The sequence below is a fragment of the Pithys albifrons genome, chromosome 2 (genome assembly GCF_047495875.1).
Source record: "Pithys albifrons albifrons isolate INPA30051 chromosome 2, PitAlb_v1, whole genome shotgun sequence".
Classification (NCBI taxonomy): domain Eukaryota; kingdom Metazoa; phylum Chordata; class Aves; order Passeriformes; family Thamnophilidae; genus Pithys; species Pithys albifrons.
In genome coordinates this window covers 13812265-13956443 of record NC_092459.1, presented here as the reverse complement: position 1 = coordinate 13956443, position 144179 = coordinate 13812265, and the positions used below count along the sequence as shown (strand labels likewise).

The 144179-nt window shown below is 39.8% G+C and overlaps 2 protein-coding genes across 6 annotated transcripts; one reads left to right on the top strand and one right to left on the bottom strand.

Annotated features, from left to right (window-relative positions):
• Positions 1-39491: 39491 nt before the first annotated feature.
• ID2 (inhibitor of DNA binding 2) lies at positions 39492-41695 on the top strand. Its single transcript, XM_071547806.1, has 3 exons — positions 39492-39948; positions 40159-40223; positions 40897-41695. The coding sequence occupies exons 1-2, from the start codon at positions 39601-39603 to the stop codon at positions 40213-40215; spliced, it is 405 nt and encodes a 134-aa protein (XP_071403907.1). The 5' UTR covers positions 39492-39600; the 3' UTR covers positions 40216-40223; positions 40897-41695.
• A 22488-nt stretch (positions 41696-64183) lies between these two features.
• On the bottom strand, positions 64184-141798 carry KIDINS220 (kinase D interacting substrate 220). Of its 5 annotated transcripts, none has more exons than XM_071548377.1 (29): positions 141781-141798; positions 133749-133898; positions 127985-128083; positions 126683-126781; positions 125156-125254; positions 124166-124267; positions 123640-123738; positions 122501-122698; positions 120514-120612; positions 117769-117867; positions 117003-117101; positions 115920-116097; positions 115271-115435; positions 113724-113903; positions 113182-113347; positions 112122-112273; positions 109520-109809; positions 105558-105698; positions 104717-104960; positions 104460-104548; positions 103455-103599; positions 101762-101924; positions 84072-84250; positions 83156-83382; positions 79011-79121; positions 71493-71633; positions 69613-69711; positions 68305-68553; positions 64184-66594 (listed from the first exon to the last, which is right to left on the bottom strand). In XM_071548377.1, exons 2-29 carry the CDS (start codon positions 133854-133856, stop codon positions 65323-65325), a joined length of 5292 nt encoding a protein of 1763 aa, XP_071404478.1. In that variant the 5' UTR covers positions 133857-133898; positions 141781-141798; the 3' UTR covers positions 64184-65322. The 5 variants fall into 5 exon arrangements, with proteins under 5 accessions (XP_071404478.1, XP_071404476.1, XP_071404477.1 ...); XM_071548375.1 differs by lacking the exon at positions 141781-141798 and adding an exon at positions 141341-141474; XM_071548376.1 differs by lacking the exon at positions 141781-141798 and adding an exon at positions 140919-141198.
• Positions 141799-144179: the final 2381 nt, after the last annotated feature.

Below are 144179 nucleotides of genomic sequence, written 5' to 3'. Positions count from 1 at the left end.
TACTGTGCTGACTGGCTAATCAAAGCCTACTCAGTAAGGACATTCAGATCACACAGCTGCATTTCATATCATCACTGTTGATCTGCTTGTGCTGATACACTTCTACAAGGCCAGAGAGGTAGAAAACTTTGATCGATGCTCTCAGGAACCACACACCTGCACTGACCCTTCCTGAACAGGTTAGTGATGGCACAAGAATTAAATACAAAGTCTTGAGAAAGGCCAATTAAGATTTAAAAGCAGTCCCTTAAAGAGAGCCATGAATCAGCCTATGTGGGTGCGTCTGTATTACTGCTTTAGCTGGGATCACAGGGACCCTTCTGAGTCAAACCTCCCAATCGTACCCGTTTACTGCACTTGGGCTCCTGTTGCAGGATGGTCTCAGAGCTAAACCAGAATGATGTGTTCCTGAGTGCCCCTGTTGATACACTGAGTTTACTGACACTCAGTCCATGGGACTAGACCAGCATCAACCCCAACTGCGCTCCTGAAATGTGCTCAGCCTGGATACCAGGCCCAGAGCATGCAGTTCCTTTCTGTCATGCGTTGCTATCTGTCTGCACCACTTTCTAACATGGGCCACAATCTGTATTGTCTTGGATGGAAGGCATGTTACTGTTAGGACCGTAATTTCCAGATTTTACATCAGGTGCAAACACCCATGCTTGTAAAATGGAAATAATACCTTACATGCACCTTACACGGTTTAAGTCAGACCTCACAAGCTTCAGGAAAGTACAGAATTATGGCCAGTATCTCAAACCTTAATAATAATTGATCAAATCAATTGACTATAACTGTATGATCTATTAAATACATATGTGATTTTGGCATACAGAAATAAATTTCAAAATAGGGCCTTAAAATATAATGACCTCCTCAGCCAATTATTTCTCAGAAAACACAGACTCAAATTTACTAACACTGCTATTGTGAATTTGTTCACACTTAAAGCCCCAAATCTACGAATACTTACACACAAACAAAATCTCTGCGTGTATTTTATGTAACACTGGTGTTGCCTATGCATAGTAAAACTTCACACATACATTATTGTTTCAAGACCAAGGCACATCATTGAGGCCAAGAATTGCACAGAGAAATGTTCGATCATCCTCTTACCCTGTTACCAAGATTCACCATATAAAATAGTGATAGATGAGCACAGGCCAAAATATTCAGCATAAGGCAGTTCATGTGGCCCAGATTCATCCACCTTCCCATATCAGGGCAGCTTGTTCAAGGCACAATGAAGATCTTCACTCCCTGCCTTTGAACTTCAAGGGCACCACTAGAGATAATGGCAAGGTACTTTAACTTGGGCTCTTTTTTCCCCTTTATTTGTAGCTGTTTTGGAGATAATCACCAACAATTACTGTTGATGGAAATAAACAGGACCCTTCAGAGTATCACCTTTATGTGATCTGAACCCCATTCTTAGAGAAGGTCAGTTGACTATTAAAATAACTAGGTGCAATAGTGGAAAATTCCTGCCATCATTATGTCATTAGGAATTTTAGTATCTATTTCAACTAAAGAAGTGAAGTTCCAAGGCAATAGTGGATATCCCTTAGTTATTTAGCACTGTTTATAGCAGCAGTTTGTCTACTCTCTTTTCTCTATCAGGAATTAAAAGCAAAAAGTTTAAAAAAGGATGCTCATGTTTTGAGTGCAAAAACAGAAAACTATTATTGTGTTAACCTCCATGAAAAGCAAGATGGCACACAGTGAAGAGTGTATTAGGTCAAATCCAATCATTTAGTAACTCCAAAGAAGTCAATGGAATCACAACACAGATGAATTTGGTCTAGCACTGCAAATTAAGAAAATTGAGCTAAATTCTGCCCAAGGTATGTGCACTGAAGTAAGAAAAATAAACTTACAGCGCACACAGGATCAAGTCATTCTTGCTTTAGCAGTGTAAATCACTTACCAAATGCAGTGGACTTACTTCTCTAATTTGAAGAAGCAAAAATTGGTTTTTTCTTTTTACAGTTAGATATAAGAATGTGATCACATTAGGAAGATTTTCTGTCATCACTTTTCCTTCAATTACAAAACAGAATACAGAGGGTAGGGGATGTTATGAAATCATAGCATTGGACTGTATCCCAAAACAAGGATTATATTAAATAAAAAGGGAAATTCAAACTTGTTTCATGACTGTGATACTTCAGTTTTACTTAGATAATTCTAACAAAAGTAATCACTCATGACTGATTTACAGATGTGAACATAAAACACAGGATGGAAGATGTTAGAAGCTTTCCTGAAAAAAATGTGGGAAATGCATGCTCCCTAGTAAAAGCAAACCCTGTTTTTATTATTACATGATAAATCTTACCACCTAATATCGATATAATAACAGACTGAGATAATCTGTATCTCCAAACACACAAATAGCCCCTTTTTCACATATTTCTGTGAGTTAGAATTTCCCCTCTACAAAACCAGCTAGAAAGCAAAGTTTCATCTAATATTATCTTGCACTAGTTACAGCTAATGCTCTATGCTTAGAAATTGCAAAACTACATCTTTTATCATGATATGTAACAGAGCTGATGAACTTGCAGAATCCTGCAGGTATTCTTAGGACTTTGCAGAATTGGAAATGCAAACTGGGATCCTCATTATTCAGCTGCCCAGTTCTTCTTGAATTCCATTGAACGAGGTACTTACCTACTTTTGAGGATATGGACCCAAGTCTATCACAAAAATAATCTATCAACACATCACAGAAAGAGGGTACTAATGTGTGTTTTTCAGGCTGAGCCCTGAATGAAAAATGTGAGAAAATCTTAAGGAAAAAACTTCCTGTATAATGATAGCAATTTAGCTTTAAGTATCATCTGCTTTTTAAATTTTCAGACACTAGAAGGACTAAAATAACACATAAATGTTACATTTTAAAAAAGGAAAGTCCTGGAAGTAACAGAAATAAATGGAGTTCTCAGTGGCAAATTCTGCACCCTTTCTGGGGGAGTCAGCCTGAGGAAGTGGGAGTGAAGTCACACTAACTGGTAACAAAGTCATTTGGTTCACTCCTAGACTCATACTAATTTCATTATTACACTATATAGAAAAGTGTAATTATTTACAAATAATTTCACAAATAAACTGCGTGAATTTACACATAAATAATTCAGGCCAAAGTTAGGGTTTGCACTGGAAAAAAGCATTTTTCAGTAGCATATAAAGGCCCAGACTTTAAAAGAGGGACCGATGCAAACACTGCCTCTCTATGTTCTGTTGATCTTCTGTGAGAATTGGTTTAACATTAACGATATAGCCTGCACAAAAACTCATACGGGCTGAACATTGCAAGGCTGCCAATTTAATTTGAAATGACTTGACAGAAAATCTCTAGGCCACCAAATGCTATTATAAAGCACTGTATTCTCATTAAAGGTCTGAGCCCTTTTTTTTCTCCCTGAGGGCAAACTCCTCGTGAGGCTGTCCCTCTGGCATAACATGTGATAGAGCTAATCTGTCTTCACTTGGACAGCATTGCGGATATGCAAACCCAGGTGGCACTAATAGGTTTACAGTAATAACTATGGAATTGGATACAGTATGTTACACTGTGAGGAATTCCCACAGATCAGTTTTTGTGGTGAAGGTTAACCAACAGACATAGAGCCATAATATTCTTTTTTCATGGGTCTGTTAAAAATTTTATGGTTTTAAAAATAAAAGAAAAAAAAGAATCTCCCATATTTGAACAGAATATAAATATTTAACTTTTCAAACATATCTACAATATATGTGCATAAAATATACTCTCTTGGAAAGACAAATTCTGTTGTCAGTTATTCCAGCACAAATCTGGAGGAATTCCATTGGCTTCAAAGATACCAACTATAAACAAGAGCAGAATATGCCCCCTAAATGTATGTAACATGAAATTGTGTCATATCATTTTGTTCGTACATTTGAGCGGCACCGTTTTATTATTGGAAATTACAATGAGAATAAAATTAGATGCACAATCACAATGAATTCACTATACAGTTGAAAATACCCTTGTTGTAGTAAAGCATTATAGCCAGAGACATAAAAATTGTGATCTGACCATTTGTATTCATTAGAGATCCCATGGTACTCTTTGCAAGATTAGGGGTTTTAATCTCAGGGTACTGGCCACATTCCAGCATGGGTAACTATATTCTCTACCTAAATTCCCTGCATTTCGCCCAAGGTGGCTGCATTTCCATGGTGCACAAAGTGCTCCTTGCACATGGATTTTAAAATTCTGTAATACCTGTTAGCATAAAAGGTGTCACACAAGATGTTATATCCTTGTTACAATTAAGTTAGAGTACAATCATTCCAGAAAACAGAAAGAGCCGTCTGTCAATCAACTGCAACATTTAATGTACTGATTAAAAACATCATTTCAGCTCAAGAGGCACTTCTGTATTGTGGTATGTTATAGTCTTTGCAGTCATAAATTCCATACCCATGTTAGCTACCACAGATGGAACATATTGAGAAGTTAAACACACAGCACTGGTGACTGAAGAGGATGTATACAACCACACTGCAAATTCACCCAGCTTGTCAGCCCCCAAACAGCACTATTACCAGCTCAAGCCAAAGCATCTGTCTCGCTTGAGACTAACAGAGAGATCTCCTCAAAGGAGTATAATCATCTAGGAGAGAGAGTTCAGAAATTGAAAACAAAGACAGACAAAAGAAATACATTTCTCAACATACAGCCTGAGAACTTCCAAAGCAGGATACCTGTCTACCTCAGATAGGATGATGGGTGATTACCTCCCCAGGCAACTTATTACTCCCTCAGATGATTCAGGTAGTGCCTCCTACTTCAACACCTACTCATCCTCACTAGTAAGCAAAGACATATGGAAAGAAGGATGATGTACTTTGCAGCACTGTGAGATGGTTTTCCAGCCCAGAATGCCATCTCATGTGTGCCTTGTGCCTATGATTTTGTCAGCCATTTTGGTTCATCTTTCACAAAAAGAAATGGGCTGGAAGCAAAATAGTAAAGTATCATACAAAGAAGTAGTCATGAAAAACATTTGCAAGCCTTCCTTTCACCAGCATCTCTTTGCCACATTTTTCAGTCACCTTTTCAGTAAGAGTCTTGATATTTCTCACGCACAGAATGAAATCATTAAAGTAGATTTGAGTTTCATACACTTAATTCATCTACTGAGGATTAAAAAAACCTTTTAGGATTGTTCTAATTGTTGATCCAATAAGTCATGGGCCAGGTCTGGAGATGTCTAGCAGAATGGCATCTTCATTTGGACTGAGACTGCTGCACTGAAGCAAGTCATGTACAATTCAATATGAGTAACTACTAAAGAGTCCAGCCTGGTGAAACCAGACTTAAATATATATATATCTATATATATATGTATGCATGCTAAGTGGTTAACAAACAAATCACTTGTGTTGAGCGGCGCCATGTGCAATGATTGACACTAAGTGCAGTTGGAAGCAGGAAATCACTGATTTTCAATAGATATTTAAGCAGGAAATCATTTACTATTGATTGTTATTAGGTAGACACTGTGGTACTGAATTAGCACAAAATGATCTGATACAAGAAAAATCTACCATTAATCAAGGTAATAGTAAGTGAACTTAACCACAAACTTTAAACAGTTTTTCTCATTTGTTTGAGCCTTCAACATAAATCTATACAGCCTACTTACACAAGATACAGTTTACTGCTAAGATGAATGTTTTCTTCTGTATTTACAAAAGAGTCTCACATGTGAGCCCTCACATCAGAAAAAGACTTTATACAGCAGTTTCTGCTAAAAGGTTGTTTGACAACTGATACTATGCAACTGCACTGCCAACCCTTTTTCCCTCCAGAGAAAAGTGGAGGTATTTCAGACACAACATCTGATAACGATTTCAATAACCTGTCTTTTTAATTTTGAATCTTCAGATTACCATACTATATCAGCATCATTTTTGTTTTGATGTGTGATCATATTCAACCTGTATATGGCTAAATTAGGGATCACAACCAGACGTCTCAAAGTTCAAGAGAATATCATTCCCTTGGGATCATCCGTAATCCAGAGCTTTCAGAACTGTCTCTGTGTGCAGGCAATGAAGAGAAGTTAATTTAGAGTTGTAGCATTTAAACACTCCAAGACTGTATTCCTGTTCATGCTTTGCATTGCACAGACATATTAAAATATGAACTAACCCCATACAACATAGGCATCTCTGTGAGGTATCCAGTTGGAATACAGTCTCTCTTTGATCCATGTCTTGCCAGTAAGGACAGAAAGACACCTCAAGTGCATCACTCCAATAGATGCAGGTCTAAATCAAGTCTGGATCTGATAATCTCTTGATGAGGTAAGCTAAAGCCATGACAAAAATCTTCCAGGGCTCATATCCTGAACACAATAAACAGGTGAATGAACAGAATGACAAACGGAAATAAACTGTTTAGTCCATTAAGTACAAAACATTGACATACAGAAGTGGTGATTTGTCCAAAACTCCAGTAGGAATTCTATCAAGGTTTGGTGTGGTATCTTACTTTTAAAATGTCTTCTTATCACATGTGCTTCCAAAGACACAGACTCTTCAATGTCTGACTGATCAGGGCCTTCAATTATAGCAACATCTTTGAGCAAAAGAGGAAAATAAAATTATTTTCCGTTAAAATATTTAAATAAAATATTTTCAGTCAACTTTTCCTACTTCACTTCTAAAGAAAAAGCCTGGCTGAATCTTCCAGCTTTAGAGAAAGGTCTGAGTGAGTTTAAAGCCAACTAATACATTAGTTAATTAATTAATTTGCAGCTTCTGAAATTATTACCACATTTTCAGTTACCCACATCCATGCCCAGCCTTTTATCTCAATTGTTTCTCTTTTGGTGAAATTTCACATCACCTGTTCCTACAATATCTCATCATCAACCTCTGAATTTTCTTTATCTCAAATACATCCCTTTCCTCAAAAAAGTTATCCAGTCTCCTTTAATACACAGGCTCTCAAAACTACACCTTACTCAATTTTACCCTTCACCAGCTCATCTTCACCTCTCCTTTTCTCCATCCCCAGACATCAGTAGTCATCATTTTCCCATTATGCAACCCACATTTCCCAATACAAATCACAGTGCTAAAATCACTGCTCTGCTTTGTTCAGTACCAGCTTATCTTCCTTTACTACTCCCTTCCCTCCCTCTGTCATATCTGTCCAACAACACAAGTTTCCCAACCTCTCTTCCCTCCTTCCAAGATATCTCTAAAATGCCCCACGTGAATCCTCCTCACATTCTCATCTTTCTGCCCCTCTCTTTTAGGCTTTGCTCTCTTTTTTGTTATTCACCAAGTTACTTTTCTGCTCTTTGTCATTCAGTTGCAGTGCATTTCTCCCACAAAGTATCTTTATCATAATGCTACAGAGAGGTTTTAAATCTCCATTAATAAGAAATGTGAATATTGAACCCATGTATTTCACAGTGCTCAGTGCCTGTTGTCTCATTCAGACAAATCTATGGCAGGCTCCATGGGGCAGTAGCATTTTCTCCTTGTATATCTGTACAGTACCAAGTACTCTCCTGGAGCTCAGCAAATAATAAAGCAGTTGTGTATCTTAAAGGAACAAGATAACACAGTAATAATGATCAAAAGCATATGCAGTAACTTTTCTCCAGATGGATCCCAAAGCACTCTATACCATTTGCCAATTAACGGTACAAAATGAAGTATTTACATAGGAATAATTTCACCCACGAACAATGGCATAATGCCAGCCATGCCTTAATTGCATGAAGTTACACAATACAAATTTCATACAAATTTAAGACAGGAAGTGAAGACTCACATCATATTTCCAGTGAGAATTAAGGCTGGAGTATTATAATTACCAAAACTAGTTGTAAAATGCAAATAAATTTGCAATTTAAAAAAATTGCACTTATTTCCAGAATTGTGGAAACATCCTAACAATTTTTATCTGGTTAATGATGAGAATAGTTAAACACACCCAAAATTCTGAAGACTTTCAAAGATTGCTGCAATTTAAAAAAGAAAAAAGTACAAAAACAGGTGTACTGCTGAATAACTTTAATAATACTTAAAACTGGATACTAGCCAGGACCTGAGTCCTCTTCAACAATTGTCATAGGATTTCACTAATCATAAACGGGGGCTTCAGATGACAGGAAATACCATGTTTTGGGATTCTAAAAAAAAGCAATTTAGCTGTGTTTTTACATATCCAGATTCAAATTATAACTTAAATGAATTAGATTAATAAAAGCTGAAGTAATTCCTGCTCAGCTTCTTTCTACACATTGAAAAAGTCACAAGCAAGTTTATCACTAATATTTAAACCAAAGTTCCATAAGTAATTACAACACTTAGTTCTCAAAAGACTTAGAATTGGGTGAAGTCCTGGCATTGGTCAAATCACTCAGAATATTTTCACTAACTTTAACACAGAGTTTCACTCACAGTCCATGGGATGGAGGAGTGTATAATGCAAAAAAAATTTTGACTAAATTATTCAATGATTGCTCAAAATTTATGAATAATTTATTTGGAAAAGGGTATTCAACCATACATAAAGCTTGTCAAAGAGGGGCAAATGTGTTTCTGAGTTATTTATTCAACAATTAATGGAAAAAAACTACTCACAAATGTCATTCAAATAAGCTTCAGACTATAGTAACTTGGTTTTCAGTTGACTCAATATGTCTTTTTGAAAAGTTCCAAGTTTTCCTGCACACTAAGTTTGCTTTCAGGATCCTCTTATTTCTACTTTTCCCTTTACCCCAGAAAAATAACATCTTTTTCCAGTACCACCACCTCTGTTGCAGGCCTGACTTGCTTTGACTGCAAGCCCAGTCCCTTCACCAAGAAGCCTGAAAAAAAGAAAAAATGAGCATATATATACACATGTATTTGTCTTTCAATTTATGAATAGATTTTAGAGGTGGGGAGCAGCGAGGAAATCCACTTCAAAACAACAGTGTGAGTCAGAGGAAACACAGAGCAGGTGAGAGGAGTAGGTAGCCACATTCTTTCAAAGAGCCTCTTCCAACCACATCTGCACCTGGAGGGACCAGGGAGCACCAGAACATAGCAAGGAAAAAATTCCCTTCTCAAGCCACAGTATGGTTTCACTGGAACCACTGGTGACTAGCTTGCTGTTGAAAAGAAATCTTGGCATTTTATGTAATGATGCTTTCTTAACTATAGAAATCTTATATGCAGGAAATTAATTTTGTTATCATTGTTTTTCCAATATGCATTCAAAACGCAGCATTATAAACACCGACTGGTGTTCCTGCCTCAGTGGGATTTTCCCAGTAGCCTGAGCACAGTATAATGGAGCTCACTCATCTTTCAACAATTTGACACTTCTTTTTTCAAATGCAACTTAAACAATAAAGGTCAGATTCAAAGACATAGCAAGAAAAACAGCTCTGCTTTACTTTTTTTTCCATGTTATTCACTATAAACTTAATGAGAATTTCCAGGCTACTGCAAACCATCAAGGTTAAACAGAAATGAACTGCTAAGTAGAATTTACCTGAAAGGAAGGGAGAGGTGGAAGAAGGACTGTATACTGCCCTGATAAATATGAATCATTCTTTGTATGCAAGGTGTGCAGAAAATAGTGACTTATTTCTTGTACTCTAAGAACAAAGGCGAAGTGAAGTGAAAGAAGCAGAAAAGATCAGAGCGCAAGGCTGTACAATAGCTATTCTAAAGCAAAACCCACTATGTTCCAACCAGATCTGCTTTAAAATAAGGGCTCATAAAACCAGACACAATATTTTCTTAATTTAGAATTTATAATACAATTTGATTTGGCATCTTGAATACATAATGATCACCAGAATATAAATGCTATAATTCTCCTGACATCTACTCTACCTATTCTTTTGTTGCTACTTTGGCTTTATTCTAAGAATTGTACCATACCACTTTTATTAATAAAGGTTAAGCATAGCTGAGTTCTGCTCAGCAAAATCTTACTTACCTGAATAAATAACTCCCCAGAAATGATGAATACACACAGCAATGTGCATGCTTTCATTTCCACATAATATGCATCTATTAACTCTCACTGTGCAGTGGAAGTTATCAAAGAGCGGTACGCACAGTATCAATTCAAAGAGGTGTATTAGGCAGAGCATGATTTTACAGGTAAGCTTTGAATCCTTGGGCTGTTTGTTGGCTTGTATCAGAGAAGCCAGGCCTGGAGCTGGAGAGAAGATGAAAAGTAAGTGGTGTGGTTTCTGGTGCAATTCACTCCATGTATCCAAGTCACACCTGAAGCCCCAGTGGGCCAAGGACAAGATACTGCTGAAGCTGATGCACAGCCTGGTGTAAACTACATGCAGCCAGCGAGGGATGAGGTCATGGCTGGGAACAAAAGAAGCAATTTGGGGAACCTGCTGATCACTGACCAGCCCTGGGGCCTAACACAGGGATCTTCAATCCTTTGACCTCGCTGATTAGCAAGATGGGAGAAGGAAGGAGCTTGTAAGAAAGATGAAAGAGCAATTGAACCCTGACAAAAACAACCTTCCTGAGACCCCTGTGCCTAATGTCAGCAGTTAGTTTGCATTTTCACATTTAATTTGGACACTGCTGGACCAAAGCCTCCCAGGCACAACCTGTCACCACGCTGATCTCAATGCTGTTAAAGTGGGATACATTTGTCCTGTAGATGTATTACACTGCCATCATCTCCTCTTTATGCTTGTAGCATTAGACTGAGACTGTTTCTCAGCCTTTATTTCAAGCAGCAGCCTTAGAGCACTCATGCCACTGACCATTTAAACAACAATCCCCTGAAAGAAAAAAAGCCTTTCCTTTTCCCTCCCCTTTCCAGCAGATCAATGTTCAGGCTCCATCCATTCTCTGTGGAAATGACCCCTCTGTAAATATCCTGTTACCTAATATTTACCACTCTGCTGCAGAGTCCAAAAGGTAAATTTGAAAAGAGGTGATTTCAGCCCTCATAAACAGCTAACCAAGACAGGCTTCAGGAACAGCAGGCACGTAGGATTCATTAGCTGTAGCAGGGCTACAAAAGCCACACACAACACCCTTCCTGACACTGCTTTACTTCTCTGGGACTCCACTTGCTAATAAAACTGCAAAAGGATTAACCAAGGAGGTTCACAGAAATCGCCACAAAATGTCTTAGCATTTTTAAGCAGAAAACCCTTGGCATCGATTTTACAGATGACATACTGAAAAGGTTGGGGGTTTTTGTTGCTTTTTATTTTCTTTTAAAGAAAATAGGATTAGAGGTAGAGGCTTTTATATTCCACCACTTCTGAGACATATGTTCTGCTCTCCCACCAGTTATGAAGTGATTACTGGAGTGGCACAAACAGATTTTTTTTAACAAAGTAAAGGTGTGATTTTCTCAGGTTCTGTGAGAACATGCACACTTATTTTTACCAACCCAATCTGTTTTCCAGCAGTTTAATGTCCGCAGGGTTTATAAGGCTATCTTAGGTGTCGGATAAAACGCAGCTTGCAGGGTGCTACCTGACTATGGAAGTTTAAAGAAAAAGACACAGAGAAAGCAGAAACGATACAGGACTCAAAGTAACTTGGAGGCTGATTTAAATATACAAGAAGATTGACCTTTTTTTGCTGTTTGCCCATATACAGTACTCTAAAGCCTGAAGGCCCTCATGGAGTTAAATCCTTGCTTCATTTTAGAAAACTCACTGAAGATCTATCCCTAAATAATTTACATATATAGCCTGACTTTAAAAAGTATTATTTTTACCCCACAAAAAGGAATTTGATCTTATAAACACTGCCAGGAACAGCAATTCCCATGTGGGAAATGGGACTTGATTTCTTGTACTTTGTCTATTTAAGCTGACTGTAAAATGTTACTGAAGAAACAACTGAAGAGATTGATTTTGTATCAGTTCACACTGATTCTTCATGTATATAAATACCAAGACAAGGAGAGTTCACTACAAGGGAAAGGGTTCACTCCTGAATGGGACTGCTCACCTATTCCAGATTCTCAGCCAAAAATTCATAAGCACACCAACAGAAGGCAATGCTCCTCCAAGAGGCTCTTAAAGATAAATTTTGGGCTGTTACACTGGGACAAATTTAGAATAACCACTTCAAATGCAATGAAGTTACTGGACCAGAGGAAGTGAGAACAAAATTTGGTAAGCACTGTACAGGGAAGTAGTCAGTTAACATTTAATTCATGATGAAAATCTTCCAGGTTGAGTGTCCATACAAAGAATTTACACTGGTTTAAAAACTAGCTTATCTGAAAAGGCTTTCATGGATGCAGACTGCCATACAGCATTTTAGCTCATAATTTAGCAACAGAGGCCAGACTATACATTTCCAGCCTGGCTGAAATCTACAGATTTGCACTTCTGCAAAGTTTTGAACCCATTTTGAAGTATAATGCTTCTGGGGAAAAGAACCCCAAACCTTCCCTTTCAAAATCACAGAAACTTTACAGGTAAATAACATTCAGTACTCCTTAAGTATGTTTCTAGCTTTACTTTGTCAGTGCTCGTAAGGAGTTTGTAGGGTATTTTGTTGACACAGGATAGCTCAACCCTCCTAATCAAAATTTTTCCCACAAATAGTCTTCATCCTTACCTCTACGCTGAGGGATTGGACAGTGAGGTCAAATTAGTCCCTGACAAAAGCCTTTGCAGGTCCCACTAAACACACTCAGTGGGATTTTTAGATTTTGTTGTTTGTTATTTTGGATGAACAGTACTCTCTCCTTGAAAACTGCTGTTTTCAGTGCTGTCTCATACAAGTTAATCTGGCCATGCTCACAGGAGTAGTGAGGTCTTGTGTTCAGCAGCAGAGGTGGTGGAGACCCTTTGGCACAGGGCTGCATGCACTTGGGACACCTTTGAAATGCAGCTTTTATGAAATCAGAAGCTTAACTGTGAAGTTGAAAGGAAAATGGAGACATTAAAACTTAGAGAACAAATAATTGTTTTGTAGAAGTACCCAGAAATAGCTCTGGTCATTTCATTTATAGACCTCTTACAATGCCAAAGGCACTTCTGACTTCGAAGGTGTTGCTTTGTTTTTCCCTGCTTGCCCATTACAGTATTTCCTACTGCTGAAACAGCTTCTCAGTGATGTTTCATTTGGGTTTTTTTCATATATGCTCCCCATCCCCTCTTATCTCACTCCCTTATTCCTGTTGGCTTCACCAAATTGGTATCAGACAAAGCTATGAACAAATAAACATTGCCATTTTACTACATACATTGTTTTATCCCTTAACTACACAGTGGTCATCTCAAACATCTTGCACGAATTATAATATGGTATTTTTATTTATTCTTACTATCTGCTTATTGCCATCATTAAAAAAACCCACACAATAGAAATTAAAGTACAATAATCTATGGCAATGCAAAATATTAAGTATATTTAGATACACAGAGGCAAAGAAACTAAAAGACACTTAAAATCTGAGATAATGCTTCATCCTTAATTCATTCTCTTATGCCCATATATTGAAGTCTCAGGACAATGAATCTGTGAATAGACACATTAATGTGTTGTGGAACTGCTGTACAACAAATTGATGGAGAATTTAATGTAACTCTGATCAGAGATAGGGTCAGAGATTTCAGTGATGAGTAATGCCAGGCAAAGAATTTACATTTTAATTCAGGCTTTCCTTAATTTTTTAGTTTTAATTCATATGCCAAATACTTTTGGGGAAGAAGGCTTCTGTTGAGGCATCTTACACAAGGAAATGAATGTCTGACAGCAGTCAGTACTTTGTAATTCAACTACATTGGTATTTCTTATAAGTGAGAGGTCATACGTCACAAAGCAATACCAGGGTCCGAACCTGTTCTCTTAGAGATTACTGAAAATTATTAAGTCCTGTTTGCAATAGGAGGAGCATACTAGTCCTACTGTTGCAGAGTATGTTTGTACTGACAATGGGTTCACAAGATCTCACAATCCTATATTCTAACAAAGTAAAAATATCTTACATGGTACTAACATGGTATTGAACAGAAACTCATGCCCCATAATAGAATTTTTTTCATAAAGAAAAGGTTGATTTTCAAAGTTCTTTCTGCCCCAAGCTTGCTTGTTAGATTTGCTATGAAATGAAACAAGATTTTAAAGAGTGGAGATTTGGAAAAAATACAGAAATGGTGTAATCTTCCCACTGTCAATACCCCTGCTGAAATGACAAAGGAAAGTAGAAGGTGCATGCAAAATCACTGCAAATAAATTGCTACATGTGCTATCTCGTATTGCTGCTGAACAGTTTTTATTACATTTTTGTTCATTGGAGATTACTATAGAGATCTCTGCATTGCAAGCAGCCACACCATTTTAGTGCTTTGCTGTTTCAGAAGAGCAGATTTTCTTGATTAATAACAAAAGGTTTTGTTGGGATCAGAGCTGTTTCCCACCATCTCTATGCAAACCCGGCAACACAAACTGTGTACATTAGCATTTCAAGGAGCCTCCTATTAATGATGGCAAGAAAAGCTCCTCTCGGTGGGTAAAATCCATTTTGTCCTCTCTTGTGACATCTGTTCTAACTTTTAAAGCCAGAAAGGAAACTAGATAATGCCAGAGAGTCTTTTGATTTACTGTATTGGCACTTGTGATGATGCTTCAGACTATAAAAGCATGTAACCCTAGTGGACATACATGACTGTGTAAATGTGAACATCTGCATATTCCCACAACATAGTGTGAATTGAACAAGTAATTCCAAAGTTCTTTGTTAAACTTTTAACTAGCTTTTATTTTTTTGAGATTCTATAATTATGTTTTCAATTACTTCTATACCATACAAAATTCAACATTTTAAATTGTATTTTTATGTAAATGTTTACTGCTACATAGGTTTTTTGAATTAATTTCATTTTCCCAAAAGCTTTTCTTTTTCTTACATTTTTGTGAGTAAAGACATTTAAGCAAATAGAATTGGAGAAACTGAAACATGGTTAAAAAAATAAAACCCCAAACAGCGTAGAATAAGAAAACGTAAACTAAACCCTGCAGATTTCTTACCTCTTTACACCATCTGTGCAGTATTGCTCTTAGGCCTTTTACATTGGTCATCCTGGGAACAAAGCTGAAGGCAGATTCCAGCAGTTTTTCCATTCACTATTCATTCAGAGGTTCATCAGCTCCATATGGATCCAGCCAACTGCTGTGTTAAATCAGAGCCTTTTCCCAGAATTGACATGGTAATGAAGTCATGGTATTGCTCACAGAAAAGGCCTCCATAGGTATTTTCCTCTCTAACAAATCCAGCCTTTTCACCCCATTCACTCCCTAAAATTATCTCATAACATTACAACATCTGTGAACTGGGTTTTTGCCTTTTAATGTCTAGCATGTTTTATTACATGACTATGCATTACATACTGGTTAACAAGACTCCTACACAACCAAGGAAATAAAATAAACTTGCACTTCTCTCTTTCCAACTCAGTTTGTTTTGTCCCCTTTTAATTTATATCTGATATATTTATTTTTCTCCAGATAGAGCTGTCCAAAGTAGTGATGTACAAGATGAACTTCATTTTTTTATTTCTATCAGAAAGTGGTTATAGAAATATTCCAGAATGAAAAATTGCTTAACCACAAAATGGTAAATCTCTCAATACAAAAAATTGTTTAAGACAGTCTGTATTAATGGTAATTATGCTCTAACAGTTTTCTTCACTTCATCATATGTAAGAGCTTTGCTTTAACAGCAATGGTTCAAGATTTGTTAAAGAATAAAAATGAGAGAGTTGATTTCTGCAATATGCCATCTGCAATAAATATGTAGATACTGCCTTGGTATGACAACACAAGGTAGCTTTATTGGAAACCTATGTCTTTCTTGTAATAATAATGTACTTGAACAAATAAGATCTATAAAAACAGGTATCATTACAGATGTGTATGTATGTTCAAGTTTAGCCATATGCTGACTGAAGAGAAGGGGATGGCTTGTTACTTACACTTACTGGAAGTTTTTGAGATGGTCTGTCAGGATATGATCCATTTCTGGTCTACATGTATCCTGACACTTCTTTTTTTATGAGTTAACACTGTGTTCTGGTAGATTCTGGCATTTTGGATTGTAAAGCAGAAAGATGCAGCACACACAATTCCCCTTCTTCACCCCAGCATAACATCCATCCAGTTCCACCATTCAGAGGGAAGCAATATGGCTTACACATGGACAGTGGGGATCAGTTATGCTGGGTTCATGGGGCAAGTACTAAAGGTCTTCTCAGAGAAACCGTCTGTGGTGTCCTTCTCAAATCCTGACTACTCTTCTCAGTGCTGGTCCCAGCACCTTAAGGCAGATGTAGCAGAGTTACTGCATGTACAGACAAGGACAACTAAAACAATCAAAGTTGTTTTGATAGAACAGTTGCTCTAAGAAGGAACAAGTGACCACAAAAGATTAGGTCTTCAATTTGAAGAGAAGGTAGCTGAGAGAGGGAATATAAGTAAGGTTTCTAGAATCATGACGGTGGTAGAAAAGCTGGTAGAACCCTTGTACAGATTTTGCAATTCTAGAACAAGGTGTCACTTGATTAAATCAGTAAAAGATCAATTTAAAAGAGGTAAAAGTACTTCTTTACAAGGCACCTAGTGAACTTCTGAAACATGCCAATGCTGCAGAAGGCTGAGAAGGGAAACTGCAGCTGTAGGATCATAAGAAAATGAGATAACTTGATGGACCAAGAGTCCATAAGCAGATGCTAAAAGGGCTAAGCAAGGCTACATTCTAACACCCCTAAACATAACTACTCCAAGTGTGGGAGGGAAGCCAAGGTGAATGAACTGCAGAAAGTGGCCAGGCTAGCATGGTCTCCCTAAATAACATCTCTTTCTGCTTTTGGAGACAGAGCACCTGGGCTGAGCATTGGTCTGACCCAACTAGTGTCATTATACCAAGTTCTTTTTTACGTCTGTGAATGTCACTCAGTCACCACGCAGATCCTAGAGCTCAGTGTTCATTCTACTTAAACTGCTGGAATCTGCCCAAACTGGCATCAACCACAGATCTGCTATTCAAAGTAAAACTATCTGAAGGCAGATAGAGCATAAGACAAAGTTATAGAGAATCAAGAACTGTTTTGAAGGAGAAACTGAGAGATATATGTGTTCTCATCCAACACATATATTTCATATTGTCTCCAGTATCAGAAGACACACTTTATTAATGAGTGACAATTAATGGTTGTCTTATGATGGAGCTTCAATTGGATATGAGACAATGCCCTGGGACCACATATAGTCACTGACAACATCTGTGCTGGATTAGTTTCTGGTAAAAAGAATTCTCTGTGCTTACTGCAGTAAGGTGTACCATCATGATTCTTGAGATGTATGTTACTCCTTTAGAAAAGGAGTAACAAAAATGCTGGTAGGAAACATATGCTGATCATGGGTGAATTAATTCATTATTAAGTGGGACTAGCCAAGCAAACATATCTTTAATCCTGATATCTCTAAATCTGTCATGTTTAAGGATACAAAAGTCCAGGTCTGAGGATATTTCTTCTACACTTTAATTCCAGATGGATAGACAGCTCTAAGGTACAGTGACAGTTCTACCAGCACAGTTACTCAGAAACATTATCCAGGGTGCATCCAAGCATGCCCTGGGATAAATGACGACAGCCCCATGAAGAGTAAAGAAACACTTGTTTAATATGAACAACATCCCCTTAAAATACTTACAGAAATACAGGGGGGGGAAACTTTCTGCTTCTATAAAAATAGAAAGAAATGCAAGAATAAAATACATCTGCAAAGAAACATTGCAAAGAAAAAACACATGGAACTTCTATAGTATATTATGCAAACGAATACCCTTCACACAATAAATTTGTTTTACCTATCCATGAAAACCAGCTGCCAAGTTAGAGTCAGCCCACTCCATTTGCCCACGCTTCGCCTTTCAAATTAACTAAAGTTTCTACCACCTAACACAATGTTAACTGCTTGAGCAGGACATACAGAGCAAAGACAAATATCATGCTACCTACCTACAGGCCTCTCTGGTCCTTCTAAATTCAGACAGGACCCTATCCTGTGAAGTGATACTGGGCATTGATGCAACAACTGCTGTGGCAAAAATGTGGAACTGAGAGCAAAGCCCAGACTAGTTTCAAGTCCCAGTTAGTAAATCCCACTGCAGCAGCCCTGCACACCAAAAGGATGTTTCTACCAAGAGTTTCTGCTGCCCTTTGGCACTAGGCAGTTATGAAGAGGAAACGTTATCAAGAAATCACACATGCCATCTCCACAGCACAGTACGCCTTTCCAGGCAGCAGAGTTTCCAAGTTGGATAAAGCCAAGCAGTCCTGCATAACAGAAAGCTGAGATGTTGACTGGCCCTTCGGAGAGCAGTGGAGGGCAGGGAGAGGGGACATAAATCCTCAGTGCTCTGTGGAGGATGCACTTTCTCAGAGTTTCTGAGGACAAATGCTACAGAAGTTGGCCATTCTGTGTCTGGGACACCTACTGGCAACGGATCTCATCCTTTCCTGAAAAGTGCTTTTTACTAGACAATGTATTTCAGACGTCTTCATTCTGGAATAGCTGTTTAAATGCAGCCTGGGGCATGGTTGCATGGTATTGTGTTGCAATTGCCTCCTCAATATTTGCAAAGGGATGGCTTATCTATTGTCCAGGTACTATGGCGCTCCCCTCCTTGCGTCTTCCTAGAGGCTACTATGAAGAACAATGTTATCATGCTTGAAAGTCTTTTAACCCAGTATACAAACATTCACCTATCTGAACAGCTCCCATGATGTATTTACAAAATGATTACATCTTATATTCTGAGACAGCAATGTACTATCTCCCTGTCTGCCCTTACCTATAAACTTATGGAGATGTATGCCAAAGGTAACGCTGATGGAGGGAAAAGACTACTGCTTTGAAATGGGACACTGGCACATCTGTCAGAATGGTGTTCATTCCTTGGTCAGAGCTGCTTAGCCCTGCACTCAGTTGCGCTAATCACCAGAAGGAAAGGAGGAACTGAAGAGCTAAATCTGCGTTCTCAGCCAGGGAGACCTACACTTGAAGGTGAAAACCTGTATTCCAGCCCTTTCTTCCATTCCTGTAAGTAATAGTGCTTTTCACTGCAACTTCTGTATAGGTAAGGGCTGTTTGATTTAGTGACAGTACACAAGACAGGAAAAAAATTCCCTTCCTCATCTCCCAGGAGTTAGACACACTTTGCTCCTCAATTACACTTATTAGAGCTGTAACGAATGAACGCAAATGAAAACATGATTTTGGCTGGAATAAAGAACCACAGCAATTTGTAAAGGAAGGCAGAATCCTTTACAGCCTCGCTCAGTGCATCCCATCCTGGGTGAAATGGCATCTATTTCACATCTACTCAGGGATTTGATACAGCAAGTTAATTAGTTAATTCCAGTTTTACTAATAAGCTGAAAAAAATCTCCAACATAAAGGTTTGTTAGCCCCTCAGAAGAGGGGCTGCCTTAACCTAGAGGCTTGCTGCCAACCCAGAGGCCCACGTTTGAGATGTCACAAAGAGGCCACCAAGCCTGGCAAAAGCTGAGGGCTATCATCTGCTCCTACTCTTTCATGTAGAATTGATTGAAGCTCTGACAAACTGATTGCGAAATATCAGAAGGAACTTTGTGACCCTCAGAAAGATGTTCAGGAGATCTGGAGCACAGGTAGTGCTCTCTTTTATCCTCGCAGTAGGAGACTGGGACCCAGGAAGAGCAAAACAAATGACAGAGTGAATGACTGGCTATGAGACTGGTGCCATGCTCAGGGCTTTGGGGTCTATGATTTGGGACATGCCTTCGACAGACTGGGCATGTTGATGGCAGATGGGGTACACATGACCAAACGGTATGAGTGTTTTGAGGAACAAGCTGATGGGACTTATTAGCAGGGCTTTAAACTAGGTTTGGCAGGGGAAGGGGATACTCTGCTGAATGTCAGCAAGGAACTAGGAAACAACAGGACTTTCAGGAACAGCAGGGAAACACCTGTAAATCATCCCAAAGGATGAAGAGGTTGGCACCCCAGCTGAAGTACCTCTACACCAATGCACACAGCCTGGGTAACAATCAGGAGGAGTTGGAAACCATGGTGCAATCAGAAAACTACAACAGAAACATGGTGGAACAAGTTACATGACTGAAGCACTGCAATTGAGAAGTATAAACCTTTCAGAAGAGACTGGCTGGGAAGGAGGGGCAGAAGTGTTGTGGTCTGTGTTAAGGAACGGATAGGCTGTAAAGAGTTATTTCTGAGTAACAGCCATGAACAGGTTGAAAGGAACTGACCGTATGGATGCAGCCAGAGTGTTGTGGTCAATGGCACCATGTCCAGGTAGAGGCCTGTGACACTGTGTTGTCTCTCAGGGCTCCGTCATGGGACCGGTGCTCTTAAATACATTCATCAATGACACAGACAGTGGGATCGAGTGTATCATCAGCAAGTTTGCAGACAACACAAAGCTGAGTGGTGCAGACACTCCTGAAGGATGGAATGCCATCCAGAGGGACATGGATGAACTTGAGAAGTGGGCCCATGAGAATCTCATGAAGTTCAACAAGTCCAAGTGCAAGGTGATGCAGTTGAGGCAGGGCAATCACAGATACAAGTGCAGACTGGAAGAAGCCTCTGAGAAGCAGCCCTGCAGAGAAGGACTTGGGAGTTCTTGTGGATGAAAAGCTGGGCATGAGCCAATAAAGCGTGCTCACAGCTCCAAAGGGCAACTGCATCTTGGGCTGCATCAAAAGCAGCATGGCCAGCCTCTCCTTTGCTTTCCTAAGACCCCACCTGGAATAATGCATCCAGCTCTGGGGTCCTCAACACAGGAAAGACATGGATGGACCTGTCAGAGTGAGTCCAGAGAAGAGTCACAAAGATAATGAGAGGAATGAAGCACCTCTCCTAGGAAGACAGGTTGAGAGCCTGGAGAAGAGAAGGCTCCAAAGAGACCATATTGCAGCCTTTCAGAACCTTAACGGGGCTTATAAAAGGAGGAAGAGGAAATTTTTACATGGGCAGATAGTGACAGGACAAGAGGCAATGATTTTAAACTGAAAGAGGGAAGGTTTAGATTAGATATTAGGAAGAAATTCTTTACTGTGAGGATGGTGAAGCACTGGAAAAGCTTGCCTAGAGAAGCTGTGGATGCCTCATCTCTGGAAGTGTTCAACGCGAGGCAGGACAGAGCTCTGACCAACCTGGTCTAGTGAAAGGTGTCCCTGCCCATGACTTGCAGGGCTGGAACTAGATGATCTCTAAGGTCCCTTCCAATCCATGCCATTCTATGATTCTAAGAGGGCACAAGGCAGCAGACATAGAGGTTAGAAGATTTTCCCAGGCAGAAGTTGCTTAGGGTTGAGGCACAAAACCACAGCATATGCTGCTTTTTCCAGTGAAGGAATGAGGAAAGGCATTGCACGGTTTTCAGTCCTCAAATTTTTCCCAAGTATTGACAGAATCTAAAACATCATATTAATCATATGTGTAAATCTAGAACCACAACATGATAAAACCACTGATTTTTTCCCCATAGCTCACAGAGATCAACTCCATTCTGATGAAACCAGCAGAAACCTTTTGTCATTTCCTTTCAAAGGGCAAACATGTTCTCTCACTCTCCTCTCTCAAAGGGTCCTCCTTTGACTTCTCACCTCCCTTGTTTTTAGTTCAACTTCCAACAGTCACTTAGGGAGTCTTGGAAATTAGCAGTAAGTGAACAGCATTTCTAATTTATATCTCACTTTTTTCAATCCTGCTTACTGCTGGCGGGTTTTGAATTTTTTTTCATTTCTAGGCAAGTGTTTTCAGCTTCCCCTCATCTGTTCCATTCAAGAATTGCTGCTGTCCTTGTCAATTCTTTACAGTCTTGACATTTGTATTAGGTACACTTCATCCACATCATTGTTTCCCATATAACTACTACCTGCCACTTTTGTTTGCATTGACCAACAGCTCCCCAATAATTGCTGCCTCTACATTTAATCCACCACAAGCCACAGAAGCCCTGGAAATGAAGATTGCAGACAATTTGTAGAATTATAATCAACAGATACATAAATCAATAAAGAAATTCAGGTAATGACCACCGATACTTTCCAAACTAAAAAAACCTCACCAAAGTAGTAAAGTATTTCCCTGGTTACTTCAGCATTTATCTTCTAGGTGTCTTTTTTGGCCCTCCATAAGAGCACAAACAGTTCAGATAAACATGAGTACACAGAAAAAGAACACATCCACAAAATAAGGTACTCATTAACAGTAAATTTCAGCATCCAGATTCCTTACCAATATGCCAAGAAAATCAAGATGAAGGACTGGCAGGAATTTCAGGCCTGCTGTATATATCCTTTTGTAATTTCTTTTAAGATGAGGTGGGAGAAAATATGCTTAGTTGTTTGTAAGACTCTTTAGAAAGAAGGAAAGTTTGCTTTGAAGTTCACAAACTTGCAAATATTTTAGCTCATGGCTGTTATACTGAACTGCTTGTTAAGTGCAGCGGGAACAATCTGGTGCACTATTAATTTAAGAGATCTATATACCTGCACTACTAATGATGCTGTCATTAAGAGAAGAGGGAATGCATCTTCCATAAGACCCAATCCTGAAATGAACTTCATGTTGCCATGTTATGCATGTCTGGAACTCCAGATACCAAGTTCCTACTTTCTCACCTTTACCATTTGTTTACAGATTTTGCAACTTGCTTAATTTCACATCAGCTTAGAAACTTTAATTGGTCACCAACTGATCAGTTTGGCCAGAGGTATGTCAACAAGAAGATACTTGAGTTCATTCACATTTAGCTAATGTAGCCATGTTAACTTCAGCCATAGTAGAGCCAAGGTACCTGTGCCAGGGCTGTTTACTAATGGCAGCAACACCAGAAGCAGATAAACAGACAAAAAGTATCAAATAAGCAAAGCATCTGAGAACCAGCAGGGTGCCAAGGGCACTGGAGTGGGTGCACTGTTGGATATGCACTGGCCTGTCTCCCTGTGCTGGGTATGCAGGCCATTCCAGAAAGGTATAGTATAGCAAACAAATCATATATAGGGTGGAAATTAGCTCCTGGGATAAGAGAAACAATTTCAGTGCCTATCTGTAGGTGTCAGCTTGTCAGTAAATGGTCAAAGACTACAAAGCCATGCACCTGACACAAGGACAGACATGTACGTTTGAGCAACTAGTTAGACACTCCCTGGAGACTGAGCATACTGCTGAGATGTTCACTGACTACAGCTGGTGTCATTGGAGGTGCAACTGGATGTCCAAAAATTCATGCAGGCCTGGTAAGGATGGCACATCATGTATGGGACTTGTTTCCAATATGGAGCAGCAGTTGGAGTTCAGATGGCAGACTTGAGCACTTAAAATAGCGCTGGACTTCTACATGTGGGCAACCAAACCAAGATGCAGAGTGTTGGTGTCTTAGTCTGTGAAATTAATCCCACACTTACCACAAAGACATACAAAAGTATTCAAGAAGATTTTAGGGTACATCTCTCTCAAAGTTTCATGGGATGCAGCAGACTTCTGACAGACAGTAAAAGAATGACTATAGGTTTTGAGGGTGTGTGAGGGGTGCATTTCCAATGAACAACTAACCTTTATAATTTTCCTATTTTCAAGGGTTCTTTAGTAGAAATATGGACTAGAAATATGTACTTTAAAGCATGTGGAAAGCCTAAACACTTTTGAGAATCACACAAACACAAGGAGTCATGAAGTTTCAGTCTTGAAAGACAACTGAGAGGGGACCTCATTAATGTGTATAAATATCTAAAGGAGGGATGCCAACAAGATAGAACCAGGCACTTCTTGGTGGTGCCAACAACTATGACAATGTGCAGAAACTGATGAACAGGAAATTCCACCTGAATATGAGGAAGAACTTCCTTGCTGTGTAAGTGACTGTTCACTGGAACAGACTGTCCAGAGAGGCTGTGGAGTCTCCTTCACTGGAGATATTCCAAGAACCATTTGGACTCAATCCTCTGCAATGTGCTTTAGGATGACCCTGCTTAAGCAGGGGGGTTGGACCAGATGACCCACTGTGGTTCCTTCCAAACAGACCAGTTCTCTGATTCTGTGAAGTCTCTCATCTGAACTCCAAAAATATTGCTTCTGAACAAGTAAATCTGGAAGACTCCATTACAGTTATTTGGACTTTGTGAGAGACTGAAATATAAAAACATACTTCCTCTACCACTGGCAAGAGACACCCTATGTGATTGCATTGCAAGGGATGTTGCTACAGGAGGTCTTATGGAGAACAGGAAGGTGCATTACAGAAAAGCAGACAAAACCTGCAAACCAAATTTGCTGGGCTGTAAAGCCAACAACCCTGTCAGAAATATTCAGAAGTCAAGGCAGCCTTTGAACTTCATATTACAGGCAGCAGGTTAGTGCTGAGGAGCCTTGGATGGGAAAGCAGTAACAGATCAGGCAGCTTCTCTTCTAGTTAGAAAGGTACCTCAACTGTTTTCTGGCAAAAGAGTTCCCCAGTTCTGTTTCTCATTGGAACTAATTCCTCACAATTAAAGCTAAGCCTTAATTTGATGTTTACTCAGTTTAGTGCCTTTCTGCATTGTCCACATCTGGCATTACACTTTGTATTTATTCTAGTCAATATACATTTATTCATCAGCTGTGTTTGTTCTAGTTATGGTTGAGATGGCAATTTCATTCTTAGGCTCTGCATACATTGATGGATACATTACCTTTCAGCTGAACTTTCTCATGCTTGTTCTCGGGGCAGAACTTGCTTTTTTTTCTGAAAGAAGTAAATGTGTTCCTTCTCAAACCTCTCATATTTAGATGTGAGAACACAATATTTTAACAAAACCATTTTTGATACAAAGTGCTTTTTATTTCTCTTTTAGAGTCCGTCAATTTTAAAGTAATTCTGAAATTATAGGAATGAGTATTTCTTCAAATGTTATCATAATGTGAGAAAGGCAGACGACTGTTTAGGAAAGGTAAGGTTGGTAAGGAGAAGGAACACCACCACTCCCGTTTGTGCATGAACTCCAATGGGAGGGTGAAGCATGTGACTGTGAGAATGTTTGAGTCACATTTGCATACAAATAGTTACAGAGCACTCAAATGAATCATGAAAATTTACAGTTTCTAAAAATGAGTGGAAATGTTAATGCAATGGTAAGGCTGAGATTTCAATTGAAGATAAGCAAAAATATTTACTGTTCTAATTTCAAGAGACTTTAACTTCTGCCCATTACTCCTACCTACTACAACAGCCTATGCAACATTTGTTAAATTCAGATCTTGCCAGTATTTATCTATACAGATTTTTTTAATTATTTGGGCGTTTTATTAAGGGAGAGTGGATTTTTTTGTGCAATACAAACATTATTTTTCTTACATTAATGGTGAAGTGCATTGTACCACAAGGGGTAATAGTGGTATCTTATCAACAAGTCATAAATAAACTTAAATTCAGTGTCCTGGTAAAAACAGACACTAACAGGGGCACTAGGGCTAGGATGGTCTAAAGTGCTGTTCACGAAAGTAAGGAAGGTGTCAGAGCTGGGCTTTGAGCAGAGAAGGATAGGAAGGGAAAGGAGTCACCATTTTTCAGAAGAAGGATTGGGTGCTTACTTGCAGAGCTGTGTCAGGCAGTAATAGAGGAAGGAAAGTCAGTTAGGATGAGTACAGTCTTCTGTTGCTACAATGACAACAAAACAAAAAACAGTTTAAAAAACTTGAGTGCTGTTCACATCCAGGACCCAGGAGACAAAGCAGGCTTTCCACAGCTTGAAGAGCTCAGTCTCCATTACAAAAGCCAAGGCAATGTAACAAACAGCACAGAGTAGAAAATATTTTTCTTTCTCCAGTACTAAGTACAGCAGCTGAACAACTCAGAAAGATGACTCTCACTGATAACTCTGCTCCCATACCACCTATCATAAGCACCTATCCATGCCAGGGGTAACACTTCTATTGCTCCAGGAGAACAGATCACGTGAGGACTACGAGAACGAAGTTCTGCCTGACTTTTGCATCTGTCATCCTCACAAGCTGCCTGGTTTTAAAACATTAGCAAAAATGGCAAGGTAACAGCTTGTGTTTGTTCTGTCATCCCCCACTTCAAGACCCCTGACGAACTGAGAGACAGACTGTGGGTCAGGTTCTGCTCTGCCCCATTCTTTCTGTCGTTATTTACACCTGAACAAACTGAGTGGAAAACATGCAAAATGGTACCATTTTGTTTTGATAGTGTTTTACCCTCACTTCACAGGGGTGAGAATGAATAGACAGGGTGCAAGGCAGTGGAGAATCAGGGATTCTGTATATTAAAAAACAGTGCAGACAGCCACAGAAAGTGTCAAACACCATACAAAAGGACTGTTCATGCATTCATGCTCAGCATCTGTGATCCGGACAGTACAAACAGAAGTCACTATCTTTGAGCTATGTGGATTTTACAGGGTTTTGTTTATATAATTTAAAAATCAGCAGACCTGCAAGGCTGAATGTTGCAGGATGCTTTGCAAAGAGCAATCTCACCCGTTTCAGAAGCCTCCAGAGCATATGCAGAGGAATTCCCTTATTGTTGATGGATGGTGAAGGCTATTGTCAGATGACTGATACTGGCTCTCTGCCACATGATGCTAGAGCTTACAGTATTAATTAAAAACCCTAAAACAATTTGAAGAATTGCCTGTCTGAAGCTCTGATTAGCCAGGATGCCTGCCCCTTCCATATGGAGTTGGGCAAGCCAAAACAACTGGGAGGGAAACCATTGTGCCATAGTGAAGGGTTAAGATCTGTGGCTCCACATGTAAGAAAGCCACCCCCCAAACAGACACCTTTGATGCTGGATGCCAAGATCTTTTAACATAGCCTGAAAGGGTGGACTCTGTGTCAGTCCCTCAGCCTGGCAGGGGAGCTGAATTTACAGATGTGCAAGAGTCAGGAAGGATGAAAGCAGCATGGTGGGTAAAAGCAAACTGGTACAGCTGTAAGTGAAGGAGAGGGAAGGTAACAACCAGCAGAGCTGAGAGCTACTCCTATGTCAACTTGCAGTGACAGCTGGTGATTACTAAAACAGCATCATGGCCTTGTCCTCACCAGCAGGAAAGGGGTTGACAGCAGATCCGCAGCAGAAATAACGTGAGCATGTTTTCACACAGGCTGCCTAGAAAACAATTTAACTTTCACTCTGCCCAGCTATTATCAGCAATGCCCCACAGGCATCAAGGACGAAGTGCATCTTAAGGAATGATTTGAAGGAGAATGGCTGGAAAGAATTTTCCAGACCTTTGTTCCACACATGGAGGATAGAATGCAGGAAAACATGAAGATATCTGTCTGGTAAAAGGACTGACTCATGGTACAGGCCAGCATCACTAGCAGAGCAAAGGTCATATTCAGATATGCACTAAGTTAATAGAGCTGGAAAGAATGGATAAAGAGTCCAAAAAAAGAGCAAGCATTTTTTTGCCTGGAGCACAGAGGGTGTTATGTGAGGTTAGTGGTGGTAGGTGCAGGTTTTCCTCTTTAACTATCTGGTCTGTGAATTGAAGGCGTTTTTTGTTGTCTGGAAGAAAATCTCATGCTTCCTGGGATTTTGTTTAGGTCTCACTCATACTGTAAGCATACTTCAGAGATATTTAGTTGAACAGCCACTAGTTAAGCAGTTAAAGATGAGCTCTGACAGGTTTCCCAAGCTGCTTTTGAAATGTATTTGGCAAATAAAATCCTCCTCATCTGCTAATTTCAGACTTTTAAAATAATTTAGTTCTCAAGTACATAACATAATGTTATTATCTTGTTCTTTACAGTCTGAGGGCAGGATCTATTTAGAACGTGAGCAGGTTGGCTATATGCAAGTGGAAAGCTTTAGATAAAATTCACTTGTCAACCCAGAGCAGTGAAACTAATTCCGTCTCTGTGTCTCACAGGAACCTGTTACACTAGCCAAAACCCAGCCACATCCCTCATACACGTTCACACACCTGAGGCTGGATCCAAAGCTGAGAACTGACAGGGAGAGTCTTCCTGGGTTTCACTGGATTTGCATCAGACCCCATATATGTAAAGCATCAAGACTACTAAGTCTCCATCAAAGGAGTTTCCACAGCCTATTTCATGTCTTATCCACAGTCACCCCCATAACAGCTGATCCACACAGACAGCCTGCTCATTCAATACAGGAATGTACATTTGCAGCTTATATACATGTGCTTAACTCCACAAAACACTACCAAAATAGCAGAAAAGAAAGAAATTGGCACACTCCAGATTGCTTCTTAAAACAATTCTGCAAGGTGTGTTGCTGGTCTCAGTATAGAGCAGAGAGTCTCGTGGCCCAAAATGGCAATGCCTTGAGCAGGTTTAAAAAAGGAGCACTTGCAGTACAACAAAAAACACTCAGCCAATAAAAAAAATTACTTCAAACTTTCCCATGACATTTTTCATTCTGATAGAATCTATAAAAACACTACTGAAAGCAAAGCAGAAGCTCACATAAAAAAAAAATACAATCCTGCTTCAAAAAACCCCCAAGATTATTCTTCTGAACGTTTTCTCAGGGAATTCTCAAAAAAGTGGTCTGATGCTTATAAGGTCTATCACAAAAACAAGGCTTCTTATCCCATTCTTTCCAGTTCAGACTACCACTTAGAATTTAAGTTGCACAAGGTCAATGTCCCAAATGACCACTTGTGGAGGGTCTCTTATGTGATGTTTTTAAGGACCTCATTGGATCAACTGTGAACCTGTATCTCTCATAAGCTAGGAAATTTATTTAGCTAGGGCTAAAATCACCACAGTTTACCTCACAAGTTGTCCTAACAGGAGACAGAAACACAAACAACTTCTTCAGAAGCATTCACTTTCTGGATAGTGTTGCTTATTTTAGCTTGTCATTTCAAATGAAAGAAACCTTAATCAATGAATAGAGATCTGAAACTTGAATTCTCCCTCTCCCCTGTTCCCCTTTAATCCTTAAACTTTCTTGTTCCTGCTCCAAGTCTTCATCCAGCTGTGACTGGTACTTCCTGAGACTGGTCCCTGGTGGTCACTTTACTGGCACCTGCACCACCTTGCCATCTCCCAGCTGGAGAGCAGGAGCTGGAATCACTCCATGGGCCCTGAAAAGCTTACTGGAAAGAACACCAGAATGCTCCTTGTTATAATTATTACTTCTGCCACCCCAGAGTCTTCTCCCACACTTACTAGAACACACTCTGTCTACCCTCAAAAGTTTCCCTTTTCAAAAAATTTGTTATCTTTAAACCAATGGTCATTTGTGAAGCAGCTGGCCAAAAAATGTACTGGTTTCTAAGTCTAGTTTTGGATGCCAAACTTGTGATTGATGGGCCCTGTCACTTCAAAGTGGCATTTTCATCACATTTTACATATTTAAGAAAAATTCTTATTGACTTCCCATGAGGTAAATAAACAGTCTCCTGAAAAATGTTTGCTTTAAAAGACTTGTCCATCATCTCACAAAAAAAAACTTTGTTGCAGAGGCATGGATTCAGTTAAGCCCTCCACAGCACAATTCAGCTGTTTTCAAGGAGCATCTTGCATATTTCAGAATCCTTCATGTGCCTTCTAAAACAATTGACATGAGACTTCCACAGAAGACAACCTCCATCACTATTTAAGTTGCATCTCTGCCACAAAGGAGCACACAGTCCTGCTAGCGAAGATTACCACAGTTAAGAACAGGCTGAACTATGGTGCAGAAATGCACAACACTTAGAAGTATGAGCATCTAACCCAGAGGTTACACACTGTGGACTGTAAATCCCCAGCACTTCGCAAGACCACAGCCAGAAAAACTTCTTGGTGAAAGTTTATTAGTCACTGCACATTTTTCTCACTACTGTCAAACGTGTCAAGTCACAAACAAAAAAAAAAAGTGTAAAATTGTCAAAAAAGTCTGAGAACCAACCCTGACATGGGCCATCCACATCAAGACCCGGATGTCTTGTTAAACCATATGCTGGTTGTGCTAAGGACAGCTGGACTCAGAAATCCAGAGAGTATCAAGGGTGAACTTTTAGACTTCTGCATTAGGTAGAAATAGGACATCACAGAAACAACGATTTTCTGAATTTTCTGTAAACTGAGTCTCAAAAGACAGGCTTAGATGTAGACATCAATCAGACACATGCTGTAAGTCAGGCTGGGTGAATCCCCTCTCCAGGGCCAAGAGACTTGTAGAGCTGTGAAAGGAAATAAGGAACACAAAACTATTGCTAATGAAGTGAAAACAAGCCGACTGATAAGGCAGGAAATTAAGAAAGTGCTAAAAGTCCAAATTCTGATTGTTCAATGGAGAACAACTGGGATCCTCAGCACGGCATAAACCAGCTGTTTTGTTCTGGCTCAAAATATTCTAGCAAGTTTGTGCATCCTTTTAATGTTTTCAGACTTCTTGGCTGTGCTGTAAACAATAGCTTGAGGCCTGAAGTAATTTGAGTCCATTCCCAATTACTTCCCCAATGTCAAATTTAAACAGATATCCTCAGTATTTTGATAAAAGAGGTAGAAGGGTTTCTCAATCATGAGTTTTGAAATAGTTGAAGGCATTCAGCCGGATGGAGTGATTGACATGAACAATGTGGTAGCACCATCTCCAACTGTATTTGTAGCTAAAAACGCATCAGGAGAACACACTACTGTAATTTTGCTTCTACAATATAGGATTTGCAAAATGACTGTACATAAGCCTTTTGTGACCTTTAACAAATATTAATTATAAAAATACATAGCTTGTCTTTTTCTTAAATCATTCATTTGCAAAGAATATATGTGCACCAAACTTAGAGCAGCACAAAAAACTCTTGCACTCCAGTAATCTGATAAGAAGGCTGGGTGACCTTTTGCTGATATCTGATGAAACAATGAGGTACATAGTTGGGATTTATCCTCAGTACACCACAGCACTACTCCACATTACTAAAAACTAAGAGCTATAGCTTTTCAAAACTGAAAATTACAGGCTCATCTCTTCTGGGTTGGGATTAAAGATGATATTTTTACAAGCATCCAACCTTCAGGTTTAGAAGCTAGAAACAAATTTTTCTGGGTATTAAAATGCAGTATGCCCTTAGTCCATTTTGCACAGTACTTCACTTTCCTTGATTTAAGTAAGGACCCTTTCAGCTTTCTGAAAATCCCAACCGTAGCTTTGTAGTATCTTCAGCTATTTTATGCATATTTCATGCAACTAACTCTTCTCTTAAAAGCAGTATGTAGTGCTCTAGTCACTTAGACCATCCACAGAGTTCACACAATGACATTTAATAGTTCCACACTTAAAACTTCAGACACTCAGCACCAGGATTCACAAGTGCAAACTAGGGGCACACACGGCCTTTAAGATCTACAGGCTTGGCAAAATATATACTTCATCCCAAAATATTTCACCCCAGCCACCCATTTCCAGCCTCTGGAATAGCAGAAATGACCATGGTACAGAGACAGAACTCAAACAACTACTTTCATTACATACCCAAATTTTAAAGGCTAAATTTGGGTATGGTGCATCAGAAAAATTAGTCATCCACAGTGGAATCCACCTCACTTGGCATCTGTAAGTCAGGCTTCAGGTTGAAATTGGTTGTCTGGCTTCTGCAGAGAACTGATGGAGAGCGACGGCCCCCAGCGAGGAGATTTATTCCATCCTGAGAAAGGTGTTGGATGGGCACAGAATGAATCATTCTCTGCAGGTGTCTCTTGTTCTCTCATCCCACTCACTATAGAGAGATTAGACACAAAACCTCTAAATAGCTGAGATAGGTGAGATGAACCTCACCCTCAATCATGGGTGAGTTTGCCAGGTCAGGCCCAGTATTCAGGCGTCTTGCCATCCAGGAGATGCTTTTACCTCTGAGCTACAGTGTCAGGCTCCCTCTTGTTTATAATCCCTCTGGGCCTTTGAAATTTGCATCTGTTTCTTTACTGTGGCAAGCTTAAGCAGGATGGGTGGGTGTCCTCCACCTTAGCCTTATCTCTGGTATTTAGGCTTGCTTTGCAAGCAGGAGGGAGCTTACATCAACTCTGATGAGAAGAACATTGAATCCGAATCTCACTTCCAGGACAAGTGCTCTCATGAAAAAAAATCCTTATGAGAAAGCAGCAGTTATTTTCCTTCCTTGCCCCTGAACTTTCCGGCAGCTCCAGCTGCTCTGCTTTGTGCTAAGCTCCATGCTGTCAATGTGCATTTAACCATGATCCTGAGCACACCTCCCGGACCAGGCCTCTCCAGGGATTGAGACACATACCTGTTTTGTGATTCCCAGGTGAGTTTATGCAGGCGACAGTCCCTGGAGAAAGTCAGCTTAACCTAGATAATGCTCAGCTTGAGCCTATAAAGAAGCAAAGTTTTAACAGCCTGGGAAACTTCACTGGAACTCACATGGTTCAACAGGACTCGTGAGGATGCGCGTGCATTTGGGATGCAGTGCACACATTTTGCCAAGCTTCACTTCCAGTACCCAAACTCTGAGTGGAATTAGGCTTTCCTGACCATAGAAAATTTTGTTCTATACATTACTTAGAAAGGATTGAGAATACTGTGCATTCTGTCTTGACATAACCTATAACAGTAGGTTTGGTAAAGCACTAAATTAGTACTGCCTGCTTAATACTACAAGACTTTCCACCATGGAACTGAGGTTTTCTCCCTGAAGCCAACAGGAGGGCAAGATTATAGACTGACCAACACCAGTCACTAGCCACTACTGCCAGTCCCAGTACAAATTCAGTTTCTCCTCTGTGTTCAAGAAACATTATTACTGAGCAAAAACAAAACACACAGAGCACACTACACAAACACATCTATATTTGAAATTAGCATAATTTTACCTTTTGGAGGGTGGGGGTGTGCTTAAAATTGTACCTGGAACATATTTTCAACATCTTCTTCCACCAATCTAATTCCCAGTCCCTCCTTTTTTTCCAGTGAAATTAAGAAAAGTGTTTTGTGATCTTATTCCCATAGGCCTGTACCTAAAAATCAAAATCAGGCCAAAATGGGAGATTGAGGGAAGGTGGACGAGCCAGCAGGATAATTAACAAAAGAATGAATTAGCCCATTTTTACTCCTTGGTTTATTCCTTATTGTACTGTCAGTAACCTCTTGCCTAGCCCATCTCTCCTTTCTATCCTGAATAGATTTTCCAGAGAATTGGTGAGGAGTGCAAAATCTGCAACATTTTAGACCTCCATTAATTTAAAGGTATCACCAGAAAAGCTATGCTAGATGAAAACCATCTGCTGCATAAGCCATGCACTAGTAAGTGAACTTGCTTGATCCCAGATTTTAGCAAAACTATGTTGTTAGAGACATCTATCTGGTTCCCATAGGCATTTCTAGAGGACAACGTGTAACTTAATTAAAACATAGATCTGGCATAAATAAAATAGTCAAAGAGTTTTAAAATATAAGAAATGTATCTGGCTTTGATTAAAACATGAGTTAATACATGGATCTAATACACCTTATACCACTAACATTTACTATGCTAGAGATGCTGATCTCAGAAAGATTTCATACCAATGTTCTTCAAGTTCGATCAGGTAAGCAACAGCCCTTTGCACGTTACAATTTATGTAGAAATGCCTTCAGGGCACTGATCCTACTTGCAGAAATGACAAATTCTACACAACAGAAGAAAACATTAGAACTGAAGTGTTTGAATTTGGATTTGGTATAAATGTTGCAGCAAAGCCATGCAATTCACATCAAAACACCCCTCTTTGCAGGGTGGTGACAGGACAATTTGAGTTAAAGGCATTTTACTGCGGAACAGTAGTTCAGTAATGTGATCATAAAATGATACCAATGTCAAAACAAAATCTGAACAGAGGCCTGCCCATCCTATAGTCCAACACTTCTAGTGAAAATGGAGATGTTTCAAAAGAATGAAAAAAACATTTATGTTATGCAACAGCATGCCCCAAACCTCCAACAACATGCAGCTTTAGATTAACAGCAGCAGATGAGGGATGCTTAAAAGCTGGGATGAAGGGAATGATACTGTACAAAAGCAACATTACTCAAAAGCATAGTGGGGGGAGAGGAAAAGAGACCTTAAATTTAGTGGAGACGTGGAATTTGCAAATACGGCCCAGAGAAGAATTTTTGGAAATCGGACTCAGAGAAGGTGCATCCATATGTTTCTTGGAAGAAGAACACAGACGGTCCAGAGTGGGGCGGGTAGAAGCAATGGGTATGCTCGTGCGCAGTGAACGTGCGTGGAAGTGAGGGGGAGCAGGAATTCCAGCCCTACTGCCCTGACAGCCTGTGCCGGGAAGCAGGACTCATGCTCCCAAACAGCACGGTTGTTCACCAACAAACAGCCCCGAGAGCCGGGGGGTGTCATCCTGCTGCTGCTGCTCCGGGGATGCCCGCGCAGATGGGGTGCCCCAGGGCCCCGCTTCCCAGACGGTGGAGCACAGCAGCAGCGGTGTCCCGGGGCCGGGGGACACCGGTGGCGGTGGCACAGGGCAGCACAGGCGCGACACGCACGGGCGGAGGGACAGTGGCTGCGGCCGCCCCGCTGCCAGCCCGGGACTGCAGCGCCGGGGATGGGGGCACGGGGAGCGCTACTGCCCGCATGGCCAGGAGCGAGCACTGAAGCACGGGAAAATAGAAATAAAATTTAAAACAAGAAAAAAAAAGGGGGGGGGGGGGGGGGGGGAGAAAGTCCCTTCCCCCAAGGCAGCTGCGGAGTGCCCTGAAACCCCCTTTTAGGCACAATCAGCCCCGAGCATCTGGGCAAGGATGAGGTGGGTGCAAAGTGCACGGGGAGGAAATGTGTCAGCTGCAGCATCCGAGAGCAGCGGAGCAAGCTCAGACGGGAAATGAGCTTGCGAAGTGCACCCGACAAGATGATCGCGGGGATAAGTTGCATCTATGGAAACTGCAGCCCGATGAACCAAAAACAGTTTGATGGCAAAGTTTTAGCAGGAGCCGGCTCATGCCTGGTTTCAGCTACATTCCCCACCCCCTGAAGAAAAAAAGAATAAAAAGCTGCACAATGTGTTTCTTGTTATGGACAAAAAAAAAAAGAAAAGAAAAAAAAAGAAAAGAAATGGGGACACAGGTTTTTTCCTGTATGGGCTACATCATATTAAGCTGTAAGTTTAGTTCTGGACAAACAATCTCTTGTTGCATCTCTGGGATGGAGGTTAATGAATTCCCACAGATGATGTTGGCCAAACAGTGGTCGGCTTGTGACTTGATTTCCAGCATCATGATGTGAGGGGATCAGTATAGAAAAGCACTTTGAAGGGAAGAGGCTGCCTACAGCAGGATTGTTTCTACAAGCTAATTGTACTGAGTGCAGCTGCACAAAGCTGGATCAACAGTAATAGAAGGCGGCGCAGACTTCCTGACGCCAGCCCCGCAGAGCTCCCACCAACAGCCTGGCAATTCCAGATTGTTTTCCAGACCTTATCTCTCCCCCAAGTTTTTTTTTCTTTCGCCTTTTTTTTTAATTTTGTGACCGGAACAAAAGTAACAGGAAAATCCTTTGTGAAAGTAGAAAATGCTGTTACAGATCGGTGCCTTTCGCAGAAGTTGTAACTAAATATTTTGCATGCATTACTCTCCCTCCCTCTCAAAAGAAAGAAGAAAAAAAAGCCAACCCCCAAACTTCTAAAACTTTTCTTTGAATGAACTGGAAACGTGAGGCAAACAAAAGGGAGCGGGTAGTTGAAAGCAGCCAGGTTTAGCGAGATATTTTACCTGGTACATAGAAAACTCCTGTATCAAAACATATTTGGACACCACACTTGGACAGGCTGGATGGTGTCAATGACTTGGAAACGGGCCAATTTTAACAGATTCTTTCTTTTCTTTTAGTCTGCTTTGATGGCTTAAGTAAGCGGCAATTAAGGCCATTTACATTATTACTGGCTGTTTTAGATAGATTTCATTAGAGGCAGGGGACACTGCCGGAGGAACTCGCTGGTCGCGCAGCCCCGCGGGCTCTGCTCGGAGCCCCTTGCCCCGCACACGCCCGGAGGGGAGCCCGGGGCGGGGGTGGGGGGGGAGGCTGTGTGACCCCGAGCTCAGAACACCTTAAAAGGCGAAAAGGACAGGCAGCCTTCATAAAACCCCGTGATTTTTCCTCTCAGCATTTTTTTAGGGGTGGGGGGCTGGAATGGCAGGACCGACCCGTGCCCACTCCCCCCGCACCGCAGCCCGGGGAGCCCGACCCGCTCCTTCCCGCCCGGGTCGCGGCGACCCGACCCGCAGGGCAGCGGGGCGGGGGCCGAGCGGCGCCAGGACCCTTCCCGCGGCCGCGGCCGCCTCGTCCCTCCGCGATTTTGCCCGTTATACTCTTTCCTCTCCCCGGTCTGCGAGCGCACCCCCTCCTTCCCACATTCCCTCGTCCCCCCCGCGGCATGGCGGGGCGTCCGGCAGCGGCCCCCGCTGCAGGTGCGCCCGGGAGGGGGAAGCGGGGCCCGGCCCCGCCGCGGGCGCAGCCCCGGTCGTCATGGCAGCCGCCTGAGCGGCGCCGCCGGGCCCGGGCGGCGCGGGCGGGGGGGGCGGCGGCGAGGGGCTGATGTCACGGGGCTGGCGCCGCGCAGTCCGGGCCGGCCCCGGGCGCGGGGCGGGGCGCGGGGGGCGCGCAGGGGGGACGGCGCCCCCGGGGCGGCCGCGCTGCAGCCGCCACTGCCGCGCACCCCGCGCTGCCCCGGGCCTGGCGCCGGGTGGGGAGCGCGGCCCCGCCGCTGTGGCCCCGGCGGCGCGGAGGGGAAGGCGGCGCGTTGTGCGCGGCTCTGAGCGGTCGCGGGTCCGCTGTTCGCAGCGGCGGCGTCTCGGACTTTGCGAGCCAGCTGTAATAACACTGGTAGAAAACCTGAGGAGGCGGACGCACGGCTCCCGGGGCTGCCTGGGACGGGCCGTGGGGAAAAGTCCCCGAGGAGCAGCCCCGGTGGTTTCGGGGCCCCGCAGGGTTCCCCCGGGGCACGGGCAGCGGCGCAGCCCCGGCTGCCGCCACCGCGAGTGGCACCCGCGTCGGAGCGAGGGAGCCTTCAGGGCTGGCGAGCCGCTGGCAAAGCTGTCAGGGCTAAGAGATCAGAGCTGAGAGAATGGAGTGTTGGGAAACGCCGCTTGAGCCGCTCGCCCTTGGGAAGCTGAGCCTGGCTGCTGGCGGGCTCTACTTTGTGTGCAGAAAGCGCTCATGACAGTCATTTGGTGACAGAGAAAATAGGCAGGGTACCCTCCGCAAAACTTCCCGGTGTTCCAAAAAGCGCGCTAAGCCCTTGGTGTGGAAAACCGAAAGCGTTAGCGCAGGGTCCTGTGCAGCGCCCGGCCTTGCCCGTCCTGCCGCGCTGTCCAAGCGCTGTCCAAGCGCGACAGTGATGGGAGAAGCATGAACATATTTACACTGGCTATTGTTATACCAAAAATACGGTCAAAATTTCTTCCACTGGTGCCTTCATTATACAGAAAGGCAAGCACGTTGCAAGACTAAAATCTGTGCCCGCAGGTCAAATACCACCACCAATTGATATCTTCGCAATGTAAAGGACTGAAGTGATTTTAATCGGGTCGTTAATTGGCAGAGTGTTTATTATTATTATTATTATTATTTACTGTCTGTAACTGCACTTGAACAGTGTACTTGTCTTATCAGATTCAATGTTGAGATTCACTTTCACCCTCCGCGTTTCAAAACGCGTTGAATTGTGTTCCTGTCAGCTTTGGCACCGCCTCCAGTCCACCCCCAGAGAACAGCCCCGGGGCAAACACCCTGGTGTGACAGTCACCAAAGTGTCCTGCTAGAGAATAGCCAGCCACCAGCTCAGGAATGCCACGTTAATTGGAAAAAAACACTGATGCGGCTCTTCGCTGCTTTGTCTCCAAGTGTTCGTAATGTTCCTCCCCCACAGCCCCGGCTCCCTTCGTGTAGCTACGCAACTACAGGGCAGATATATCCAATATTTGTCTCCTTTTAATACTTATGATTGACAGCATAATCCTCACTGATGTTATGGATGTGTGCCGTTACTACGGTTTTGTTTGCAATGAACACTAACGCACTTTAAGCATCCGTGTGGTTATTACAGAATTGCTGCTATTTGTGCAGAATTTAATTTATATTAATTGTATATATGTGGTCACGCTTTCTTAAGTTGAACTTTCCTTTGTTATACAGCCGGTAGTATAAGCAAAATACAGGAAAATACAGTGGAGCTAAAGTCAATAAAAAATCAAAGTCACTTCTCCAGCCGAACAACAACAACAACAAATTAACTTTTTCCTCTGGAATGTTTCTGTAAGATGTTTCATTGGCTGCAGCCAAAAGCTGCTAAAAGTACAGCGTGTAGTAAGTATTTGCATTTGTCACTAGAAACAATCTATGCATAATTAATGGCAGTACTGTGTCACGAGCACTGATAGGGCGCAGATGAGCAGCCTTTCAAGGGTAATACATGTAAATGCACTTTCAATATGCACATTTGCTTAATGATATCCAATTACTAGTGTCATCTGAAGTAGTCCTGTCCTCGGGAAGCAGGGCGGGGGGAGTGACGCCTGCCTGACTCTCGGGGCAGTGTCCCGTTCTCATCAGGGCAGAAAGTTGCAGCGAGGTCTATAGATTTATTTATCTTTAATCTTGATTTGTCTCATTCCTGCGTACACCCGCAGCCTGCCGCGCTGGGCTGCCCGGGCCTTGACTTAAGCTGCCGTGTGTTGGGTACATGGAAACACCGCCGGGATGCTCCGTTCGCCGTGACTTGGGGAAAGCTCAGTCCCCATCTCACCTCACTGCAGCGAGATCTGCGCGTCCCGCACCGCGCTCCTCGCACCGCGCCGACAGCCCGGCACACCGCTGCGTGCCCGTGCGGAGGGAAGGGTGGGATGGGGCAGTGCGGGATGGGGAGACCGTGGGATGCGGGGCAGTGCGGGATGTGGGGCAGGATGTGCCAGGGCAGTGCGGGATCGAGAGACTATAGGATGCAGAGCAGGATGTGCCGGGGCAGTGCGGGATGGGAAGACTGGGGGATGCGGGACAGGATGTGCCGGGGCAGTGCGGGATGGAGAGACTATGGGATGTGTGGGGCAGGATGTGCCAGAGCAGTGCGTGATGGAGAGACAATGGGATGCGGGGCAGGATGTGCCGGGGCAGTAAGGGACGGAGAGACTATGGGATGCAGAGCAGGATGTGCCGGGGCAGGGAGGGATGGAGGCTGCGGTGTGCGGTCAGTGCCGAGCAGGGCAGTGTATCCCGCACCGTACCCCATCCCGCGCGGCGCCATCCCCGCGCCCCCCGCACTATTTACTGCCTCAGCTGTGCCGCACGGCCACGCCCCGCGCCGCGATTCGCTGTCCCGGCGGAAGGCCCCACCAGTGAAGGCGCCGCAGGGTGATGGACGTGCGGGCGTCGGCCAACGGCAGAGAGCGCGGGCCGGGCCCGGCCGCGGCCGCCTATAAAGGTGGGCGCGCAGCGCCGCAGCTCAGAGCGAGGTTCGGCAGCGCCCGAGGGGGACGGCAGTGCCAGAGCTCCGCAGGATCCAGCCCGCCCGCCGGAATCGCGCACTCCGCGCCCGTCTGCCAGCATGAAAGCCTTCAGCCCAGTGCGGTCCGTCAGGAAAACCGGCCTCTCGGAGCACAACCTGGGCATCTCCCGGAGCAAGACCCCCGTGGATGACCCCATGAGCCTGCTGTACAACATGAACGACTGCTACTCTAAGCTGAAGGAGCTGGTGCCCAGCATCCCGCAGAACAAGAAAGTGAGCAAGATGGAAATCTTGCAGCACGTCATCGACTACATCCTGGACCTGCAGATCGCCTTGGACTCGCACCCCAGCATCGTCAGCCTCCACCACCAGAGACCTGGGCAGAATCCTTCCTCCAGAACTCCTCTGACCACCCTCAACACAGACATCAGCATTCTCTCGCTACAGGTACGTGGCTCGTCGCTGACCTGAAACGGGGAGCTCGGGCGGGGTTAGCGATGTCCCCGGCGCGGAGTGCGGGGTGGCAGCGCCCGCGGAGCGCTGCGTGTCCCCCGACGCGCCATGCGGGAAGCGCTGCGGGACCCGCACTGTCCGCTCCGCGCTCCCGGAGTGCTCGGCCACCTCGCCCTTATACTGGTCTTCCTCTTCTTCTCGCAGGCGTCCGAGTTCCCCTCAGAGCTCATGTCAGGCGACAGCAAAGCACTTTGTGGCTGAACAGAACGGTGAGTGCAGTGCGTATTATTCCTAAACTTCGATTCAAAGCTGTCTCCCCGGAGAAGGGGAGGCGTGATGGTTAGTGCCAAGAGTCGGTCCTAAAGTTGATTTGGACGTGCGTTTGTAATCCTTAAGAAATATGACTTAAACTGAGTTTTAAGGTCCTAAGCGTGTGTGTGTGTTGCTAAGGTTCACCCAGCAGCACAGGCTGCTCTGATCCTGTTTGCTGCTTAATGCAAATTCTTAGCTGTTCTTGGAGTCTTAACTTCCTGGGCCAAAGTGACTGATTAAGTTGGGAATCTTGGCACAATTCCTTAAATTCTGTGATGTGGGATTGTGTGCACTATCAGTTAAGTAAGTGACTGCTTTTAATCAAATAATTGCTATAAGAGGCAGACTGGCGCCTCTGAGCATTGCGTTTGCAGAGATCTAAATAAAGATTAGACTGAGAATCCTCTTTCTACCCTTTCCCGGGAGTGTATGTTATTTCAATGTTCAATTTGTGTTCCTGAGAGCGAGTGTGTGTGAATGTGTATGTGTTGCATCTGGACGCCAGGGTTTGCCCAATCTCTGAGTGTTTGGTTAAATGTTCAAACTGTGGCTTCCTCTCTGGCGCCAGTCTGTCCGGATCTCTGCCCTGTTAGCATTCTCCTAAATATGCCTCTTTTCAATCTCTTGCAGGTGTTCCACTGATGAGATTTTTTTTTTTGCACAAGAAAATGTCTACAGGATTCCTTTTTTTTTTTTCCAAGGTGCTGAATTTATTTTTCAGCTGTATCTGGAGGGGAAAATCCATGTTCAATAAAAGGACCTTTTAAAATTAATAAAGAAGAAAAAATCAAGATTGATCTTTATCCCCACCCCACTTTTCAACTTGGACTGAACCTAGTTATTTATGAAGAGACTCTTAAATACCCTTTCCCTAGTTGGAAGGCTTCCTTTATATACTATTCCCAGCGTGGGGAGTGAAGCAAAAATCTCAAAAGGAGTTGCCCATTTTAAAGCAGACTTTGCCTTTTTTTTCAAAGGTGGAGCGTGAGTACCAGAAGGATCCAGTTTTCAGTTTTTTAGGAAAGTCTGTGGTCAGAAATTACCTTTCTGACACAAACCTAGGACTGAATGCTGTGTATATATTTATATATAAATATATATATATGAGTGAAACCTTGTGAACTCTTTAATTAGAGTTTTCTTGTATAGTGGCAGAAATAAACATTTCTGCAAAAAGTGTAATGATGTACTTAATCATGCTAAACTTTTTATAAAAGTTTAGTTGTAATCTTAACCCTTTTTATACAAAATAAATCAAGTGTGTTTATTGAACTGATTGCTCGCTTTATTCTTTGGGGACCAACTGTTTGCTGGCTTTGATTTGTGTTGTGTTTTTGTTGTTTTTTTAATACTTATACCTTCTGTTATGACTTATATCAAGTAAAATTTCAAATATGTAGAGACTATAAAGAATAAAATTACCTGAAGTGAATAATTCTTGTAACTTGGAAAATCTTATTTGAGTGTATATTGCAAACTTCTAAGTGATCTGCCTCTTAAGCGGTATGAAAGGAACTGGATGAGGACTTTATATTACACAGGGAATGCTATTGACAAAAGTGTTTGGAAATGTACAGAAGCAGTTAAGCCTGAGACATTCCCATGGAGTATTGTCTTTTTTCTTCTCTCCCACCCCTATGAATAATGCAGCTCAGGGCAGTAGTGGCCCAGATCTGGTAATTTGTGCTTAGAATAATCACTCAGAATTCAGGGTTGTGGGTGGTTATTAGTCCCCCAACTATTAAATTTCTCTAAAAAGTCTAAATGTAAGAGTTGGTGATGCGTTAACATGGGATCTAGAATGATGAAGTGACTGTTGCCTTTCCACACTGGAATTTTCATGCTTCCATGCAATATTTCAATGAAATAGGGTTTTTAATCAGTTGCAGCAGCTTCTCCATATGACTAAGATACTGGGAATTGAGCTAAATCGCTGTTGTGTTACTGATTAAACTTTGGCTGCTCCTACAGGGACTCTCTCCATAAGAATTAAATTAAGTTTGAAATAGGAGTCTAAATTCCCAAAATCCAGCAACGATACGTTTCTTCTTTTCTCTTTTGCCCTCAGAAACTATGCAGTATCCTTATTTATTCAAGGGTCACTTACTGTGCCCTATGGAAGTACTGTTCTTGGACATGTTGTCATAAGATCGTAGATGTGGGAGCTTCACCTTACCAGATGACATTCTAATTTAATCTCACTCATAAACTTCCCTGAAATGGGAAGTAATTGTGGGTTCTACTTATGAATTGGAGAGTCACATGTAATCTGAACGAAAGAAACTTCACTGCAGGTTTCAAGTAAGTACAGCTCTCTGTCAGCCTTGTGCTTTGGGCCTGAGGGAGCACGTTTAGGGTTTCTGTGCACTGGGGACTCTTAGCGTGAAAGGCAGGAGCCTCACCTGGGGCCAGTAACACTTTCACCAGCGAACAGGTGGCTGGGTGGTGCTTTGGGGCAGCAGCAGCTGCCTTTCCTTGCCCTTGACACCAAATCCATTCACGTAGGCTGGGAGAAAGCCAGCTCTGATCTCTTAATACTGACGCTGCCCTGCCCAAGCAGCAGCGCGCCCTCTCAGAGGATCAATGCAATCAGAAGACAAGAAGGGTTAGCAAAAGCTGGGCCGGGCCCGGGGGGTGGAGAAGGACACGGCCCAGAGCTGATCTGCCTCTCACCGTGCCCAGCCCCGCAGAGCTTGGGGAAATCTCTCCCTGCAGCGCACACCGGCTGTGCCTCCTGTGGCCAACCCTCGCTACTGTGAACGCCCGGAGCGGAGCGCACGCCTCGTTCCAGCTTCGTGCAATCTACATTTAACCCTGACAGCCCACTACTGAAATACTTCACTGCCGCAAGACAGCATGCCTCAGTCCCTAACACACTCCTTTTCCTGCATGTTTTACCGAATCCTGAACAGTAGCACATTCGGAGTTGTAATCACAGTATTGAGATCTTTATCGTTCCAAACTAGTAACAATCTAACGCAATTGCCTCCAACTTCACGGTCAAAACTAATTTTTCACCCCATTGCTCATTTTAGGGGTAAGACCACACTAAGCATCACTGTAATTTTATAAACTGAACTGTGGGTTTAAAGAGCTGCGATGGTCAGATCACTGTAATTATTTTAAGATCAACTCCTTTAGAAACCAAGGCATTTACACTTTGATATTTTTAAACTGCGGGATGATTAACACACTTGTAGAATGAAACCGATTTTCTTATCATGCATAGCCAAAAGAGAAATTCACAATTTACAAGGCGTGGGGAGCTGTGCAAGAAAACAAACAAACATGTAAAAATGTAAATTAAGAAAGGAAAAAAATTTTTCCTCTTTCAGGATTAACTAATTCCTCGACGTGACAGTGAATTCCTGTGAAGAGAACTAGGGGCTTAAGCTAGGTGCTCGCTTGGAAATTCAGTCTTTGGTTTTGTTCTTGAGATTTTATCATTCAAAGATAAACAGCAAGGTCAAAACTGAGTGCTCAAAGCCTTAACATTTATTCTTGAAGTTTCCTTGAAGATGTGGAATTTCTTTATTCTATAGCATTATTGCTGTCCCTCCAGAATACATTAGAAAAACCTTTGACATTTTCACCACTTTCCCTGGCCCATTTACTGTCTCTGGACACAGCTGCTGCCAGCAGCCCTGTTAAGTGAGTTGCCGAACACAATAGATCAAGAGGACCTGCAGTCAATGATGGGATGGCAAAATAGTTTTGGCAACAATCCTGTTTAAACTGGGCAAAATGTTTTTGAGTAGGCCACATATGAAAGTTGCAAATGCACCTAAAGGCACTTCCCCATGGGGGAAAACAAACAGAGATAAAACAAGAGGACTGTCTCATCCAGAAGAGAGGTTTCCAAACGTGGCTTTTCTTGTGTATTGTACTTCCAACACATGGCCCAACTCCCAGTCTCATCCCATCCAGAAATGGGCGGGCTCATACCCACAGGTGTCCCTTCAGTCCATCTGCAGGTAAGGGAACGCAGAGAGCAGGCTGGAGTTTGTTTATTGACTCCTGGGAAAACAGCATGGTGTATCTCGCACCAAAACCATTCAGAAGCCACGTGCAGAACCGGTGCCAGTGTTTTGACAAAAAACACGACCGAGAGCGCTGACTTCCGAGCAAAGGCAGCACCTTGGAGCTGCCTGCGCTCCGCGCCGGGTTCGGTGCCGCCGCGCGGGGCGGGCGGTGCGTGGAGGTCCAGTGCCACCCTCCGGGCCCGGCGCGCACCGCAGCGCCACCGCCACCGCCACCGCCACCGCCCCGCACGGCGGGACCTGCCCCGCACGGCGACACCGCCCCTCCCGCCCTTCGCGGGGTGCCTCGTCATTATTTAAAACCCCGCTTTGTACTTGCTTCTGGGAAACGATGCTTTAGCGAATTTAGCTCTGCTGGCTGGGAAGTTCAGTGCTAAGAAGCGACACGGCTCGTAAAAGCCTGAAGAAAAAGGTGCGTTGAAATAATGAATACTTTGCTTATGGGAGAAATACCATTTGATTAGCACTAATTTGTATTTGATTCTGGAAAGTAAAACACGTTCTCTAAACAATCTCGTATGTGTTAAGAATTCTTCTGTACAACAGTTTGCAGTCTGATCGATTCATGCAATGTTGGAAAGAGATAAAATTATAATTTACTAATAAGAATTATCATATTTGTGAGTAAGCACCTCTTCCTGTTTACCACTGCCCTTGCTTACTTGCAACAAGCAATGATTTACACAGCTCTCACTGGAGCTGTAAGGAAGAGGGAGAGCAGAATGCAACTGTCGCAAGGCAAAAGATTGAGTAAAATACCTTAACACTTGTATCAATTTTGTTCAGAAAAAGATTTTTACAAAGGTACTGTTCAAAACTACTGTTTTGCAAAAGGATCAGTATTTTGCAATTCTACATATAAATGAAAATGTTTGATCTTTGACATCAAATTTGATTTATCCACATTAGCATATTCCTCTCTAAATCAGCCATCTAAGCTATCATATCATATATATCTAAAATGTAGGAGCCAAATATAAACACATCTCAATAAAACAAAACCGATATTGCACAGCAACAGTCACTGATCATGTGAGCCACTTGCTAAAGTAAATTAAAGGATAAAACAAAGCACAAAAACAAATGAAGTTACTTTTAGAGTCATAGTAACTGAAAGGAATTCATATTTCAGTGGGTTGCTTGACTTGAAAAAAAAGTATTAAAAAGGGGGGACACTGAGCAAAGACTATAAATAGGGCCAAACAGAAAAATTAATTGCACAGGAAGTGCTGCAATGGACTCACTGCTGCTAGCTGCCCTAGAAGACAGTGCTTTAGTTGCTATTTCACAAGAACATGATGAATGGATAGATAAAATTTTATTATATGAAGCTACAAGACCTATCCAGATTTGAAACAATTAAACTAACTACATTACTTGCCAAAAAGAATAAGTTTTTATAATTCCCAGTAAATATCACCACAAATTACACCATGTCTGTGGCGAACAGTTTTATGAATATATCAGGTATTTCTACTTAAAACTAACAGCCTGAAACAGCTCTGAAGTTTTACTACTAATGGCAGGACTTCAAAAGCTCATGCAGATTTGGGTTGGGGTTGTTTTTTTTGTCATCGTCGTTTTGGTTTTTTGTTTTTTCTTGGGGTTTTTTTAAGAACTGGTCTGTAAATCTGCTGAATTTCTGTTTCATTTGGAAGAGAACAAATTAGTGGGGTACTTACCATCTTGCATTTGAGCAGTTTGAGCAGACGCAGGACCAGCAGTATTGTCTCACTTGAAGCCCACCTCATGGAATCCTCTTGCTGACAGCTGCAGTAACTGATGCTCAAGGATAAGCACAAAATCAGCTTTGGGTGGTATTTCCTCCATGTATTCTCAGCATCTCATGTTCTCCTAGAACAGATTTCCTCATATTTTTGGCATGTAGATTCACTTGATGTAGTTTGTCAATACAGATCTTGAGTATCCTACTGGATTTATGCCTGTCATTTTTTTCTCATCCTGAGAAGAGGTGTGGTGCTCTGAAGGGGTAGAAAGAGGCAGTAAGAAAAAGGGAGAGGCAGGAAGAAAAAGGCAGGAAGAGACTAAATATCTCTGTCATAATAGACTGGAAAAGATCAAAGCAGCATAACTGGCCCCAAAAAAGTTATAAGGTTGAAGTTTGAGTTGCAAGAGTCTTTCACCTGGAGTAGAGAGCCCAACTTCCAAGCCAGGCAGACCATGGCACTCAAGCACACCACAAAACTGAGCTGGGTGGCTACATCTGATAGCAGCACTCCAGGGAAATGCAGCGTATTCCACAACCTCCAGAAGTGGCGTTCAGCCATACAGCTTGCTCATCCACAAGCTCTGTGTGACCTTTTAAAAATCTGTGCAGTACTTGAAGAGAAGGAATGTGATTATGGTCTACTGTAAACCAATGTAGAGAGCAGAGGATACAGGAGAGCTAGTGGTCACAACTGGTGTTGCTGTTGAGATTTCTCCCGTGCTCAAACCAGTAGCTTTACACCCAGTAGTAACACATAAATGCCCTTTAGAAAAGACATGGTCTCATACAGCATCAGAAAGAGACAGAGACTTACCTTAGAGGAAGTGGGAGAAAGTGTTTCTCATGGATATCACTATGCAGGATGTTAACTACAAGAGGTGTGGCAGGTAGAAGACACTTATCTTCCATCCATTCAAAGTAGGAGAGATTTGCTCCTAGAACAAGCGTATACAAAAAACCAAAACCAAACAAACAAATAAACAAAAATTATGAACATGTAAATATTTTTTAAAGTTCAGATTCAGTGTCAACATGAGTTAATATGTAGGAATAAAATGATGGGAAATGATGCGTATGAGAACACAGTGCCACTGGTGGGGGTTTGCTTTAATTAAAAACTTTGCATAAAATGCATCAAGTAAATCTCCCATTAGTACTTTTCAAAAGATAGAACAGTCAGAAGGTTGAGGAAATCACATGCCAAATCTATAAACTCAGTCTAGCGCTTGTTAAAAAGCTGTTTTACAGCACATAGATATTTCCACCCAACAGATATGAAGGTGTTACACATGTGGACACATGTTGTTTACTAATCCTGACTGATTCCCATTTTGCTGAGATTATCCCATTTTTGCTGTTACCACTCCTGCTGGAAAAGTTGGAAGTGTTGGTTGGACATCATCCTGTAACTATCAAGACATCACAGTACCTATAAAAGGAGACTGTAAATTCCACCATAAATCTGCTTCTTCAGTCACTCAAAAATTTTGGCAGTTCTTTGGAGATTAAATTTTTTGACTGAATTATTTTAATTCATGCACCTACCTAAGTCTAAAAGTCTAATTTAGAAGAAAAAGCTATGCTGAGAGGAAGAAGGGTTTCTTATTTAGAAGTTTGGACTTTTGCAGTAAACATATACATAAAAACCGTATGTTATGTACACACAACATCCAACATGCAATTAGCAGTTTATTGACAGCATGAAAAACATACCTCATAATTTGAAAATCTGAAACAGTGTCACTAATATTGAATGATAATTTTTGGCAGCTTTGAATATTTACTATTCTTTTTATTACTATTTTAGGAGGTTTTGAGGTCAGCAGTATTTTTGAAAAATATAAAAGTGGATGAACAGTACTTGCTAAGGGAAAGGAAGCACTTATGGAGAGCTATCCAAAGGCAGTAACATATACTTGGATTATGGCAGTCCTGGAAGGAAGCAGATTTGTTAGTTATGAGCTTAGAAATAACTGAAATTTTTCAAATGGAAAAAGCAACTCAGAAGCCAGGGATCAAAGTGAGAAAATGAAGCAGATCCTTCCAATAAATACTGCAGGATTTATTGTACTTCCACTGAAAAATGTGAAGTGACAACACCTTGTCACAAAACAATGGAAATGTGACTACAAGTGGAAGGATGAGATAAGAGGGATACACAGGGCAGAGATAATAAGCAGTGTTGTGTACACACACACACACAAACACCCCAACACACACACACACATGCATGCACGCACGCACGCACACACATGTGCACGCACACACACACACACGCACACACACGCGCACACACGCACACACGCGCACATGCACACACACGCGCACACGCGCACACGCGCGCGCACGCGCACACGCGCACACGCACACACGCGCGCACACAGGCACACGCGCACACACGCGCACGCGCTCACACGCGCACACGCGCACACGCGCACACACACGCACACGCGCACACACGCGCACACACGCACACACACGCACACACACGCACACACGCGCACACGCACGCACACGCACGCACACACACGCACACACGCGCACGCGCTCACACGCGCACACGCGCACACGCGCACACACACGCACACGCGCACACACGCGCACACACGCGCACACACGCGCACACACGCGCACACACGCGCGCGCACACACACACGCGCACACACGCACACACACACGCACACAAGAAAAGACTTAAGAAAATCATTCTTCTGGGAACAAAAGCAGGTTTTATGCAGAGAACCACAGATAATGAAAATATGGGAAATACAGTGAATGAGGTAAAGAACTGTCCAGGTAAGAAAGAAGCAGAACACAAGAAAGTATATAGAAAGTGATTGCAGTCACAAATTCCACAAGAAAAAAAAGTAGAGTGATTAGAACAGAAGTATGTAAAACTCATCCCGTGAACTCAGGAAGAGGATGGGCAGATTTATCCTTCACCAAAGAGTTTTAATGGAGTTAAAAAACCTTCTTGTAATTCCACAGTATTTACAAATATTAAATGCTAGCTTCAGCTGGCCTTGGACCTCAAACAGAATATAAATTATTTCTTTCCGTTTTGTGAATTATTCACACTGCATAACCTATGGAAGATAAACTAGGATTTTACCCCTTGCTTCCTATACCTGCCACAATAGATTAAATTGAAGATTTTCTAAGGAAAAAAATAAGATAATTACCTGTAAAAATATTTTGGGAAAACCTCCTTTTGCAGGTTTACTTGCTAGGAAAATTATGAATGAATCATCTTCAGTAACACAATTCCTGCCAAGCATACAGTAACAACAAAATATTATCACAGGAAGCATGTAATTCCCTTAAAGCAGGGAGAGGGAAAAATAGGTCAACTTTGACAATTTTTTTTTTAGAGTCCATACTGAATTTTGTTAGTGTTATTTCTGATTACATATCATGCATTTATAACATCATGACCTCACATACAATTTCAGGAGGTTACCAATAAATGTCAGAAATAGTAGATATGATGAGTAGAGTTCAGTAGATGACAGATCAGATGACTGATGCTAAAACCAAGAGTTCTGTGATCTAAATTTCTCTATCAATCAGATTTGCCAATGAAAGTCATTCACTAAGAAACAATAAAACCAGGTTCTCTTAGTATACAATTTGCAGATTTATAAAGGAAACCCAGCTCTATAAGTACTATTTTTGGAGGGCATTAATAAATTCATGTGGTTACCCAAAGGTTAGAGAGGGAATGGATGTGAAGATCCAGCATTTTTTCAATCCTGAAAAAGGACATCTCTGTAGAACAAGTCCAAGGGAAACATGACTGCAGCATGTGAAGATGAGCCTAAGAAAACTTTCAGGGTTAGGCTGGGTACCAACACCAAGGAAGATAGAATCATAGAATCGATTGGGTTGGAAAAGACCTCCAAGATCATCGAGTCCAACCCTTGGTCCAACTCTAGTCCATTTACTAGATCATGGCACTCAGCGCCACGTCCAATCTGCGTTTAAAAATCTCCAGGGATGGTGAATCCACCACCTCTCTGGGCAGCCCATTCCAATGCCTGATTACTCTCTCTGTAAAGAATTTTTTTCTGATCTCCAACTTAAATTTCCCTGGCAGAGCTTAAGCCCGTGCCCCCTTGTCCTGTTGCTGAGTGCCTGGGAGAAGAGACCAACCCCCACCTGGCTGGAACTTCCCTTCAGGTAGTTATAGACAGTGATGAGGTCACCTCTGAGCCTCCTCTTCTCCAGGCTAAACAACCCCAGCTCCCTCAGCCTCTCCCCACAGCACTTGTGCTCCAGTCCCTTCACCAGCCTTGTTGCTCTTCTCTGGACTCACTCCAGCACCTCAATATCCTTTCTGAACTGGGGCCCAGAACTGAACACAGTACTCAAGGTGTGGCCTCACCAACGCAGAGTACAGGGGAAGGATCACTGCCCTGGTCCTGCTGGCCACGCTATTTTTGATACAGGACAGGATCCCATTGGCCTTCTTGGCCACCTGGGCACACTGTTGGCTCATGTTGAGCTTCCTGTCAATTAGTACCCCCAGGTCCCTTTCTGCCTGGCTGCTCTCCAGCCACTCTGTGCCCAGCCTGGAGCGCTGCAGGGGGTTGTTGTGGCCAAAGTGCAGGACCCAGCACTTGGCCTTATCCCACTGGAATCAGCCCATCTCTCAAGTCTATCCAGATCCCTCTGCAGAGCCCAGATGGTCCAGTGCAGAGCTCAGTGTAGGACACAGCCATGGAAAATGCACAGGGCTGTACTGACACCTCAACCTTTGCAGCCTGACTGCTCTCGGTGCTTCGGACAACATTTTCAGTCATACACATCTGCATGAGCTGACCTAAACACCACCAGACTGCAGCAGGGACAGGCTCAAAAGCAAATGGCTGAGGCCTTCAGTGGATGAAAACTTGGACTAACACTTGGACACAATCTGTTACTGAGTATCTGTCCTTGTCTTTGAGACAGTGTCACACTGAAACTTAGAACCTAAATGTAAGTAAAAGGTGTATAAGGTTGTGGCAATTTGATGTGAAACATCACAGAAAAAGAAACACACTTCCAAAGAGACCTGCAGATAAAGATGCCTTGGAGTAACTGAATGTTTCACTGAGGAGACATTTATAGACATTCTGTTTCCTGGAGAGAAAAAAAGCACTTTATAAACATAATCAAGTTTTAGACATACTAGTTTGTTATCTCTTGTCTCTGAGCTATTGCTGAATGTATTTCTTTTTTGTTTGTTTGTTTTTATAAACTGATTATTTCCACAGGTTTCTTAAGCACGTAATCACAAGTCAGAAAAGAAAGTTCGTTTCATTTGATTCTTTTAGAGTTGGTGAATGATTTAAGGTGTCCATGAAAACACTTAAAAGCCACAAAACCTTCTTACCTTTCCCTTCAAAGTTCTGGCATTTAAGTAGCTCAAACCAGTAATTTATCAGCTGTTGAGGGTGATGAAACAAGGCTTCACTGATGTGGGGGAAAATAACAATCTTGTGGTTAAGACTTTGAACTGGGAGCTATGAGACATAGCTCTTAGCCCAAATTTCCTACAGATTTCACATGTGACCTCTGCAAATCATTTCACTGCTTCATGTTTCTATGCATCTGTAAAAATGGGAAATTTTGTTCTTTCTCTCGCGAATTCTTGTGAACCAGCATGTCTGATATGACATGATACTGGGCTACCTTTGTAATGCTATAAATGGGAGCATCTTAGGAACCAAAACTGGTCATTTATCATGTGAAATTGTACCTACCACACACTCACACAATTGCCAGTCATAAAGTGGGAGTTACACGGCCTGGAAGCCCTCCCAGGGTAGCATTATGTTTTACAGAAAGAATGTCACTACCAATAGGAGAGGTTCCATTGCAATAGGCCAAAGAATGGGCCTTATCCTGTTGGTAGCATTAATGTCTGAGCACTGGTTTTGCTTATGTCACTAAGTAAAAAAGAGCCAGGGAGAAAGCATAAGCACTGGGCAGCCACACATCTCTGTGTGAAGAAAAAGAAGTTTCTTTGGCCTGAAAGCAAATCTAGTAACATGATTTTATGTTGATTACATTTTGCTTAAACAAGCACATTAGAAAGTCTCTCCTTTCTTACTATACTATAATAGTACAAAGAGGATTTAAATTTATCAGATCCCTGAGGAATTAAACAGTATCATGTAAACAGTGAGGAGACAATTAAAACAAGAGCCTGGATGATACTGTGACAGAGGAGAGACAGGGCACTGAAGTGCAAAATTTCTTAAGAAGTTAAAAAGTAAACAGGAAACTATTTTATTTTAATTCTTCCAAGATACATACATTTAATTGTCAATGTTAAAAACATTGTAGCATGAAAGCAAACACTCAACATGAGGATAGGCAGGGTGTAAGGTCACTGTGCAAAATACAGATATCACACTTCTGACTGGAAGCCTGGCCATCAAGGGCATGAACAAGAAGCTGTTCATCTGATACACAAAATACACTGATTTGCTTCCGTTTCAACTGACAGCCACTGCACCCCATACAACTGGAACAGTCTGGGGGTTTTGCTGCCACTGCCTCTTTGCCTACAACCAGCTTTGTGTTGCCTGGCACTTTCTATTTCTTAGCATAAAGTGGGACCTTTTGCATTTGAACTTCTGCTGCTGTGAGAGGGAATTTTGCAACTTTTGTGGGTATTTACACCCAGCCTACTCCACCAGTGAATTTCCCAGGAACACAAATTTGGCACATGCTGTTGTTCCTTTGGGAACCCCATCCATGGTGAATGCAGTGACAACAGATGTTTGAAACAAATGTCTGTGCACTTTGCCATGTAAAACCAAAAAGTGCAAACCAGAGTGGCAGAAGGTCATGCTATGATTTGTTCACTTATATTACTCTCAGGCATTCCCAGGGAATGAAATTCCACAACTTGACCAGGTATCACGGATACTGCTTCATTGGAAAGCTTTTATTTTCAGCCTACCGGGGTTTTTTTTCACTACAAATTAGAAGCTGATTATTTTGTGCTCCACTGATAGAGCTTCTCATCTTTCTCCAACAGTATTTTACATATGAAGAAATGATGTCCATTTAGTCTTCCTCCAAAACCAACTCTTTCAATATTACATACCTGTAAGTCGTGTTTTCTGTATGATTTTGCTGTTGTCCTCCAGTTGCTTATTATAGTTGCTCAGGTATGCCTTCAGCAGCAGGACATACCTCCCCTGGATTCATAATTCACCCATCAGAGATTTCCATTTTTCCCCTCTGTCTTCCACAGTACCACTTATCTTGTTAGCTTAGTACTGGTTTACCAGTCACACTAAAACCCCTTTGTCTTCTGCAGTATTTCAGTGGGTTATACTCCATTTTACATTTGTACATTTGATTTCACTTTTGTAAGTGCAATTCTTTATGCTTACCTTTACTGAATGATGTAAATTTACAGTTCTCTATGCATCAAGTAATTCTCTCCTCTGAGATAAGGCAGGTTCAGACAATAGTAAACTCTGAAATTCCACCAGTAGGGTTGCAATTAAAGTACTGAACAAGAATGGACCAAACAGACCCCTCTGTGACCCCACTTTGACATGAGATAACTGATAATCACTCCAAGTTTACCTTTTGAAGCAGTCTGCTTTTACTCCATTGCATGATTTGCTTAAGCTTCAATGATAAAAGCCTTAGTGCAGTCAAACATAACACATCTGCTGTATCCATCTTCTGCAGGCTGGTTACTCAGCCAAAGGAGGAAACCAGAGCAATTTTATAAGGTTCATTCCTCAATATTGACTTTCAATACTTGAAGTTTAAACACTTGATGAAATTCTTGCAGATGTCAAAGTAAAGATAATTCCCCAGGCCCTCTTTTTGCCTTGAATATGGTTCCAGGTAGTCCTTTCCTGTTCTCTAATAGCTGTATCTCCATGATACAGCTATGTCTCCCTTTCTCCAAGAAAACTGATCATGGTTCATAGATTGTTTTGATGGGATCCTTAACTTCATCAGGAAACACAGCTTGGGCCATACTGACTTGAGGCTGTCACTGAAAGAAAATTAATAGATTACTATGTGGATAAAAACCTGTTGGTATGTTGGACAGGTCTAAGTGTTCAGAACCTCCCATTTCTGATCTCAGAAGCTTTCTTTTTAAAATAATTATTAACTATTTAGGATTGCAGAATTTCTCTGCTAATTTAGCATAACATGAAGAAAAAAATATACAAGTCAAACAGTTATGTGGACTCAACTTATCTTGAATTATTTTTCTGTTTCTGTCAGGTTTTCTTCAGAAAGTGTTAAAAAGAAAACGTTACAATAGCTAACCAAGAATTAATTTTGATGATGTTTTTTTAAGAATTTTCAAATCCAAATAATTCTAAGATACCTGAATAGAATAAATTTCAGTGCTACATAGCATCAACTTGGGAGATTTTAATGACTACCTTCAGTAAATTTGTTTCTGAAATGTCTTTTCTTTAGCAGTGATTTACTTTCTTGTAAGTGTTGTTCATTTACATATTTATATTGTGATTGAACATGTTCCCAGGCAGTTAAGAATTTTCAACCTTTGCACTACCCACAGCGTGTGTTCACACCACATCCTCTCACACACTTCAGATAAAAGGTACTGTGTCACCTCAGTCTTGGCTCCACTACAGAATTCCAGAGTTCTCAGACTTAGCCTTCAGTGCAACTTAAGAATATTTTTTCTCTACTTTAAAGTGTGTGTTTAAACATCTCCATGCATTACTCTCAGTGACCTGGAAAGAGCTGCTGCAGTCCTCATGCTAAGACTGATGGATCTATCTTACAAGCTTAGCAATAACCCTGTTGTCTGTGTGATGCTGTAAGTCTTGCTGAATGGCAGCTCAGTCTCTTTGTTCTGCTCTGAGCAGAGAAGAGCTTCACAACTATCTACAGTGGAGATTCTCCTCAAGCATTGCCACAGTTCTGATGAAGTGTGACACTGAAGAGGTTCCATTATAGACATATCATAAATCATTATCCTGTTCAGCAGCCTCTTCAGATTGCTTTGCTATCAACATGGGCCTCACTTGATCCTGTGAAGACAAAGCCACGCCCTCTTAGCATCTTGGTCATGAAAGAATGGGAGACCACATAAAATTACATTCCCTAATTAAAACAGAATCACTTGAGAAGAGGGAAGCTCAGGACTTCACAGATGCTTTACCAAAGAAGTGAAAGTCCTAAGTGTGGAATCATCTACTCTCCTGAACAATGTTACAATCTGAAAAGAGATGTGATCATGAATGGCAATGCTGTAAACTCCACTGAGGTTCTGTCTTGCAGTCCTAGTCCTGATCATCACCTGGTTTGCTCCCGTTGGTCTTCCACATTGCAAACAATTTAATTAAACCTGAAGAGCCTTTGGCTGGTGCACCAAGAGAATGCTGCCAGGTGAATGTAGAGCACACTATGGGATGGTTGAGCTTCTTTAGCTCCAACAGAAAGTCCAACCTTTCAGCCAAGAGAAAGCAAACAGAAGGCTTTTTAAGGACTCTGTCACAGAGCCCTTTATGCTCTTGATCAGGATTTCTCCCATAGCATAGGAATATCAGAGTACTCTGACAGAACATCCAGAACTCACATTGCAATGGGAAGGTTGAGTGGACTAGAATAGGTGAAGACTTTTTCATCAGATCAGACAGAGATGCTATTTTGAGAATTGTTACTGACAGATGTAGATAGCTATAAAAAACCAAACCTAAGATTATTTTTCCAGCAAGAGTAGAAGGGAGCTCATCATAGTAGGAGGTTGAGTATCTAAGTACTCTGTCCAACTTTTCACACCCTGAAAAGATTTCTGAAAAAACAAATCTCTCATAGGTTTCTACCCTCCCCTGAAGTTCAGGGGCAATTTAAATACAGGTGATTTTTTTCATTATTATTTTTTGTCTACTGGCCCTGAAATTAACAAAAAATAAAAGTGAAAACCATAAAGTAGTTAATAAAACCTAAACAACCTGGTCTTATGTTTTAGAAGCCAGTTATTCAGGCAAAAGAGCCATGGTCCATCTCAGCACTGTCAGGTCTCTGCTAAAAGACTAGTCCAAACAAAAGTAATTTAGTTTTTTTTTCTGGAAGTCCAAATATTTTCAAGGATGTGATTAAAATAACAGTCCCTTCCTGTACTGGAAAATTACAGAAGTGGGACTACTTTCCTGAATTTGAATTTTAAGCTTAAATGCTTTCTCTTGCAAATCTAGGATGAATCACCATTGTAATTTCTGCTTGGGAGTATGAACTGTAAATGCAGATAAATTAGTTCTATAGATCTCAGTTTTGCAAAGCACCACCAGGTGCTTAAAGAAATTACTATACAGAAAGACCTGAAAGTTGATGTGAAGACAAGAAATAAAAAATAAAAATTATTAAACACCATAGCCATGGACAACAAAATTAAAGACTCCAGTTCATATTAGCATATAAAAAGATCTGATGAAGCTGAGTTAGTCTGTCATCAGATCGAAGAGAGGCAGAAGGTAGCACAGATGGTGAAAACAGAGGAAATTATTCATGGTTCCTTGTCATACCTTGAAAGAAGCTACTGAAAAGATGATGTTGAAAATTAAGACCAGAAGGCATACCGGAACAACAAAACTTCTATACTCTCCTTTATAATCCAAAGGTGTAAATATGTCCTGAGGTTAAATAGGCTTATGGTTTGAGGATTTGTCTTTTATAGAAAATGAAAAAAATCAAGATTTATCTTTCAGAGTAGAAATACCTGAACACCAAAGGTTGATTCTTCAGTCTTTAAACAAGTATAGAACCTTGTTTTCTTCAGATTACTTGAAAGCAAAAGCTAAAATGTCCTGTACATTACAATATTTGCAGTGCCACTCAGACCTGCAGCATCAAGCATAACTTAGAGAACCACAAGGAAAAATAACTTTTCTTGAATGCAACCTTAAAATTCTTCTAGAATCTAAACAGATTTCTTACAACACAGATGAGCTGACAACTGTGCTTATCCTATCAACAAGCATCTCCTGATTATTTACCAGGAATAGCTGTAAGGAAACCAAGAAGCAGATTTTTCCCCCAACAGAATACAGTTAGAAGGTTCTTTCCACCAGCAGATATAAACTAGTTCACTTTTTGTGTGCACAATACTGTCCACAATAAACATATCAGATGAAAAGGATTTTAAAACCAGCTCTGTGGACTGTGGATATGTACATCCTGTGAATTTTCCAGGATATGAGGAGGAGGATGGAAAGATGTGAGGAAAAAAAGTATTGTAAAACCTAGAGCCTACCCAGGCTGTAAAACCTTCCTAAGGTAAACCTCCCCACCAAATAAATACCCCCATCCAGGTAAAACCCACCACCACTGCACCACAACAGCATTTGCTGCCATTGCTCAAGTGAGAAAAATTGCAGTGTGCAGCAGCTCTGAGGTTATAATGGAAGAGTTGAAGGAAGTCACACTGTCAGGAGCCAAACCCCGACCTCCAGTGAGCTGGGGAGGCAGAACTGGAATAGTTCCACAAACACGGTGTCCCCACACACCGAACATGGTGAGTGGGGGCATGGCAGGACATGAGCATGTCTAGTAAGAACAAGGGGAAAGCAAACATACACCGTCCCAAATGACTATCACGCCAAAGGCATTCAGAGTTGGAATCTTAACTCTTTGCCAAAGAGGAGGACAACAAACAGGCTGTAAGGTTCACAGTCAAATAGGAAACATAGAGAGGATGGAAAACAAAAGTGCTGAGTATTGAGAGAAAGTTGATATAATAGGAATCCTCAGTTTAGATTTCAGGATTTCTTGTGGTTAAGTGAACATAAAATAAAGGAGGTCTCTGATATAGACAAAGGTCCAATTTGACTGGCAGATGAAAGGTCAGGACTCAATTCTTGACTTGCCTAAAAAATTACATATAATTCTGTATTCTACCACAGCTGAGTGGGAAAGGAATTTTCTGGGGTCCAAAATGAAGTTAGTAAAATTTTGCTGCCTCTCAAAAGTCCTGTAACAAATTAAGAAGATTGGATGGTGCCACAATGTGTAAACATATTCAAGAATATGTATTGCTTTTAGCCAAGCACAAACCATCACATTATTTCAGAAGAGAGAAATATTCAAAACCAAAAATGTTAAATCTCTACTGATTGCTTCCCTGTGGTTTAATTAGTGAGGAAAGGCAGTAAGGCATCACAAAATTTCCATTTTAGTTTCACTGTTCCCCACAGCCAGTATTTTATGCCTTTGTTTTTATTTCTAGGTTCCAGGGACACATACAAACCACTCAAACTTTTCCTTTTGTTTTCTGTCATGAGAAATCCTGGACACAAATAAAATCTTATAATGGACCACTAGCATTCCCTTCCTCCCCTTCTCTTTCATAAACAATAAACTTATTGTACTCCAGTAACAATATACACTCTGGTTTACTTACAAAGATAATTGCAATCCAGGTTACTTCTGTAAGAAGCAATGAGGATATGAAATGCCAGTGCTCAAAAAAGAGACCTGAAACATGAAAGCACCTTGAACATTGTGCTGTGTCATGGCAACACTGGGAATTCACACAACAAAAAGAATGATCTGTTGCTAGAATCTCATCTGTATAAGAAATATACATTAACTCTCAATTATAAACTTTTGCTGTATAAGACCTCGCACAACCTCTCACCTATTTTTTTCCTACCAAAAGAATATGTTCTTCTAAACTATCCCAGGGTCTATTTTGTTTCCCACTTTAGAAGAGGAGACCTAAAATATTATAAACTAAGAAAGAAATTGGCCAACAGAATTTCTTTTAGAGGTTTATCCACTGTCCCCATCATAACAAAACATGCCTTGGGGGAAAGAAAACATTTTAATGCTTTTTAAGGCCCAAACATTTGGTGTTGTCAGTATGAGTCTTACTAAGGAACTACAATCACAACTGTGAAAACATTGCTAAGAACTCTGTAGCTCTGTCTTTCTTTCTGGAAGACAGAGCATAAATTTCTAAAACAAAACTTAACTAAAATATTAAGTGCATCACAGGATGCCAGATCCGAACATGAAAATAAAAATGTTAGACGCAAAGCTTGATAAAAGAAGGAAACCCTCAAATTGTCCTCTATCATTAATCCTGTATTTTACACAAAAGAACTAAATCATTACAGTGCCAAAGCTGTGTTAAGCTTCTCTACTCTGCTAGAGTGCCATGTGAAGACTTTAACAAAGCAATCATAAGCAACCTAGGCTTGAAATAAAACAAGATACACTACAAAAAAAAATTCAACTTTTCATTAGCTTTAAATTGCATTTTGACTTCTATAACCTGCTTCTATTTGTTAACCAAAGGGAGGAACATGCTGCATGCTCAGCTTCTGTCACAGACATCTTAATGAAAAAAGTTAGCTGGATGTTATATAGCTAAAATAATCTTTTTTATGGCTTGATTGGTCTCCATGTGCCAATTAGTCTTTAGAAAACTCTAGTTCTGTTGGAAATATGGTTTGATATTACTTATACTTTATATTATGGAATTTTTTGAGCATCCACTTTCCTATTTTTTCCCTCTTGTTAAAATTCAGAAACCTGTGAGAATATATCAAACTCATGAAACTGCTCTGTATTTTCACAGAGAAAAAATCTAAGTAAAATTTCCCCCAACCCGCCCTTATCTGATGAAATGGGCCTTAGTAAAGGTAACAGAAATCTAGAAAACACTGCACAAGGCTGACAGACAACAGTGTGTAAGGTTAGCACAGTAAGTTTAGAACAGTCTTTCCAGTCTCCTCTGCTTGACTGGAACTGGAATTTTGCTCTAAGTTCTCCCACTGCAGCTACTATTTGGCGCTGTCAGAGTGATTTAAAGAAATCCAGATATTGACAGTAAAGCACAATTTTATTACAGCCTGGCCATGGCTGGGGTCACGCAGGGGCTCATGCCTCCCAAGTACATGTCCACTGGATACACAAAATTTAGCAACTTTTATACAGTTAACTTCGACTGTTGTCTATTACAGACAGACACTTTGGGTTTAGGTTGTGATTATACATTCTGTTGCTTATTCTGTTTTCTACTACAAGGATGTTATATAACATCATGTAATGTCAAACACTGCTTTTCTCCACCCCTCACCACCCAGGTTTCCGCCCTCTGGCTGTGCTGAGAAGGTGCTGAAAGCACTTCCCTTATCAGCCTTTATTCAAGCAAGCTCCCAGTTCCTCCTGATCTCAACTGCTCATATTCAGGCACGCCGGTTTCTTTTACTTTGACTGCTTGCAATTTTGGGCAAGTCCATTTTACAAACAGTTACATTTTTTGCAAAGTCACACTAAATTTAAAAGGTAATAGTAACACAGATAAACTTTTATGCTGTATTATTTTGTCCCCGTTTCAAGAGACTGAAATGGTTAATGGCCTAAACATTGTTAAGATCACCAATCTCGTCCACTGTAGCAAACTGCAAGAAAAGCTGCTCACCCAGCAAAGCCCACCCCTCGCTGAATATGCCTAATACTGAAGGACCTTCCCATCAGGTAATTGCCTGCCATTGTCTAACTATTCCAGGTGCAGAAGGGTGTGCATGCCTGAAGGTACAAACTGGATTTCCAGATAAAGGAAGAGGTGATAAGAAAATCCTTCCTGGGATAGTCCTTATCGTGCCAGTGTCCTCCCTTCCATGATGACTCTGCTGTGAAAACCCCTCTGGGGAGCACAAAGACAGTCCCTCCCAGCCTGGGCTATTCATCTCAGATGATGGACCATAATGGACCATGATTCACGCTGACATAAGAACAGCTGTAACATCTTAGAAGGTGTCAAAGGCTCATGACTTGTCCCGATTCAGTATTACATCACCCACTGTAAAAATTCCCAGCCCCAGGGGAGACACTAGGCATTCCCACCTGAATCTGAGTGTAGAGAACTGAGGAAATTTTTGAGCTTTGTGGACTTCTCCCACCCCCAACAGATCAAGACCTTTGACCAACAGACATCAAAATTACAACTACCAAGTTTCATTGCTGGATCCACCAGGGCAGGACTATATACCTTCCTACTTTTATCCTTTCCTTCTCTTTCTTCTCCTTATACATTTTCTCAAGTGTTATTTTTATGATTATATATACTAACAACCAAACCAGCTACATAACTGTTTTCCTTTGAAACCAAACTGTTCTACAATAAACCCCACATTACAAACACTGATCATTCAGTGTTGTTTCACGCTAATGCACCCCAAGGGATCCACTACAAGAACCTGGGTTACCCTTGCCTTCTGGGGTGTGTTGTAACAGGCACAAAAAACCCAAAATCACAACAGCAAATTTAGTACCTGGTATGAACACTTCTACTACTACAGTGGCTTTCATTTAAGAGACCTCAAATATCCAGGTATTATTTGGCAATTACTTCATAATGTGTTTAGAAACCTAAATAAACTGGTAACAGATGATAAAGCTGATCAAAATGATCAAGGCCACAGGGTGCAACATGCTGGACTATGGACAGCAGGCGCTACTGGGATCCTCTGCCTGTGTGTCTTGTGCCTGTACAAAACCATCTGTTATTCTTAATGTGAAGTCCAGAAAGCTTCCTACTAGAGTTGAAAATGGAAAAAAGTGACTTTGAGGATTCTGTTGACAGAAGTGGACAGTGGAATGCCAGACCACAAGAGAAACCAGCTATTTTCAGCATGCTGTATAAATCCATCATGTGTCTCAGGGAAGTTTCACAGAGAAAAAAAAATAGGGAAGAAACAAAAACATTAACAGTATTTGAAAAGAAAGCTGAAGAAAGCTAAGGAACTGAAAACTTACCAACATGACATGTATATTCTGTTGCATGGGCTAAAGTCACACAGGCTGATCAGATCCCCCAGTGACCAGGACAGGCACAAAATGAGAACTTTTTTCCAGAATCTTCAAGAATTTTACCAGACCATTATATTGTTGCAAGTTTTACAAGTGGGGTGTAAGAATTTCCCTCTCCCTCTTCCCCTTAAACTGCAATCCTAGAAGAGGCTGGCAAACAGCCGTAAGACTCTCATATAAAACCTGGAATGTAACTTGCATCCAATTTTTCCTTCCAAAACACATTTATTTTCACCCTGCCATGCAAACATATCCAGGCATCATAACAAGAGGACAAGCCAAACTGTGCTCTTAAGATTCAGTTAGGCAAAGTAGTTATGGTTTCAAGTTCCTCTGTGTTCAGCCATCCAAACTTAGAGTGTATGCATAAACTATCATTACAAGAGTTTTGGAAAGTGGTGAATACCAGAAATAAGTTTGCAGTTGCCTTATTGTTTTATACTCTTCATTCATTTCCATTCTCCATGGAACTCTTGGGTTCCATGACTCCCACAAGTCACAAAGCTAACATTTAATATTTCAACACTGGAAATTGTTTATGGTTTCTTAACTCCAAGAATTGTGCAACAAATTAAGCAAGCAAGTAACCATAGAAACTGTGGTAGAGAAAAAACTAGTTACAGCTAGGAAACTGCAGAGTATTTTTAATTCTTGCAAATGTTATTCTGTCATATTCTACATGTGAAAAAATCATTTAACATTTACAGTAACTAACATATATTTCTTATTTACTAAAAGACTTTTTTACTACTGTAAGTAGTAAGTACTCCATTCCTCTCTCTTTTCTCCTCTCTCCTATCATAGTACAACACTTTCTTCTGTTAGTTTATGAACACCTGTATAAAAAAATTTTTCAAGGTTCTTCAATTGAGAAGAAAAATGCACTCTGTCCAGTTATTTTTATGCAAGTAAATTCTAAAAGTCACTTATGTTTACTGTCCTGTTAAAAAACAGCTTTTGTGGCATATTGTCCTTAAATTGGCTATGGAGGATTCGTATTTTCCTGATTCTAGTCACTTGGCTAGGAAGGCATTAAATAAGTCAGTGAACACATCTGATGGTATAAACTGCAGTCTGCATTACTATATGATGCAGCTGAAGCAGTTCAATGAAACAGGAATGAACTGCTGTTTGGAAATGAAATTATTTTAGATACCCACATCCCATGTGTGACATGGGTCAACATACCCAAAGGGAGTATTACATTAAGTCCTGGGCTATCTTACACTGACACTTTGTAACTACTGTTTCTTAGTGCTGGTATGGAATTACACTGGTGTTAGTGAACACAAGATAAAAACACTGATGTTTTCTACTCAACTGCCTATTTCATCCCAATGTTGGTACTTCATGAAGAGCTGAAAACTTTCAGGGAGAAAAAATTACCTCAAAACCATATGGAAATTTGTAATTTATCCATTTGGATTACTTAAGGACTTAAACAGACAAAAATATTTTAAATAATTGGTATCTTTCATAAATACTGTGAATATGTCTAAACGAAGACGGCTACACTTGTCTTCTCTCACAAAACAATGCTTTTAAGTATCTCTCTGTAAAAAGCATTTATACCCCAAAAATTTCTGAAAGTGGAGCAATGCACTTTTGATAGGAAGAACTCAACCCAAAAAACTGTTCCCAAAATTTGGCAAAACATGAAGGCACACAGGCTTTGGGGACCCTTATTTTGTTTTGGGAGGTGTTTTGGTTAAACTCTTAATATAGTAGATAGAGATGTGCACACAAGTTTCCAGTACTTCTGTAACACTCTGTTGAGTAACTTGTAATTCAAGAAAATAACACACCAATTCAACAGAATCAAAAAATGTACAGATCACATCTCCAGTCCTGTAAGTACAAGACATCCATGGAATGAAAAAATCGAGAGCCTGGATAAAGCCAGTTTTTCTGTTGACTCTGGCACAGAAATGCATCCTCTTGATTTGGATAACAAAGGCCGAGACCACGTGGTCCCTGGGGAAGCATCTGGTTGGAGATGCACTGGGACACAAACAAAGCTGCAGCAGAGCTACCAGCACACTGACTGCCACCACCAGCAGCATTACTGCTCTGGACTAGTGGGAGGGAGGTGGCCACTTCTCCGCAGCTCACAGCACCTCATTTAGAAATGTCTGCTTGGGCAATTTCATCTATCAAATGTGGGTTTATACTTAATGCTTACTTAGTATGTAATACTAATGATATTGTTTCAATGCATTTTTAAAAATTAAATCTGTGAAGTACTTTAACCAAAACAACATGGACGTAACATTTTTATCAAGTGAAGAAACAAAATACTGCAAATAAAAAGGAATTTGGACACAAGCCCAACATGCCAATTTATTTATTTTCTTTCTACTAGCAGACTCTAGTTTGAACAATTCTTCCTCAAAACCATGCAGATTTCACTGGACAGTACAAGCATTTGCTACAACATCATTCAGGTACATTACTTAAGATGATAAAAAAAATTTCAAACACTGTACTTCCGAAGTAAAGAAGCTGGTGTACAGCTTTGACAAGATTCCAAAGAGTTTGTATTAGTTTTAGAATGGCAAACATTGCTTATTTTTCTTTAAATAACCAAATTATAAGTACTGTACCAAGGAAAAACCACGCACAGCTACAAATGCTTCATAAATTCAGACATCGTATTCATACTTTATCCTCACAATATTTTAATGTAGCTCAGGTGGTTGAATCCATGGAGACCATCTATTTAGTGACTGTAAAATTACATACCTATAATGAATAATGGATCCACCAAGTCAATGATAAGGTATCACCTTATAAATAACTGCCAATTCCAGTGACACATCAAGACAACGTTCCTTACAAACCCTATCACCACTCTACCCAAAGTTCACAAAGTCAACAGCAATTACTGAGCATACAAAGAGTAAAAGCATACATATAGCCAAACAAGTATCTTAACACTCAAATTTCAACATATGTAATGTATGTTGCACACATTAATCCACAAATTAATGCAAAGTTTGGTAAGGGTGTCACAGGTTGTGATACTGAACCATTCTGGCATCTCGTACATCAAATGGCAAGAATGGACAGAATTAACTTTACTTGTGAGTACACTGAATTAACTGGAATGTTTAGAAGGGATAAATAATATATATCCCAAGAGAAAACTAAAATCACATCATAATTTTCATAATTAAACCACACTTAACTTCTGTAACATCTGCCCCTGACCAAACCTTTGCACAATGTCTTAACAAAGAACTTGTTTTCCATGCTGACAAGTATGGGTTTTATAAGTGGGGAAGGTCTGAAGTAGTTTGCTTCTTGTAAAAATTACTCCTCCTCTCCAAGACAATGACTGAAAATAATCTAGACCATCTATTACAGCACTGAAAGCTCAAACTACAAAGCTTAATGTAACCACAGACTGACAAAGAATTCCAAGTAAGTTACAATTCATGGACATACTCTTTTTAACCTGTCTGGTTTTTACAGGATACTTTCTCTCTCCTCTCCAAAACCAGCCCCCTCTGAGCCTGCAACGGTGTGGAGCTCTGATGCATCTTCTGAAAGCCTGGTGTAACTGGAGAGCTGGCTCCGCTTCTGAGCAACCGCCTTCAGGTTCTCATTCTGAACTGCAGTCGAATTGGAACCTGAGCCAGGGTGCAGGGTTATTTGAGAGGGATCTCTGATACCTTGTATTTCTTCAAAATTTTGATTAGCTCGATTGCTTGGAGCACTGTTGTTATTTAAGGTGACTGTACTAGGGGTTCTGTTTAAATTATAGACTTTCTGGCAAGCTGGCCAGTTCTCTTCAGGGCTACTTGCTATCAGGCTGCTTTCAGAAGGGCTTTTCTTATCTTCTGAGCAAATAGACATACGAACCACCGCTGGATCTTGAAGGCCACTAAGGCTGTGTGGAATTCCTCTCTTTGCACTGTGACTGTCGTCTTCAAGCTCAATGAGATTTGCCTTTTCAAGCTGTGAATCGTCTGCTCCTTCATTATGGAGGGAATGATTTGGAGAACTTTCGTTGGATCTTACACCAGAGTCAGATGAATCTTTCTTATCCAAAAGGGCATCTGTCAAATACTCCTTTGCTTTGATGAAGGTTCTAATAGGTTCAGAACCATGTTCTGGAGATTTGGGCTGCTTCTCTATTTTGATATCTGTTTTCTTATCTTTACCTTCCTTAAGAAGAGGAGTATTATCTGATTCCTCAGTTCCGGACTCATCTTCATCACTGGGAAGTTTCTGGTACCGGAGAGTAACTCCCTTAAGCTTTAAATCTGCAGCCTGGAAGATGCTTGTTCTTTCTGAAGACTTCTTTCCTGGAAGAAGCTTGGAACCAGACTGATCAGATTTTTCATCTTCTTCAGTTATAGGATCCAAAGGAGATGCATCGTTAGTAGAAACACCTGAAGTACTGTAATCAACAACATCATTCCTCTTCAGCAAGAAGGACTTTCTCCCATCGTCTTGTTTCTGTTCACCATCTTTTCCTTTTTCCTGTTCTGCACTGGAGTGCAAGGAACCCCCTGATGTACTCTGCCCCATGTAGAAAGCACTTGAGCTATGAGGGGAAGACCTCCCACTTACTGTGGTGGAATTGGCACCTCCTTCTAACTGTGACATCTGAGCAATATACTCTCTATATGCATCTCTGTACTCTGCCTGCACCTTGTCAGTAAGCTTTGATATTTCAATACTAGAATCTTGAGAGTTAAGACTTGAAAGACTTGGAGTTCTACGTGTTTGTGACTGGAAAAAAAAAGGAGAGAGAGATAACAGTTAAATGAACTATTTATTTTTACTTCTACTGATCTTAAACGAACTCAGAGCATTAAGTATGTGCTTCAATTATTCTTTTTGTTGTTGCAAATAGATTATGTAAGTGAAATTGTCAATGCTATAATTAAAATATGCTTACTATAATCATATATATGCAATCACACACACATACTAAACTTACAAATTCTTATTGTTGGTCCCCATAATGGAAAATTTCCACAAAACAAGCATTTTACACAGTGCATTTGAGGCTAAGTCTTTTGAGTATGTCATTATAGGAATTGAATTTTTATGTCAAAATGGGTTTTTCTAATACATTTTAGTACATTTTCAAAATTAGCATTCTATATTAGAAAGACAGCAAGAATTCATCTAAATGTTGAACATCTCTCAAAAACATTTTTGAAAGACCCTTAGCCTATATACTTCAATATATCCTGGCAAAATGCCATTGCATATAGCTGTTTTCAGAAAAATCAGTTTTCTGGCAAACATATCCCTCTTTTCTCTCACCTCTGCTTTTAGAATTTGTCTTTATTTCTCGTTACCCTATTCCAATTTGACTGTTAATAAATTAAACTAATTTCCCCAAGAATTTTTGACCATAACAGTCACAGGTGAGTGATCTCTCCCTGCCCTTATTGCAACCCACGAGACTTTCACTGTATTTTCTCTCCCCTGCCCAGCTGAGGGCAGTGATGGAGCAGTTTTGGTGCACACTTGGCATCCAGCCAGGGTCAACCAGCACAACAGAGAAGCAGCAATTTAACTTTTAATTCGTATTGACTTAAAAAAAAAATTCCAACAGGTCAATTCTAAAGTTTTCTTAAGGACAAACTCCCCTTTTCACTCCTTTGGTTCAACTTCAGGTAACTGGGCATCAGAAGCACTATTTATTTGAACGTAACAATTGTGAGTAATGCCAATTTGGTTTGGAAAAACATATATTGATAGTCTGTTGCTGGAAATAGGAAGTAAGGGTACTCAAGATTCTACACTCACAGGCATGCACATATTCAGAGGTATCTGGGATAGAAATCTATCTCTGGGATATATATCCCAAATCTATCTTCATGGACAGTTCTGATTATTAAAAACATCACCTATAGTTAGTAACTTGGGGTATCCTCCTATTTTGATGCACCTTCGAGAATTTTTAATTTAATTCCAGAGATGAAAAAACTGCTAAAATGTTTGGGTTTGTGGGAGGTTTTTGTTTGCTTGTTGTTTTTTTTTTAAGTCTAGCCACTCTTTAGCTACTAACTGATTTGTCTTATTTCTTAAAGGCAGATAAATCAGGTGATTTCATAAGATACATACAAAAACTCACCACAACCTATGGCAGAAACCATAGTTAGAGGATGATGTCAGCTCTTGAGTCTATGAATAGGTTATGCATTGTCAGGACAAGGCTCTGATGTCATGGAGCACTGTAGGTGTCCGTTTCAAAGAAACCTAACAAATACATCTGTAATCCTTTGAATGGTCTAACATCTAGCTAGCACTTAACTAAAATATTTCATACACAAAACCTGAATACTGTGATAAACAGAAGTCTTGCATGACACCACCCTAAGCTAGATGAGAAAACAAACCATGACAGCTTTCATTTTTTTGTCATGAAGAGTGATTACTGGAACATACAGATAAGCAAGCCAAATACATTTCTCTATTAAATACCTGCCAACTTAAGTTACTATGGCGTGGAGGAGCTTCATCAAGACCAATTGTGTTGAGTTCTTCAAAGCTGAAGTTAAGTGTGTAGGGAGCTTGACCAGCAAGACCCGTCAGCTCAGTGTGAGGCAACTCAGTGTTATGCCCAGGACGGCGAGCAAGTTCACTGTGAGGAACCGCAGTTGTAACGTGCTCTGTTGCTCCACGAGCATCTTCCTGAGCAGCCTGATTTTCTGAATTTCTCATTTCAAGTATCTTAACACACAAAAAGAGACAGTTTAAATGTGATTATATAAATAGAAGTAGTTCTCAAAATTGATAAACAAGAATTCTATTAAAAATAAGAGCGAGGTTGTGACCATGGAAAAGTACAAAGAAAAATCTGTTCACAGATGTAGTGCATTCATTGTCTTTACTGCAAATCACATATTTAATATTTTTTTGTATTTACAAACTATTAATGCTCAGACCCTTGAAAGAACTGAAGCCACAAAAACATCTGAAGTCTTGTTAAACTAGTAAGTGGTAAGCTATACGTTTCAAAGCAAAACTGAACACATCTTATCTAACAATAAATCTCATTGTGTAATTCTCAGTGTTTTCAAGACTGACTTAGCAGTTGAGAGACATACTGTTGTTTTCAGAAAGAAAACTGGCAAGTCTAAAAATACTTTAGAGAAAACACAGTTCTCTGCGATGCGTAACCCTCCCTATAACACTGTCATTTAACTCTCAGACTGGGAGGAGAGAAATGGGGGAAATTAAATATATGTATGTTTCAATAACCATGCAGTGCATCATTCTTGTATTACACAAGCATGTGTCAATTGAATACTGTACATTTATCTTACTGGCCTGATTTTTAGCTCAAGTTCCTTTAAAAATTACCTTATGCAACTGTGGACTACACATCTCTAACAGCCTGGCTGCCCAATTCCCTGCACATATTATTACACATACTTTGAACTCCCAAGTTACTTTTAACAGAAGGACAGAGGTTTCAAAAATTGTTAAGTTCTGACCATTTCATTAAAATAGGCAAATTTGAAAGGTGATCCCATCCAGGGAAAAACTGATCCTTGAAAAAGAGGAGGCAAAACTTCAGAGTTCACTATCAACTAAGATGCAAATCTATAGAGAACCACTTGTTAGTGCTCAAGACAAAAAGACAAAGTAACTAAATAATAGTTGTGTGCATGTTTTAAGACAATACTTAAAAACTGAAAGGTGATGACAAGAAAGCAACCAGAAAAAAAACCTCATATTGAAAAAGACTAATTTATGATGGCCCAAACACTGAGCAGAAAGTCTTACCATGCTCCTGAACAAGTGCCAGTCACCAAAATTCATATTCATTTCTTTTTTCAGTTCATCAATATTGCACTGAGCCAAGACACGGCCATTTATATTTGCCTGAAACAATAAAACTAAATAATGTAAATTACAGATACAAGACCTATGGCATGGCAGTAACAAACTAAAAGGTAATTAAAATTGGATGCAGACTAGTGAAATTCCCCAATGTCACTCTTATGTCCAATTCTATATAATAACCATGTGGGTTTTTTTATAAAATTGTATTTACTGATGATTGCTGATGGACGAGAACCACCTACATGTCATGGAAAAAATGGAAATTTAAATAATAATATAAATGTATACCAAAAATCTGTATATGAAAGGCAATATGATTGTATTCTATAAACAGATGTAAGGAAACAACACATAAAGTGGTAGAAAACTTCAGAAATAAAAAAAAGACATTAACCTGCCTAAACTTCTCTGACCAGAACAGAAGGGAACTGCAGACGCCCAAGCAACTGAAGATAATCAGACAATGATGTCCCAGGCATCATCTAGCACCTGGCTTGAGGCATCCAAGATAATGGACTGCCTTCTATCCCATTCCCTCTCAGCATAATACAGACTTGCATTCCTCCCATTACCAGGAACACTGAGGGACAGAAGATCAGACTTCTTTCTAATTTTCATCATTAACTAGAGATTAACACAGAAGTTTCTGAACAACATCTATACTCCAGAAAGGTGGTTCCTCACATTAGGCATGTTTATATAGTGCTTAACTTCCAAAAGCACCAAATTCAATACAGAACCATTTCCACTGCATAACAATGAGAGGTCCTTCTCTCTATCCCACATATCATTGGATGGACAGAATGTAAAAAGAGGAACCATGTCTTAGGAGAGCAGCCAGGAAATGGGCGACCCAAGCTGAGAGCTTTGCTCATCCTGAGGGATGTCAGTGGTTTTGTTCTCGTATCCATCAAACCACTAAAAAGAACAGGCTGAGCCATTTTCATCCTCCTTTTTTACAGTAAGAAGTGCAAGAATAAAAATGAGAGGAACCTCGTTATAGGTAACTCATGAGCATTCTTTTTGCACTCTAAAGCAATGGAAGGAACTGAAATTTTTGCAGCTACACCTAATGACTTGCAATCTAACATCCTACTTCTTGCTTTAAGCAACTTCCCTAATGCTTCCTATGAAAAACCTGCCTTAATCCTTGAATCAACAGCCTTCCTGTATTCGTGAAGATATGACAGGTTCCAGGACAAAGCAAGCTCAGCAAAAACACTCACTGATGACAACCTTTATATTTTCCCTTATTTCGGTGTAAGAGGAGCACAAAGAACAGTGAAAAAAAGTAATAAAGGAAAAAATTATTCTGTGCTAATGTATCTATCAGAGAAAAAGAGCAGTAGCAGAAAAACATACAGTGGCCTTTTTCTGAAGCAAATAGATATGGACTGTGATAAAGAAATGGAGCCATCTTCACCATTCATTTACAACAGATCTGCCAATTTCTCACACAGAGTGAAAAGGGATGTTGCTACCTGGAGATAGAACACATTTGCAACCTTTTTTATCTATTTATTATACATGGCAATTTTGAAAACGTTTTCCTTGCTTCTTTTCTCAAAATAGCCAGTCTCATCAGCATTTATATTTCTGACTATTTTTTTTCTTTTTTTGACACAGAGCATTTTCTCTGAAAATTAAATGCTTGTATTAAAACGTCCTCCAAACTTGGCATGCACAGAATTTAGGTTGTTGTTTTGACATCTGATGTGTTTCAATAAACATTTTCAGGAAGACAGGTCACTAAATATTTTGTTTTCCCCAGGTAGCTTCAAGTTTAAGTACTAAATACATTAATGCAATGCTGCTGATACCTTTTTTATTGTTGCAGAGTACTGAGGTAACATGCTCTGCTCCAGACCATCTATCTGCTTTAGCTTCTCACACACAGCTTCCACACTCATTGTGCTCAGAGACACGTGTGATCCTCCTGCAGCTGATCCTGCTCCTGCTCCCTGTAACATGAGAAATGTGCACATAAGACTAGTTCAAGCACTCAGTACACCCAGAATTTCACAATACACACTAACACAAATCAAGCTGTGTTCCACTACATTTTAAAATTAAGAGATGAGAATAAGAATGCACAGGCATTTTTAATGGCTATCAGAATGTCTATTTCTTGGGAAACATTTATTATGGTTATTTATATGAGAAAAATCCCAGCATTTTGTGTCCTGCCTCTGTGAAAAAATAACTCTCTTAAATGATGTTAAGAAAAAACCCCATAAAAATCAGAAATATTAATTAAGGGTTAATCAATATAAAATGCATCTTCACTCACAAGTTTCCCTTATTTTAGTAGTTAGTTTTGTTCTAGGATGTTTTGGTTTTTTCAAATAATGCAGATACAACTCAGATTTTCCTGTTTTAAAAACTCCTGGTTTAGTATTAGACAAAGATGACCTAAAACATAACACCTCAATTACTTGGATTCATTGGGTAATTTTAGCAACATCCATCCATTTTCCAGAGGTTCCTTTAGCTCCATTTATGCCAGATCAGCCCTGTGTACCACAGTACAGAAACATCAGCACTGCAACTGCCCTCCAAGACTCTACAAGGATGCTTCATGCATCGCAAACTTTGGCAAGATTTAGGTAGAAATTATTTATGATTTAGCACTGAAACACAGAAGTTGTCCCATTAATGCTGCCAGCTTCTGGGAATTTCAAAGACAGGGTGGAAACCCAAACCAAATGCATCTGCAGGTAGTCACCCTACTAAGAGAGTATGTTCTAAAAAACCCAAAATCCTCCCTGGATGGGGGCCTGTGCACAGTTACACTCGTGATTCCAAATTCCTAAAAGCAAAATCAGAACCAGTTCTATCAGCTACAAAATGCTCCCTGTGTACGTACAGAGATGCATATCTGTGCATCTCCTCCTGGGAGGGACATTGTTGCATCCTCTCTCTTTTCTGAACATTCTGAAGTTTTGGGTTCAGCACTGCAGACCATGCACCAAACAGTTAATTTTGAGAGGATGCAAAAGAACTTCTAAAGCTTCTGAGCTTGTCTTGACATGCATAAACCCTGGGACGTGAAAGTGCATTTTGACTATTCCGAGTTCAGTTATTCAAGTCTTATTATACTCAAATCACCAATGAAGACTGATTTTATAATTGCAATACTTCCCCCCCATTTTTATTTACTTCAAAGTTGTTTAATATTTTAGAATTAATATAAATTAATAGATCGAAATATATTGCTTATGAAAACCAATGATTATCACAGAGAATGCCACTAACCATATCTGAATTATCTAAAGCAAGATATTTACAGAGAATTTATTTAACTAGCAATTCCACAGCAGCAATCCAAATCCCCATTATTTCTGACATATTGTTATCAAAGATATGCCGATATGGGAAGGTAAGCATGCTCCCCACCTAAGCTACTCTGAGTTTCAAAGTTCAGATGCTATTACATGTAATTCTCCCAAAGTTCTCTGCCAGATGTGCTTGAAATGGACTTAAAAATGGCTCACTATCAACCCCATTCAGCAACACCAGAGGAGGTTGTGGGGGATTTCATCCTGGTGGTTCACACACTTGCCTTGAAACAACTGGGACACTGATCTTTGTTCTTCTGCCATTTTACTTTCTTTTTTTCTTTCTTTCTATCTATCTTTCTATCTATCTATCTATCTATCTATCTATCTATCTATCTATCTATCTATCTATCTATCTTTAGTGTGACATCAACTGGATACTATACAAACAAAAGATATACCCCATTTTCTGGGAAGGCTGCCTATCTGAATTATTGCATAAAAATTAGACATTCTAATTCCACTCCAGTCCAGGCTCTTAAGCAAGGGCTTGGTATTCCTTCTGAGGACAAGACAGCTGTTTTTCAGATTCTGCAATGTCTGCCTAATTAGGTGCCTACAATACCTAATTAATTATCATATAGGCATCCAAAGGATAAATTTTAGGTCTTAATTTAGTCTGATTTTTAGCACATCTAAAATCTATATCCTGTTAAGGATATAAGTCAACTATCCAATTGATGAAGATGACAGGATGAAGCTTCACCCATAAACTATTTATCATATACTTTTGTGAACATCTTTATTCTTTCCTCTTATAAAAAATCACTGTTTCTTTTTTCAGTTTTCAGCTTTTCTTCAGAATATTGGATTTGTCCATTATTTCCACATAAACACACTATTTACCATGGGCATGAGTTAGATAATACACCAGTGAAGATATTAATTTAATTCAAATCTTAATTATTTTTTGAAAGAAAGCTTACCAATTAAAAGAAAAGAGATCATTGCAGCAAAAATTACATTGCAACACTACTAAAATAAATGATTCCTAAGCAATGTATGTAAGCAATTGCCTTTGTTCTCAAAATCTATTAACTACATTTATGTTATATCCAAAAATAAATGAAGTTATAAACAATTCTAATTTAACAGTTCTCCTTCAGATCAAAATATTTTTTTAGCAATCAAGAACAAGCCATTCTTTCTGCATGCATTAAGACTTAGTTTAGAAACTTTGCTCTCTGTGTATAAAAAAATACATAAAAGCGCTAAAATATTTAGACTATTTTTGTTAAAGTGTGAACTGTTTGAAATAGAGGCACATTAATCCAAATCATTCTTTATGAAAAGCACTCTCTGAAGAATAAGTAATGTAATAGCTTTAGGGATATTGTCATCATGTAAGTGAATTAAAACTGTACTTAAACTGACACATTTTTCAGCCTTAGTGGTTTTGTTAGAGATGCTTAGAGAACATTAGTCTGAAAAGTATTTGCCATGCAAAAGCTAAAAGCAGCTTGTCAAAACAAACCTCAAGGCTAGTAATGAGCATTAGTTTACAGACAGCCCAGCATGAAGCACCAGTATGAGCTGCTGGAATGGCTCTGAAACAAGTGAATGATAATTCACAGAAAGTGGCTGTACCTGTCTGTCTTTGTTTAACCCAGACTTACACAGCTTTGAGAAAAGGACAAAACAGAATTAAAAGAAACAACAGCTTAAAGGGACATGACAAAGGTTGAAGGTACAGACAACATGCTTTGAGGTAAACAGGAAATCAGTGTTAGAACAGAAACAGGGTATTTTCATAAAGTGATGAAACTTTTAAGACAGATCTTCACAATACACACTTAGCATATGCTATACAAATACTGTCTTCCAATGAGCAGACTACTTGGTTTTGCACTTGTGTAAAAAAAGCAACACTTGATACATTTTGTTTTGTATAAAAGTTTTATATTATGTTTCTGATGGAAAATCCTGCTTTTAATAAAACATTCTCCTGCCATTTCAAGATCATGTTATTCCACTGATGTAGCTCAAAAAACTTTTAAAGCTTCTACCTAACCCAACCTGCCCACTCCCCTTGCCCCCACCTCAAAAAAAAAAAAAAAAGGCAACCACTCCCCCCACCCCCCCAGAACTGAAAAGTTATTTTTTATGAGAACAAATATTCAAAGCACAAAAATGCTACATAAAAGCACTGGAAAATCCATAAGAAACTCCCATGCCATACATTTTCATTCATGCTCAAACCTTTGAAAAGCACTACCAGTTTCATAAAGAATACTGTATGTTTCTCTATACTACATGCTCTGGGCCATGTTAGTTCTCATTTAAAGCACACATAATACATCTTAAGGGATTATATATTCAGGGCAGTACAAAAAATGTATTTAAACAAACAAAGTAATTATTTTGCAACAAGCTGCATCCTAACAAGCCACAATTAACAATGCAAACTAAAGCACAAATCAAGTTTCTTGCAGATAAGCACTGGCAATGCTAGTTTGAGTTCTAACCTAGTGGGGGATGCTGTGAACCATGCCATGTTACCATTCCATGACCAGTAACACTGCAAATCCACCTACAAACTCTTCAAACGAGCACTCTAGAAGTTTTTGAGTTAATTCAGAAATAAGCATTTGTAGAGTAAAACCTGCAGAAATGCATGTTTGCCTCCATCCCAGATGTCAAAGGCTGTCAAAGATATCTTAAGTCTGTTTTCATTAGTGATTTAAACCATAGATACCATAGAATTTACAATGCACCTTCATGCTGATACAACTAAATAGATGGTGTTTAGTAAACTTACCAGTTTGACCCCTATGTTTGGGTCCGTTCAGCAAAGAACAGTTAACTACAGTCTGAGACAGACAGGTTTTATCACTGTCAACAGAATCCAAATACAGAAGAACAGAAATACAGAAATATAGAAGGTGGGAGTAGGTGTGTCAAATTGTTGATACAGGATGACAGTTTCCAAAATATTCCTGTTTTCTACTAAGTTAACCAAGACTGACACTGATATTATGAGACTAATGATTAGGATCTGAAATTTCAGAACCTGGTCAACTCCAACATCAGACTGACAACAGCAAAGCCTTAACTAGATCACACAACAGCCTCAACTCATGAAATAAGCAGCAATGATCTGTATACAAAAAAAAAATATACTCCTCACTAATCCTGACTGATTTTGTTCCCTGTTACAACTCAAACATCCAAAATAATGATTATTCTCTATTTTACACAGAAGTAAAACTGCAATATTTCTGGCTCCATGCCAGTTGTGCATGAAAAACAGTTTGATTCTACATGCTCCTCTTGTTTTCAATCACCAAAACAATTACACATCTTGATTTTCATTAACTACTTTGTGCAGGGTTTTTAGTTTATTTAATTACTTTGCATGCACCAAACCATTTAATAAGTTGTATCACTTATATGGTAGCAGTGACTCATCAATTAAGAGCTACCTAAATAGCTGGATGAAATTACTGTACCCACCATCTATAGATAATTGTAGCACATAACACAAGTATAATACTGTTTCCTTTCACAGAAAACTCAATAAAGCTGACAAAAGAAGTGCTTTTAGAATAGATAAAACCCTGATAAGGCATTACAGAAAATACCATATCCTGATTACCAACATTCCTGTCAACTACCCAAGAGCCTTTAAAAAAATTCGAAATTTCCGATTTACACCGTAGGTTAAATATTGCTAAGTCTTAGAAAAGTATGTGCTGCACTACACAGATTCAGAATAAATTATACTCAAAACTAGATCGAATAAAATCCTCCATTATCATTATTTCAAATAGTTTCTTTTAAAGGTTTGAACTCCTCTACTTCCTTCCTTATTTAAGGCAATAGATTCTGTAACTTACAGGAATCTTTTCAATGGCTGTTTGGAGCTGGAGCCTGTGTGTGCTTTAAGACACACACTTAGAGCAGCAAGCAGAAAAGTGACCAGGTCCAGGATTGCTGCTGGAACTCATTACCTACTTTGCCCTGAGACTAAATCCCACCTTTGCAGGCTTGTGTCCCTTTTCACACTAACAGAAACACACACTCCAGTCATCACTCTGATACTTTGGAGAAAGTCCTGAATTTTTCTCCTTGCACTGACAAATTGCAAAGGTCTGAGAAGACAACTGGATACTGAGATAAGGAATCAAACACCAGGAAAGCATCAGAATCTCCAAAAATATACAAGGAGAAATTACTCCAAAATCATCCCCTCACACAAGGTAGCTAATGATGTGAGAGACAGAACTTAAGGGTACATTTTCCATTACATCACCCATACATGGCTGCTCCGTGAGAGTTACGTGCAGTTAAAAACAGTTTGGAGTTTGTGCAGGTGGTTTTTTTCATTGCACAACAACAGACATTTTTGCAATGATCTACGAAAATTAAAAATAACTGAGATCAAACTAAAACTGTTGCAAACAACTACTGGTAGCAAATATTAAGAGAATCATGACAGTCATATTAACCTCTTTGTTTTGGTAATAAATCATGATCACAATTAGAGTTAAAACATATTCCATAAAGGTGACATCTTTGTGTGAATACTTAGGATAAACCAAAAACAAGTCATGGAAAAGGCAGCTGTTGGCATTCTGACTCAAGAATAAGCTTATGACCAGCAATTACCAGCTTATGACCAGTTTTCCCCATTTCTATCAGAAGATGCTTTATACAGTGTTACCTGCAATAGCTTTATGTCAGCAACTAAACAAGTAGAGTTCATGGGAGAGAGTTGACTGAAGCAGAAAAACAGTTACTTCTAAAATTTAAGCACTGAATGACCCGCTGTCATTCTTCACTCTTTTTAGCTACCACAACACTCTTTACTGAAAAAGCTCACCACAGCTACTGAGAAAGGCAAGGGGAAAACTACAGGGGAAGAGAGAACATCTTACAGGTGAAATATTAGCTCTTAAATTCATTCACAAACTACATTAGTTTTCAACTACTCTATTTGCCCACCAAAGCCACTGATGCAGTGTTAGTGAACTGCAGTTATGATTAATGCAGACTCATTACTGCTGAAAAAGCTATGAGATGCTAAAATTTCCACACCACATGACTACTCATTTACCATTGAGGGGTCTGTGGGTGAAGGAAGCCCCTCATCAGCATCCTCCTTGATAACATCCTAACAACAACAAAATATTATGATTTGGGTAAAACAATCAAGGGCTCAACAAAAATTATGAAGTAAACAGTGAATGAGAATGATCTCATAATAATACATAACTCAATAAAAACATATTTGTTTTCTTTAAGTGATTAAAGCTTTTACAACCTTTTAACAGCTTGCACATTGTATCAATATCCTAGAATTAAAGTGATGGACAAACAAGGCTTTAACTTTTTTATCTTTCCTTAGTTCATAATTCCATTTGAACAGCCATCTGTCAGCAAAATAAATACTGTTAAATAGGAAATTTATTATTCTATAGGAAGGTAGGAAAGTTTGCTTATTTATTCTTTTCAATGGGTAAAGTTGAATTATATGTACTTGTAAAAACACTTAAGATAAAATGTATTTTGTTTTACATAAATATTTAAAACATTTCTTTTAACATTTTAATCTGACCTTCCAGTTTCTAATATTGGTTATAATATTAAAGGATGTAATTTTATGTTCTATGGATACAACAAAGAATTTGTGACATATTATTAAAAAAAGTAGACTGTAAATTTAAAAGTAGCACTCCTTTGCATACAATATTACACTATCTCAGTTTTGGTACTACAGTACAGTTGGCACTTCATTGAAATATTTTTTTCCTGTATTACAGGTCATTCTCCTTTAATCTTGATACATGGATGTTAGAGTTGGTTTTCTTCTGTAAAGAAATTCTAAAGTTAAAACAAAATACATTTTACATTACACGTTAATAACACCTTTGCTTAAAATATTTATAACATAAAGCTTATACTTGTCTAATAGAGAACCAACATTAATAATCTTTATTTTCATTACTCACTATATTTATTATCTAGGTTAGTATTTGAATTACCCTTCAAAATACTTACTAGGCCATTGTTCTGATCTCTGGACAAACTCGTTTTTAGTGGTGGACGTGAGATGAGATGAGAACTGCCAGGGTAATACCTTGGCATGTAAAGATATGGGGCAAAGAATGGCTATGGAAAAAAAAAAGTGTAACAAAAAAGGGACAAACAATTACACAAATCAAAATGTAATAATAAAATAAAAGTCATTTCAATGAAACACATCCTCCAGTTGAGTTTAATACAGTGAAAAGAGCAATTACTAATAGCTTTCTTTACTTTTTGCATTGAACAGAATTTAACCAAAAGCTCTGGAAGTGAGTTCTTCAAATCCCTTTAGCAACTGACCCCCTTTTATTCTCCTCAGAGCCAACAGGTGCTCTGGCATGGTTTGCTGGAGGGACAGACTTGGAATGGTTTTGGTAGCTACCCTCTAATATCTGATTTGAGTATCACAAAAGGATAATTTAAAGGCAATTCTGGCAATTTCACTCTCTGGCCACCTAATCTCAAAACCAGATGCTCAGTAAAACTTAAAATCATAGACAAGACAACAAAAAGTGTGACACATAAGCATCACTAAAACTTCCCATATTTGTGGCACCCAACCTGAGGGTTTACACAAATGCTAGATTTATAAATCCATAAATAGATTATTATAGCAGACAGTATTTGAGCTTTGTTTTGTTGGAAATATGTTAATATATGTTGTTCAATACAAAGACCATTTTAAAGGACAGTGTCAATTTAGATTTTAGGAAAAGCAGAATTGTAGCACTCATCACTTTCAACTCATTATCCAGGTCTTAATAAAACCCCCCCAAAACATATAAACAAACAAAAACCCCCAAACAAATCATAAAAATCTCAAAACAATGGCTGTATTACAGATTTCTAGATTCCTATACATAGCATTTCTGAAATCGTATTATCCAGCTATTAGGGAGAACATATGATTTGGTTTGTGTTCCTGCACATGACAAGATTCTGACTAGTCTACTGCTAGTCTACTAAATTCAGTAAAGTAATTTTATGATTCAAGGGCCAATCTATGAAGGCGGAGTAAAATTTATTTAAATAATCCACTTTAGATTTGTCAATGAGGACTAAACCACTTCTGTATTCAGGAGCAGCTCTACATGAATTAAGATATTTAATTTCTGAGTGTATCACTTACATAGATGGCATAGGCTACAACTTTGAGCACTTTATGGAAGATAAAAATGGTTCCATATTCTCAGCTGCTAAAGGCAGACTGAACACTTTCACACAAGTATCACAAAAATTTCATACACTCTTCCAACATACAAAGTTGTGCACTGTAACCATTACCCTAAATAGGGAAGTTTAGTTTGGTTTAAATAGGTAGGAGAACCAACACCTAAGCCTTTGCCTAACTGGTTAATATAGAATGATACAGAAAATTCACTGAGTCAAAATTATTCCACTGTCTTAAGTCATATTCTAGAAACAATATGAACTTTTTTTTAAAAGAGAGATTTATTTCCAGAAAATATTCTAGAATAATCTAATGCCTCAGTTTTCCACCAAGAGTTTAAACCATGTGGAAAACGCCCAGGCTGAAATGGTCAGCAATCACACTGCATTCAAGTGCCCAGCTCTCCCTGAAGTGCCTGTTCTCCAACACACACAGCAAGCACCCACTTTGCTGGTTGTGAGACATCCAACTACAAAGCAATGGAAAAAATTTGTCCACTAAGACAATTATTGCACAATTCTTTCATAATTTCTTATCAAGCTTTGAGCCCACTTCAGCTACTCCACTTCTTCCCAAATGTGGGAATAATTCTCCATTATAGGCTTGAACACTACAGACTCAATCTTCATTTGAAATATGATAATAAGGGTATCACAAAAACATGAGATCAATACAAATATCTATCGGGCATCAAGCAGTGTAGAGTTGCTCTTCAAGACTGCACATAGCCTGCAAAACATAGGAGTGGTTATTATTGTTTCAAGATATCAAAGAATTTTCTCCCCTTTTGGAAAAAAAAAGTAGTCACATATCATTAATTCTAGTTCCTACTCAGGAAATCCCAATTAGACTTGCCCACTGCTCTGACCTTCCCTGTAAGAAACAGGATCTCCACAATGATCCATGAGAGCTGCAAATTTCAGAAGCTGACCTTGAACTCAGCTGAATGACCTTGAATTCAGGCCTTTAGACAGTGGTCAACTGCACATGTCAGCATCATACTACATGGAGAGACGGAGTGCAAAGTTGAAGACCTGCTAAATAGGATCATAATCTTTCCTTTACAGCTACCCAGAGGGAGAATGGTGTTTTAAACAAAAAATTTATAGATTATGTCACTGGAAGTTCAATGACCATAACACAGAAGAATCCAAACAACAAAGAAAAAAACATACATAATAAAAAAATGTATTTCCTAAAAATAAAGTGTTTTCCCCAACACCTCAGAGGTTCTTTTCTTAAGCACAAATGAATGCTTAAAGACAACAGGGCAGGAACCATCTATTGGTCAGAATATGACATATATCCCCAGAACTTAGGGTGGTTCCGAATAAAATTCAGCCATTTCCACAGAAGCATTTGAATCCATTGTGTTGAGTTGTATTGGCATCCAAGACCTCTCTTGGAAACTTCTACTGCAGAGTCTATGCTTCAGTTGCTATTCTTTTTTTAAAACACCATTCTTACAAAAACCTGAAAAATGAAATATGATTGAAAATGCTGGAGGAAATAGTCTTTCAGGATGAATTTTCTACTCTTAAAAGGTTCTAATCACTTATCTCAGTATGTGGTGCTCATGACAGTACCTATATGAATCCAAAGTAATTAATACAGTGCTCTTGATAATATGTGTGAAACAATAAAAAAAATGTACTTTAGAAGGGCAGTATAAAATTCTGAAGAGCAAGGCCAAAACTGAAGTATTTCAGTCTTCAGCTGGCAAAAAATAAGCATGTCTCTAAGCCTGTGTATGCATTGAGCACAAATGAACAAATAAACTGATAGTAACAACAGCTTATGACTCATCAGTAATTGTTCCTGTAATGCTTTTTGGAGTCAAAAAATCCATACAGGTTTCAATGGTTTAGCACTCTGACTTTAAACCTTGTCATGTACAGTAACACAAAACAAGACAAAACAGACAGGAAAACAGGGCTTCCAATGAAACACCTACTTTAACAAAGCTGAGCTAGTACCAGCACAAATATTCATGTGACAAGCCTTTAAGAGTGTTGGAGTACTAAAAAGTATATATAATTTTAAGTTATTTTCAACAAAACAGCATATTGTCACTGTATCGAAAGTATGTAAGGATAATAACTTAAAATGTTCTGTGCTACATGTACATTTTTTTTGCCTTGGTTAATAGACACTAATTTAGGAATAACTCAGCTTACTTTCCAGTTTACTAGTTTATACATTTATCTACAGTCAAATCTACTTAAAATTGAGACTACTTCCTGTAGACAGAAGTAAGCTATGACTTATATCAGCTCTCTACATTTTTTTCATGAGTACTAGAAAAAAAAAAGTTTAAAAATACTGAATACATCTCACAAACCCAGAAACTTTAGACTCGATTTGACTATACAGCAAAGCCATCATTCAGTTTTCAAGTGAGCCATTCCCAGGACTGTTTTCAGAGGCCCACATATAGTTCGAAGATGTATGTTTTATGCAATTTGTGTTAATTCCTTTAAACTAGTGCAACACTGGCTTATGGAAAAGATCTCAGAATAACTTTAAAAAGAGACAAGGGAAAACAGACATACATTCTTGTAATGTAGCTCCCTACTCGAGTTCTGTATGTTTTAACAAAAGTCACCCAAATAAACCGGGATTCCTTTCAACGTCTGTGAACATGTGAATGATTGAGCACAGGTTTACCTCCCACCCCCCCAAAAAAAAGTCCTGCAATATCCTACAACTGAGCAGTGTCTCAAAATTATTTGACCTGTTTTCCCCTTGGTAATTTGCTTTTTCTGATGCAATTTACATTTTCTTCCCCAGACAACAATGACTGAAGGTTACTGTGAGATTTGTCAGCTCTCAGACTTTTCTGAACTCCTAAATAAAACTTGCATGGGTATTTTAATATTTTATAGATTACATCTGCAGTATTACCAGACTAAATCAGAAGAATGTTAATTGGATCTCGATTATTTACCCGATTGTAAAAGGGATGCTGAGGTCCTGTCATACCACTATAGTAACTGCTGTGAGGTTGTGGTGATAAAACTCCGCTGTTGAAAGGGCCATTGAAAGAGGTTGTAGAAGAGCAAGCTGACGAGGGCTGGCTGAACACCGATGTTGCTCGAGCAGGTGCCTCATGTAAAGGCAATGTGGGATAAGGCAGTCCTCCAATATTCATCTGATCTCTTGCAGCACGAACATCTGAAAAATAAATAGGTAACAAGAATAAGATTTTGCTTGAAATATTTGGAAAAGTTTTTATTTGTTTGCCAATTCATTAAAGCACATTTTTTTGAATTTAATTTTAATCAGAACTCATCAACTACAACAGCAAGTAGAATGTCAAATTTGAGCTGCATTTGGTTTAACAAGACCAAGTGCAAGGTGCTGCACCTTGGTCAGGGTTGGAACTAGACAATCTTTAAGGTCCCTCCAAAACTAAGCCATTCAATGGAACATCTCCCCTAACAGGAAAGGTGAGAGGGTTGGGGTTCTGCAGCCTGGAGAAGACTTTGTTCCACTGACTTCATTTCTACAGGATCTCACTGATATTTTCAAAATTTTTAACAAAGATCTGGAAGTCATTTTGCATCTCCGCTACTAAAATATCATTGTATGTATTGGTGTCCTCCATCTGCTAAAGGAGTCTGCAAATCAAGGACAGTGGATTCCTCCCTCCAAAAGAGAAGCTTCAGTCTAGTATGACCTGGCCATTACAGAAAAGCTACTAAGTGAAACTGAATGGCCTCTCCTGAAGTCAAATCAGACAATCTGAAAGTCTGATTTGAGGAACAAATCGATATTCTGTGTAATGTGCAAAGTGTAGCTGTACTTAAAATGAAAATAAATAATCAAATTGTCATTTTCCATTTATTTTAACGCATACCCACCAGCAATGATTTCACGTAGCTTGGGATCCAAGTTCACAGTACAAGGCAAAAAGGTTCTTACATCACGTGCAACGAGAACAGGTGTTCGTGAGGATAAAAATACTTCAAAGTTCCGTATATCTGCATCAATTTCAAGTAGAGGTTCAACATCTTTAGTTGTAGGAATATTCTTTGAAATTCTGTGAGGGTAAAATTAGATATATCATAAACCATATTTATTTATTTATTAGAGTATGACTTCTATTTACACAGTGATATTCTAGGCTGAAATACTAGTATCCTTGCATACATTCTCCCTGTTCTCTGAAAAAAAGAACCTGTAAAAAGCTGCACTATCTGAAGAAAGATCAATGTAACATTTTCTGATATGCAAAAAACCTCAAACTGCTAAACAATCTGATCTAATTGCATGCATCAGAGAAATGTCAAAGATGCCATACAGAAGATAAAAATCAGACCCAGAATTTACAGATCAGTAACATCAAATTCAAAGTAAGGAGAAGTTAACATTTGTCAACATTAACTTCAAACATCTACTCAAATTCCAATACTCAAGTCAGAAAGTCTACAGTTAAAAAAAAAAATCTCATTTTTAAACTAACACTTTCTGTAACAGGAACACTCAGGCACCTTTGGCATTGATCAAAATCCAACTGTGCATCCATGGTAAAAAGTGGGAAAACAACCACCTGCTTTCAGGTAATTCACTTTCTAAGAAAAGAAGCCACAAAGGATAAGAACAAAACCACAGGACATGATCAAAGTAAGGGGCTGTTTGTGCATTATCACTATTGTCAAGCAACAGAGGGGGTTTTGTAAGCAGTTGTATAACAGGGAGTTTCAGGAAGGAATATGGAGAAGGATTAAATGTTAGCCTTGTGGAAGTTTATGGAAAGCTCCTACCAAATGCAATCAAGTGAAGGAGGCTGACATGGTGGGTCAGATGGACCTATTGTATTTGATAGCTCATCTCATAGTACTGGGATCTCATCTGACATCAAATGACAAATGATATTGTAAATTAAAGATTACTGAAATGAAAAAATGTTTCTCACACCCAGTATAATAAAAATGGAAACAGTGAAATGCACTGAGAATGGTGAACACAGTTATAGTAATGACTGTGAAGTGACTGTGACAGCACTCTATATGGATATCAGTGAAGTAACCACACTGTAGCTAAAGCAAAATAAAAAAAATTATGAGAAAAAATGCATAAAGATAAAAAATCTTATATAAATATAAAACCAATTATGCATCTCAATAGTTAATGGCTTTTTCCAAAGACATATTATGACCACAGTTCCATGAAAAAGGGTGACAGCACAGATATGCTGACTGCTCTGTGTGCTTCTTGTTAACAAGAGAAGTTAGCATTGCACAAAGAAAGTCTAAGAGTTTTCTCTGATTACAGGACAATTAAAACAGCTAAGGAAACTGTCACTGCTCTCATGGGGAAGATGAGTGCACTGATGCATGGATGGCAAGGGAGGAAGGACCCCTCATACATACTCAATAACTTAAATAAATTCACACTTGTGTCTCTGAAGACAAAAAAAAAGGTAAAGAACTTTAAAGAACTCCTCAGCTGGTTGTAATTGAATCATATTTTTAATAAGGTTAATGAACTAAGTCTATCATTACCTGAAGATTCTTACCTTATTTCACAATTTATTTGCTTTTTAAAAGCAATAATCTTCTTTTTACCTTTATTTTTAGATCCTCCATAAAAGGTGGAATTTTATGTACCATGGGATTATTCCAGAGACAGCAGTGGCTGATTTACACAGAATACTTAGCATTTAATGTCAAGAGAAATAAAAGCATTGAGGATCAATGCTAGATGCTTGAAGTAAGTGCGATTCCTTCACATTAAAGAATGTATTTCAACGGTGTGTTAATCTTTCTGGACAGTCTTGCCATATACAAGTAGAATTAAAAAATTCCTATAAATTTTATCAGAAAACATCTGAATGGATCATGTACCTAACAGATGGAGGATACTGCCATACCATGCTGTCATAAACAGTGTCTACGAATAACTTCATTCACAGTGAGAAGTTACTTCTACAGTACAGGAAAAATGTAACAAAGCCTAAAAGCATGTGTAGCCTATTCTAACCAATGTTCTGATCCTGCAAATTGTTATGAGATGTTGATCAGATGACAGGGGAAGCTCAATGCATGTAAGGCTTCACAGGTTCCAGCCTTTAAAGAATAAAAGGTGGTTTTGTAAGAAGCCAAACTGGACACCCCAGAAGTAGGTTACAATTTCAAATACTGGGCACAGTTAATTCTCTGGCAGTGTTTAAAGAAACCCAATAGAAGCTAAAAGTACTCAACCTCAGGGAGTGAATGGTTAAAAGAAAAAAGTTAGAACACTGGCATTATCAAAGTAAAACTTGGATACTGCATGGAACCTGGGAAGTTAATATTTTCCTCTAATTTTTAGCTATTACCTTAGGTTCTTCTATTTTCTCTTACATCAAACTACAACTAAACTGACTGAACATCTGCATGTTTTTAATCAAAGAACAGAAATATAAAACCACCACATCACTAATGCATGCTTTATTTATATATATGAGTTACACAGATTTACTGTGAATACTCTAGACAAGAGTTCAGCACTGGCAAAGTAAAAATTACGTTATTTTTTAAGTCAGGGACCGAAGAGTTAAAGAGTGGCCTATTTCAACACTTAGATCTACAGAATAAAAAGCCAAAAGAGAATGTGACATAGATTTAAATAAAACACACAGCTGATGAATCACATGAAACAAATTAGCTGAATTTTAATGCCAGCTCTACTTAAGTCTGAATGCGAACAGTGTTCCGCATGTGATGAACAAAGCTACTGTTCAGAAGCCAATAGCCCACTGCTGGTGTGCAGATTGAAGTCTCCATTCTACCCTCCTGAGCTCAATGTCTTAAACTACGCCTTTGAAAGAAATATTTATGTAAATGATAATCTTTTGGCAAAGAGCCACAAAAACCATACGTGCCTGCACTTCTCAGATAAAAAAAATAAAATGCTAGCACGGAAAGCACTTTAGGAGTTACTTTTTCTAAAATATAAGCATGCAGATCTAAAAATAAAGCACTGTGAACACCACATCCCTATTCTCATTTTGGGGCTAGATTCCTGAGGCAAAAGAATTACTTTTTAAATCAGAAACATCAAAAATTGTCAGTGTTACAGACCGTCTGTTTCCACAAGAAACTACTTGAATTTACAAGGAATTAGACCAAAACAGAACATTACATTGACAGACGTGATCCTTAAAAATTCATTCCACTATTCTGCACGTCTCTTAAATTAAAAACTGCTTTCATTGTGGATTAAATTATATTCCAACAATGACAGATTATTTTTACTTTTTCCTCTAATACAGATAATTTACTCCAAGTATGCAGAGGTACATCATCTCAGCTTGCATTCAAGAGACTGCAAATTTGATTCAAATTTTTTCTAGTTATGTTCATCTTGCACTTCCATGACTGACTTGGAAAATAATCACCATGGTCCAACAGCGTGTCCAGCACTGAATGTTGCCTGCATAGCTTAGAGGAAGGTGCTGTGCTCTTGGGCTACACATGACATAACCCACCTATTCACCACCTACGTCACCACCCAACCAGGTGGTGGCAAAATGGCACCAGCATCAACTGCCTCCACCTGCACTAGGAGGCTGCACCATGCTCACACTGCCTGTGCCATCGGTTATGTTGGGCCCTGGAATGTGCCAACAGGCTCTGCCACCTCTTCCCCCCAGCCAGGGGCTCTGGGGCCCGTGCTCAGGCACGGCTCTGATACAGTGCAGCTGTACTGGAGATCAGCCTGTGGTGCCAAGAGCTGTGAGCAGCCTCACTGGAGGGCTCCCTTGCCTGAGTTAAGAACAGCTTTAAAGCTCAGGCCTTTGCTCTTGGTCCTTGTCTGAGCTACATCTGTGTATCTTTTGTCTTGTCCTTGACCCAGTGACCTGGCTTGACCTAAAACATGTGTTGTAGCTACAGACCAGCAGGGCTGTTTGCTGTCCCTGGCTACTGTCAATGAATCCGCTTGGATTTGCCTGTTTGGCTGCTGTGGAACTGCACTCCTTGGCCAGGAGGACAATGCCCTGCCTGCCCTGCTGTACTCCTCAGCTCCCAGCTCTCCTGCCCTCATGGAGCAGCCTGCCCTGCTGCTCCCAGACAGCTGCAAGGTTGCCTTCTCAGCACGTCCTCATACCCTGAAGGGCCATTCTCTCTACTCCTTCTAAACGTTTCTCCTTGAAGGTGAAAACAAAGAAATACTTGAAGTTATTCTCAGCATACCTGAATTTTTTTTCCTCACACGCTTTACATGAGCAAGAAACTACATGGACAAGAGTCATTTAACTTCTTAACTCCATAAAAAGCAACAGACTTAATTAATTACTATAAAATAATAGAGGAACAGAAGGCATGAGCACGAAGATATGCCATGTTTACCTATCATGTGTGTTTAAAGTTTTTCTCTCAATACAGCGTAAAATGTTGCTTAAAATAATGAAATGACTTCTCATTAAAAATTTCAAAACCCCATTTTTTTCTAGAGCTTTGATGCTGAGAAACACAAAACTAGAAAATCTGGGCCATTTTGGAACGCAATATGAAATTTTGATGCTTAACAGTCTGCTAATTAGACATCTGATCTCTAGTACCTAATAATCAAATACTACTAAAGCTTTGCTCCGAAGTTATTTATCCCAATCTTCTCATGTCTGGTCAGTACAGTGACAGTGTTAAAAGCTCTCACATAAAATGCTCCAGGGCCTTTGCAGTACTATCAATGTATCAAGAGCAGTGCTGCAAATACTCTTTCAAAGTGCAGTTTGCAACAGGTCATTTGGACACTGAAAAAGAACATTTGCTTATAAACACACCTATATAAAGACAGGAATAAAAAGGCATCACATACTCAATACTAAAACATAAGGGAATAAATATCTTAATAAAGATCAAAAAAAGAGAAAACAATAGTTTATCTATCTAGACAAAAAATCAACCCCCCTCACTGCATATTAAGCAGAAGAGACTTCACTGAACACATGTAATAGCTATTTAAAAACTCATATTACCGTAGGTATTCAGGAAAGCTTGCTTTGCAAAACTCACTCTATCCCATTCAAATACCAGCAGATAAAGCACCTCACCTCAGGGTTGCTGCTTTTGACCATTTCAGGAAGAAAAAAACCCATTTTCATGCTTAAAAGATTGATAATTATTAAACTAATCTCCCACACCCAGTATCATGCACTGTCACTGAGCCATATTAAAAAGCTCTATTTTTAATACAACTTTCCAGAACACACCCTACACTGGCATTCTTTCTAATCAAGAAAAAAGTGTTCAAGCAGTTACAAATGCCCGGATTCATTCACAGCTTTGCAGTGCTATTTGAGTTACAAAAGGCAAAATAATTAAAAAAAAATATTACATAGATGGAAAAGCATCAAAACACAGTAGCACAGAAGAGTCTAAGACTGCTCAAACCTGGTCTGTAAACAAAAAAGTAATTTTGTCTTACTAACCCACAAGTCCAACGAGATCACTCACACAATTGAAATACAAGAACACTGTTTTAATCTGGTTTTGGTATTTTTGTCACTGAATGTCAGTTACAAAGTTACTTTATGGGTTTATGCAGGGATTCGTTTAGCCAGGACCTTCACCTGTAGGAATTCAGAAATCCAGCAAATATTGGCAGGTCCTCCAGCAGCAGAAATGGTCATGGCTCACTCCAGTCTCCAGCACAGGACTCTGTTCTGGGGCTACCCCATGGGATACAGTTAAACCTCAGCACCAGGCACAAGGACACTCCTCCAAAGTCCATGACAATCACTTCACTGACAGAAGCACGAGTTCCACTTCTCAATGTCAAAGACTAATCTATCAATCTGTTGCAAATGCAATTCAGAAATGGAAAGCAAAAAGGTACAACTGCTAAACTACATTAAGATAAATAATGAAAATCCAAGTCAACCAGAACCAAAGACATACTATATCTTTTACACAGCATTTGGATTACCTGATCTATTCCCTATCCCACCCTTCTGAAGCACTGTCTTATAAGAGTTGGCCTAATGAAGCAAATTTGTTCTGTAGATGTATGAGCAAGTTGTTGCAAGGAATACTAGAGCATCAGCTTTCAAAGAACTTGATATTCCACACTACTGGTCAGTGGCAGGCTTTTACAGCAACATGAGACACAAGTCATTTCTGCACACAAAGCAGGTATTTTATCTCCTCTTTTCCCAGGAGACAGACCACATCCCATTTATTGTGGGGTTATGCCAGGATATAGGCAGCCAGCAGGATGTAGCCAGGAGATGCATTTCTAGCTAATCATCTCCCCTCACAATGCTTTCCCATGTTGTCAAGTTTTGAATATACATTCTGCTTGACAAAAACATTCAGCAGGCACAAAAAGTGATCATCTCCAATTTTATTCCCCCAAAAGTAAAGAAGTCTCAGGAACTGACTTACAGTGGTATAAAATAAAGGTCTTCTTCCCTGATAGATTTGTTAAATTTAAGGCTTCTATATTCTACCTTAAACTAGTATCAATCAGTGGTGCTTGGAGGGATTTGAAATAGACAGAGGAACATTTTTGACAGATGCCCATTAATGCCCATTAACTGTACTGCAAGCATTTAAACTTACCTGGAAAGTATTTTTAAAATCTGACATATTATTTTAGATTAAAAAAGTAAGGGAAAAAAGGTAAAAATATTCCCCTTTCTAGTTTTTATCAGCTTCCATTCCAATCCTTTTTCTCTCCCTACTGCCTTCTCATCTGAACTTCCATGTCCTACTTCCACAACTGCCTGTCATGTCCTCTGGTACTACGTGTATTTAGCAGACAGTTTGAGCATCAACCACCTACCACTCAACTGGTACCCTGCCTTGTAACACCGAGCCCACACTATTAGCACAGTGAGGAACTCGGTAACTCCATGTGCCCTGCCTTTGAAGTAGGAGGCAATGAAAGGAAAAGGAGAAACAAAAAGCAGGTTAAATATTTTAGAAGTAATGCCTCACTGTGAGGTCTGCAAGAATACTGAATTGTCTACTTAAAGGAAGTGATTTATTTAAACCTGGCCTGGGCAAAGATGATTGCAGAGCACATTATAATCAGAGTGATGAATGTGGCACTTTTCATAGCTTTTTCATTTTTAATTTCTATAATCACTAAATAGCTACACTTCTCAAATTAATACATCAATAGGCATTAAGCAACTCACAAATCCCTCAAAAGTTCATTTCACCCTTTTCATTAAAAGGTATTTAAACAGTGTCAAAGCTGGAATTAACATAATAACCTTCCAGAAAAGTTACATTTCAAATGATCTAGCTCAATTTTAACATTGCTAGAGATTTGCTGAAAACATGTAACACACTTTTCTAAAAGAATAATTCAATAGGTACTTGTCTAAAGCACTGTAATGAAAAAGTAGACAGATAATGCTTATCTTTGGTTTTTATTTTACTTCTTTTATTCTTACTTATGTATATTAACAAAAAACCCTCAAATGATTTAAACAAAAGCTTTTAGCTCAACACATAATTGCAACAAAATTACAATAATTGTACCAATTAAAATAATCCTGAATGAACAGTTTGTCATCTTAATGTTCCAGTGGTTTATAGAAGGATCTACTTAATTAGCTGAAATTGCTTTCCAATGTTAGTATCAAATGTCATTTGTTAAAAGTTGAACGATTTCGAAAATAATTTAACAAAGCAATTTTACAAAACACCAAGAACCAACATTTTCTTTTCAGCTGAATAAAGCAAGCAGATGTGTCATCAAATTGCTATAAAAATAAATGAGCCTTTATATGGAGAAAAATAAATTTTACTACTAGTGCTACAGAATACTATTTTTTTAAATCAATTTCTTTTAATAAAATAATTTCATATCATTTATATCCTGATGGTATTTTTAGGACACTGTAAATATACTTTCTTAAACTGAAGAGGTAAACAAAGAAGTAGGAATATTCAACTGTATGTGGGAACAGTTTTAACCCAAGTGATTCCTTAATTTGATTCACACAGGTGTATCACAAGAGATTTGACCTACTGGTAAAAACACAGTGAATGAAACTCTGCTATGTAACTTCAAATCTACAGTAATCAAGACTTTCACTTATAACTAAATTAGTTTTTACCAGTTTAATCTGATGAAAAAAGGGAAAAAAAACCCAGAAAACCCCCCAGAGAATGAGTTATCTAGTAACCTGAAATGAAGTATTTCCCTGGTTACCATTACTAGAGACAACTATTTCTGTGATTGATTCCAAACAGGGATAGCTTCAATAAAGACTGGAGAAAACACCACACAAAATCACAGACCCGTACTGAAACTGGACAGAACTGAAGAAATTAAGAAGCAACAATACTTTCCATTATTGATAAATCAGACAGAGCAGATCTCTTCCACAAATTATCCCTTGGAATGGTGTAAGAGTTGCAAAAACATTAAACAAAAGTAAGACATGAGGTATGGTTGGCTCAGTTCCTTTAGTTCCACCACCCCTCCCTCCCACACCACCCCCCCAAAAAAAGAAAAAATCCTGAATAAAAGAAAGTTGCTATGCTCTTCTTCTAAATTTGGTGTGTTCTGCCTTGGCACATCGAATTGCCATCCAATTTGCCATCCATCACAGGTAGGCATCCACACATATGTGCACAAAGACTTTATCGCAGAGGTTAAATTAAGCCCAAGTGATGGATGAATTATACATTGCTCAGTTTTAAACAATGGTTACTTAGAACTCTGAGGAAAGTATAACCATTTTCTTATCCTGGAAAATCTCTCTTTTTTTCAAAATCAAAGAGATAAGATTCCTGATTTTTGTAGTCTCCTTCAGCTTCACAAGAAGTGTATTTTCAAGGAGATTAAGTAAGGGTGGAGATTCTAATCTGAACAGATGGTTTATGAGAGTCTCTTCTATCCTGAGCCAAGCTCTTCTGTTCTAATATTTTTAATAAATATATGAGAATAGTCACAGAAATTCAGGGACCAGCAGCTATTTGCCAATATCCTCACAAAGAACTGATAAGCCCTGTCTTAACATCCTAGTTTTGCCAAAGCCTGGGCAAAGAATAACAAGTAGGACTGTCCCTCATGACATCAAGCCCAACAAGCAGACCAACATCAAAAACAGCCAGTAGGAGGTACTGGAATAGAAGGTTGTGTGAATACCTGAATTCAGTTCTGGGGACAAGCATCTGTCCCATCCACTGAGACAGGGCATCACAGCTCTCTTAGGACTACTTAGATACACCAGCCTTACATTTCTCAGTTTCAGCAGGTAATAGCTAGAACTATATTCAGAAAGATACAGAACCTAGACCCTAACCCCACAAGAGAGAGGACAATTATTAGCATAGATCTACTGAATTCCTGTGTGAATGTTCTATCTATGTCAGGTATCCACACAGGACCATAGAGGAAACTCTTATGAATTATTAACAACTTCATACTGTCTTTTTTCCTTCCAAGGGGCCCTCCATAACAGGCAGGTCATTAAATTGCTCTGGTAGCCTGCACTGTGTTCCTTGCCATTTTCTTTTCAAAGGCCAACTGGAACTTTTCTGCAGCCCCCTTGCCTGCCTGGACAACACATCATGCTCACCAAGACTGTAAGGTTCCCACAATTTGTCATACAGCCTGCCCTAGCACTTGGTCTAAGTAATTTAAACAGGTTTCTCTTTCAATTAAAGTAGAAACTAGGTCCAGCACAAAGCACAGCAGCAAAGGCTATCTCCTGCTGCAGACATACTCAAAACACATTTATTTGTCCAGGCTTTTTAAGGGCTTCAGCTCCTGCCTCTCAGGTTGCCTGAATAGGCTGTAGATGCAAGGTAACCCGGCGGCCAGTCAGGAATGTGTTCCCCAGGGGTCTGTGTTGGGTCCAGTCCTGTTTAACATCTTTACTGATGATTTAGATGAGGGGATTGAGACCATCATCACCAAATTTGCAGATGACACCAAGTTGGGAGGGAGTGTCGACCTGCTGGAAGGCAGAAGGGCTCTGCAGAGGGATCTGGATAGACTTGAGAGATGGGCTGATTCCAATGGGATGAAGTTCAATAGGCCAAGTGCCGGGTCCTGCACTTTGGCCACAACAACCCCCTGCAGCGCTCCAGGCTGGGCACAGAGTGGCTGGAGAGCAGCCAGGCAGAAAGGGACATTGGAGTACTAATTGACAGGAAGCTCAACATGAGCCAACAGTGTGCCCAGATGGCCAAGAAGGCCTATGGGATCCTGTCCTGTATCAAAAATAGCGTGGCCAGCAGGACCAGGGCAGTGATCCTTCCCCTGTACTCTGTGTTGGTGAGGCCACACCTTGAGTACTGTGTTCAGTTCTGGGCCCCTCAGTTCAGAAAGGATATTGAGGTGCTGGAGCGAGTCCAGAGAAGAGCAACAAGGCTGGTGAAGGGACTGGAGCACAAGTGCTGTGGGGAGAGGCTGAGGGAGCTGGGGTTGTTTAGCCTGGAGAAGAGGAGGCTCAGAGGTGACCTCATCACTGTCTATAACTACCTGAAGGGAAGTTCTAGCCAGGTGGGGGCTGGTCTCTTCTCCCAGGCACTCAGCAACAGGACAAGGGGGCACGGGCTCAAGCTCTGCCAGGGCAAATTTAAGTTGGATATCAGAAAAAAATTCTTTACAGAGAGAGTAATCAGGCATTGGAATGGGCTGCCCAGAGAGGTGGTGGATTCACCATCCCTGGAGATTTTTAAACGCAGATTAGATGTGGCGCTGAGTGCCATGATCTAGCAAATGGACTAGAGTTGGACCAAGGGTTGGACTCGATGATCTTGGAGGTCTTTTCCAACCCAATCTATTCTATGATTGTGTGAATTCTGGGCATTGACACCAGCAGAACTGCTGATGTTGCAGGATCTTCAGGGGTAAAAATTCAGACCATTCATAGTTTTTCAAGTGTTTACAAATTTAGCCAGTCATATTCTGAAATGTATTCTTGAACTCAAGAGGCACAGACATTTTCAGCTGTATGAGCCTTACAGTCCAGCTACTAACAGCTCTAAGAAGTAACTGGTAAATCTGCCAGGTCTAGAAGAGAACTGGTTAGCTCATCGATGCGGAAACTCTTTCTAACACCTCCAGATTTCAGAAGGACACAGACTTACAGGCAAGAGGGTTACAAAGTAAGTTTAGTGATTTCTAGGAACATCTTCCAATTGACAAAGTATTGCATGCAGACTCTGAGTTCTGCCATGAGAAGAGAGATAAAGAGATAAAATGTGTTCAACAGATTATCCTATTTAGTGATTCAGCTTAATGAGGGACTGAGAAGACATTCCTTCCCATACAATCAGCTTTAATAGCATGATTGTTAATCAACAAGGTGGCAATATCAAATCCCTGACATCTGCAGCTTTAAGCAGCAGAAAACATGAAGAAACAAAGATGACCAAAACTCATAGCCTCAAACTGAAATGAAAAACTAAGGCTTTTTGGGAAAATAAGTAAATTAATCAAGTGTCCTAGACTGAGGAAGACTTGAGAAGAGAGGAGAAAGTATTCAAGCACAACTGGGACTTGTCACTGCATGGGAAATCGGACAGTGGTGATATTCACAGGAAAATCTGATATGAGACTAGAGCTTTCCTCAGGCTCTTAAATATCTTTTCTTCTTTAGTACCAACTTTTAAAAATGTGATGACCAGAAACTCATGATGCTTAAAATTGAGAACAACCACAGATTTATGTAATACAATACATTCCTTCTTCCCATTGCTTTGGTAGGAACTCCTAAAGACACTGTTTCATTTTCTGACTGTCAAGGGGCACTGAACATTTTTCAGAGAAATCAACAACAAGTTATTAATTTCTTTCCTCCGTACAGATTTACAGCCCCTTCCTGTGTTAGCAGGATTACAGATGAAATGTCATGATTCTGCAACTTGACTGATAGCTACTTCCACAACCCTCTGTGAAGCAGTTATGCAGTTATATTCCCACATTGCATCTCCTCCCTCTGTCAGACCATTTACAGGTATGCCCAAGAACACAAGAATTATCTTTGGAAACCTTAGCTGCAAGGACATGTACTCCTATCTTTTGCTTCCTCCTTTTGTTTTCCTGAGGCAATCTTGCCTTTTACTATCTTAAATCTTAGTATATTTCGATGTTCTCAGATAAAGATCTTGATTAAAATTTCTTAAATTTCAAAATATTTCATTGCCTTCTTCATATGTTCATTGACTGTTGAGAATTCAGTATCTTGAAAAATATCGTCTTTCTACAAAAGCCACAGGGACTTTTCCCAGGATATCATTTATTTAGATCAGCACCATCATTTGTTCTGGTGTCATGGATGTTTCATTCGTCTTCACAAGAAAGCACATTCCCATAGCTGGCTAATTTACAAGCCTGAGAAGTCTCAGTTGCAAACACTCAACAGAAACTTGCTTTAATCTGACAACTTAATTCTCTTACAAATTCATTTGTAGAAAGCCCACATATTTTATTGCACTTCAGAGCTCTAAAAATTTGCCTTTTGCAGCTTCTGCAAACCACTTTGGTTTAACTGACATTAGGAAGACTCTTTACAATAACATGGAGGAGAACACAGCACAACATAAATGTACAGAGGTATTAATTGTGTGTCACACAAATAAAATGGTAAAGAAAATTAAACTAGACCAGGATGGAGAGGTGGGTAATGACAATAGTGGGCCTGACCACAGAGGAACCTGAACACAAAAGGGGAAGGAGAACACAACAGACAAAGTCAGAATTACAAACTTTACCTGGTAAGGAGAGGGAGGGACTACATGAAAATCCTGATGATGAGAGATGACTTGAAAAGGCAACACATAAACCCAAAGAAATAAATACTGGTACTAATAAGTGTACCAGCTGGAAAGCTACACCAAGCAAAGATCCAGACCAGCAAGCAGAGAGAGGCTGAAGTGGGAGGATAGAGGAAGATGATACAGCAAGTCAGTTTAAGGAAGTAAAAAGGGTAAAGGCATTCTTCTCTAGAACACAGACTGAAACCCAACAATAAAAATTCAGCATAATTTTATTTTCAAAATTTGCCAAAGATACAAAGCATGGGATTGCTGCCCTCTATGAAAGAGTTACAATATAGCAACATTCTACCTGTTACTATAAGAGAGATGTTAAGTGACTCCTCTTCATAAATATTCTTCACAGAGGTGTGCCTGTCCTGAAAATCCAAGCCTAATTTTCTTTGAGGTCTGGGTTTGGGGTTTTTTTTTCATTTTTTTAAAAAGTCCTGTGGAAAAGTTGCCAGTGTAACACTCAGTAGGTTTTTCCACCTCTGCATAGTATGATACAGTAAAAATACACTTCTGACAGAACTGGTTTCATACTCATCAATACAGTCTTTCACAATCTTCACTGTATCTACAGAAAACCACAAATTTATTTTCCCTAACAATTTTTCATAATAAGAACATATTAGTTTGCTTTTGTCTTAATGACAAATTGAAGCACAGAGATATAAGTACACTTGCTTAGGTACCAAATTGAGATACTAATTTTTTCAGACTACTCCACCAGCTGAAAGCAGAGCTCCCAGTAGCTCCAGAAATAGCTCTGAACACTGAGCACTTAATATCAGCCTACAGAACCACAAGCTGTATACCACCTCCCCACAGAGGCACAAGTACCGTTTAAAGGAAAGGTACTATAGTGATGACTAGTCCAGCATTACACAAACTCGGGTGAGCAGTTGTGGAGCAGTTTTCAGTTGTCTTAGTCTTGGTTTAGTTCTCCTATTGCATTCTTTGCAACTACAACAGATAGCACTGAGATGTGACAGAAAATGGCCCTCTCCTTTACTGTATACTGTACACTAGTACCATATACGACAATATAAAGACTGTATTTTGCAAATTTTGCAAATAAAGTCTGCAAAGATAAATTCTGGACATTACAAGACAGGAATCTCATGGAGGTAACACAGTCTATGATCATATAGATCATATATCACAGTGCATGCATAGAGGGGAATTAACTGCAGATTACATTTGTTCTTTTGCTTCCTTACGCTTGGCTACGCGATTCTTTCCGTTTTACTGTATTTTTCTGTATGCTGTGAAAGCATCGCGCATTCCCCGAACAGCGGAAAGCAGCGCACCTGCGGCCAGGTGAGCGCGGCGGGGCCGGAGAGGATCGGCGGCGCTCCAACAGCGCCACCTGCCGGCATCGCGCGGCGCTGCGGGCGGGAGCGGCCCGGCCCTGCCTCGGCCCCGGCGGCACCCGCGGAGGGGGGAGCTGGGACACACGGCCCGGGACACACAGGACAGGGACACACACACGGCCCGGGACACACACACGGCCCGGGACACACACACGGCCCGGGACACACACACGGCCCGGGACACACGGGACAGGGCCTGGGGCAAGGCCTGCTTCACACGGGGCAGGGCCTGGGACACACGGGAGACAGCCCGGGACAGGGCCAGGGAGGGATACATCCTGGGGCACCGCCCGGGACACGACCTGCACCACATGGGACATGGCCCGGGGGGAGGGGGGACACAAGGCCCGGGTGGGGGGGGACGGGACACAAGGCCCGGGGCACAGCCCGCACCACCTGGGGCAGAGCCTGGGGCAGAGCCTGGGGCAGAGCCTGGGGCAGAGCCTGGGGCAGAGCCTGGGGCAGAGCCTGGGGCAGAGCCTGGGGCAGAGCCTGGGGCACAGCAGCGACTGACCACGGGCCTGACTGCTGCTTGTCATACCCTCAGTGCACTCAGCTCAAGGGAGCTGTGACAGAGCAATTCACTGTGTTGACCCTCCGTCTTGCAGAGTCAGCAGTGGAGAACTCTCACCGCAAAGGAATAGTGGTGATTGAAAAGCTTTTTAACACAACATTTGAAAGCTGGAAAAGCACCTAAAATAGCAAAGCATTGTCCTTAAACAGAGAATGTGATCAGGTGTGAAACTGCTAAACTTAACACAAAACCTACAAGATTCCCTTCATCCAAGGGAGATGTTCAAGTGGAAAACCCAAAGACAGCACTGTCACAATAAAAACTAGTTTGACACAAACTATTCAATTATAGGAAAATTATATTCTTGCTCCTAAAGTATCAAAATGATTAAAAAAAAATCCTTGCAGAAGAAAAGAAGTAACACTAACTCAATACAGGAACAAGCTACAGAATTATCCAAACCTGGTTATCTATTCATGAGATTCAAATGGGAAAGCTGTTCTATAAAGTAGTAAAACTTGGAAAACAGAAACTGAAGTTTTGAAACAGGAACTAACTTTGAACTGATATGGAAGCAGATATTTAAGCTGAGGCACTTCAAACAGATGTAGATAAAAAGAATAACAATGACATGGAAAGGATCATTTTGGATAAAATAGAATTTTTAGAGCTCTAGAGAATCCCAGAGAAGAGTTCACAGATCTGTTCATATTCAGCATATGTTAAAGATGACCACTTAATCACCAGACAGATGAGATCTCAGCTTTGTCAATACTTCAGTACAGTTACATATTTAATTTCTTACACAGACTCAATAGAAATGGCTGAGAGACATCAATTCTCTTCCTGAGCACGCAACAACATTATTATTATAAATTTTTTTTTCATTCTTAAGTAGTCAAAGAAACTAAGTTGTGTAGCTTTATCATTTTCATATCAATTAATCCTGTTGGAATTTTTTGCTAAAGAGAGAATCCAGAATATTGGTTCTATTTTCCTTTTCCTTGTTTTCCTGGCATTGTAGGTAGAATATAAACAACTTTACTTAAACGATCACCTTCCCTTTTTAAATACACAGTACAGGGTTCTTCACTGTTTCTCCACATTATGTATTCTAGTTTTATACACTAAAAAATTATCTATACAAGTGTCAGTTTGACCTGGCAGTCTACTCAACAGGCTGTTATTACTTCCAAACACAACCTGCACAGCAAGAGGCACAACAGCATAGCAGGAGTCCTGAATCTCCTCCACACCTGAACTAATAAACCACAATACGCCACAGTGGGCACCCACTATCAACAGCTCAAGTGTCTGTACTAAACAACAAAAGATCCAGAACCCAAGTGAACTATTCACATTCAATTGTGACTGTCCTTTCCTTTTTATCATATTGGTTTACTACAGATTTAACATCAGTAATATTGGAATTACTAGCACCCATTTATGAAACAAAATCAGGTCTCCCTTGGTTTATCAGAAGACATAAACACTGTCACATCTTCAAGACAGCCTTGGGTTTTAATCACTCCAAAGCGATTTACTGCTGTAGATGCCAACAATCAAAAAGCTGCAGTAAGTTTGTTGGATATGAAAATATAAAATTGTGAAACATGCCATACAGCAAATCAAAATAAAGGGAACTTAGAAAGAGAAACATGACAGGAGAGGGAATTCCTGAGGATCCTTAATTACTGTACTTAGCTGATCATGTAATCATCTGCAACATCAGTAGTGTGAACCCACAATGGAAAGACAGGTTCCCACTACACTTTCATTTCACAGGTATATTACACTCACAGAGGAAATGCAAAACCCAGAAACTGGATCCATTCTCTAGAGGAAAGTGTTTTCTTATTTACCTCTGAAGTTTGGTATTTCAGAAACAATCTCCCAGCTTGAAACTACTCCAGTCTCCTATTTGCCCTCTTCATCTGTCTTCAACCTTCAGCCTCATCATGCCCAGTCCACCCTTGTCCCTTTATCTTCTGGGCTGTGTCCAGATCTTAAGCTCACTTCAGCTTTCCTTTCCTAATACAACTCATTCAGTCATCTTTCCTAACCAATCCTAATTCCATTCTCAGTATTTCCATCATTTTCAGACTACCCCAGACCCTCATACAGTTCATCTTCTCTTATTGCTTGACTTCCAGTGCAGGGCACACTTCTGAAATTTTCTCTCCAAGTTCATTCCCCTGGACCCTGCAAAGTCTATGGTTTTTCTGGTAACTTGTTCAATCATTCACTGTCCTCCCTCTTTATTTCAGCTGTTTATTTGATCTCAATTATTTTTCACCCAAGCCAAGCCCTTGACTTTTCTCCTACCGGCCCAACTCTGTCACATTCTCTCTCTTCCATTCCTCCCCATCATCAGCTCACAACCACAAGTTTTTTCATACAAGCACACATGTCCTGTGTTCACTGGCAACACAGGGACCATTTGTTCTCAGTTGCAGCACCTACACAGCTCTGTTAGACAGTAACTTGTATCAGAAATGGAAAACTCATGCTTCATTTTTGCATTCCCCAAATGCAGCACATGGCCCTGCCATAGTCCCAGGCAATGCTTGCTGGAAACCTTCAAAGATTTTTATCAGTAAGGGCAGTTTCTGCAGAACTTACTTCAAATTAACAAGGGGAAAAAACTTCCAACTTCTAGCTTGGCCAAGGTAAAGATGAAAATTGTATCAAGAGACAGAAACACAGCCAGTTACCAGTGAAAGAATTCCAGTACAGTTCTCTTTGGTTTAAATACAAAGCACTCATTCATACCTGGTGCGTTAAATAGCAATGAAAGTCACTTGGAAGTTTTCAAAAGTTAGCAGAAGAGAAATTTTAGATTACAACTTCATGTATGTTTGAAAGCCATGTTACTCTAATAAGTAATAATGATCACTATTTTAATCCCTGAAAGTGCATACCATTACCAGAATAATGCCTACCTTTCATAGATGGTTTTTAAAGTCAGCTGATCTGGGACACCTTCAGTCTCCTCAAGATGCAGGATTAGCCACGATGTTCTATATGGCCACTGCTCTGTGAGATTGATCCAACTAGCCAGTCTGTCCCAGTTGAATGTGATCTGATTAGCTCTCAATAAACGACCTAATAAAACAGGAAAGGAGAGAATACACAGGGCTTTTTTATCCCTTCTGAAAGGTATCTCTTTTTTTCTCAAAGTAACAGCTATGTAAGTTCTTTAATCTGATCTGTGAACTTTCTGCTATTATATTTTTAGCTCAGTAAATTAAAAATCATCTCAGGTAGCATCTAAAAATATCTTTTTACAATCTAATAAAAATTCTTGCAAATGCAGAATATGACTCTCCAAAACTAACTTCAGCCCCACATTAAACACTAATTGCCATCATCCTGTTACAGTGAATCAGCAAAACTCAGTGAAGAATTTCACACGGTATTAATTTATCAATCTAAACACAGAAATTTATGCTAATACTGTGATAGATTTTTCTATGCACTGGCACATGAAATGTGGTCAAAACAAGTTAAGCATACAACTGTCAACTTCAACAACCAATACAGTAAAATTCAGAGCTATAAAAAAAGACCGTTTTAAATTAATAAGATAAGGTATAAATTACAAATAAAGTTATTTTTAAAAACCCAGAAAAAGTTAATGCTACCATTTATGCATTTGAAGTTTTAGCAATTTTTCTAGAATTGCTTTATCAATACTGGTAATGACATGTAATTTACAGCCAGAAGGCTCTGCTCACGAAGCTGTTCATGAAATCATCCTGTATAACCACAGATTACACTGCACTGAAAGTGTTCTTGCAAGGTTTATTTTTTTAGTTTAATTTTACAACTACCAGTTTGTAATTTTGTTATACTTCATATCTGCATTATCATTTACCAAAAGAAGACATTTCAAGCTACAAATTGCAATGACAAAACTGGAAGACTGCACGCTTATTTAAAAGATTAGCCCAGAATTTTAGGTCTGTTGCAGATTTATGCTCCTGACTAAAAATAGTGCGAAAAGTAACTCAATTTGTTTGTTCTGAACCAGTCAGCTGTAGGGCTACTCAGTGCCTTTCAGCATCTGTAATAGAAGAGACAGTAAATAATCATTCCCTGTTCACTTACTACACAAAACATGATTTTATTACACCTTTGTAAGTCCTTTTCCAGTTATTTACAGCTTCTAAACCTCAGTGATATCAACATCTTGATTGTATTTTGCTGAAGAAAAACAGGTCAGAAAATGCCTTCATCAGCCCTACACAATCATTTAGGGAAAAAGGACTCCAAATATCCACAGCAAGAATGAACAGGATACATACCTGGTTTTAACTTGCACCTTACATTTTCAGATACAATCACTATGAGCTTTGTTCACACCACAGTGTTATGAAATTGAAAAATGTATTTTTCTTATGTACTTCAAAATTTAAAAATACAAATCTTTCTAAAAATGTAGACTAGAATAATTTTTCTCCCAACTTAAATCAATTAAAGAGCAAATATTATATAAGTTCTTCATAGACAGAGAATGGTCGATAATATTTTCTACCACTCTAGAAGAGTTCCTTTCAGGAGGGTTTTCAAAAATCAAGACACGGACTGACCTGAGTGTAACTATGAGCAGTCGAAACAGTATTGTTCACTTACCTGTCACTGAAACAATATTTAGCAATCTTCTCATAGTCTGAGGGCTGATATCACTGAACCAATCCTCTGTAACCAACAGCTTGGTCAAGTCAAAAGACATTTGGCGGGTAATGGTTCGCTGCATCTGGCGTCTTCGGTAAGTGTCCTGATAATGATACAGCAAAGCAAGGAATACTGATTGGTAGCAACAAGCTTTATGTATTCGAAATACTTCAGTTTTACTTGATTATAAACTTAAGAGCCTTTCTGTCTGTGAGGCTGACATGAAATATCAAACATATTTACCAGAATTTAATTCTGATTTAGCTCTATAACAGCTGAACATGATATCCACAGAAGCCAAGAATTGGTAACAGTTACACATTTAACTTCCACACCAATTCTGAGAGGGCAAAATAGATTGACACAGAGAAATCTTTTGTAAAAAGGTTACTAATTTCAGCATGGCCATCATCTTTTCCTACTGTCTCTCTAAACTAACTACATTTTAAAATTAAAGTGACTCTCAGGGCCCTCTGCTACAAAACTCCCCAAGTCTTCACCTATGGCAGCTCAAAAACTTCAGAATCCTCAGACTTTGTGTTGCTTTTCTCAACTTCCTAGATATCTTTTATTCCACCACTTTCTGATTGCATGGGAATCATAGAATCATCCCAAAGATGGGAAACCGGAACAGAAAGCAGGAACAAAACATACATACATACATACATACATATGGTTACTACCAGATTTGCTGTATCATCTCAGCATTCACAGACAGCTGAATTTAGTTTCTTGTGGAAAGGAACACTCTGCTGAGCAAGCAGACTTCTTCCTCTTTGACAGAGCGTCAGGCTACCGATTTAAGAATGTACTTTTCCTACATGGATCATTTATAAAAGTTTCATAAGAATAGTTTGATAAGACTTCCAGTTGATATTATTGATAACGTGAAAGGAAAAAAGCCAGAACAGCAAAGAAAAAAAGGTTTTACCAGTATCTCTATGTTCTAAAAATCTTTCTCACCCGCCTATTGAGAGCAGTTTTGCTACCAAGCTTGGTCATGTCTCCAAGACTGTTCTGAGAAACTCTCCTGTCAACCTCTTCATGGAATCCTGTGGAAAGGAAAACAGAGGTGGGCATTTTCTCCATTCATATACATTTGACTGATCTATAAAGATAACAAAAATGATCTGTCAAATATTGAAACAGTTTGCTCCAAACCCCAGATTTTTAGTTCACTGGGTTTGTAACTCTTACATCACCCTCCTGCATAACCTTACCTGCATTATCTGTGTAGGGAATGTCCCCATTGGTTGTCGAAGCCACCATTAGTTTTTTTGCATTACTAAGCCCTCGGCTATTCAGAAAAACGGGCAAATGGACTATGTTCCGCATGTAATCATGTCCATTTATGTTTGAATCACGGAGAACACTGTTGAGATTCTGGTTAATAGCCTTTATAATAATGTGTGGGTCACTTGCAAAAATAGCAATAAATGGGCCTTTGGAAAACAAGACTCGCACCTGTAAAAAAGTAGATATTACACCTTGTTAATAATTAATTGTAACTGCAGGTCATTTGAACATCTGACTCAACATTTTTTATTCATTCTGTTCAAGTTATAAACCTGAGAGGCCAAGAGATGTATAGAGATGTCACCTTCTTCAATATGAGATATCTAATGTTAGGAATTCACAATTAGAAATAAGCACCCTTGATGATTTAGCAGTACGTATTGTAGAAGAGTCATCACACCAAGGAGGCATCATGCAGTAATGTCCCAGTCCCCACAAATATTCAGCATCTAAGTATTTTTCATCTAAAGGACTTCAATGGTGAATATGGAAACCACCCCAAACACGGTATGTTTGTTTCAATGGGATAATTATTTTCAGTAATTTACATATGATTATTGCAAAACTTTTCAAAAATACTAACATGCGACTTGTCAACTTTTAAAGCCCAGCACTCTTAGCATTATAGTTATACCAATACACATAAAAACTGACCACAACATAGCCTTCTTTCTACAGAAAACACACAATAACCACATGTATCCAAGCTCATCTATGGAAGAAATCATCCATATGATCCAGAGATCATAACATGATCCAACTCACAGTATCAAGCATCTGTAAAACTTTGTCCTGTTCACAAGCATCCAATCCATCAATGATTACAACAAGCCTTGTCTGGTTCTGAGTGAAGCTGTCAATGGTTTTTGCCATTTTGGCCATCAGTTCCACTTCACATTTCAAAACCTAAAAAAATGAAAAGCAAAGAAAAAAAAAGACAACTCTGTAACATTAAAACTCATGAAAATACATATAATTCTTTTTGCAGATTGCTACTTGCCCCAGAAGTGCTTCAATAACATTACCGGAACAAACTTACAAGTACTCAAAGTGAAAAGCCCTAAAATGTTACTTCCAACATGTTAATTTCCTATTTGAACAAAAATATAAAGCAGAAACACATATTCTACTTTGAAGTAACAAACTATCCTTATTTAAATTCCATTACAGTGTTATTTAAGAAACTAATATTTATGCACTGTAAAATAGTATTTCAAAAGTAAATACAAGAGTATTTGTAGCTTCAGCTAGTCCTCAAAAATTGCCTGGCATAAAAAAGTACACTAAAATTTTCTATCTGCCTTCCAGCCAAGCACATTATGCTATTATTCTAAAGCTCAGTCATTACTATTCAAGATATGCAACCTGAAGACTTGTTGAGCTTTTCAACATTGTTGCACATTTAACAACTACCCTTAACATAGAAACAAAGGTGGAATTCACATGCTGTAATTTCAGCAATTAACAGATAAACATTAAAATCTGATCTATTCATCACTAGATTAATCTTGAATGTGCACATTAAGATGACATAAAACAGATGAACAACCCATCAGAAATGTCCACTTCTCTCCTTTAACAGCAAAGGGTGAACTCAAATCCTAAAAGGCTAAAGTTATGTCAGATAAATACCACTCAGAAAACAACTGTCAAGAAACACAGTAACAAGACACAAATAAGGTCTTCTGTGCTGCAAAAACATGGCACCAGGCATGTTGGCATCAGGCAGGGTTCCCCTTTCTCAAAACAGGACAGTCTTTACCCAGGAGCCAGCAGGGCAAATCCACAGAGCTTTAAAGTAGACATGTCAAGGGTAGGGGATCATGTCAGGCTTGCCCATGACAACCTGTGGGATTATGTGCCAAGGTAAGAGGGAGGCAGTGCTAGTAAGGGCTCTGAGATGGCCCTGGTGGCTCTGAGATGTGCTGGAGCACTGGAGTACTCTTGAAGTCTTATGGAGACCAGCCAGGGGCTCCTGAGGTAATGGAAGCCAACAAGGAAACACCAGTGAAAGGCTTGTTCCTCTAAGCAAGTGACATGGCTGAGGTGCCTCTACACCAGCACACACAGAGTGGGCAACAAACAGGAGGAGCTGGAAGCCACTGTACTGCTAGAAAGCTATGACCCAGTTGCCAGTTCTGGAAACTTGGTGGGATGAATCCCATGACTGGGGTGTGGGATGGCTATTGATGGCTATGGATGGCTACAGGCTGTTCAGAAGAGACAGGAGAGGAAGGAGTGGAGGAGAGGATGCCCTCTACATCAAGAGATGGATAGGTTGCAGAGAGACACCTCTGCGAAGAAACCATGAACCCTCTGAAAGTCTGTAAAAATCAAGGGCCAGATGAATAAATGACACCTTGTGGTTTGTGTCTACAAAGGGTTGCCTCACCGAGGGAAGCCCATTGGGGCACTTCATGCCCCAGTTACACAAGCCGTCGAACACTGACAGGGTCTTGTCCTGCGGAACTTCAACCACCCTGACATCTGGAAAAGTAGCACCATGAGCTGTAGGCAATCCAGAATATTCCTGGAATATGTGGAGGATAACTTCTTCAGCCAGGTAATAGAGAGGAGGCAACACTGGACCTGATGGTCTTGAACCTAAGTGAGCTAATTGGGGATATCAAGACTGGAGGCAGTCAGGGCTGCAGACATCATGCACTGATGGAGTTTGCAGTTCTGACAAAGTCAGGACCTTGACTTTTAGAAAAGCAAACTCACAGCTCTTCAAGGAGACAGTCAATAGGACCCCCTGGGAAACTGCCCTCAGGGACAACAGAGCGGAACTGACATGGCAGATCTTTAAGGAAGTCTTCCATAGGGTGTAAAAGGTTGCAATCCCCAGGCACGAGAAAATTGGCAAGGAAGGAAGAAGACCAGCAAAGCTGAGTAGAAACCAGCTGGTCAACTAAAGGACAAGAAGCAAATGCACAGGCAGTGGATGCAAGCACAAGAGTATAGGCAAAGAGTATAGAAAAGAGTATGGGAAAAGAGTATAGGGATAGAGTCTGGCTGTGTAGGGATGGGGTTAGGATTGCCAAGGCATAGCTGGAGCTGAACTTGTCAAGAGATGCACAGAATAACAAAGGGTAGTGGTCAATGGCTCAGTGTCTCAATTGACATCAGTGATAAATGGTGTCCCTCAAGGGCCTGTATTGGGACCAGTGTTAAGTATCTTCATTAATGATACAGATGAAGGGATCAAGTTCATCTGCAAGTTTGCAGATGACACCAAGCTAAATGGTGTGTTTGACACACCTGAGGGATGGGATGCCACCCAGAGAAACCCAGACAAGCTTGAGAGGTGGGCCTGTGGGAACCTCACTGAGATTCAACAAGGCCAAGTGCAGGTCCTGCCCCTGGGTATTGAACCCCTAGTGTCAATACAGGCTGGGGGATGAATGGATCAGAGTAGCCCTAACAAGAAGGACTTGGGAGTACTGGTGGAGGCTGGACATGATCCAGCAATATGAGCCTGCAGCCGAGGAAGCCAAACATATCCCAGGCTGCATTAAAAGCAGTGTGGGCAGCAGGTCCAGAGGGGATTCTGCCCCTGTACTCCACTCTGGTGAAACCTCACCTGGAGTTCTTCATCCAGCTCTGGGGTCCTCAGCACAGGAAGGACACCAAAGTATTGGAGCAAGTCAGAGGAGGCAACAAAGATGATCAGAGGGCTGAAGCACCTCTCCTGTGAGGAAAGGCTGAGACAACTGGGACTGTTCAGCACAGAGAAAACTCTGTGGAGAACTTTATTGTGGCCTTCCAGTATCTAAAGACAGCCTATAAAAAAGACAAGGACAAACATTTTACCAGGGCCTGTTGCAAGAGGACAATGGGTAATGATTTTAAAAACTGAAGGAGGGTTGGTTTAGATTATATATAAGAAAGATTTTTTATAATGAAGGTGGTAAAACATTGGCACAGGGCCCTAGAGAAGTTATGGAGGCTCCATCCTTGATAACACTCAAGATCAAATTGGCTAGGGCTCAAAGCAATCTGATCTTGCTGAAGATGTACCTGCACACTGGAGGGAGACTGGACTAGTTGAACTTTGAAAGGCCCCTTTCAACTCCAACTATTTTATGATCCTATGAAAAATATTTGCACAACATATTGTAATACAATATATTAGCTGTAACCTACAGAGGTAATCATCATGATGCTAAATTTCACTTTCAAATAGGAGTATATAGGACATTTGATGAAGCCTGAGGAGTACAATTTTTACCAGTTTAGAGATACAACCCAGCAAAAGACTCATATTTTCTATCATTTTTCATTAAATATGTGAACTGGTTTGGAATGTTCTTTCTCTGCTATAATTTCTTTCCTAGTAAAGAGGTCTTGCAGACAGAAAGTTAGGCTTGGTTTTTCACCTGTAGAAGACTCACTAAGTTATTCTTTCTGATCTTGTGATCTAAAGCAAGCTCTTACTAAATACTGGTAATTTAGAACAATTATTTTCCTAGTACCTTCCTCCCACCAAAAATAAAATCCTAAAACTGAAAACTTAATCCAATTTACCATTCCTGATTGAGCAGACAGATCATACGCTAACCACAATTACCACTGGCACAGAAGTGTTCCCTTCAGTAAAAACTCAGCAAGTCTCCTTCTGTTGTAAGAGTTGGCCTGATTCAATAAATGGTGCCCCAACATAAGAATGCTCCACGTTTGGGGGTTTGTTTCAGTCCTTTTAATGGCCAACCCATATAAACACTTACCTTCATGAACCCCTCACTTTTCAACTTGTGAAGCTTGGATGCAGCATTGTGAAGACGTTTTCTCTGAGAATTCAAAACTGAATCCATCACTTGCCACCACGTGCGGCAATTCAAGAAAAAGGCCAAACCAACAACACAGGTAACTGTTATAAGAATAACATTCACTGTCATGTTGGCTGATTCCACATTAAAAATCGCCAGCAGGGCAATCGCAGAAACAACACAAGACAAGATGAACAGGAAAATCACAAAGGATGGGAGGCAGCAAGTTTTCTTCCATTTCTTTTTACCTAGGAAATAAGTATTTGCTGTTAGAATGAATATACCATGCAACGACAGTTGAGTACAAAATCTATTAATTTACATACTTCTCATAAAACACTAACTTGTAACAGCTTACTGCAGTGTTACCACCCAGTCACAAACCTGTGGAAAAAAATTATCTATTGTTTGCCAAAATTCTTGGAGATTATGAAGCGGAAATACTCTTTTAATCTTCAGTTTCTTTCCATTGTTTCAGGAAATCTACACTGGATGGAAATGACGATTACTAAATAGATTTCATATCAGTGCTATCAGCCCTTTTGTGGCGTTTCTGTAAAGTGTATTTTTGTAAATAAATCCTAGGAAAACAATATGGTATCCACTCAAACTGGAACCTGGTACTTACATAAATTAATAGTAATGGTGCCATTGGAGAACTAAATCAAAATTGCAAGCTGCAGCCCGAGACCATCCTTTCTTGCAAGCTAAAACATACACAAATGGGAGGGCTGCAGCACATATGCCTTGGACAGATCACAAGGGCCTCAGAAGAGAACACAGACCTCCTAAGTTCAAGTGGATTGAAAAGGAAGAGACAAAGAAATACTGCAGCTGGAGCTTAGCTCAGCTAAATCAGTGATCAAAGAAAGCGCATTTTCCAAAGCAGCAGCCTCTGCCTTCAGGGCCTGCACACGTCCAGTGGTGTACACACCCTGAAGATTCCCATCTTCTGTACACATCTGTTGACAACAAAGAACAGAACACTGAATGATGGGAAGCAAAATGATGACAGCTAAAAACCAGTATTTGAACCAGAATGGAAAATCAAATTCTAAATGTGTTACTTGGAAAGAATATCCATGTATGATACTCTATTCTGGGGTAGGAGCTGGAAAAGTCTTTTCACATCACTGACATAGGTGACACATGGGATTGTGCTGCAGGACAAAGGAACAGAAATGTATAATGACAGGAGTGAAGGGCAAGAAATGAGGAGCTCAGTTATAATTATATTCAGTTCTAGACACACTGAAGTAGGAATGAAAGCTTCCTCTTGATAGAAAGAGAGAGCTGGATTAGAGAGACACTTGGAATCAACAATGAAATGGCAACTGCATAGGCTTGTCTGCAAGTTTACGAATGTAACAAAAATTTAAGATACAGAAGGCTAAAAATGAGCCTACATGGAATTTCTATGAACATCTAAAGACAATAAACATATGACCCTAGAGAAACAACCAGAGAAACAACCAGAGAAAAGGAGATGATGTGCAAACCATCAAATAGATAAAATCAATTAAAAAATCAATTAGATAATTAGGAAGAGCATTAAGAAGCCAACGTAAGTTCCCAAATGGAAAGGAAAAGATGATTAATACAAATAACCACAAGAAGCCAGCACTACAGTGCCATTCAACTTTGGGAGAAATCACACCATCACAAAGGCTGATTTACTGAGGTTAAGGAGAACTGCAGAGGCCTAACATGGAAAAAAAGGGTGAAAAATTGCATGACATCCCTTTCATAAAGAACATTCAGTGAACTTCAGGAAGAACAATGAGGAGTAAGTTGTGTTTAGCACACAGATGAACATACCAAACACAGGATGTTTTTTCCACCCTCCACAAGACAGAAGAATTTAAACATTTCACTTTGTGAGAGAGGACACCATCTAACAGAGTCCTCAACATGTGGGTAAGGTCAAAATTAAATGAGAAGTAACTGACTGAAACCAAGCTCCAAGTACAAAGAAGTCCTGAATTAATTGAAAGTTGCCATCAAGAACTCTTTCTTCACAATATCACTCTGGATATTTTTTTTCCAGAAATCTATACATGGGACAGAAGAGTAAATCTTGTTCTGTTTGGATCAAGAAGTAATATTTCATCCCATCTTACCAACACTGATCACAGCAATTTCTATCTTTGGACCAAGATATTCTACACATTTATTATTTCCAAGAATAAGTAGTGGTCACTCAAAAAAGCTTTAAATTAAAATATAATAAACCAAACAAACTTCTCTTAGCAATATACAAAAGCATACTTTTCTCTTTACCTGACTTGGACACAATGACTTAATTGCTATGGAAATATGCTGCATCTAAAAAGAAATAATGTAAATATATATTTCCATTGGCATTTCTGAAAATTATACTTCATAGAAGACAATGGGCACTTTTCTCGCCAAAACAATATAAAGAGTTTTCCCTTCTGTATGAATTTCTGCATGGCTACAACAATTTCTAAAAAGAGCTTATAATGCAAAAACCAGAACCCATGGGAACAGTGCACTGAAATGGAATAATCAGACATGTCATTCAGGTAAAAAAAAAAACCTTGTGTATCTTCTGTCTTGAAGACTCGAAATAGCCTTGTTGCTAAGAAACCAAATTCCCTTTCACATGCATCAGAGAGGGTAGCAATCATCTCAGCCAAGGAAGTTTCTCCACCTACACTGGACAGTCTATTGTAGTCTGTAAACAAAAACCTGAAAGAGAAAACACAAGTATTTTGTAGACTTTAGAAAGCTTTAGATATTTTCTGACAACCCAAAAGAATCTTGCTGCATCTCTGCAGCCATTAGTTTTTTTCAAGAGGTAAAAATATAAAATACTTGAATATTTAATTTTTTTAAACTCTACATGGAATTTAAGTATTTATTTTCCATTTATCAACCTCTTCTTTGCTCCACTTCCTATTCTAAAGCTTGACTTCTACTTCCTATTCTAAAACTTCATTTCTTAAGGTGATAAAAATGATCACATCACTAATGGCACCTCAGATGACAGTAAAAACATAAAAATATCTCTATGATGCCAAAATATAATACTGACAGTATTTTGAAAATTGAATTTTCATCTATTTTTGAATATTTACAGAGGGTGAAAAAAAATACAGAAGTACATAAAAGCACCATGAGGCTGAAACAGAAGCCTCTAAACAGTAGAAGTAAATGAAATGATAAAACATATGGCTTAAATTTTCTTGCTTTCAGATAAACTAGAAACTTTGAGCAGTCTGATGCTCTACTTACAAAAAAAAAAGAAGAGAATCAACAACAAAAAATTGTAACAGAAGCAATCAGCAAAGCAAGCATTAAACGTACTACACAGTAAGCTATATCTGAAAATTCTTATTGTGTCTGGTACAAGTTTTTATTAGTGTGATAGTTAAACCCCCTAATTTTATAAAGCATTAACTTTCATTGACATAGGCAGATAGTTTTTCTTGAAAACATCACTTCCTTCTTCACACTGCAAGGTTTAACTTCATGATCTTCCAAGGCTTCTGCTTTTCAAACAGGAATCTCCACATGCACATTACTATGCACAGACTGGAAAGTATCAGAATGAACCTGAATGACTCATTCATAATCAAGGAAATAAAATAACTAACCTGACAGGTAAAGCTTTAGTGGTTTGCTCTGGTAATTCTGGTGGGTTCACAAACATGAGTTTGAGAAGCAACTCTAAATATCCAACATGTCTTGCCAATCTTGTACTTAAAACCCAGGCCCAGTTCCATCTCTCCCCTTCTCTTCGGCCACCAAAGTAAATCACAGCTAAAATATTAAAAATATGTTATGGCTTCATTTTAGTCAACATTCACAGCTTTGAAAGAACCATGAAGTTTGAACAGATAAGGTATGATGGAGTTCTTTTTAAAAAGTTAATGAATTTTCAGCAATTATGGCTAAAAATGAGAATGGTAAGAATAACACAATGAAATTAAAACACAAAATTCTTTGTTTTCCAGAATGCCCTCTCACATGCAAAACACAAGAATTACATGCAAAACACAAGAAAAGGGTCCAAAGGGGCTCATTATCTACAAACCATTTGGCAATTTTTTCTGAATTACAAAGCTTATCTACAAAACAATATTTAATTCCAAAAAAGGTTAAAACCTTCACAAACATCATATAAAATAAGACTTACTAAAGAAAATGTAGAGAACTGCTAATAAGCTGAGTGACACCGCTATTCCAAGCTTTGGATCCACTGTGAAAGCAAGCAATAAACCCAAACCTCCACACAGCAGAAGTGTGAGGAATACAATAAGCCAGGAGAACTGAAACAGAGGTTCAATCTGCTGTCCTGCAAAAGTCTTCATTTCATCTAAAACAAAAAGACAAAGACCAGTTAACGTGTGATATCACTCTAGAATGGATTGTGTTTGAAAAGAAACATTTCTTCAGTAGATTGTATAACTTATCCCTATTACTAAACAATGGATGCTTGAATTCTTCAAACATTAGTGCAACCCCCTAAGTTTTCATCCATGCAAAGAACGAAAACATCTACATACATAATACTCTCACTCTTTGCTGCAGATTTTCTACTTTTAAAGGCACATTAAAAGTCATGCCATTTCCTATCCTCCTTCAAAAGTCATGCCATTTCCTGTCCTCCTTAGGACACAGAGAAAAATAAATCCACCACATCTGTCGAGAAAACCCCACCCAACCTCCAAAATCTCCATCACTGAAACACGGGCTACATGCCTCAAAGAGTCAAATATAACAGTACAATGTGAAGGCTTCAGCATTTATTTCTGTTCATTGATTGTTATTTAGTAAAACAGGAATTCCTGAAGAAACTTACTTAAGTTCTATTGAATAAGAAACATCAGATACACAATCAGGAATAAAAACTTGAACATGGAACAGGAAGAAAACACTGAAAAAGTGTTTTAAAAACATAAGAGCTCATCCACAATAAGCATCACCATCAAAATCAATACACTTTGTGTTTACGACATGGGGCATGAGGCAAAGAAAATTAATGCAGAGTCCCCATTTTGGCCAATATAGAAGCTTTTAGAAAGAGAGAAATCACAGATAGTAAGAAACATCAAGATGGTTAAAGTATTCTCAATGATATCAAAGCATCTCAGAAAAGCATCCTTTGTTAGAAGAAGTTAAAACTGTAAATAAGATGCCTATTTCCACTGGGAAAAATGTTGACTCGCTTCATATACTACATTTGCCTCCCTCTATCATTTCAGGTAGTTCAGAAAGCTTAAAGTAAATAAGAGGAAAGGGGAAGAAAAGTAGATACAAAGAAAACATGCTACAGAGAATAAAATCCTAACAGTCAGAAATTGTTCTTAAAGTTAAAAAAAAAGACACATAGGATGCACAATAAATATTGCACCAGAAGAGGTCTGACCCTGATTTTACACACAAACAGGCCCAGCAAGGCCCACTCTGGCAGCCAGACTGTGAGCAGTACTTAAAGGGCAGATTCACTGCTGCAGGAAACTCACAGGACACCTGACAGCAACACTTAAAGGCTGTCTTGACATGGTATAAACGAACAAAGCAATCTATGGATGAATTGACTACAGCAGACTTCAAATCCTTTCATCACAGAGACTGGAAACAACATTACATGGACCAACAACTCTCCTAAAACTGATAACTCCCATGTGATGCTTTCTACAGGTAGACTGGAACCTACAGAAAAGGCTAAATCAATTTTACCTTCCAGTTTCTTGAGCAGGAAAGACTTTCCACTTCCCCACTGCGCATATAAGCCCACGCAGATGGGTGGCTGCATGGTTGGTTCACTCAGAATATCAGCCAGAGCACTGCTGTACAGATCATAACCCAGCATGTCACCGTCAGATTCCGTGGGAGACAGGTGTCCTGCAGCACAATATTACACAACTTTGCTTTAAGAAAGCTCTTCAATATGGCAATTTTCAGACATAAAGTCATGACAGGTTCACCCATGTTTGTATATATACTCCTCCCATGTAACAGCTGTTATTATTGGCACATTCCTGTGCAAAGATATTTTAAATCATTCACATAAAGTTATATACTTATCACAACTATTAAAATCTTAGAAGATTCAAAATCCCAAATCACAGAAAGTCAAAGAGAGTAATTCCTACACAAACAAGATCCAACTAAAAACAGAAGTCGCGCAGTATCCAATGTCAAGTCAAAAATGAAATGTGTATTTGAACTTTGTTAGGCTTTTGGAATTATGTTTTTTTTGCCAATTGATTATTTTAAAAGGTTTCTCATTACCTGCAACATTAAAAAAACCTGTTACCACTTTTCAATACAGAATTGAATAAACTGGATTCTCAAGTGATGAAAAAAAAGGAATGCTTATACTTACTGGCACCAAATATCTGTGTTAAAATACTCTTCTGGTGGCTGCAGTCAATATTGTAAGGTGTTTCTCCTGTTTTGTTGGGTCTATAAAGCAACCGACCATCTTTTGGATTTCTTAAGAGTAATTCAGCAAGTTTACGGCTTCTTCCACGAATGGCAATATGAAGTGGAGTATCTCCTTTCTGCAATTAAGTGAAAACTAGTAATATCTAACATGAATCCCTAAAATTATGTACAGACCATATGCTCCACATTGTTTCACATGAATTATTTCCTTGAAACACATCTTAAAGCACTCAAAAGCAGCAATGTCTTTTTTTCCCTTGAAAAAGTATTACAGATGTTTCTGAAAAGATGTGAAGAAGCAGTTCTTAGAATGCTAAATCTAAGATACTGTCACATTTTTTAAATTCTTTTATTAATGTGTCTTAAGGTTCATGAAAGCTGTAGTCTCTATTTTGAAACAAGTGTCTACGAGGAAATTCAGAGACTTGTTTGGAACAGGAGATAATACTCATTAGAGTTGTTTCAATGTCTGCTCAGAGTTCTCAAAAAAACTTTCCAGTAAAAGCTTTCTTACTATATCAAATCAACATTAATACTAATTTGCCCTAAACATAATATTAAGAGATTAAAACAGCATCAATAAATGTTTCTGTATTTAAAAGGTTTACAGTCAAAGTAGGTAATGCATAAGAAGACAGGAATAACCAGTTGTATTTGTCCTTGGCATTGCTTAGTTTAACGTCCATTAATCAAAAACAAGCATTAGTGTCAAATAACAACCATTCTTTACGCTTCTTCCAAGCGCATTCAGAATTAGTTTATACGTGAAATTTTTATTCCTGGCTTGGATTTTTTTCTTTTCAAGTTACTAAGAGCACTCTAATACAAAAAACAAATCAACCAAAACAAAAAGTCCCAGAACAACAATATATTAATGGTGGAAACAAATTCACATTTAAGTACAATGGTTATTTAATTATTGAGCATATGGGAAGCTCTCTTTCTGTAGTCTCGACAGCTCCCTCACAATCCAGCTGCAAAATTAAAATGATTAAATATATTAAACAAATACTCTCTTTACCTTGTCTACAGCAGAGACTTTAGCTCCTTTATCCAGAAGAAGCTCTACTATTTCAATATTTCTCATCTTGGTTGCCTTTATAAGTGGTGTTTCTCCATCCTAAAATGAAATGGTAGGCCTAACATAAAGATCTCTGTATATTCAAAACCAAGAAAAAACTAGTAGCAAATGAAATCCCAAACTTTTAAGATGTTTTAAGATAATTTTTAATATGCTAACTGTGCAAGTAGCAACATTTCAGCCTCTATGTTTGTGGAAAAAGTATCCCAGACCCAGTATTCTAAATTGATTAGAGTCAAAGAACAAAACAGATTTCTGTTAATAACAGTGTCAAATAGAGAAAGATAAGATTCAGACATAATATAAGGTATTTGAAAATACTTCAATGCTGTACAAACTACTTCCTCTTTTTTTTTTAACTTATTCCTCCACATGCAATAGCCAGTGGCCTGAACTCATGCTTAGTAATGTCAGAAAACTCTTTCCCCAGTTTCCAGTAGCACCTGCTCTCTGCTCCTTATTGATGGTCATGTCAATGATGCTGAGGTAAAGAATCCACATGTTCCCTGCTATCAAGGATTTAACAGTAAATCATATTTATGGGGACATCAATGTTGCTGAAAATCCGTGTTTTAGGGAAAAAAAAACATTTTTACAGCTTGCAAGGTACCAACACTTGACAAAAACTGAATTGGGTATAATCTTACCATCAGATAGGAGCTGAGAAAAGGTGTTAAAAAAAGCAATTCAATTAAAATTCATTTACCTTGGTACATGTTTCAGTATCAGGGTTGCATTGTAAGATATCCCTCACCATTGTTGCATTTCCTTTCTCAACTGCCCAATACAAGGCAGTTTTATTATCCTGAAAAGAAAAAGAGTATTAAATGCTAATAAAAAGAGCCATTAAATGCTCATTCAGTTGGACTAATGTCAAAAACCGTATATAAAGTGCAACCACAATATATTGAAAATAGCATAAAATACAGCAAATTTTAGCATAGCTCAGGGCAAAGGGAAAGGTCACCAAAGCTAATTGGCACAACAGCAGAATTTGAGAGGAGGATGAAAATTTGGCAAGAGAATACAAATCTGTTTTAAAAACCTTTGTGAAATACATTAAGAGCTTTAGCAATCCAAGGAGATTCACCCTGTCTTGAAATAGTTTCAAAAACTACGTATAGGTATTCAGTTTTATCTCAAATATAGAAGCTTTCTAATAAATTAAAGTAACTTTTTTTCAGACGCCATATAAGCTGGAAGGCTGTAAAGTAGGTGGACATCAAAGTCAACATGAAGTACCAAGAATGCTGATCAGCCAGACACTATCACTAAACCATGTGGAAAGGTTCACGGCTGCAAACCTGCTTGTGTCATCAATTACTTCCCCACCAATGTTTGCTGTCCCAGAAAGTCTCATAGCTGCAATCTTTTTGTACCCTAGTGACTGCACCGACTCTTTCTGTTTGATGCCCACTTGCATAGAAACATTTCAGAAATACCTCTGAACACACACCTGCTTCTAAGCAGGAATGTCAAAGTGCCCCTTGCAGCCTTCTACTTTGCTTGCTTCTTTCCTTTGCAGCTCTTCCTCTTCCACTCGTGGGCTTCACAGCAAACAGTTTAAAGCCTTTCTCAAAAGTTTTGGAAGCGTGGTCACTAAGACTTCTTTCCTCTCTGATCAGTTGGGTTTCATCTTTATGCTTCTGTCAGCTGGCTTCCAACAAGAAACCAGCCTGGGGCAGTCGACTCCTTGGTAGCATTATCAGCTCCACAGTCAGGCATGAGTCTGCCAACAGCTCCTAGCTGGGACACTTCCCCTTACCAGAAGGGCTGAGGAGAACACCACCTGAGCCCTCCACTGCCCCAACACTTGCTCTCAAGAGTCCTATAGTCATGTTTTATCTGCTGAAGGTATCCACCAGCTAGTGACCACACACATGAATTACCAGCAAGGAACACAGCTGCCGGAAGGCTCGACAAGACTTTCTGGAACATCACCAGGTTGGGCAGATGACACTTCTCCCCAGAACAGGTCTGAATGGCAGGCAGGTGCAGCAATGTTACACAGCAGGGGAGTTGCTGAACACTAGTGCTCATCTCTGATTTTAACACTGCTGGTCCTAAACAAAGACCTGAAATGCACTGCCAGAACCTTGCTCTGATGGCACTGACTCCTGCTGTGCCAAGAAGGCCACAAAAGTATTCTGTGGATCAACCACTGCAAATGGCTCTTCAGCCAACCTCACACTGGCAGTTAAATGCCACCCTGACACCTGATCCCATCAGATCTCAGAAGCTAAGCAAGGTCAGGCCAGGTTAGTACTCAGGTGGGAGACCTCCTGGGAATAGTGGGGGCTGTAAGTTCTAGTCCTGAGCACTTCACTGTCACTGTCCAAGCTCGCTCGGCCGTAGCAGATGGACCTCAGGAGTTAAAGGGTGGGGCCAGTTCTGCATATGCTGTGTCTCACCTAAAAAATCCACTGCACAGGCTCAAAGGGCACACCCACATGGGTGGAGCCCTTCCCAAACCTTTGTTCGTGAAGCCAAGCCATACATACACATACATACATACAACCTCACACTGCCAGAAGCTACAAGCTTCCCCACCATCAAAGAGGTTGGGTCCTCCTGCCATTTCTGTACTGCCTTGGTCCTACCAAGATGTTGAAAAGCTTCAGATTTTCAGACTAATGTCAGCTGGAAGCTGAGACACACAGGTTTCCAATGGCAAGTTAGAGGAGGAGATCCAAACACTACTTTTCCTCCAAACTAAAGCTTCTTGGCTTCTCACAGAGGCTCTGCATTTAAAGCAGGCACTGAACCTTTGCAGCACTCAGTGAGCAGTTAGTTTTGTGTTCAAGCCTTGCAGAATGGGCATGCCAAAAGCAGAGTGATTTGAACAGCTTCAAGCAGAAGAGAGCAAGTTTAATGTAACAGTAAAAACAAATACCATGCTGAGCAAGGGAGCTTCCAAAAGAATAAAAATAATACCTTAAGCAAAAGGCAAGAAAGAAAAAAGGGGTAGGTAAAAACATGGAAATAACTGACAATAGCATTTAACATTATACAGAAAGTTGGTGAAGACAAGAACCAACCAACCACAGTGACAGAACTGCACTGACAACACATGTAATCTAAGGCCTGTCGTATTTCATGGATATTAAATTTAACATATGATCAAAATAATAAGGGGTTTTTACAGCACATTGCTATTTTAAATTTGTTCAGTAGTGCAGATAAGTTGAATTTTTATCTTTTGCTTTTCAACTGTTATACAAATAAACTGAAAAAATGCTGCTTAAAAACTCATTACAATTACATATGTCTTGCATCTTAAAAACTGCACAGCAACGTGATGTATTTTTACTGTTTGATGGAATCTGAGTTTCCTCCGGAGTTGGCAGAGCAACTTTTAAAGCCCTGTCTCCAGAAACACAGTGTAACTGTTTGGTATTCAAATTCACATCCTATTTAAGAACTCCTCTCACACTTACATTATTGTACTTACCTGACCTCTGATATCTATATCAGCGTATTTATGGAGCAGTGCCCTCACAATTTCAACATGACCACCTCTAACAGCCCCAATCAACACCGTATCACCACTCTAGAAAAATGAAAGGATATTGAACATTAATTAATACTACTTAGGAAAAAGAAATGTAACACGATAAATTATAGCCTCAAAATGTACATTATTCCTATTTACATTGAGAAATACGAATTTGTTAAAAAAAAGATACAAAAATAGTTCTGTGAAAAAACAGATATATAAAATAGAAAATTTTTAATTTTTTTTATTTTCCAAAGAGATCAAATTGTTACAGGAAAACAAACTCCAAAAATAAGTCTAGCTTTAACAACTATCCTAAAGTATAAACAGCTTAAATTATAATGAATATGAAAAAACCCCATCTGTTCTCTATGTTCACAGGAAGACCAACCACTTGCAGCAGTAACCTCATTACAATCGACAAGAACGTTGACTGTCTCCTTTAGATGTTTCAAAGCTGATAGAACAGCTTCAAGAATTTTAAATAATTTTATGTCTTTTTGTGGTGCAGATTTGCCTGCTATCTTGTTTATACACACTATGCTGTAATAAAAAAACAAAAGGCTGATTTTATCTCAAAGTGATTAAAAGAAAGTATTTTGGTGTGCTAAATAGAGTTGTATATTCATAGAACAAAGTTACAGTTGTGCCTAAGGCTTCTGATAATTAAGCATATGCCACAATTTCAGAATATGAAACCCTATCATTACCTCATACCCCTTTGGACGTAGGATAAATAAATAACAGTATAGCCCAATCATAGATGTGGGACTCGGAGAGCTCAGTGGTTGTCAATCCCCCATCAATCACAGTCATTACATACCTGGTTGCAAACGAAGACATTTTCTTTATCAAAATCTACTCTAGCATCTGAAACTAAGAGCACTCATTGTTTGGTGTATTTTTGGAATACAGTCAGCTGCACTGAAAGCACAGAAATGCTGACCACTGTAGAACACTGTGGCAGAAGAGGTACGGAAATTGCAATGTATTTTCTTAAATATTTAAAATTTTGCTTTGATATATGCCCAAGATGAAATCTGTCGTCACATACAACACTGCAGCTCAGTACATAACCACCTAAGAAACACACTGACATTTGATATACAGGAAATTCTTTTAAATTTGAGGAAAATATTAGGAAATTTTCCTCTACTCTCTGCAACCCCAAGCAATCCAGCCTCCAAAACAAATTACTGCTCAGAACTAAATGACTGACTTAGACAGAGGCTTCTAAGTTTAGGTGTTTAACCACCTCTGCCCCAAGGCTGCAGTGCTTGGCCTGCCTCTGACACCTCAATAAAACCTGACTATGAAGAGGTCACTGCAGACAGTCCAAAGCAGCTGTACAAGCAACCAACTATAACGCTGGGCAAGCAGACTGATGATCTGGGCACTGTCCATGCTGCACCTCTGCTGAGCACTGCACTGACAGGTCAGGCACACAGCACAGCTCAGCTAAACACTGTTACATTCACATGTCTTAACCCAGAATCAAAATCTTCCTCTAATATATGCAAGTTTTCTAGTAAAAAGTTTCATCATTAAAAGACAAAGGTACGTGCTGAATTACATTTTTTTAATATAAAATGCATTGGTTTGCAATTTTAACAGCACTAACACATGTATTAATACACAAAAACCTCACCCCAAACCTAAAGGTTAGTTCAGTATCAGTCTTACGTTACAGACACAAAAGATGCTTGAAGGAAGTTCTCAATTCAAAAATCTCAAAGGAAAAGAGTATTTTATGTAGTTTACCTTCACACAGCAACATTTACCACTTGACATACTTGTAAAATTGCAATACATAAAAACACCCCTAGGTGGCAGAAGAATTAGGAAGCCAGAAAAATGTATTTACAAATCTGCATACACTGGTATTTAAACACCTTATTATTGATATATACATAAAACAACAACTATGATGAAATTTACTCACTCTGTCAGGAATGTTCACATAAGTTCCAGCATCAAGAAGATCCTGCACAATTTCAGTATGTCCCTCCTTTGATGCAATCATCAAAGCTGTATTTCCATCTTTATCTGTCAAGTTTACATTTGGGTTCCTTTTCAGTATTTCTTTTACTGAGTCAGTATAGCCACCCTTCACTGCTACAATAAGTGCAGTCATAGAATTCTTTAAACAAAACCAACAGATTTTACTGTACAGTGGATATAGCAATCACCATTATAGCAGCAGTTTAAGTAACAAAAGAACACTCACTGACATTACTCTCTTAACCATCCAAACATTACCTCAGCTTTGTGTTTTAAAGTGCACCTGCTATCCTTTTTTTTTAAAATAAACTAAGTACAATAGTGTACAATAGTAGCGAACACTCCAAATGCAAACAGTAAAGTTCAGATCAGTTTAACTCCTGAATTTCACACACAGGATAAAATAATTTTCTTGTCATATGGGAACACAGTATTACCAGAGCACCCAGGTCTACCAATACAGTTCACAAAGAGGTTTTTTGAGAAACTTCAGAAATAGCCATATGAATACCACAAGTTTTCCCAGTTTTCCACTGAACTTTTAACTGTTTTTTTATTTTTGATAAGCAATTTAAATGTAATCTGTCTTATTTAAAGACAACTTGCAGCTCAAAACTTCTGGAAAAATTTCCACTTCTGAGAAGGTCCAGCCACCATTATTATTTTCAAAAGATGTTTTGTGTTTGATTTACTTTTCAAATAGCACTGAGGAATAAGATATTTGACATATCAAGCCTGGATACAGAATTTTGATGATGTTACCCTTCAGATAACAATTACCTAAGTTCATTATATTTGTTAAATCTTAAAATACCAAGTGTGTCCACTGTCAATACAACTCCCTATTTACACTGTATTTTTACTAAAAGGCACAAAGAAGTTTCAATAATTTGCACATGCAGCCTGCAAATAGCTGCAAAGTAACACACTCAAAGTAACACACTCAAAGTAATACGTTGAAAGTAATACTAACATTTCATCTTGTTTCATGTATTTCTTGGTATTTGTATTATAAAATAAAACAGGCCATACAGGTGTATGTACCCACATCTTCTCACTGGAAAATGAACAGTTACTTACAGCTCCTTCTTGATCAACATCAGCTCCCATCTGCAGCAAGTACTTCACACACTCCAAATGACCTTTCCTTGCTGCCCAAACCAGTGGGGTGGTTCCATACTGAAAAAACATTGCCAACATTTTATCGTATTGCTTTCTGATGTCAGTATCCCCTGCAATGGAGTAACTATCCTATAATTTATTGCTTTAGTTTTTTCAAAGATATATTTGGCCTTGTGAATTAACACAAGCATTTGAAAACTCACTTCAACTTTTCTTTTGTAGATATAGCCATAAGAGTTATTTTTCTACACAGCAAAGGATAGCAAGGTTTCCAACAGCTCAGAAAATAGAAATGGGCTCCACTGAAATAAATGTTCACAACCATCTTCAGAATACTATGGAAAAACCCATTCCAAGAATAATTCTAATTTCACAAGGCAAATTATAACAGCAAATGTTTTTCCAACAAAAAACTCATATATTTCCTTTTGCAAGAAATTTATCAAGCATTACAGAAATTAAATGTTATTTAGATATAACTTACTTTGTCAGAGCAGTTCACTTTAGCTCCATATTGCAGTAAGAGATGTACTATATCTGAGTGGCCTCGTCCTGCTGCCCAAATAATTGGATAAACACTGTATTGCTTAAAATAAAAAAAAATAGTCAATTATTTTAATTACTTTCATCAATGCTCCAAGAGAAGTCAAACCCACAGAAGAATTAATATACAGAAATAAATCAAGCTACATATCAATAACTGTTACCTAGTACATTGTCTAGATGATACCAAGGCGAATGTTCACTGTTTTGAGTCAGTTTTGGTTTATAACTCCTTAACATATTAAGACAAGGATATGAACATTTGCAAGGTAGGAAGGAAGCAATAGTGAGCTCAGCAATATCCCCAAGTAATCAGGACTGCAGAGGAATCATGCCATGCAAACCAGAGCACATCAACCATCAGAAAGTTGTTCTGGCCACTGTTGCTCTTCCTTTATTGTTCACTGTTGCTTCAAATACCAGAGAACTGATACTATAAACAATTCTTCAATCAAGGTTTAAAATGCCCACGGTTTTATAGAAAATGCTTATACAATGAACTAAATTTCAAAATATTAGGGTAGTTTAATTTTCTAACATGTGTGGTACATATTTATATAATCTAAACCTACTTGGTAGATTTTATGAAACAATTAAAGCAAATTATGGTTTCTAAATTGCACACATTAGCTACCCCATTAACTTCTACAGATGCAGAAAAGTGACAGTTGTTATACAAGTAGCCTTAGATACAATATTTATCTTTTTTATTATTTCCTCTCCTGCTATCTTGAATCTTATGAGCTACACACTCATTAGCTTCAATTAATAAAAAACCCAGGGCCTACCACAGAGATTATTAAAGTAACTTTGTGAAGTACAATGATTAAGGTCACACTGCAAAAAATGCAAAATACTTAACCAAGGTAGTTAGATGAGTGTACAATTCAGGACTTCAATCATTTGGGAGGAGGGGGTGTTTAAAACTTACCATTCCTGTGATGTTTGGATTTGCTCCTTTCTCAAGCAGCAGTTTGGCCACTTCAGTACGGCCTTTGTACGACGCCCACATCAGGGCAGTCCATCCTCCCTGGCAAGCACAATTCAAAGATTTGTAAATACTGAAAGATACTCTTTAGAAATCTAACTAGTGGCTTTTATTTCATTTTGTATTTATCCTTAGACTGTTTTGCAAATCCAAAACATAGTAAGGATTGACTACACAATACTGTAATCCTCCTATTTATGTAGAATAAATAAGTACATGTATGAAAACACTTAATTTCCAGTTGTATGCAAAACTTGGGAAAACATCATGCTCTATATGTTGCTTAACACTGAATTCAGAATTCAAATTCATACAAATTCCCTCACTGGATTAAAAAAAAAACAAGATACACACCACTATGTTGAAATAAAAAATTCAAATCAATTACCATGAAAAGTTTACTTTTGATTTCTGTAACAGGCAGTAATAAGAGCAGCTAATTTCAAATTGCACTGATGTGTTCATTTACATTTGTAAACTAGGAGACAATGATGTTTCACTGCCTAAGGCATTTCACAGGTCAGGTAACCACAAATAATTTTAAAATAACAGTACACCTCTGATAACTGCAACCATATTTTTCACTTATTTCTCCATAATAAACTTTTAGGGAGGTAAAGGACCTCTGACTTACACAGGTCTAGAAATCAAGCACTGGCGATTATAAATGCGCTTAATGAAAAGCTGGATCAGTGGAGAAGCCTCAGCCTTCAGACAGAGTGCAACTTCAAATTAAAGGAAGCACTTGAACTCTCCCCCAAGGGGTTTCCACACTCTGACTTAAACAGAATGAAATTAGTCCTTGCAGGTACCTCATTCCATCTTCTATCGATGGAGACAATCTTCAGCTCCTCAGAGGCATCTAACCTTAGAATAATGTAAACAGCTTTCCTAACTCTTTAGGTGGACTGGATTGTAGCACCTGCTTTTCCATATAAAAATTTGGCAGGATGAGTGAAAACAGGTGTCAGGATACTGAAAACAAGGGCTGTTGTATGAACAATCATGGCTGGCCAGAGAAAAGGTAAATACTGACACACATCTTCTGGGAAAGGTAACATTTATTTTCCCAGACCACCTTAAAAAAAAGCCACAAAGACCAAAAATATCCAAACAAACAAAAAAACACAACCAAAAAACCACAAACCAGCCCTTCTCCTGCACAAAAACTTACCCACACAAAAGACATCACAAATCAAAGTGTTCTTCAGTTTAGCTTTTTTTTCCAAAGCAAATTAAGGGGAAAAAAGCAGCCTTAGAAAACCAGTTGCCTTTACTGACGCTAAAGCAACTATTTTACAGCTGTGAAAAACAATACTGAACTATGTATTTTTTTCATTTCAGCAGCATTGAGTGCATAATTTAAGAATGAAAGCTCACTGCTTTGCTTTACAGAACTGAAAATCTCCAACTCCCAAAATTGTTCTTCTTAGAAAAACTATTTTATTTTTACCATAGGACAACACATACCAAATCCCGATGCTCCAAACTGACATTATAATTGAGTAGCTCTGCTACAATAGCTGCATGTCCTTCTTTAGCTGCTGAAATAAGAGCTGTCCAGTTATCCTAGAAAAAAAAAGAAAAAGCATTTTAAAGTAATATTCCATATTTCAAATCAATTAACCTTGTTTTTCAAATGTTTAATCCACAACAGGAAACACATAAGACCTTAAAACAGCTGCCCTTTAAAAAAAAAAGTACAAATAAACTCATGGTGTTCCAGTTACACACACAGAAACACAGAACCATTACTCCAAATCTCTCTCCCAGTTATCTGCTCTCCCACCCAATATCCACCCTTTCCACTCCTCAGTTCACTGCAGGTTATCTTTATAGTATTACAAGCAAGCAGCACCTACAAAGGATTAGAGAATGAGGTCAAGACCTTGAAAACTGCTGAGAGGAGCCGAGATGGTAACAGGGACCATCATGGTCCTTGTTATGGTCTGTCTCCCCATAATGTGAAGGGGAATCTGGACCGCAGTGTTTTAGATTCGTGAACAATTCAGGCGATACATTTCCTCTTGCATTGCACTGACCTTCCATCTACTGCCCCAACCACATCCAGGTGTGGACTACTGTTTTATATGCCATACACATAGCAACAGTTTATAAGGTAGCTGTTCTTCCTAGAAGTATAGAAACTGTGACATTTATAGTAACTGTAATAAAATGTCTCAAAAAATAGAGACTTGTTTAGCTGGGTTTTTTTCTTTTTTTTTTTTTAAGTGACAGATTTCATACCAGACCTTTCCTGGATGGTCACACAGCTACAATTAAACTAAGTACAGAACAAAAAAACCCACAAGCAATATCTTTTTCATGTTTATCACTTTTCATTGCAATATAGAGACCTTTCAAACCTTTCTAACATCTTTGCCCTACGCAGCATTTTGGGGCATCTTTCATGTAGAGTCAAGCTCTTTCTCAAAGGCATGAAGATAATTCGTAAATTTGAAACACTTCTCTGTCACTGTTCTGGTTTTTACCTGAAATAATCCTTGAATCTAAATTCTTCCTTAGTATTTACTGAAAAAACACCAAGAAAAAAAATCCAAACAAATGAAAAAAATACCCAAAATGCACTGACATACTTCAACATCACTGAGATGAGCAAAATCACTTGGACTCGTCTTCAAAGCTGTATTTCTCTATTCTGCCTAACCTATTATATTAGTAAATTCCCAGAAGAAACAGCCCTTTCTTTGCCTCTCAAAATTTCTTGTTCCTCCACTGTTACATTCCACCACATGAAGCACTAGTACTTACTGCATCTTCCAAGTTGCAATTAGCTCCCTTCTTGAGAAGCTCCTGGACAATTTCTAAATTGCCTTGCTCAGCAGCCAACATGAGTGGAGTCTGGCCATTCTGAAATCAAAAGGACAGGAAAAGTGATGCACTGGGAAGTGATGCAAATGACACACATACACTACAATAAAAAAATCAGAAACTACAGAGGAATGTTGATTCCAGTTTTTAATGGCCAGGGAGAAGTCGTAAGAAGGAATGGTTTTCAAACCACCCAGGAAACTCATAATAAAAATTGAGAACATGGTATAAAAACCTGTCCCACAGGTGACTTAAAGAAAACCAACAAAAAACCAAAACACAAAAACCCAAACAAAACAATAAAAAAAGACAAACAAAACCAAATCCCCCCACATATTTCAGACATTAAAAATGGCTATCAAAAGGAAAAAGTTACATTATTGAACATCTGCCTTTTTGAATGATTTGCTCACTGAAGACATCTCTAATACAGCCTGGTACATCTGTACAACCTGAAGTAACTCAGTCACATTGTTAAGACTAATAAACAAATCCAGTGTAGGAACTACTATGGCCATTAAAACATGCACACTGGTTCAGAGGAACAGTTACTGAAGCCTTGGAAAAAGTAGCCAAGTTATAAACCCCACTCCTGTCTGACACTACACAAAATACAGACATCATTCCTGTCCTGTGCACCTCCGGTTCTTGACAGTCTCATGTCAGGGAAGATGAAAGACAGAAAACCCTGTTTATTTGCCTTCAGAGGTGTTTTCAAAGTCAGTTACCATCTGTCATCCTTCCATCAGCCCATTCTGTGTCAGCAAACTTCTGAGACACTTTTCATCATGCAGAGCAATTGCAAAACTTCCTAAATTTTACAGTAAATTTTTTAATTTCAACAAGTTTAATAAATAAAGATAATTTTTCCTGGCCTCTCTTATGTTTTTTTTCTCTATCATACAGAAAACTCGAATTATCTAGTCTTTAAATAATGTAAAAACTACACATTAGGAGTATATACCAGCAATTTTCCTGAAAAGAATAAAAATCAATGCAGAATCTGAATACACTGATATCACTAATCTTCATTACTGAAACAGTTAACAGTACGATTAATAAAGATACTTGATGAATTTTTCTATTCTTTACACACACAAAATCACAGAAATACATGGCATCCAAGGCACTGTTTATGACATATCTAGCAAGGATTTAGACACTCTCTTCCCCAACACCCACAAAGAGTAATGTAACAGCCAAGATAAATGGACAGTGAGGTAGACTGAAACTGGCTGACCTGCTGGACTCACAGCACCGGGAGCAGCAGTACAAAGTCCAGCTGGAGGCCAGTCCCCAGTGTAGGAGATCAATACTGGAATCCTGTTTAACCCTTTATTAAGGACCAAGGCAATGGGTCAGGGTGCACCTGCAGCACCTTCAGCACCTATACAAAGTTGGGAGCAGTGGCTGATACACCAGATGCTTGTGCTGCCACCCAGAAGGACCCTGAATGGTTGGACAGACAGAACCTTACAGGTTCTGATAGCCACAGGGGATTATCTAGGTTGTGATATCCTGGGACAGCCCTGTGTCAGACTACCAAATCCAGCCCTGTGTCAGACTACCAACCAACCCACCTCAGGACACAGGACTAGGTAACATCCAGAGATCTCTACCAAGCAGTGCTTTAGCAATACACACAAAAATCCTTCTTTCAGCACGACCATTCTTCTCACCTTTTTCTGAATAGTTATGTTATTATCACTCTCATTGCCTTCCATGGTATAGTATTTTAGGCCTTAATTTTAGTAGGCCCTGACAGTGTTACGTAGATTAGGAGGGACAGGTGTCACCTGACTTAAGCAACCAAAGAATATTTCATACCAGATGATGTAAACTGGGATATAAATACAGTAGAGCAGGAGGAGTTCTCTCAGCTCCCATTATGGCTGAGGTAGAGACAGGCCACGCTGCCACTGTCCTGCTGTGCTGGGCCTTGCTGCTGCTGCTGCATCGCTGTGGTGCACTTCGTTTCAGTTCACAGAAGTAAATGTTTTACTGTTATTCTCTCTTTCTCTTCCTTGCTGGGTATCTTTTGGGGTGCTTTAAGGATCTGGAGTGATGGGATCTGTTTTCAGTGGGAGGTAGAGGATTGTTGTTATATCTTACACAAGGTGTGTGTTATATTGTAGTTTATTTTAAATTTTCTCTTTTCTGTATAAATATATAAACCTGTTTTAAGTTTTCCAGGATTTTTTTCCTTTTCTCGGAGGGTGAGGGGAACTCTTAGTCTGTGTTTGGGTAGTTGGCAGTTTGCCAGCCCAACTGAACACACATGGGTGGATAAAACAAAAGGATAATAGAAAGTGAACAGAAGTATGTCTGGGCAAGAGGAGGCTGTGGATGGGAAAATTATTCTCTCCTCTAAGAAGTGGCACATTGCACATTGTCACAACTGCAGACTGGCTTTAGTTTTCTCAGGCAGATGTAAAACCTTTCTACACGAGTACTGAAAATATCCTTCCCTTTTTGTTAGAAGGCTCTCAAACAAAAGTATAATGTTTCAGTAACCATTACGAAGATTTTACCAACATGGAAACCAAAGATAATTACTAAGCCTGTGATGTCTAGATTAATTCCCAAAAGTTGTCCAAGGGTCTAGACACTCCACAACAACTAAATGCCCATATTTCTCATAAGCACATCAAATACTGTCTCTTTGTACATCACAGCTCAGTCTAAGTATTGGGATAACCAAATTATAAAGGAGCACACCTGTATCTTTTCAGGGAAATCAGTTAGAGGTGTCACCTTACAGATTATCACTCTCACAATTTGTGAGAAAACAGAAGATTCAGAATTGAACGTGCCGAAGGTACTTCAGTATGAAGAGCGGAAAGAAAGGCACATCAAAGGAAAGCTGTTAAGTAAATCCAGGTATCTGGCATGAGAGGGAAGAAATCACACAAGAGAGAAGAATGTGCAAGGAAACGGCAGAGACAGACTTGCTCCACTTAACTGGAACTGCTGGTGTTAATGCAAAAAACCCATTCATACACAAACTGACTGGGACATTCTGGTTTTTCTGGCAACTGACCACAGTCAAAATATAAAGGGTTAGCAACAATGTGGGTGATCCTACCATGGGACAAGTCACTGCAGCCTGGGAGGCCCTGGCAGCAGCAAACCTTGGCTCACTAGCAATCTTTTTATACCTCCAGTGGCACTCCCGTTTTGGTATTTTCCTTTTACCCAAGAAGAAAAGGTGTCTTGCCAGATTCAAAACTGGAATGAGAATTGCACTCAGAGCCACTGAATTGCAAGGAAGAGCTGGCACTTAAACAAAACCCCTGTCATTAATAGATATGAACAGTCTCCTCCAACGGGTTTAAAATTGATGCAAACCACACACGTGTGTCTGCAGAAATTACCTTCTCCAGTGCAACATATCAAAAGACTAAAACCATCAGGTATCAGGGAAATGATCTCTGCAAAAAAAGGCAGTTACTGAAACCCCGGAGACATGCAGTCCCACCAAGAAGACAAAAAAAATTAGAAAATAAGGTGAAGGCAGTGACACTCGATAAAATCAACACAGTCTGTCTGATTTCAGCCATGTTGGTGAAAAGAATTACCAGCAGAGGGAACAGACTATTCCCCTTCTCAGATACACTACATGCCAGGTGGTGAGGTTCATGTGTATGCTCTGAAACTTAAATATTCTCCCATCTCAAATACCTCAGCATATGTGCATCTACAGCATGAAATGAATGTGCCAATTATGAAAGAAAACTCTCTTAATTGAAACAAGATTTAACAACTACAGAAAGGTTAAATTCTGTAGATTGTTTTCTCATTGGCATGATGCTTTTTGGGTTTGAGTAATATATGCCATTTGACTTCTTTCAAAAAAACATTCTTTCCAACTTATGCAGATTTTAAAAAATAATGCAACAGAACATGTATTTTATAAGACTTACTCACAACAAAATATAAAAAACCTGGAAAGCCAGTCCTCTGTACAGTACTAGGTGAGTAAAAAAAACTGCCTGGCCTGTCAGACCCAAAGCATAAAAGCCAACTGATCACAGTAACTGGGGCCCTGTCAAGGGGCTTGATTCAGGGCTCACATTGTAGCTTTTCCTTCAACCCGGAGCACCATGAAACAGAAAACAAGTTTAGGGACTGCCCCAAGCTATGAAGAATAGCTGATACACCAGAGGATGGGGATGCTGCTCAGAGGAAATTCAACAGACTGGAAGAATGGGCTGATGACCTCCCTGCAGTGCAACAAAGGCAAATTCAGAGATGGAGCAGACTGACCCCATGGAACAGCACTGGCTGGGGCTGCCTGCCTGGGGAGCTGCGCTGCAGAACCAGGCACAGGGTCCTGATGGCCAAGAGGGCCATGAATCTGCTGAGCAGCAGCACAGGCAGAGCAAACACCAGGCTGCACTACCGAGAGCACAGCCAGACCTCTACCCAACACCAGTGAGGCTCAGTCAGAAAACAGGGCTCTCTCCCAACACAGAGACTCCCAGAACAAAGACATCAACAACCTGCTGAGTCCAGCAATGGGGTCACTCAGTTATGAGACTGGAGCACAAGAAATGCAAGTGGGAACTGAAAGCTGGATTTGTTCCATTTGGAAAACAGAAGGGTAAGTGGCATCAACATCAGTCTTACCCTGGCTAGACAGTAAGGGGAACCTTTGACAACAAAGGCAGATTCTCCTCAGAGACATAAAACAAGGAGAAAAGAAGTGAGTCACAAGATGCAGCAAAGGATGTTCAGTAAAACATAAGGAAGATGTTTTTAAACAGAGTGGTTAAGCACTGGAGCATTGCTAGAGACACTGCAACTTCTCCATCCTTTTGGAAACTTTCAGATTTTGCTTGTGAAGTCCCTGAGGAACCCAACCCAATGTAACAATGAAGTTAGTGCTGCAATTAAGAGACAGTCCAATGGCCTCCAAGGACCTCTTTTATCCTGAATTTTAATATGAATCCAATTCTCTGAATACATTACATAAGTCAACTATGTTCCAGTTCTACAACACTATTTAGGAAATCAGAACTAAAATAAAAATTGATAATACAGTCTATGTATTCAGATGAAAGCCCAGATGCTTACAAACCAGAAACTACTACAGAAGATGAAATAATACACAGAAGACTTAACAGCACTTCAAGGTAACAGATTCTGAATAATCCACATATAAACTTCCTCTTGTGTATCAGGACTTCCTGTGTACTCCTGGTAAAGCCACTGAATCCTCCTGCTTACCTCCAGACTTAGTTTTTGGATACAGTATCTTTTCATCTAAATGGCCGGCTGCTCAAGTGCAATATAAGCTCCTATTTGAATTGTGTAACAAAGTATCTCTTGCTTGAAAATCAGAATACATGGGACGGTTTAGTGTCATAGAAGTTTCACCTCAAAGTGAACAGGGCAAGAACACACAAGCAGCTGGGTCTGTGAGCAAGAAACAATCCCTGGTTGCAGAAATACAGGTATAAGCTCAATTTACAAAGTAAGGAGGCAGCTGCGTTTTCCAGCTGAGAAGAACACTCTGAAAACAAATATAATGAAAGATGCTGAGGTTCTGACAAGAGACTGAACTCGTAGTGTTCAGGCTGTGTAAAAGTAAACAATCACCTGAAAATAAAACTGAAATTTGTATATTAAATAACCAGTGTGATCTTCGTTCTGTACCAAATAAGCTGCAATATGAAACTCACCTTCTAAAAAATCATCTTACCTCATTTCTCTCATCAACATCCCTGCATTTCTCAAGAAGTGCTTTCAGAGCAGGAACATTTCCTTCTTCCACGTAGGTCAGCAGACTCTGACTCACCAGACTTGCCATCTTCTCAGGGTATTTAAAATGCTTCTATGTAATAAAGCTTATCTGTATTTCAGGAACAGAAAAAAATAGCAAAGCATAAATAATGACTGACATTTCTCATGCAAAAGCAGACACTGTATATGCCAGGAAGTTATTGGCTGGGTACAAATATCTGCCATTTTCCGCAACAAAATGCTGTGGAGACACGTGCATTAAAATGCATTATATTTCCATGAAAAGCCTTTATCTTTCTAGTTCTTAGAAAATCACAGAAATTATTCTAACTTCATAGAATCACAGGATACGCTGAGTTGGGAGGGACTTAACAAGGACCATCAAGTCCAACTCGTAACCCTGCCCAGGACCATCCCCAGGAGTCACATCCTGTGCCTGAAAGCCTTTCAAATTCTTCTTGAATCAAGCCAGGCTTGATGCTGCAACCATTTCCCTGGGGAGGCTGTTCCAGCACCCAACCACACTCTGGGTGAAGAACCTTCTTCTACTATCTAACCTAAACCTCCCTGACACAACTTCTGTGCATTGTCTGAATAAATATTTTGAACATAATGCACAGTACTCTTCCATTTGCATAAATGTTTCAGCATTACACAGCATTATAGGAACACCTGTATAGGTTACATACTTTATATATACTTGTTATTTACAATATAACTCTTATCCTTTATGAACATAAGCAGAATATTGAGACTAATCAGCATTATGAAATACAGTGATTCCATCTAAATTGCAGCCATATGGAACTCTGACAAACACCACTTATTAAATCAGTTATCATCAACTTTATCCAGACATGCCTGCATGTGATGGCATGTTGTTAACTTGTTAGTCAAACTTAACATGGCTTCTGTTGACTGATGATGTTTTTTAACCTCTAATATGCAAGGCAGGAGAGGTTTTTCTTGGTTAAGGGAGACCATTAGAACGATTTCAGACTTTCCAAATAGCTGTGTGCTACCAAGGTCAGAGCACCAGTTGTACTACTGTGCCAAATTTATACATGTACGGCTACAGAAGCTGAATCAGGCACTTCACCTAAATTAATTTTCACTGGATGCAGAACAGGCTGTGGGGCTAAACACAAGACTCCACCATGCCCCCATACTTTTCTCCTCACCAGTGGCTGACATGATGGCTCTGTCCAGCCTATCCTTCTATGACAGCAGTGTAATAATGAGGGAAAAACTCCACTTCAGTGTTATCTAAAGCCTAGAGCTTAGGCTATTCCCTGTGAGGCAGAAACCAAAGACTAGTGGCTTTCCCAGGCAAATGTTCTTGCTTTTTTATTCTCATATCAAAGCAAACAATGAATTTTTCCAACTGAAGTGGAACAAAAAGAGATGCAAGGAAGCCAGCAGGAACTTCACCATGCTTAGCATGGCAAAGTGAGTTCAGATTTAAATAAAATAATCTAGCTCCACTTTAAATTGCTTACAAGTCTGAAACAGTATCACCCCATCCTTTCTCCTATACCAAGAAGGTATATATAGTCAAACAGAGTGTTGTCAGGATATGTTAGATACAACCCGAGCTCACCTAGGGCGCTGCAGCCACCACATTACCCACATACAGAAATGCCATGTTCATAAAAATCCCAGTTAACACCTCAGGTAAGATGACAGCAGCTCTGGGTACGTGTGAATGAAACTGAGGCACACGCAAATGTCTAGTGACAAAAGAAACTACAAACTACGTGAAACTACAATTCAGACACTACTTAAAACAGACATCTAAAAAGAGTAAAAACAATAAATCTAGATCTAAATCCAGACGTAAAGCCCAGTTTTACCAGGCAGTGCCCAAACAGCTCTCCTGCCAGACAGCTATAAACAAACCAAAACCACACAAGATCTGTCACATTTACCATACAGTTAAATTACCATCAAAGGGGGGTGACCAGTACAACAGTGGTGTCATATTTTTGTCTTCATTTTTTTCAGTAGGAGGAAGAGCCAATTGAGAGGTTGCAAACTTTAAACAAAAAAACCACTGAAGCACACAAAAAATGAAAGGTTTGAAAAGAAACAGTGCTTTTACTGACTCAGTGTGGGCACACTGGCTCCTCCTGCCATTTCAGACACAAAAATATCAGTCAAGTCAGCATCTTGCCTGGCACCCAGCTCCCTTGCAGCAGCTTCTCACAGCCCTTACAGCAAGTGCCTCAGATATTCTCAGACACCTAAAATTACATTAGACATTCACATGTACCTGTATCCCTCCCACCATTTTTACATGACAACAGAAAATCATGAAATGTGACTTGTCACCAGCCCCATTGCCACAACCATTCTCTCATTTTCCTGTGCAGTGTCCCAGCTCCTTTTCTGTAGCTGCAGCTTAAACCCCCATGCCATTTTCTGTACCAAATACTCATAACTGTAGTAAAAAACATCTGCAAAACATGACTACAAATGTCTCACCAAGTGAATTACACTGTGCAGCTGCTATCAAAAGTTCACAAATTAATGCTTAGCAGGTGTGAAAAGGAAAAAAGCATCCAGCATTGCTTCTTCCTCAAAGTAAGATTCTCCTCTTGATGTTCCCTTTGGACATGTTCCCAAAAGGCAAAGGCAGCCCTGCTGTACTGTAGATAAGCATCCTGCTCCAGGATCAGTCAGCAGCAGTGCAGCTCCTGCCTTAATGCAGGGCTGAATCCCCAGAGGCAACTTAAACCTTTGAATAACAGCAAAACACCCGATGCCAATAAACATGCCTAGAGATGTGTTTACAAGCCCATGTTAATCTTACTATTATAAAAGATTTGTAGGGGTGAACCATCTCTGAGAATATTAATATTCATTGTTCCCTATGCTTCACTGTCACTAACATCCCCTTCTTGGTATTAATAACAGTTTATTTTACAAAAACAAGAATCACAAAATCAAATATTATCATTAGGAATTCTGCACCTCATGCTTTTGTTTGCCCCCTTTCAGGCGAGCTTCTCAGAGCATCCAAAAGATTATCATCACTGGACAGCTGTAGGGAAGTATTGTTTAGGGACAACAACAACTACCACCCAAACAAACAAACAAATCCCCACCACTCCAGAAACAAAGATAAATAAATAAAGGGTGGAGTTCAGGTTTCTGGAAACTTTGTTCTATTTCTTCCCACCAAGAACAAAAAACATCCCTGAATTTAGGCTGAAGTCTGTTCATGAAATTTTCACTCATGACAGTAAATCGAGCACAGCCACAGTCCATCTTTTTATCCAATAAAATTTATGCTATTATGTTGTGAAAATTAAGTACTGTAGTCAAAGTCCATATGTGTGCTGGTTACTAAGGTGTGATTTCTAACAATGTTATAGATTTCTTTTAAATTATCATAAAGACTTTGAACTAAGACTCTGAGGTACAGTCTCTGACCAAAGAAGTTACTCTGTTCTGGCCCCTTCCACGGAAAAAGCCCCTGAAATACATTCACAGAGTTTCACACAACCCCAGAACAAAACGAAAACACTCAATGGCTTATCCTTGACCAAAATAAAGGACGAGAACTTAATCTCTGCCACATTTTGTAAACACAGTGCAAAACCAGGACCATCCAAGAGTATCCCAAATATGAACAGTCCTTAATTGCTCAATTAACACATGTACAATGTTCTTTGACAGAGCAGAAGTATTTTCACAATCTATACCAAAAATTTCACTTAAACCCAGGAGCCCATTTGGAAACCAGTCCCCTTTCCAAGAGCATTCAATGTTATTTTTCTCTCCCACCAAAGCGAGGTGACTCAGTCCACAAAACAGCTTTTCATTCACAATGCAAAGTTCCAAGTTCGGAAATCTCACAATGTCCTTGGGCAGCAAATCCTGGTGCTTTATAAAACTAAGAACACACCAAGAACTACGAAAAGATTTAAAGGGCACAAATGGTCAGGTGAAGGCAATGTTTGCAAAGAGATTAACCTGTTTTTGTAAGGCTCTTGCATCCTGAGCTGAAGCAGATGTACCTTAGCCCTGTTTGGGAAAGACTGCAAAAATGTGTTAATTTACAAAAATTTTGTTTCTCTCAACAGCATCAAAATGGACTGCAGAGGTTCTGGTAATTCCAATCTGCAGATTGTTTATGTACTCTCAGAATCTTGTATCAGTACTACATAAAAAATATTACACACTAAATTTTCCAACTATCTTTTCCATAGCTCTTCCCCATGTTTTATTTTTTATTGTGTGAGCAGTGATCTTTTATGAATAGATAGCAAAATTGGTAAACAATACTGGCATTACTGAGAAGTCTTTCTCTTCTTGTGTTGTTTTCAATAAGATAAGAATGACTTCCATACTTCTCATCATACAATGAAAAGGATTGTCAAATTCTTTTTAATGCTTCCTTCTATTTCTAGACACAAAACCACCTTCCCAACATGCAACACTGTGGCAGATTTTCCAGCTAACAGTAAAAGGAAATAATTACCGTGCTGCTGGAACCCCAGCACGTACCAATCACAAGCGTGAACACACAGGATTTCACCCCTTAAGAACTGGAGATGACACCTTTACAAATGAGATTCAAAAAATGTGAAACACAGAAGAATTGCACATGTAAAATTTAATATAAAAGACTAACACAAGTCAGCTTCATATTCTCACACATTTTTAAGCTTTACAATGGCATAAAGAAATAAAAAACAAGCTGAGACACCACCTCCACTCAGCACCTCTAACACAAGCACTATCCACCCTTTAGGACACCTTACTGTAATCCCTCCCTAAAGGGACACACTTCCTAAACACTAAGAGATCACAAGTCAGGCATCACTTGAAGTGGTAAATATTATAAAATAATTTTTCCATGGAGACTGAGTCAACCAAAATTCTGTTTACAGAACAAACTTTCAGAACAGCTGAAATGAGTCTCTAAAAATATTAATTTCTGGTATTCAGAGTTGGAGAGAAATAACAAATCTAAGTTTCCATAAGTAGCCTACACCCACACCTCTTCTCCAGTGTCTGAAGTTCCAGTGTCACTAATGACCTCATGCTGCTTTGCAGTTTTTTTCTTATTTATCTGGGACCATTCACTCTACTTCTCTTAGCCACATTCCTATTATACAGATGAGAAACATTTTAATAGATTAACTTATTTTTTGTTACCTTGTATCAAAGAACAAAATAGCATAACTCAAAAATACTAAGACACAAAAAGTGAACTACATTTAGAGACACAGATACTCTTATTTTGGTAACATAAAACAAATATAACTAAAACACGTTCACACAAAAGGAGCTCTCTATGGTTGTAACAATTATGACTGTACACAATAAGAAATACAGAAAATTGTGGACGTAAAGAAGCCCTTCTTTTCTACCTTACACCCTCAAGGTGATGGCCATTTCCAAATATTGTAGTGATGGAACATTTTTTGTTCATGAAACAATGGAGAGTGGGGATTACATACAAACAACTGGAAATATATAAATACATATTTAAAACTAAGTGCTATTGTCAGCTGATAGAAACTATTAGTTAAGTCTATGTTCTACCCTTGATAAAAAATCAGTTAAAAGGGTTTGTGAAGTAGCTGATAACAGAATCTATAATTTATTAGAGAAACTAGTTTGAGACAAAAATATAAAAATGGTCAACAAATATTAATGTATTGCTAAGAACATCTGAATTCTAAAATTCAGTTCCTGTATTTGCAAAATACAAAATGCTCAGCCCTACAAATCATTACTTTAGGTTTAAATACATCAAATAAAAGAAAGCTGACACAAACAGGTAACAATACTAAGAAGTTTAATTATAGCAATCAAGACAAATCAATTGTCAAAATCTGCATAAAACACACACAACCACTACAAGAAAGTCTGCAATGTCACCTTACACAGTCTCATCTGGCCAACACATTTCTCTGCACCATAAAGTCAAGGGTTTGTGAGCCACAGACACAAGTTATATGACAAAAACCTGACTTTTAAAATATTTCCTCTTAGGGAAAAAGTCAGTTATATGATGCAGATCTTTAAATCAATATGTGACATTTCATAAGCTGTGGTTGTACAGGATTTCAAGATCTGAATTTCTTAACAACAGATTTATTTTAAATAAACAGTGTTGCAGAAAAAGAACAGAGCCTACCCAGTAGACAAAGAGGAAGGTTTTCTTAGGCGTTCTGATCTCAGAAAAAGATCCCCTTTTTTTCTTTCCATTTCTTTACTATTTGATGGGGGAAGTGGTGTCACATAATTAATCCCATGATTCAAACCTTTCTCCAGCAAAAGACATACTGTTCTTCCCCCATCAATCCTTTACCAAATGTTATAGAGAGGAAATAATTTTTTCAACCAAATTTTAAGCATATATGAGAACTGGCAAAGTCCCACTACCCTTAAGAGGTTTTGCTGCTCCTTCAGCAGTGTCCTGGGGCAGGACCTGAGGCACTGGGCACAAACTGAAACACAGAATCAACTAAGTTGGGAAACACCTCTGAGATCAAGTCCAGCCTGTGACTGAACATCACCACGTCAACTAGACTGTGGCAACTAAGTGCAAAATCCAATCTTTCCTTAAACACCTCCAGGGACAATGACTTGACCACCTGCCTGAGCAGTGTCTAATCTCCCTTTCTGTGAAGAAATTCCTCCTTATGTCCAGTCTAAACCTTCCCTGGCACAGCTTGAGGGTAAGTTCTATTGCCTGGGAGAAGAGGCCGAACCCCACCTGGCTACAACGTCCTGTCAAGCAGTCCCAGGGAGTGATGGGGTCCCCCTGAGCCTCCTTTTCTCCAGGCGAAACAGCCCCAGAACTCCCTCGGCCGCTCCAGACCCTCCACCACCTTCGCTGCCCTTCTCTGGACTCTGAGTCCCTGTCTGAGCTCCAGGAAACGCTGCGGGGCACAGGCTGCCCAGAGAGGCTGTGCCGGCTCCGTCCTCGGGGCACACAAAAGCCGTCTGGGCACAGTTCTGGATGATCCCCCCTTGCTGTCTGTGCTTGAGGAGAGGGGTGAGACCAGACGATCTGCGGACATCCCTCCCAACCTCAAACCATTCTGTCCTTCTTGACCTTGGAAAGCAGAAGCCAAAAACTTTCCTGACGACTCGAACCCTCACCTACCTTTCCGAGTCAACAAGAGAGGAACACGGAGCAAGAGGCTCCCCACGGCCGGGGCGGGGCTGGCAGCGACCCCCGGCCAAGCCCCGTCCGACACCGAGCCGGGTCCGCGCCGAGCCCCGTCCGACACCGAGCCGGGTCGGCCCCGCCGGACCCCGGGATGTCCCGGGATGCCCCGGGCTGAGCGGAGCGGGCGTGTCGCCGCTCCCGGCCCGCCGCCCTCCAGTGAGGGTGGGGGCTTGTGGTACGAGGCTCCAGCGGCCCCGAATGGCTCGGCCCGCACTCCCCTGGGCCCCGGCAGGAGCGGCCCCGCGGCGCCTTTTGTCTGGCAGCGGGAGCGCCGCCTCCCTCTCTCCCTCCCTCCCCCTGCCCTTCCCCTGCCCTTCCGCGCCCGGCCCGCGCTGCCCACTTTCCCCCGCTCTCACCGCACGTCCGGGGCACTCTGCCCTGCGGCGGCTCCCCGGGTCCGGCCGGGCAGGACGCGCCGGCCCCGAGCGCTGCTCAGCTCAGCTCAGCTCGCCCCGGCAGCGCCGGGCCGCCATCTTGCCTGGGCGCGCCCCCGCCCGCCCTACCGTGACGTGCCGTGCGGGGCGGGGAGCGGGGCCCGGGCAGGGCCGCGTCCGACCCGGCGGGCACAGCGGGGCACGGAGCACACACCGCTGCCCCGGGGTGCCCACAAGCTACCCCCGCCCCGCAGCGCAGCCCGGTTGCTTTTAGGGTGCCTCCAGGCTGCCCCAGGCCGCAGTCTGAAAGAAAAGAAGGGGGAAGAGGTTTGCGGGCAATGGCAGCGAAGGGCGGTGTTCGGGCCAGGGGTGAGGGCTGCCGCTGGGAACCAGAGGAAAAGGAAAAAGAAAGTAAATCTCACCTCGCTGTTGTCCGTGAAAATCGGACGCGTAACCCGGTGTGCAACAAGCCAGTAACCACACTTGGGTTATTTATTGATTTCCAAATGCACAAGCCTGCGTGCTCGGCGGCATTCCACAAAGCAAGCAGGGCCCTTCAGTGATAATGTGGATTTTACTAATAATTTGAATATTAATCATGCTGAGAGAATGGCATGGCGCTGAGTCAGGGGAGGTTCAGGCTGGATCTCATGAGAAGGTTGAGCACTGAACCAGCTCCCCAGGGCAGAGGTCACGGCCCCAGGCCTGGCAGAGCTCAGGAAGCGTTTGCAAAAGGCTCTCAGGTACTTGGTGTGACTCCTGGGGGGTCCCACACTGGACTGGGAACTGGACTCGATGATCCTGATGGGTTCCTTCCAACCCAGCATATTCTATAATTCTATGATTTATACAGATGCTCAGTGTCAGCAACCTCCCAAGTGCAGCCCCTTGGCTATGGCTGGCTTGTAATTTCCATACAAGTTACACAACCTCAGCAAACTTCTACACGTGCTCAAGGGAAGGGCCTTCACCTGGGCAGGGGGCTTTTTGATCCATAGGAGTGATTTTTAGTACTATAATGAAGATAGTCCAACTACAGGATACATGGACCTTGAGTCTTTTGCCAAGCAGGCAATATATACATGGGCAGTCCCATGGTGTAAAGGAGAGCACTCTGGACTCTGAATCCCAAGGCTGTGAGTTCAAGTCTCAGTAGGGACCGTCACCTGGCAGTTCAATGCCTCCCTGCCATCCCATCCTGTCAGATCTCGGATGCTAAGCAAGGTCAGCCCCGGTTAGTACCGGGTGCCGTGACAGTCCCAAGGACTTCCCTGTCACTGTCCAAGCTCGCTTGTCCATGGCAAATGGACCTCAGGACTTAAACGGTGGGGCCAGTTCTGCGCACGCTGTGCCTCACCTAAAATCCACTGTGCAGGCTGGAAGGGCACACCCACGTGGGGAGAGCCCTTCCCAAATCTTTGTTTGTGAAGTTTGGCCATACACAATATATACATAGATGCATATCAAAATCTTGGTTTACTTCATCCTTAGAGCTTGTGTGCTCCAGGATGTCCTTGAGTAAGCAATGCTAACTACCACCTGTTCTACTGACATACAGCATCTTGATTTACTTCATCCTTAGAGCTTGTTGGATGTCCTTGACTAAGGGATGCTGACTGCTCTCTGTTCCACTGATTGTCTCCTTTCTTGCTGATTAGGCCTGGAAGTATATAAAGATCAAATATCAAAGTACATCCTGACTTAAGACAATTATGACATTATTTCCCATTTTGCAGTAATACCACATACCTTGAGATCCACCAGCTTCTCCCAGACTCCTCCACAGCCCAGGTGACCCAGCAGCTTCATGGGCACTTTGAAAATTCCCCTCAGCGCAGGCTGGGGTTGCGCGTGGCTGCAGCCACCTGATGCTATTCCCAACGTGTCCAACAGAACTTCCATTGGTGCTTTCAGAGATGTCAAAATGCATCTAGTGACTGTAAACTGTCACTTCATCTTCACCACAGTCCAAATCCATGATAACAGATGCATCTCATTTATTTGACAACTAGATGAGAGAAGATTTCTAATGACCACAGGAATAACACCTTCCCAGGAGATCACAGAACCCAGCTGAAACCTGGGATGGGAACAAACCAGCCAGGGAAAGGAGCAGAGCTCCCATTTCTAAAGTTGTTGAGTCCCAAGGGTCAAAGCATTGATATAAATCTTTACAACACTGAGATCTTTCATCTCAGTAAAAAGCTATGACTGTTGGCTTCATGAAGAAACCTCCAGCAGGGCTTCCTGTATATCCCAAATACTTACAAACCAGAAAGCATGCAGCAAGTGCTTTGCTCACTTTTTAAAGCATGAATTCTCCTATGACCTCAAGAAATTCCTTACACCCTGATAAAATATACGGCTTTCTTACATGCACAAAAGTTGTTAATACGAAGCAAAGGTGCAAGCTGTGAAATTCAAAAGCTAATTCTACCTAGATCTAGCACCAAAACACTGGTGAAGCTGAAAAACTGGGAGAAATTGAGTACATAAAGCACAATCTTCTGCTTTGCATGATAGAAGTGCAATGTGAACAAATGGAGGATGAATCCTTGCAGTTAATGCTGGGCTGAAAAGTGCTCACTGTACTACCTGAACGTATGTGTAAGGGCCATTACTCAAGGAAGAGCGGTCCTGAGGTTTCAAGCACTCATATAAACTTACGTGCATAAGAGAAACCACAGTCTGACAAGACTGCCTGTAATAGGGTGGGTCCTACAGTTGCTGGAAAAGTGAGGCTGAGCACCATTGAGAGTTCAGGAAAACAGTATCTTTATTAACAGGAGTGACCAAATAGCAGGAACCCAAAGAGAAGGGA

Bases quoted from the DNA above. Each gene is read 5' to 3' on its own strand.
- ID2 (XM_071547806.1), top strand. From the start codon at position 39,601: ATGAAAGCCTTCAGCCCAGTGCGGTCCGTCAGGAAAACCGGCCTCTCG. The intron at 39,949-40,158 runs GTACGTGGCTCG...TTCTTCTCGCAG, and splicing joins TCAGCATTCTCTCGCTACAG to GCGTCCGAGTTCCCCTCAGA.
- KIDINS220 (XM_071548377.1), bottom strand. From the start codon at position 133,856: ATGGCAAGTCTGGTGAGTCAGAGTCTGCTGACCTACGTGGAAGAAGGA. The intron at 117,868-120,513 runs GTAAGTACAATA...TTTTCTTTTCAG, and splicing joins ATATAGATATCAGAGGTCAG to GATAATAAAACTGCCTTGTA. The intron at 84,251-101,761 runs GTAGGCATTATT...TTACCCTCACAG, and splicing joins TTAAAAACCATCTATGAAAG to AATTTCAAAGAATATTCCTA.